Source organism: Oncorhynchus mykiss, chromosome 24, assembly GCF_057628025.1.
Source record: "Oncorhynchus mykiss isolate SJ-2025 chromosome 24, ASM5762802v1, whole genome shotgun sequence".
Lineage (NCBI taxonomy): Eukaryota > Metazoa > Chordata > Actinopteri > Salmoniformes > Salmonidae > Oncorhynchus > Oncorhynchus mykiss.
Window position 1 is genome coordinate 18,247,402 of NC_143045.1, and position 117,929 is coordinate 18,365,330.

Sequence of the window (117,929 nt, forward strand, 5' to 3'; positions counted from 1 at the left end):
CCATCTGGTTTGCACTTAGTGGGACTATCATTTGTTTTTCAACAGGACAATGACCCAACACAGCTCCAGGCTGTGTAAGGGCTATTTGACCAAGAAGGAGAGTGATGGAGTGCTGCATCAGATGACCTGGCCTTCACAATCACCCGACCTCAACCAAATTGAGATGGTTTGGGATGAGTTGGACTGCAGAGTGAAGGAAAAGCAGCCAACAAGTGCTCAGCATATGTGGGAACTCCTTCAAGACTGTTGGAAAAGCATTCGAGGGGAAGCTGATTGAGAGAATGCCAAGAGTGTGCAAAGCTGTCATCAAGGCAAAAGGTGGCTACTTTGAAGAATCTAAAATAGAACATATACTTTGATTTGTAGAACACTTTTTTGGTTACTACATGATTCCATATGTGTTAGTTCATAGTTTTTATGTATTCATTATTATTCATTATTAAATACAGAGCGTAGGGGTTGGTAATGTTCTCTAGCTGCACCATGATTGGCTCAGTGTTCTGCCACTCATGGAGATACTACATCACTGCAAAATGTACAGGGAGAGCTAGAAAGTTCAAGCTCCTTTGGCGCTTCCGTAGATTTCAAGTGCCCATCCATAAAATGACGTCAAATCACATTATATCTACTGTAGCTTTGATTGGACTGATCATGTCAACATTAAACTTTCAAAATCTTAACCTGCAAGCTCGATAAGCAGTCATCATCATGAATTAAGTCAACAATCTACTGGTAAATCCTTTTCAATCCTTCTCATATGAAGATAAATTATAGATAAAACATATCTGTGCTCATCGGCCATAAACATTACACAACAAGTTGGAAGTTGCAAGCGTTACAAACTGCAAGCGTTACAAAGCAATCACTAGCCTGCTATTTGGTGGTGTAGGTGTGTGGTCCAAGTTTGGTTTTAAGGGTCTCTTTTCTAAGCTTAAAAGGATAAATATTCACATGCAACACCATGGGCCAGAAAAGGTTGAATACATTGGGCCATGCGGTCAATCCAGCATGACTTTTGCCGCGTTCAAAACAGGAAATTTGGAAACTGGGAAATCTCTGACTTCAGTGAGTTCAAGAAAACTGGGAACTATGAAAAAAACGAGCTCCGACTTTTGAATGGTCATCCAACTCGGAATTTCATGCCGGGAACTAGGGCCTCTTTCTAGAGCTCCGACCTGAAGATCACTGACGTCATGCTTCAACTTTGTTTTTCTTTTTCTTTCTGTACAGCACTTTGAGATATCAGCTGATGTACGAAGGGCTATATAAATACATTTGATTTGATTTCAGAGTTCCCAATTGTCTTTAAAACACCATGAATCCAGAGAATGACAGACTTTGATGACAAAATTTGCCCACAAGAACTGTTCAAGTGAGCACAGCACAACCAGGTGAGTCTAAAATTATATTGTATGCTGCTGCATAAATGATGTAATATCCCAGGGAGATATGTATACTGTAGCTAAGTAATGCTAAGTGTATGTTGTGTAGTAAGTTAGTAGCCCGTGTGCCTCACCCTAATAATTTGGTCCCTTTTCCCCCTCATAACTTAGCCTACTGTTCTGACTCAGTGGTGCACATGTAGCCTATAGCCTATTTTAAAGAAATGTCACCATTATGAATATTGTAAGAACTTTCATTGTCTGCTCATATGCCCCCTTACTTATCCTACGGTTCTGAATTGGTGTACAGTGAGAATACTGTAATAACGGCCCATGTTCTGAATTCTGTCGCTGTACATTTCAAAAGGGCTGAACAAATAGTTATATTGACTACGTCGTCTTAGCTCGCTCATTAATATCTTAATCAAAATGACGGATTTTTTTATCTTTATTTAACTAGGCAAGTCGGTTAAGAACAAATTCTTATTTTCAATGACGGCCTAGGAACAGTGGGTTAACTGCCTGTTCAGGGGCAGAACGACAGATTTGTACCTTGTCAGCTTGGGGGTTTGAACTTGCAACCTTCCAGTTACTAGTCCAATGCTCTAACCACTAGGCTACCCTGCCGCCCGCTCTTCAGTCAACAAGCTCAACTGCGGGGTGAGTCTTTAGCACTGTTTGTCTTCTTGAGAGAGCTAGTGGGATCATGCAGATTCAGGACCAATCTAAAACAAATTTGAACCTTACCAGTCCATTGAAAAATTGTGCTCCACTGAAAGAGAAATTGTTGTTAAAGACCGATGATCTGACACTGGAGAAATCAATTAAATGTATTTATAAAGCCTCTCTTTTACATCAGCCGATGTCACAAAGTGCTATGCAGAAACCCAGCCTAAAACCCCAAACAGCAAGCAATGGCGATGTAGAAGCACGGTGACTAGGAAAAACTCCCTAGAAGGCAGGAACCTAGGAAGAAACCTAGAGAGGAACCAGGCTCTGGGGGGTGGCCAGTCCTTTTCTGGCTGTGCCTGGTGACAATTACAACAGTACATGGCCAAGATGTTCAAATGTTCATAGATGACCAGCAGGGTCAAATAATAGTAGTCACAGTGGTTGTAGAGGGTGCAACAGGTCAGCACCTCAGGAGTAAATGTCAGTTGGCTTTTCATAGCCGATCATTCAGAGTTAGAGTCGGCAGGTGCGGTGAAGAGAGAGTCGAAAACAGCAGATCCGGGACAAGGTAGTACATCCGGTGAACAGGTCATGGTTCCATAGCCGCAGGAAGAACAGTTGAAAGTGGAGCAGCAAGGAGTCATCAGGCATGGTCCTAGGGCTCAGTTCGAGAGGTCGAGAGAGAGAGACACGAACCCGAGGGCGGTGCCAACAGACAGGAAGATCACGTCAGAGATTCAACCCACTCAAGTGACACACCCCTACTAGGGACGGCATTGAAGAGCACCAGTAAGCCAGCCCCCCTGGGAACCAGCCAGGCAGAGACAGCAAGGGTGGTTCGTTGCTCCAGTGCCTTTCCATTCACCTTCACACCCTTGAGCCAGACTACACTCAATCATAGGCCCTACTGAAGATATGAGTCTTCAATAAAGACTTAAAAGATCGAGACGGAGTCTGTGTCTCTGATGAAGATAGGCAGACCATTCCATAAAAATGGAGCTCTATAAGAAAAAGCCCTGCCTCCAGCTATTTGCTTAGAAATTCTAGGGACAATAAGGAGGCCTGCGTCTTGTGACCGTAGCGTATGTGTAGGTATGTACTGCAGGACCAAATCGGAAAGATACATGGGCTGGCTCCAATCTAATGCTTTTTAGGTTAGCAGTGAAACCTTGAAATCAGCCCTAGCCTTAACAGGAAGCCAGTTTAGAGGCTACTACTGGAGTAATATGATTAAATGTTTTGGTTCTAATCAAGATTCTAGCAGCTGTCTTTAGCACTAACTGAAGTTTATTTAGTGCTTTATCCGGGTAGCCAGAAAGTAGAGCATTGCAGTTGTCTAATCTAGAAGTAACAAAAGCATGGATACATTTTTCCAGCATAATTTTTGGACAGAAAGTTTCTGATTTTCACAATGTTAAGTAGATGGAAAGAAGCTGTCCATGAAACAGTCCTGATATGTTTGTCAAAAGAGAGATCATGGTCCAGAGTAAGGCTGAGGTCCTTTACAGTTTTTTTTGAGAAGACTGTACAACCATCAATATTAATTATCAGACCCAACAGAAGATCTCTTTGTTTCTTGGGACCTAGAACCAGCATCTCTGTTTTGTCCGAGTTAAAAATAAAAACATTTGCCACCTCCTTATGTCTGAAACACAGGCTTCCAGGGACGGCAAAAATTGGGGCTTCACCATGTTTCATAGAACTGTACAGCTGTGTATCGTCCGCATAGCAGTGAACGTTCACAATATGTTTCCGAATGACATCACCAAGAGGTAAAATATATAGTGAAAACAATAGAGGTCCTAAAACGGAACCTTGAGGAACACTGGAATTTACAGTTTATTTGTCAGAGGACAAACCATCCACAGAGACAAACTGAGATCTTGCCGACATATAAGATCTAAACCAGGCCAGAACTTGTCCGTGTAGACCAATTTGGGTTTCCAATCTCTCCAAAAGAATGTGGTGATCGATGGTATCAAAAACAGCACGAAGGTCTAGGAGCACGAGGACAGATGCAGAGCCTTGGTCTAAAATGTAATTTAACACCTTCACGAGTGCAGTCTCAGTGCTTTGATGGGGTCTAAAACCAGACTGAAGCGTTTCGCATACATTGTTAGTCTTCAGGTCTTACCTAGTGTGCACAGACAGATTAAACACTACGGGTTATGTATGCCCGCAGGCTTCTTGCCTAACCACTCCCAAGGTGTAAGGTGTGTTCCCCTTCCCCCCTGGGAACAAATGAAACACAGAATAATTTACCTATACTCTAAGTGTGAAATTTCAGTAACCACAAACACTAAATCCTATTGTCATACACATACCTCTGAAGGAGATGCTACAAAATAATATCAAAAAACGTTCACTGACCACCACAACCAACACAGGACATAAAAAGAAGCTCTCCTCTCTGACGAAGGAACACTGGCTTTTACCAAGCTGGAGAAGGAGTTGGTACTTGATGAAACAGCTGTATCCCCTGACGAGAGGGAGGGGTCAGAGCTCCAATCAGCAATGGGGCAGACCAAAAGCTGCTTTAGGAATCCAGGAAGCTATTTCCTGAAATAGACACACATACAAACCCACAACAACACAGAAACTTGGGAACGTAACACTATGTAACAGCTTTTTCTAAAATGTTTGAGAAGAATGGGAGATTTGAAATACTCTGAAAGTTTTTTAAATATTTTCTAGGTCAAGGTTTGGCTTTTTCAAGAGGCTTTATTACTGCCACTTTTTGTGAGTTTGGTACACATCTGGTGGATAGGGAGCCATTTATTATGTTCTACATAGGAGGGCCAAGCACAGGAAGCAACTCTTTCAGTAGTTTAGTTGGAGTAGGGTCCAGTATGCAGCTTCAAAGGTTTAGAGGCCATTACTATTTTCATCAATGTGTCAAGAGATATAGTATTACAAAACTTGAGTGTCTCCCTTGATCCTAGGTCCTGGCAGTGTTGTGCAGACTCAGGACAATTGAGCTTTAGAGAAATACGCAGATTTGAAGAGGAGTCTGTAATTTTCTTTCTAATGATCATGATCTTTTCTTCAAAGAAGTTCATGAATGTATCACTGCTGAAGTGAAAGCCATCCTCTCTTGGGGAATGCTGCTTTTTAATTAGCTTTGCGACAGTATCAAAAATTGATTTTAGAGTGTTATTATTCTCCTCAATTAAGTTGGAAAAATAGGATGATCAAGCAGCAGTGAGGGCTCTTCGATATTGCACGGTACTGTCTTTCCAAGCTGATCAGAAGACTTCCAGTTTGGTGCAGCGCCATTTCCGTTCAAATTTTCTGGAAGCTTGCTTCAGGGCTGGGGTATTTAATGTATATGTTACCCTTCCAATGAGCTTATCATATAAACTACAACGCGAAAAGTACGGTTTACTTCACTTTTAATCATGTCAGCACAGGTAACAGCCATTTACAGTCTTTCTTTAGTTTTTCATTCTTACTCTTCCTAATTCACTTAAACTATATTTCTTTATTTCCCATGGGCTTCACCAGAGTACCCCCTAGTGGCTGGAATACAACTTTATTAAACCCCTTACAACCCTCCCCTGCAAGAACTAAATGTTGTCCCAAACATTTCCCTGGCCTCAAAACAAACAGAATATGTAAGTACTGGTCATGAGAACAACGGAGAAAACTGGCCTAACAGCCATATACAGTGCCTTGCGAAAGTATTCGGCCCCCTTGAACTTTGCGACCTTTTGCCACATTTCAGGCTTCAAACATAAAGATATAAAACTGTATTTTTTTGTGAAGAATCAACAAGTGGGACACAATCATGAAGTGGAACGACATTTATTGGATATTTCAAACTTTTTTAACAAATCAAAAAATGAAAAATTGGGCGTGCAAAATTATTCAGCCCCTTTACTTTCAGTGCAGCAAACTCTCTCCAGAAGTTCAGTGAGGATCTCTGAATGATCCAATGTTGACCTAAATGACTAATGATGATAAATACAATCCACCTGTGTGTAATCAAGTCTCCGTATAAATGCACCTGCACTGTGATAGTCTCAGAGGTCCGTTAAAAGCGCAGAGAGCATCATGAAGAACAAGGAACACACCAGGCAGGTCCGAGATACTGTTGTGAAGAAGTCGGATTTGGATACAAAAAGATTTCACAAGCTTTAAACATCCCAAGGAGCACTGTGCAAGCGATAATATTGAAATGGAAGGAGTATCAGACCACTGCAAATCTACCAAGACCTGGCCGTCCCTCTAAACTTTCAGCTCATACAAGGAGAAGACTGATCAGAGATGCAGCCAAGAGGCCCATGATCACTCTGGATGAACTGCAGAGATCTACAGCTGAGGTGGGAGACTCTGTCCATAGGACAACAATCAGTCGTATATTGCACAAATCTGGCCTTTATGGAAGAGTGGCAAGAAGAAAGCCATTTTTTAAAGATATCCATAAAAAGTGTTGTTTAAAGTTTGCTACAAGCCACCTGGGAGACACACCAAACATGTGGAAGAAGGTGCTCTGGTCAGATGAAACCAAAATTGAACTTTTTGGCAACAATGCAAAACGTTATGTTTGGCGTAAAAGCAACACAGCTGAACACACCATCCCCACTGTCAAACATGGTGGTGGCAGCATCATGGTTTGGGCCTGCTTTTCTTCAGCAGGGACAGGGAAGATGGTTAAAATTGATGGGAAGATGGATGGAGCCAAATACAGGACCATTCTGGAAGAAAACCTGATGGAGTCTGCAAAAGACCTGAGACTGGGACGGAGATTTGTCTTCCAACAAGACAATGATCCAAAACATAAAGCAAAATCTACAATGGAATGGTTCAAAAATAAACATATCCAGGTGTTAGAATGGCCAAGTCAAAGTCCAGACCTGAATCCAATCGAGAATCTGTGGAAAGAACTGAAAACTGCTGTTCACAAATGCTCTCCATCCAACCTCACTGAGCTCGAGCTGTTTTGCAAGGAGGAATGGGAAAAAATTTCAGTCTCTCGATGTGCAAAACTGATAAGAGACATACCCCAAGCGACTTACAGCTGTAATCGTAGCAAACGGTGGCGCTACAAAGTATTAACTTAAGGGGGCTGAATAATTTTGCACGCCCAATTTTTCAGTTTTTGATTTGTTAAAAAAGTTTGAAATATCCAATAAATGTTGTTCCACTTCATGATTGTGTCCCACTTGTTGTTGATTCTTCACAAAAAAATACAGTTTTATATCTTTGTTTGAAGCCTGAAATGTGGCAAAAGGTCGCAAAGTTCAAGGGGGCCGAATACTTTCGCAAGGCACTGTAACTATCTAGACATGTCCCGGCTGCCTTTATGGGAAAGGACGCAACCCCCACTAAACATTATCACACTGTGATTAGTAAAGGTAAACAAGAAAATATATACACATCAGAACATCTCTAGTTGGTATCCTGATAAGAGCTTGGTAGCCCTAAAGTGTTATAGGTTAGAATGTCTCTGGGCCTCCTCTGCCGGGCTGAACGGTGGGGCAAGGTCATGGGTGACCCCAATGAATCAGTGTCCACTTCATCATGAGATGATTGAGTCTCTGAGGCCTCAGCTGTTTCCATATTTACCCCTGACTCAGTGCTCTCCCCATTTTGCTGCTTTTGCTGGGGTGGTTCCCTTCTCCACAGACCTCTACTGGGTGTTTCAACAGGTTCCTCAAATGGTATGGAATTACATGACATGAGCATATTGCGGTGCCGGCCCTGCCTGTACCCCTCTCGGGTTTGACCTCATAGACCGGGCTGTCATCACCTTTCCTGGTTACCACCACATGAATTTGGTCCTCCCAGTGTGATCTTAGCTTTCCCGGCCCCCCACGTTCTGACATGTTCCTCACCAGTGCACGATCCCCTGAGACCAGAACAGAACTCATTTTCTTCCGATCGTAGTAGTGTTAAGGGATTTTTTATCAATAATTACTAATTATGTATACCTTTCAATCAGGACTGACTAATCAGAATACTATTATGTTACTGTGTAGATGTATTAATTTTATTTTAATCCTAGTACTGAATATAATGTGTGTAATTATAATCATGAATTAGAACAATGACTGTCTGTTCCTTGGTAGAAACAAATGAACTTATCGTCAGACAGGCTAGAATGCTTATCTACACAGGAAGACCTTGGCTTGGTCATAAATTATCTAAATTGGTGAGAGACGATGTGGGAAGGCTTGAGAACTATACTGCCATTGTACCGGAGTGGAGGAGAGACGAGACAGTTCGAAAACTAATGACGTCATTTTCAATTTATAACCTGTGGTAAACTGTATCATGTTCAGTACTCTCGAGAATAAACGCTAGTGCTTGATTTTGAGACTGGTCTCCGCCCATTTTATGCAAATACGTTTCTTACAAATCCTTAGAAATGAGCTGAGTGTATTAATTTAATTGGATATTAAACATATAGGAATTTAATTCCTCTATCAAGTAGGCTTTTCCCTTTGCTGTTGATTTCTCCATGCTACTGGCGATGTCATAGGCTTCTGCCATCTGTTGCTGCCACTTCTTAGCATAATCCTGGTATGATGTCTCCTGTTCCTTTATCTGTAACCCAAAGACAAGGTCAACAGGTAGCAGTGGAGCCCTTCCAAATAGCAGGAAATATGGTGAGAACAGAGTAGCATCACTGGTGGTACAATTATATGCATGAATGACCTCGTTCAGATAATCACCCCAGTTGGCCTTTTTCTCTTCATCTAGTGTGCGCAACATTGACAACAGTGTACAGTTAAATCTCTCCACAGGATTCCCCTGTGGATGATGATGAGAGGTTCTGGAATTGGCTATTCCTGTACAGTTCTGCAAGGCTCTGAATAACTGATTTTCAAACTGTCTTCCCTGATCATGATGGATTTTTGACACAAAGCCAAACTTTGGGAAAAAATCATCGAAAAGCTTTTTTGCTGCAGTTTTTCCTGACTTATTTCTGGTGGGGTAGGCTTGTGCAAATTTGTAAAGTTATCTAAAATAACTCAAATGTAGCCCCCTCTGCTTTTCTCCAAATGCACATAGTCAATTGAAATCATCTGGAAAGGAGCTGTAGCTCGTACATGTTTCATTGAGGCCCTAGTTATTACACTGGGTTTATTTTGTCTGATACACTTACACACTTTGGTGATAAAGTGTTCAATGTCATGTTGCATGCGCAGCCAATAAAAGCGTTCTCGTGCTAAAAGTTCAACACTCTTTCTGTTCCTAGATGGGACATTTCAGTGTGTAAGTACTTGTAAATCAGTGTTCTATACTGACTTGGTACCACAACTTGTGTCCTTTTTGCTGTTTTCCTTTGTAATAATCTATCCGCTGAGACTGTTCCACTCTTGCAGTAACTGTTTGACTTTGTATGACTCTTGTTGACATTCTGTTGGTTTAGACTTAGTCCTTTGACTTTTCAGTTCCAAGATTCTCCATACAACGCATCCTTCAACTGAGCCTGCATCAGATCGTGTGGAGACAGTCGGTCTGTAACTGTTCCCCCCCACACCACGACAGCTCATCTTGCACTGATGGCCTTAGTGTGACCGTGGAGATGCACGTTACACAGTCATTCCGTTGTGTCTGAACATTATTGAGTGTTGCTTTTACCATTTCAAGTAAGTGTTTCTCTGTGCATTCTTCCATGTAATGTTCAGCATGCAATGGAGAGCGTGACAGAAAGTCTGCGTCAGTGTTTACCTTTCCAGGACGATACTTCAGTGGGAGACTGCCGCCCAGCAATGACCGGTGGCATTCAGTCTTGCTGTAGTTAGTACATATGTCAAGGGGTTATTGTCACTGTACACTGTCACAGAGGGAGCATAAAATAGGTCATCTCGGAACCGCTCAGTCACTGCCCTCCCAATCGCTCTTCGGAGGCATCAACATGCAAGATAAAAGGGTCCTTGAAATCTGGGTAAGCAAGCACAGGTGGATTAGTCAACACACTCACCAAGTGTTCTAATGCTCTCTGGACTCCTCTCCCACAAAGCCTTGATGGTATGCCTTTCCTTGATCTAAAACTGTAAACCATGAGTTTCCTCCCAAACAATCAAGTATTTCCTGTATACGGGGTATGGGATGCCTGTCCAGAACGGTCTTCTTGTTCAATCCCCTGTAATCAACACAAAGTCTTAAACTCCAATCCTTTTTCTGTACGCAGACCAAAGGTGATGCGTATGATGAAGTTGACTTCCTGATAAAGTTTTTGTTCAGGAGTCCCTGAAGGTGGCTTTTCACCTCAGAATAGAAGGGGCGTGGCACACCGTTGTATGTCTTTGCCACTGGTATGTTATCAGTCAATGTTATCTCCATTCTGAGATTTTCAATACACCCTATGTCCATGTCATCTTTGGCGAAAACAGCTGATTCCTCTTTGAGCATCCGTTTGACTAATTCTTGTTCTTGACTAATTCTTCTTGCCTTAAGTGCTGAACCTCTACAGGTTGGTCCCACCACTCTATTTGACGGTTGTCAGGGCCAGGCTCCGGTGGGGATCTGTCCTGAACCTGTGCTACAGTAACCTTTTCTGCACTGGGCACAGGAACCGGGTGACACACTACTACTCTCTGTAATGTCCCTATCACTGTTTGTCTTGGTAAGGTAATGTCATGTTTGGTAGTATTCACTACTGCAATGTCAACTTTTCGAGATGGCCGTTTTGATGTTTTCACGACCTGACTTTGTAGGTCCAGGCCCTAGATCACTCTCACTTCCGGTTCAAATAACACAATTTCATCATTGAAGGGAGCCCCTCTTGGGATACAGGGATGAATCCATTTCGTTTGTCCACCTGGAATGACAACGTTACGTCTGCCTGCTGTAAGCAAGCATTCCTCTGTGTACTCTGAGCGCTGTAGCAGATTGAGTAGAGTCTTTGTCTTTCCCTGTCCTAGCTTAAGTGCACTTCTAAGCATCTTTACTGTAAACATAATCTCTGAGGGCTCCTTGTTACTTTTTGTTTGAACTATTTCTTCAATTACATTAAACCCAATGATTGGTTTTTCCAGCACTTCATTTGTGACTAATATCGGAACCCTCAACTGTTTTCCCGCAATGACCTCAGCTTTGGAAGCAAGCAAACTAAAGCAAATGTCCATCCAACCCAGAAAGGGAATTTCAGTGCCATTGGCTGCCCTCAGATCCAGTTTCTCTGTATTGCCCATGATTTCTGCCAATAGTCTAATTTGTGTGCGTGGCATATTACGTTTTCGCCATTTCTCACTTATGATGGATACCTGAGCCCCTGTGTCCCATAGTGCTAAGGTCTTTACACCTTCCATAGAACACCACACCAATGCCCTGTGGTAGCTGGGGTAGTTGGCCCCCACATTCTCTGTGTCATGGGACAAGGGGAGTTGTGGTCAGTCTTGCGGGCAGTCTTACATGTAGATGGGTGCTGTTTCCAATTATCCTGTTGGCACACTTTGGATAAGCAGCTTTATGACATAATGAACACAACTTAAACTCTGAGATTCTCTCTACCTTTGCACTGCAGCCACTGCAACACTGGATGGAACTTGATGTATCGGAGGCCACTCCCCGTTCCATGGATGTGACCCCCCCAGTCTTTTCCCGATGGATGTGTGTTGCCCCTGATCCTACTGCCTTTGGTTTTCTGTTGGAGCGATTCCTAACTGACCTGTCACCCTGGCCCTGCACTGACTGTACTAATGAGGCAACCTGACAGGTCAGTTCTTTGATTGCTTCATTGCTCGCATCAATTTTACTCAGGAGAGGATTATACTTATTTTGTTTTCGGACTGTGGTCTGTGAGGGCTCTGCCTGTGCACATTCCTCTCCGTTATCCCCGTTATCGTCACTCTGTACTGCGTTCACTCTGTACTGCGTTCACCCGTGTGGGTGTGAACTTATGGGAAATCCATGTCTTTTGCATGCGTTTGCTTTCATTGCCCTGGGCAATTTGTATTTTCTCAAGCAACAGTTCATCACTGGTGTTAATATTCTGGAGATGCACTCTCATCTCTGCCCTGACATTATCATTTGTTAATCCTGTAATCGTGTTAATCCTGTACTCTTGACTAACTCTGTGCCATATTTCAGTCCTGATTGGGCACGAGCTGAGGCTGATAACACTTTCTGTCTCAGGTCAACGACTCGGACTAGGAAGTCCAAGGCAGACTCTCCCGGCTCTTGTGTTGCTTTAGTCAACTTGTGATACAGTTCAGTAGCATCCTTCTCTGCATAATGTGTCCTCAAGATTTGCCTTAGTGTGTAGAGTGTCATGTCTGTTTTTCCCTCCAGATAACTCCTCATCTTAAGCCCTGGGCTCACAGCTCTGATTACTGCTTCTACTGTATGATTTCTAATTCATGGTACCCTTTTCTCCGTCCATTTTCAGTCTGATGTTCTAGGCTGCCGAAGCTGAGCTTATCTTTTTTATTCTGATCTCCGATCTGTCCATTCATTTTAAAGTCTTTATAATTGGACATACTCACTCCATTCTCTCTCTGTGGCGGGTGCCCACTCTCCCAATGTCTCTCACTCGTTGTCCGTTCCAGGAATATGGGCCAGTGCTCACATGAAAATACATCTAATTTTTGTTACTCAAATTTGTTACCCTTCCAATGAGCTTATCATATAAACATACAACGCGAAAAGTACGGTTTACTTCACATTTAATCATGTCAGCACAGGTAACAGCTGTTTACAGTTTTTCTTTAGTTTGTCATTCTTACTCTTCCCAATTTGCTTAAACGATACCCCCTAGTGGCTGGAATACAACTGTATTAAGCCCCTTACACATACCAGGGAGCTAGTTTATTATGACAAATGTTTTTTGTTTTTAGGGGTGCGACTACATCTAGGGTATTACGCAAGGTTAAATTAAGTTCCTCAGTTAGGTGGTTAACCGATTGTTGTACTCTGACGTCTGTGGGTAGGCGGAGGGAGTCTGGAAGGGCATCTAGGAATCTTTGGGTTGTACAGCTTTTGATGATCCTTGGTTGGGGTCTGAGCAGATTTGTTGCGATTGCAAACGTAATAAAATGGTGGTGCAATAGTCCAGGATTATGAGGAAAAACATTAAGATCCACAATATTTATTCCATGGGAAAAAACTAGGTCCAGAGTGTGATTGTGGCAGTGAGTAGGTCCGGAGACATGTTGGACAAAACCCACTGAGTCGATGATGGCTCCTAAAGCCTTTTGGAGTGGGTCTGTGGACTTTTCCATGTGAATATTAAAGTCACCAAAAAGTTGAATATTATCTGCCATGACTACAAAATCTGTTAAGAATTCAGGGAACTCCGTGAGGAACGCTGTATACTGCCCATGAAGCCTGTAAACAGTAGCTATAAAAAGTGATTGAGTAGGCTGCATAGATTTCATGACTAGAAGCTCAAAAGAGACGAAAACACAGTAAAAAAAAAAATTAAATTGAAATTTGCTGTCGCAAATGTTAGCACACACCTCCGCCTTTGCAGGATGTGCGGTGGATATGGTCACTAGTGTAACCAGAATTGAACAAAGTAAATTCATCAGGATTAAGCCATGTTTCAGTCAGGCCAATCACATCAAGACTTTGATCAGTGATTAGTTCATTGACTATACTGCCTTGGAAGTGAGGGATCTAACATTAAGGTGCCCTATTTTGAGATGTGAGATACCACAATCTCTTTCAATAATGAAAGGAATGGAGGAGATCTTTATTCCAGTGAGATTGCTAAAGCGAACACCGCCATGTTTAGTTTTGCCCAACCTAGATCGAGGCACAGATACTGTCTCAATGGGGAAAGCTGAGCTGACTACACTGACTATGCTAGTGGCAGACTTCACTAAGCTGGCAGGCTGGCACTTACTATTGGAAAACAAATGGAAGTTTCTCTCGCTGACCTACATAAACTACAGAGTGTATCTCAGGGGGCGCGGCTTCACACACTGGCTGGGGCACCAGTGCAAAATGCGCAGGAAACCACTAGGGGGCGACATTGTTCTAATTGTGGCTCCAGCGGGCATGCTACTAGGGCATCTACATGTCCACCAAAGGGGCAATGCTACAAGAACTGCAACAAATACAATAATGTTGCCCGTTGTTGTCGTTCATTAGCAGCAGGACAGCGTCCAGCAGATGCAGGTCGAAGTTCACATTAACTCTGTACATGATGACTCAGTTGTGTTCAAGCAATGTGACTGCTACATTAAGGGTGTTAAAACCTCCCTGGTGATTGACACTGGAGCAAAAGTGCCACTTTTGAACAAAGCCACATATGACTCATTCTTCTTACATGTACCACTGCATAGACCAGCAGTATCCCTCAACATCTACAACCACGCGCCAATCTCAGTCATTAGGACTGTCTCACTGCTAGTCTGTTACAACAACAAAACTACAGGAGCCACCCAGTTCTACGTTGCTACAGATGGCGCTAACATCCTCAGACTGGACTTATTTCATGCCCGAGGGTTCAAGCTGTCAGATTCAACTGGTGCACATGTGCAGCACTTGCCTAGACCAGTGCCTATGGAGTACGCACAACTGTTTGAGGGGCTAGGTCACCTTAGAGGTTTTGTCCATGAGAGTTGAGATCTCACTGCATTCATAACAAACAGGGGGTTGTTCAGGTACAAATGCATGCCATTCGGACTCAGCTCCGCGCCCAGCTGTTTCCAGAAGATTATGACTCTTCTTCTGGCAGGCATACATGGAGTGTCAATCTATCTGGATGACATTGTGGTGCACGGTGCATCACAGACAGAGCACGATTCTTGCTTGCAGCAGGTGTTTCATCAGCTCTTCGAGAACGGGGCTAGACTCAACACAGAAAAGTGTGTGTTCAGGGTGTCAGACGTTGGGATTCTTGGATACAAGCTTTCCAGCCAGGGCATCACCCTCATCCTGTCCCAGTTGTATGCCATTCTCACCTTACCTGAGCCTCAGTCTGCAGCATAGCTGGAGTCATTCCTCAGCATGGCAATATACTACTTATAGTTTCTTCCAAACTACGCTTCGCATGGCACATGAGGGGCACCTGGGCATCGTTAAGGTGAAGCAACGGTGCAGGGACACGGTCTGGTGGCAAAATATTGAAAAAGACATTGAGTCCCTTGTGATGAGCTGCACAGCATGCCTGATGAGTGGGAAATCAGGCATACCCACTCCTGCACCCCTGACACCAATGGAATGGCCATGCCATTGTCCTCTACCACCTCACAGATGATCATCCAAACACTCAAACTATTCTGTCAGTGGGGGTTGCCCAGCACCATTATGACAGACAATGGCCCCCCGTTTGTCTCGAATGATCTATCTGTTTATCTTGAAAAGCAATTGATCAAGCACACCCGGACAGCTGTGTACCATCCTCAAGCAAATGCTTGAACAGGAACCTGAAGGAAGGAATACGGCCTCAGCCTACTTGGCTGAGGGATGACCTTTTGATGTGGCTCTGAGCCTTACCCTACTCCACATCAGGGTTACCAAACACTCCACAACTGCCTCCCTGATGATTGGCAGGGAACTGAAACTCCATTTGGACTGCCTCTGCCCAAAACAAAAGAACAAGCCTGCTGCAGCAAGGCAAGCCTATGTTGGAGCAGCACAGCAACATACTAAATAATGTTATGACACGTCTCACAGAGTGAAACAACAAAGCCTGAAGGCCCAGGACTGGGTGAGGATCAAAACTGACAACCGCCAGAACAAGCTCTCCAAATTTTGGTCCAAGCCTCTGAGATTGGAATGGTAGCTAGGGCCTGCAACATTTCAACTTCAGGGTGGATCTCCCAGTCCATGCAGCTGAAAAACATCCCCACAGCATGATGCTGCCACCACCATGCTTCCCCGTATGGATAGTACCAGGTTTTCCCTAGATGTGATGTTTGGAAATTCAGGCCAAAGAGTTTAATCTTGGTTTCAGCAGACCAGATCATCTTGTTTCTCATGGTCTGAGAGTCCTTTAAGTGCCTTTTGGCAAACTCCAATAGGGCTGTCATGTGCTTTTTACTGGGGAGTGGCTACTCAACAATAAAGGGGGCGGCAGGTAGCCTAGTGGCTAGAGCGTTGAACTAGTAACCGAGAGGTTGCAAGATCGAATCCACAAGGTGAAAATCTGTTGTTCTGCCCCTGAACAAGGCAGTTAACCCACTGTTCCTAGGCCGTCATTGAAAAGAAGAATTTGTTCTTAACTGACTCGCCTAGTTAAATAAAAATGTAAAATAAATAAAGAAAGGCCTGATTGGTGGAGTGCTGCAGAGATGTTTGTCCTTCTGGAAGGTTCTCCCATCTCCACAAAGGAACTCTTGGGTTCTTGTTCACCTAACGGGCCAAGGCCCTCCTCCCCCAATTGCTCAGTTTGGCAGCCAGCTCTAGGAAGAGTCTTGGTGTTTCTAAACTTCTTCCATTTAAGAATTATGGTGGTCAATGTGTTCTTGTGGACCTTCAATGCTGCAGAAATATTTTGGCACCCTTCCCCAGATCTGTGCCTAGACACAATCCTGTCTCTGAGATCTACGGACAATTCCTTCGACCTCATGGCTTGGTTTTTGCTCTAACATGCACTGTCAACTGTGGGACCTTATATAGACGTGTGTGCCTTTCCAAATCATGTCCAATCAATTTAATTTACCACAGGTAAACTCCAGTCAAGTTGTAGAAACATCTCAAGGATGATCAATGGAAACAGGATGCACCTCAGCTCAATTTTGAGTCTCATAGCAAAGGGTCTAAATATTTATGTAAATAAGGTATTTCTGGTTTGTTTTGTAATACATTTGCAGAACAGAAAAACCTGTTTTCGCTTTGTCATTCTGCAAAATTGTGAGTAGATTGATGATGGAAAAAAATAATTTAATCCATTCATCCAATAAGGCTGTAATGTAACAAAATGTGGAAAAAGTCAAGGGGTCTGAACATCTTCCGAATGCACTGTACATGTGTTTTTTTATCCAACTGGCCGCCTTTTTGTGTTCTTTTTGGATTACCTGCCTTTTAGGTGCCTAACTTCCACTGACCTTATCACAAAACATTGTCATATTATTAAAGAGTTGTTAAAAAGTTAATTACTTATGTTGTAAGAGTCTGTAAGAAATTAGTACAAAAATTGAGCATCTATATTCAAGAGTGCGCATCAACTTACGCGGTAGACTCCTTATCAGAACTTGTCTCGCTGATAAGTGGTTTGTCCAGTTCATTTGGGTTGTCCATTGAGGTCCAGTCCTTTGGGTGTGGTACACTGTTGTTAGGCTTGAGGTTAGATAAAGCAAAGGGGAGGGCCGTACTGAACGGGAGGAACGGGTCTGTCCTACTCCTCCCACTCACTCGCTCACTAGACAAGAGGAATGGCATTGTTGTTGTTCTAGAATATCTATGACGTCTATTTGTTTTCATGTTTTTCATGATTAAAATAAAAAAGCATTGGTCATTCATACAGAAGCATTTCATTTGTATATTATTTTGGGTGTGTAATGTACAGTGTCTATTTTGTACACACCAGCATTGTGTGCCAAATACAATTTAATCCTCAGGGACATTAAAGTTCATCCTATCCTTGAAATAGTTTAATATTGATACCTGTAAGGTTACTTGAATATCTTAATCTAATTATATCTTCATATGTAGTCTATTGGTGTGCCATCATCTTTCACTAATTCAGCTAAATAATGATAACTGAGATTTTAAAGTATGTAATAAGGTGTTACCTCACAAGTGATCAGTGACCAGACAAGAAATACATTTTCTCATTCACTCGTTTCTTGTCTAATCTTGATTCTAGAGAGATAGATTCATTGCAAAACCGTCAAGTTCATTAGCATATGATACTTTATGGTGTTCTATACTGTACCTTTCTATGTATGTGTTGCCATAGTTATTGTACTAAACCCTTACATTGCCCTAACCAACTCTGATATGACCAACTGACCCCCAGAACCATACATTTGCCCAATTCATGTGAGCCTATGTCTGCCAACGGCAGTGAATGGGGTTTGTCATTAGTCCCATAATTCAAACCCACAGTTAACAAATTAAGAATACATTTAAGAGTAATAGATGTGCTTAAATGAAAAAATATTTTTATTAGTAAAAAAATTATGAAATATTCAAACAAATGAACAATTTAGAAATTAAATGAAATCATACATGGCCATGAAGACTACAGTTGTAACTTGAAAGTAGGACAAAGGTAAAACATAGATTAACTGTAGATGTAAACTGAAGATTATACACGTTATCAGAAATTACAAAAAATTGCAAACTAAGTATGCTAAATCACACAATATTCAGTGATAAAACAAACTATCCATCAGTGAATAACACAAGAATAGTTCTCCAGAGGAAGCCTATATGCTGTCACGCATGATGTCAAGTTTAATTCCATAAGGAGTTGCCACTTTCAGCGAGGTCGAAGGAACCCAGAACCATCTGGTTTTAAGGAGATACGGACCACTTTTGGACGTGCGCCTCGCTGTTTACAGTCCCGGTGAAACATATAGCAAATGCCTATAGGTCAGTGGAAGCTGGTGAGGGGAGGACCAGTCATAATAATGGCTGGAACAGAGCAAATGGAATGGCATCAAACCACGTGTTTGATGTACTTTGCAAGAGGTTGCAAGATTGAATCCCCGAACTGACAAGGTACAAATCTGTCGTTCTGCCCCTGAACAAGGCAGTTAACCCACTGTTCCTAGGCCGTCATTGAAAATAAGAATTTGTTCTTTAACGGACTTGCCTAGTTAAATAAAGGTAAAATATTTTTTTATACTATTCCACTGATTCTGCTCCAGCCATTACAATGAGCCTGTCCTCCCCAATTAAGGTGCCACCAACCTCCTGTCTTTCCTCGAGATTAAGTTCTTGCCACAAAGTCAGACACCACATACCAATTTTGTTGATGTCAACTTTGTCAGAGATTCCATTATCTCTAGATAACGCTAGCTAATATCTGTCTAGTAGCTAGCTATGGCACGTGCTTGCTTGCTCTTTACATTTGTTTCAATCTGGAATATCAACAAGGCAACACTCCATCTTAACTCCTCCTCCACATTTACTGCACTCTTGGAAAAAAAAGGTGCTATCTAGAACCTAACAGGGTTCTTCGCCTGTCCCCATAGGATAACCCTTTGAAGAACCATTTTTTGTTCTACCTGGCACCCAAAAGGGTTCTGCCTGGAACCAAAAAGGCTTCTACCTGGACCCTAAAAGAGCATGGATTAGTTGAACAGTGAAGAAGAGAACCTCCGACAGTTTCTCTCTCTCTCCTCATGACCAGAATGTGTGGCATCCCGCTCAGGCATGTCTTTTACTTTGGCTTCTTTTGTTTTTGTATTTAACCATTATTTAACTAGGGAAGGCTAAGTGAGCTGCTGCCATGGTGTTAAACCTCAGGCGATGGGTCAGTGAGCTGCTGCCATGGTGTTAAACCTCAGGCGATGGGTCAGTGAGCTGCTGCCATGGTGTTAAACCTCAGGCGATGGGTCAGTGAGCTGCTGCCATGGTGTTAAACCTCAGGCGATGGGTCAGTGAGCTGCTGCCATGGTGATAAACCTCAGGCGATGGGTCAGTGAGCTGCTGCCATGGTGTTAAACCTCAGGCGATAGGTCAGTGAGCTGCTGCTCTTCTGGGGTTTGTTTTATATCCTCTGTAGTACTACTATGGTAAAATGGGAGAGTGAAAAAGAACATTACATTTAAAGTCTCTCTTAATCTCCATTAGCAGAAAAAAATATTTCCAAATGTCTTGTAACTCAGACTAATATTTATTGTAAATGCCGTACTTCTTCACATTTTCAAACTTCCAGTCCTTATAGAACTCCCTATTTTTCATCAGGTAAAGAAGAATCCAGTCACAGAACCAGGCCCCCTGCAACCAAATGAGATCCATTAACAAATATAATATAATCTTATATGATAAAATATACAGAATATACTACACTGCTCAAAAAAATAAAGGGAACACTTAATAACCTCTTGAAACTCTGGGGGCATTATTTCATTTTTGGATGAAAAACGTTCCCGTTTTAAACAAGATATTTTGTCACGAAAAGATGCTCGACTATGCATATAATTGACAGCTTTGGAAAGAAAACACTCTGACGTTTCCAAAACTGCAAAGATATTGTCTATGAGTGCCACAGAACTAATGCTACAGGCGAAACCAAGATGAAATTTCATACAGGAAGTGCGCCAGATTTTGAATGCGCTGTGTTCCAATGTCTCCTTATATGGCTGTGAATGCGCCAGTAATGAGCCTACACTTTCTGTCGTTTCCCCAAGGTGTCTGCAGCATTGTGACGTATTTGTAGGCATATCATTGGAAGATTGGCCATTAGAGACTACATTTACCAGGTGTCCGCTTGGTGTCCTCCGTCGAAATTATTGCGTAATCTCCAGCTGTGTGCATTTTTCCATTTGGTTCAGAGGAGAAACCAAACTGCCACGAGTGATTTATCATCGAATAGATATGTGAAAAACACCTTGAGGATTGATTCTAAACAACGTTTGCCATGTTTCTGTCGATATTATGGAGTTAATTTGGAAAAAAGTTCGGCATTGTAATGACTGAATTTTCGTTTTTTTTTCTTAGCCAAACGTGATGAACATTTGCTATCTAACTGAGAGTCTCCTCATTGAAAACATCCAAAGTTCTTCAAAGGTAAATGATTTTATTTGAATGGTTTTCTTGTTTTTGTGAACATGTTGCCTGCTGAATGCTAGGCTTAATGCTATGCTAGCTATCAATACTCTTACACAAATGCTTGTGTAGCTATGGTTGAAAAGCATATTTTGAAAATCTGAGATGACAGTGTTGTTAACAAAAGTCTAAGCTTGTGAGCCAAAATATTTATTTCATTTCATTTGCGATTTTCATGAATAGTTAACGTTGCGTTATGGTAATGAGCTTGAGGCTATAATTACGCTCCCGGATACGGGATTGCTCGTCGCAAGAGGACAATGTACACAATGTAACTCCAAGTCAATCACACTTCTGTGAAATCAAACTGTCCACTTAGGAAGCAACACTGATTGACAATAAATTTCACATGCTGTTGTGCAAATGGAATAGACAACAGGTGGAAATTATGGGCAATTAGCAAGACACCCCCAATAAAGGAGTGGTTCTGCAGGTGGTGACCACAGACCACTTCTCAGTTCCTATGCTTCCTGGCTGATGTTTTGGTCACTTTAGAATGCTGGCGGTGCTTTCACTCTAGTGGTAGCATGAAACGGAGTCTACAACCCACACAAGTGGCTCAGGTAGTGCAGCTCATCCAGGATGGCACATCAATGCGAGGTTTGCGGTGTCTGTCAGTGTAGTGTCCAGAGCATGGAGGCGCTACCAGGAGACAGGCCAGTACATCAGGAGACGTGGAGGAGGCCGTAGGAGGGCAACAACCCAGCAGCAGGACCGCTACCTCCGCCTTTGTGCAAGGAGGAGCAGGAGGAGCACTGCCAGAGCCCTGCAAAATGACCTCCAGCAGGCCACAAATGTGCATGTGTCTGCTCAAACGGTCAGAAACAGACTCCATGAGGGTGGTAGAGGGCCCGACGTCCACAGGTGGGGGTTGTGCTTACAGCCCAACACCGTGCAGGATGTTTGGCATTTGCCAGAGAACACCAAGATTGGCAAATTCGCCACTGGCGCCCTGTGCTCTTCACAGATGAAAGCAGGTTTACACTGAGCACGTGACAGACGTGACAGAGTCTGGAGACGCCGTGAAGAATGTTCTGCTGCCTGCAACATCCTCCAGCATGACCGGTTTGGCATTCAGACCAGTCATGGTGTGGGGTGGCATTTCTTTGGGGGGCCGCACAGCCCTCCATGTGCTCGCCAGAGGTAGCCTGACTGCCATTAGGTACCGAGATGAGATCCTCAGACCCCTTGTGAGACCATATGCTGGTGCAGTTGGCCCTGGGTTCCTCCTGGGTTCCTCCTAATGCAAGACAATGCTAGACCTCATGTGGCTGGAGTGTGTCAGCAGTTCCTGCAAGAGGAAGGAATTGATGCTATGGACTGGCCCGCCCCGCCCGTTCCCCAGACCTGAATCCAATTGAGCACATCTGGGACATCATGTCTCGCTCCATCCACCAACGCCACATTGCACCACAGACTGTCCAGGAGTTGGCGGATGCTTTAGTCCAGGTCTGGGAGGAGATCCCTCAGGAGACCATCCGCCACCTCATCAGGAGCATGCCCAGGGGTTGTAGGGAGGTCATAAAGGCACGTGGAGGCCACACACACTACTGAGCCTCATTTTTACTTGTTTTAAGGACATTACATCAAAGTTGGATCAGCCGGTAGTGTGGTTTTCCACTGTAATTTTGAGTGTGACTCCAAATCCAGATCTCCATGGGTTGATAAATTTCCATTGATAATTTTTGTGTGATTTTGTTGTCAGCACATTCAACTATGTAAAGAAAAAAATATTTAATAAGAATATTTCATTCATTCAGATCTAGGATGTGTTATTTTAGTGTTTTAGTGTTTTTGTGAGCAGTGTATATACCTGTATTGCAGAGGAGGCTGGTGGGAGGAGCTATAGGAAGATGGGCTCATTGTAATGAATGGAATAAATGAAACGGATACCACTCAATTTATTCCATTACAATGAGCCCGTCCTCCTATAGCTCCTCCCACCAGCCTCCTCGGTTGTACTGATACTCAAGTCCATAAGTATAGCCAATACAAATGTCATCTTTAAAAAATAATACTTACACCACCAATACAAGCTAGTCCTGAGCCTATATGGATAATGGTGGGTATGATACAGAACTTTCCAGCCTGTAGTAGAAAATAGAAGGAAGTAGAAAATAGAAGGAAGTAACAATAAGGGAATCAAAACATCAGGAAACAAAATAGATGCATTTATCCTAAAAAGCCATTAAATAATACATATTTCTCATACCTTCCCATGCACCATAATGTTGATGCGTATACCAAACACTTTGAAATGTGTTCGGTAGCTTTCTCCAGACCCAGTTTTAAAATAGCGAGCATGTCTGTTATGAGAGTACCAAAGATGTGGAAGATTAAAGTATGACTTCAAATTGAGTATTATGTGTCAACCTCGTGTGTGTGTTACCTGAAGTTGAATCCTGAGGACTCTCTGGATACATTAACATCAATGTGAGTAAAGTCGTACCGTGGCTGGCATTCTGAGGGATCTCTGTCAAGGTCGCACTCCCACCCAATCAGAATTCCAATTAAACCACCCTGGGGGGGGGGGGGGGGGGGGGGGAGAAAGAAAGAAAGAAAGAAAGAAAGAGATTGTCTTTCTTTACTTAAACAGTCTCATTTGATTTAAAACTCACCCCCCCCCCCCCATTAAAAATGTAAAAGCAATACATTTACCATACTCACCTTTCTATCTACCACATGAAACAAACCAACATCACCATACCCACTCCTACAACCGTATATCCAAAACATCTTTCCCAGCTATACAGACAGCCCCCCCAACACACCATATCTCCTCAAACATCTCTACACATTTGATCATTTTATAGAACCCAAACCCTAAGGCGCGCACAGACCATCCCATTTAACCATAGTAAAGAGTCTGTTATCCCCCCACTTTTGACCCTGTTCCTCCTTGTTAGCTAACTTTGTAGCTGAACAAACAGAAAATTCAAGAAAACACATTTGGCTTTCTCCTTATGGAGAAATACCCGAATACCTGTATCCCATTATAAACATCCCAACAGTAAGAACCACCCCAACCTCTCACACAGACATTCCAACAGAGACATTAAAGGCATTAACCTGGTGCACACAGAAAACACATGAATCACAGTTTCTTTCATTTTACAGAAAAGACACCCCTGCCCAACTCCCGGTTCAACCCGTGCCAACCAGCTGTTAGTGGCCAGGGCTCCATGTAGAACCCTCCACTGGAGGTCCCCTGACCTCTTTGGTACTGGGGGTTTGTAGAGCCCCCTCCACCTAAAACCCACCATACTCTCCGCCCCACATACCCCCTGCCACTGAATTGCCTTCACTCCTGTTAGGCTCCTAATGTTCCTAACCTTAACACAGAGGTTGTAGAGGGCTTTACCTCCCACATCCTCAATCTCCCCCAGGCTCAGAGTGTTAAAATCTAACAAGTCCTCCAGACCCCTTGCCAGTCTCCAGTCTCTGCCGTCACCTGCAGTGGCGGAAACATTGGTGGCCCCTCTCCCTTTGGCCGTTCAAACATCCCCCTTACAGGCTCAGGCAGTGCCTCCTGGACCTCCTCCAGGAATCTCTCTAGCAGCCTAAGAGACGTTATTCCTGTTTGTTGTACCAAGACTTCTGGGGTTTTCCACCCCTCCTCTCCCAGCAGTCTCAGGTCACCCAGCCTTTGTAAACCCACAGCCATCAGTTTCCTCTGCAGGGTGGCTGACTGAACTGATCTTAAAGGGATGGCTGGGTTGTGGAAGATAGGCTCCGCCCACACCCACAGCCCAGGCTCCACACCCCCTTCTCGTATGGGCCTTAGCAGCTGCCAGGCCCTCAGCATTGCAGAGTAAAAATCTGAGAGACCTGCTGTACTCAGCCTCTCCAGCTTCATGAGGAACAGCTGCTGGTCCAACCCTAATCCGCCAGCTCTCCTCAGCAGTGCGCATGCTGGCTCCCTCCAGCCAACATCAGCATGGTACAGCAGTCTCTGCACCACCTTTAGCCTGAAAGCAGCCATCCTGCTCTCCAGTTCCACCAGGCCCTGTCCTCCTTCGTGAATGGTCATGTACAACACTGCTGCCTTTAGCCAGTGATGGCCCGACCAGAAGAAGTACACCAGCTTGCGTTGCAGGTCTGCGAGCAGACCGGTGAGGGGATTGAGGACAGCTAGTTTATGCTACAGGGAAGATGCCACCAGGTTGTTAATTATCAGCACCCTCCCTCTGGCACTTGGGACAGGAGCCACCTCCACCTGGCCAGTCTTGACACCACTGCCTGTGACAGCCCCTCCCAGTTCTTCCTTACCCACTTCTCCGAGCCCAGGTACACCCCCAACACTTTAAGCCCTTCACAACCCCACTGCAAACCCCCTGGAAGTAGAGGAGGAGCCCTATCCCCCCTACTGAGCCCACCTCCCACCTTGACCATACATGACGCCCCAGCATACAACAGCTTCACACAGATCAAAAACCTTTCCCAAAACATCACATCAAACAGATACTCATGGTCCACTCTATCAAAAGCCTTCTCTTGATCTAAAGAGATCAGTACAAAATTCACATTAGAACCTCTCGACAAGTCCAACATGTCCCTAATTAAGAAAAAGTTGTCCGTGATTGAGTGTCCCGGTACACAATATGTTTGGTCCTTATGTACTATAGAGTCCAAATGGGACTTCAGTCTGGGGGCAAGTGGGGCAAGTTTGGCAAATCGACTTCATTCAACACATCACTATGCGTCTCCTGCAGAAACAACACCTGTACTCTTTTTTTGTTTTACATATTCACCCAACACACTCCTCTTTCCCGCATTTCTAGCACCATTTATATTGAGTGAGCCTACCCGAAGAGTCTCCATAAGAAGTGGGAGAAAAGCCAGCAGAGAAAGAGACCAATAGCAAAGCTCAGAAAGCCCCAGTGTCAGAAAGAAAATATGCATCTAAACAGTGTCGGAAGGTAAACCTTTACGCACTGTTGTGACCCACTTCCTCAACCTAAACCGTTTCCTGGGTGAGAGGACACCATGCCCCTCATTTTTCATAGCATGTTGTACTGATCTTACAAACTTTCTAGGATCAGAAAAAAAAAATTCCATGGTACCTTTGTCCACAGCCTTTTTCCGCTTGACACCCTCCTCCTCCCCCCTAATCTCTTACATTTCCCCACTATACTCTCCTCATCCACTAGAATAACCTGACTAGACCCAGCATCATCTACATCACCTTCCCTGGCATGACTAGGCCCAGAATCATCTACACCACCCTCCATAGCATAACTAGGCCCAGCCTCAGCTACCCCACCATCTGTAGCCTGACTAGACCCAGCCCCCGCTACACCACCATCCATAGCCTGACTGGACCCAGCCTCAGCTACCCCACCATCCATAGCCTGACTAGGCCCCGCCTCATCTTTTTTTATATTTTTATTTCAGCTTTATTTAACCAGGTAGACTAGTTGAGAACAAGTTCTCATTTACAACTGCGACCTGGCCAAGATAAAGCAAAGCAGTGTGAACAGACAGCAACCCTGAGTTACACATGGAGTAAACAATAAACAAGTCAATAACACAGTAGAAAAAAAGCCATTTTGTAGATGACATCACCGAAGTCAAGGATCGGTAGGATAGTCCGTTTTACTAGGGTAAGTTTGGCAGCGTGAGTGATGGAGGCTTTGTTGCAAAATAGAAAGCCGATTCTAGATTTGATTTTGGATTGGAGATGTTTGATATGAGTCTGGAAGGAGAGTTTACTGTCTAGCCAGACACCTAGGTACTTATAGATGTCCACATATTCTAGGTCGGAACCATCCAGGGCGGTGATGCTAGTCGGGCGTGCGGGTGCTGGCAGCGAACGGTTGAAAAGCATGCATTTGGTTTTACTAGCGTTTAAGAGCAGTTGGAGGCCACGGAAGGAGTGTTGTATGGCATTGAAGCTCGTTTGGAGGTTAGATAGCACAGTGTCCAAGGAAGGGCCAGAAGTATACAGAATGGTATCGTCTGCGTAGAGGTGGATCAGGGAATCGCCCGCAGCAAGAGCAACATCATTGATATATACAGAGAAAAGAGTCGGCCCGAGAATTGAACCCTGTGGCACCCCCATAGAGACTGCCAGAGGACCGGACAACATGACCTCCGATTTGACACACTGAACTCTGTCTGCAAAGTAGTTGGAGAACCAGGCAAGGCAGTCATTAGAAAAACCGAGGCTACTGAGTCTGCCGATAAGAATATGGTGATTGACAGTGTCGAAAGCCTTGGCCAGGTCGATGAAGACGGCTGCACAGTACTGTCTTTTATCGATGGCGGTTATGATATTGTTTAGTACCTTTAGCGTGGCTGAGGTGCACCCGTGACCGTCTCGGAAACCAGATTGCACAGCGGAACAGGTACGGTAGGATTCGAGATGGTCAGTGATCTGTTTGTTGACTTGGCTTTCGAAGACCTTAGATAGACCTATATCCATTCTGCCCTGCCTAACAGTTTGGGTCTAGATTGTCACCCCCTTTGAAGAGGGGAATGACCGCGGCAGCTTTCCAGTCCTTGGGGATCTCAGATGATATTAAAGAGAGGTTGAACAGGCTGGTAATAGGGGTTGTGACAATGGCGGCGGATAGTTTCAGAAATAGAGGGTCCAGATTTTCAAGCCCAGCTGATTTGTACGGGTCCAGGTTTTGCAGCTCTTTCAGAACATCTGCTATCTGGATTTGGGTAAAGGAGAAGCTGGGGAGGCTTGGGCGAGTAGCTGTGGGGGTGGGGGTGGAGCTGTTGGCCGAGGTTGGAGTAGCCAGGAGGAAGGCATGGCCAGCCGTTGAGAAATGCTTGAAGTTTTCGATTATCATGGATTTATCGGTGGTGACCGTGTTACCTAGCCTCAGTGCAGTGGGCAGCTGGGAGGAGGTGCCCCATAACTTTTTGGAGTTTGAGCTACAGGATGCAAATTTCTGCTTGAAAAAGCTGGCCTTTGCTTTCCTGACTGACTGCGTGTCCACCACAGTCCGCCACAGAATGTTTTTGTGCTGGTCGAGGGCAGTCAGATCTGGAGTGAACCAGGGGCTATATCTGTTCTTAGTTCTTAGTCGGTAGCAGGCGGCAACAGTGAGAGACTTATTTCTGGAGAGATTCATTTTTAAAATTAGAAGTTCGAACTGTTTGGGTATGGACCTGGAAAGTATGACATTACTTTGCATGCTATCTTGACAGAAAATGTTATAGTTGGTTATGGAAATCTCAGAATTTTTGGTGGCTTTCCTAAGCCAGGATTCAGACACAGCAAGGACATCAGGGTTGGCAGAGTGTGCTAAAGCAGTGAGTAAAACAAACTTAGGGAGGAGGCTTCTGATGTTGACATGCATGAAACCAAGGCTTTTCTGATCACAGAAGTCAACAAATGAGGGTGCCTGGGGACATGCAGGGCCTGGGTTTACCTCCACATCACCCGCGGAAGCGAGGAGTAGTAGAATGAGGGTGCGGCTAAAGGCTATCAAAACTGGTCGCCTAGAGCGTTGGGGACAAAGAATAAAAGGAGCAGATTTCTGGGCGTGGTAGAATGTATTCAGGGCATAATGCGCAGACAGGGGTATGGTGGGGTGCGGGTACAGCGGAGGTAAGCCCAGGCACTGGGTGATGATAAGAGAGGTTGTATCTCTGGACATGCTGGTTGTAATGGGTGAGGTCACTGCATCTGTGGGAGGTGGGAGAAAGGAGGTATCAGAGCTATGAAGAGTGGAAGTAGGGGGTCCATTGTAAACTAAAACAATGATAACTAACCTGAACAACAGTATACAAGGTATATTGACATTTGAGAGAGACATACAACGAGGCATAAAGTAATCACAGGTGTTGATTGGGAGAGCTAGCTAAAACAACAGGTGAGACAACAACAGCTAATCAGCTAACACAACAACAGCAGGTAAAATGGCGATGACTAGGAGAGGGTCGGAGAGGGTCGGATTAACTACACACAGAGCCTGAGTTCGCGGCTGGGTCCGACAAATAAAAAATAAATAAACAGAATGGAGTACCGTGATTAATGGACAGTCCAGTAGGCATCAGCTATGTAGCCAAGTGATCATAGTGTCCAGGGGGCAGCAGTAGATGGAACAGGGGAGCCCCACTACACTAGCGATACATCGTTTAAAGTTAGTAGCGTCTGCTCCAACGGAGGGCGGATGAAGGCACAGCAGATGGTGTATTCGTCGGCAGACCAGTCGTGGTGGTGCGGCGGGGCGCCGTGTCGACAGAGAATCCAAGCCAGATGGCGAAAGAGGTATTGTGGAATTTAGTTTGCTAGCCGGGAGATCTGCCTGGCTCACGGCTAACTGGTGCTAGCTTTGTGGCAGTGGCATTAGCCACTATACCCAATCGGTAGCAGCGGTGATCCGGTGCCAAGGTCCAGAGTTTACAGCAAGGATCCGGTCGAGTTTGTGGGGTTCGGGTGAACAGCTGAGTCGGCCGGGAGGTGGGCCTCGGGGAATAGCTTCGGTACTAGGTGCCACGGTGAGTGAAAGCTAGCTGTGAGCTAGCTAGCTGTGAGGATCAGAAGTAGTGGTCCAGGGATTACGGCAGGAATCCGGCGTTGTTGTAGAGAGACAGTCCGATATTGGTAGACAAGCGATATTGGTAGACAGGCGAGTATTATCCAGGCTAAAAACAGGGCTGGTATCTGTACAGAAGGTAAAAGCCGCTAACAATGACTAAATAGCTTGTAGCTAATTAGCTGGTTAGCTTCTGGAGATTCTTGAATGTGTTCTAAAATTGAAAATAATAGCGATTCCGTATCACAATGGGTGAGGCAGGTTACCGGAAGGTATAATCAAATAAAAAAAATCGAGAAGAGATTGAAAATAAATTGAAATTTATATTTAAAAAAAATATGAAAAAATACAAAAGTACACGAGAGGACAAAACAAACACGTCTTCACTGCTACGCCATCTTGGATTCTACACCACCATCTCTAGCCTGACTAGGCCCAGCCTCATCTACACCACCTTCCCTGGCATGACTAGGCCCAGCTTCTGCATCTCCTTACCCCCTGCACTTTGACCTCGATTTCCCCCACTGGCGCTTGTACCCTCACCTTGTCTACGGGCTTTATGTGGGCACGCAAAGCTCTTATACCCCAAATCCCCACACTCAAAAACACCATAGACAATATGTGCTGGCAAACCCTACATAGAGCCCCTCCCGTGCCTCACTTTAAAATGCACATTTAGTTGTTGCTCAGATTCCGCTAGCAATAAACCTACCAACCAAATTAGCCTTTTTCATGAACACAACCACAGCTTTGTTCATTCTAGGAGCAGAATGTATACATTCAGCTCCTACCTGTTCACCGACCGCGAGCAGAACCTCCTCCACCTTAACTCCATTCTCAGGAACACACCTGAATCCATGCCGTATCGACAGCGTCTCCTCTGCGCTAGGCTGGGAAGCCATCGCGCACACCACACCTTCCAAACCCCAGGAAAGTTACTCTGTCCTCTTCCACCCTAACTTTGAAAAAACTGTGGATACCGCTAAAACAAATATTGCATTAACCCTCCACCATAGAAAAAGAAAATTGAAAGAAAAGACCAAGAAAACAATCAAGAAAGTTAGTTAGGACAGAGCCCTCTACACCAAACATAAAATAAAAAAACTCCCAGCATGCACTGCGAGAGAGAGAGAGAGGAGTATTGATAGCAAAATGCTATATTATTTACATTATTTATGTATTATGTGGCTTACTCTTTGATGGTATGGTATCGTATAGAGTGTCCATTTAACTGCTTAATGTAATTGAAAACATCATCGTCAACATCATCATCAATAACAACAACAAATAAACTTTTAAATTGTGAAAACTGACCTTCAAAGCCATGTCCTGAAAGCTGTGTCCAGTTTGGTTAACAATGTCTCCCAGACGGAATATGGGGCAGTAGGGTTCAAGAGCCTCATCGTAGCGACATTTCTTCAGATGGAATTTATCAGCCGTGTCCTGAACGTTGGCCCTGATAATTGGGTGAAACATTTCAAAGTTTGTATTTATCAAAATGCAGACAGCAAACACTTTCTGAAATATGTAATATTAACAGATTAAAAGACTCCAGCACCAGTTTATACATTTAAAGACAACTCTGGCAGTTTGAAAACCATATGCCTGTCAACTTTTTAGGTGGTGTTAATATAGACAACTTACTTTGAGAAACTGAATTTGGGAAATCGGATGACATTTTTTATGTAGATGGTGAAGTTTTCAGCTTCTCTTAACATATTCGTGTGCTTATGTCTATCCCTGAAGGAATAAAAGGGAATGACGATTACTACTGTGGACACATGCTCATGCGTGTGTGTGCATGTATTTGCCTGTGTGTGTGTATGTGGTTGTGTGTGTTCATGCATGTTTGTTTATGAGTGTTTATGGCTATGAAAGTGAAAGTGTGTGAGTGCACTTACTGTGGTTGGCATCTTCTCTCAACGGGGCACCAGCTATATATCTCACATGTACCATTGGATTTCCCATTGTCTCTCAAGCAGCGGCCTGTCCTAACTCCTACAGAAAAGTATATTTCACAGTATGTTTGTGAGCAGACAATATATGTAATTTCTCATTTCAATTTGTTTGAATTCAATTTGAGTTTTCAAAGATTCCTACCATGGCCAGCTACCACCAACTCTCCCTCTGCACAGTCTTCATCTCCCTTACAGTGGCCATCTGGCACATTGGGGCTCTGTGGAACAATACCCCACAACTAGTATGGTTTAACAAATACAGACCAAATACGGACCAAATACAGAGTATATTGCCGTTTTAAAAGGGTGGTTAAAGGTGACAACATAAAGGAATGAAAGGGAATTTCCTTACCTCAGCACAGTGGCCCAACTTCTGGTTTGGTGTCTCTATAAAATTGGTAACAATGAAAAAAACTGCTTCCCCCTATAGGAAAAAATAAAGTGGTGTTAAACCAGCCTGATATCAACTGATAAGAGTAAGTGTGGCACGCATTTGCAGAAAGATCATGAGACGTGATACATTGCATTCAATCAGCTTTAATATTGCTGATAGATTGTCACTTCCATCAATGTAATTGTCTGCATCATTTCCAATCCCCCGTATTTTTTTGTAAATATATACAGTACCAGCCAAAAGTTTGGACACACCTGCTCATTCAAGTTTTTTGGGGGGGTTTGAGATGGTTTGGGATGAGTTGGACCGCAGAGTGAAGGAAAAGCAGCCAACAAGTGCTCAGCCAACAAGTGGGAACTCCTTCAAGACTGTTGGAAAAGCATTCCAGGTGAAGCTGGTTGAGCAAATGCCAAGACTGTGCAAAACTGTCATCAAGACAAAAGGTTTTGTAGAACCTCAGATATATTTTGATTTGTTTAACACTTTTTTGGTTACTACATGATTCCATATGTATTATTTCATAGTTTAAACATTGGATTAGCTAACACAACGTGCCATTGGAACACAGGAGTGATGGTTGCTGATAATGGGCCTCTGTACGCCTATGTAGATATCCCATCAAATATCTGCTGTTTCCAGCTACAATAGTAATTTACAACATTAACAATGTCTACACTGTATTTCTGATCAATTTGATGTTATTTTAATGAACAAAAAATGCACATTCATTTTCATTTTCAAAAAGGTAGTGTGTGTGTGCACATTATATATATATATATATATATATATATATATATATATATATATATATATATATATATATATATATATATATATATATATATATATATATATATATACACACACACAGTGGGGCAAAAAAGTATTTAGTCAGCCACCAATTGTGCAAGTTCTCCCACTTAAAAAGATGATAGAGGCCTGTAATTTTCATCATAGGTACACTTCAACTATGACAGACAAAATGAGAAGAAAAAATCCAGAAAATCACATTGTAGGATTTTTAATGGATTTATTTGCAAATTATGGTGGAAAATAAGTATTTGGTCAATAACAAAAGTTTATCTCAATACTTTGTTTTATACCATTTGTTGGAAATGACAGGGGTCAAACATTTTCTGTAAGTCTTCACAAGGTTTTCACACACTGTTGCTGGTATTTTGGCCCATTCCTCCATGCAGATCTCTTCTAGAGCAGTGATGTTTTGGGGCTGTTGCTGGGCAACACGGACTTTCAACTCCCTCCAAAGATTTTCTATGGGGTTGAGATCTGGAGACTGGCCAGGCCACTCCAGGACCTTGAAATGCTTCTTACGAAGCCACTCCTTCGTTGCCCGGGCGGTGTGTTTGGGATCAATGTCATGCTGAAAGACCCAGCAACGTTTCATATTCAATGCCCTTGCTGATGGAAGGAGGTTTTCACTCAAAATCTCACGATACATGGCCCCATTCATTCTTTCCTTTACACGGATCAGTTGTCCTGGTCCCTTTGCCGAAAAACAGCCCCAAAGCATGATGTTTCCACCCCCATGCTTCACAGTAGGTATGGTGTTCTTTGGATGCAACTCAGCATTCTTTGTCCTCCAAACACGACGAGTTGAGTTTTTACCAAAAAGTTATATTTTGGTTTCATCTGACCATATGACATTCTCCCAATCTTCTTCTGGATCATCCAAATGCTCTCTAGCAAACTTCAGACAGGCCTGGACATGTACTGGCTTAAGCAGGGGGACACGTCTGGCACTGCAGGATTTGAGTCCCTGGCGGCGTAGTGTGTTACTGATGGTAGGCTTTGTTACTTTGGTCCCAGCTTTCTGCAGGTCAATCACTAGGTCCCCCCGTGTGGTTCTGGGATTTTTGCTCATCGTTCTTGTGATCATTTTGACCCCACGGGGTGAGATCTTGCGTGGAGCCTCAGATCGAGGGAGATTATCAGTGGTCTTGTATGTATTCCATTTCCTAATAATTTCTCCCACAGTTGATTTCTTCAAACCAAGCTGCTTACCTACAGTGCCTTGCGAAAGTATTCGGCCCCCTTGAACTTTGCCACCTTTTGCCACATTTCAGGCTTCAAACATGAAGATATAAAACTGTATTTTTTTGTGAAGAATCAACAACAAGTGGGACACAATCATGAAGTGGAACGACATTTATTGGATATTTCAAACTTTTTTAACAAATCAAAAACTGAAAAATTGGGCGTGCAAAATTATTCAGCCCCTTTACTTTCAGTGCAGCAAACTCTCTCCAGAAGTTCAGTGAGGATCTCTGAATGATCCAATGTAGACCTAAATGACTAATGATGATAAATACAATCCACCTGTGTGTAATCAAGTCTCCGTATAAATGCACCTGCACTGTGATAGTCTCAGAGGTCCGTCAAAAGCGCAGAGAGCATCATGAAGAACAAGGAACACACCAGGCAGGTCCGAGATACTGTTGTGAAGAAGTTTAAAGCCGGATTTGGATACAAAAAGATTTCCCAAGCTTTAAACATCCCAAGGAGCACTGTGCAAGCGATAATATTGAAATGGAAGGAGTATCAGACAACTGCAAATCTACCAAGACCTGGCCGTCCCTCTAAACTTTCAGCTCATACAAGGAGAAGACTGATCAGAGATGCAGCCAACAGGCCCATGATTACTCTGGATGAACTGCAGAGATCTACAGCTGAGGTGGGAGACTCTGTCCAGAGGACAACAATCAGTCGTATATTGCACAAATCTGGCCTTTATGGAAGAGTGGCAAGAAGAAAGCCATTTCTTAAAGATATCCATAAAAAGTGTCATTTAAAGTTTGCCACAAGCCACCTGGGAGACACACCAAACATGTGGAAGAAGGTCCTCTGGTCAGATGAAACCAAAATGGAACTTTTTGGCAACAATGCAAAACGTTATGTTTGGCGTTAAAGCAACACAGCTGAACACACCATCCCCACTGTCAAACATGGTGGTGGCAGCATCATGGTTTGGGCCTGCTTTTCTTCAGCAGGGACAGGGAAGATGGTTAAAATTGATGGGAAGATGGATGGAGTCAAATACAGGACTATTCTGGAAGAAAACCTGATGGAGTCTGCAAAAGACCTGAGACTGGGACGGAGATTTGTCTTCCAACAAGACAATGATCCAAAACATAAAGCAAAATCTACGATGGAATGGTTCAAAAATAAACATATCCAGGTGTTAGAATGGCCAAGTCAAAGTCCAGACCTGAATCCAATCGAGAATCTGTGGAAAGAACTGAAAACTGCTGTTCACAAATGCTCTCCATCCAACCTCACTGAGCTCGAGCCGTTTTGCAAGGAGGAATGGGAAAAAATGTCAGTCTCTCGATGTGCAAAACTGATAGAGACATACCCCAAGCGACTTACAGCTGTAATCGCAGCAAAAGGTGGCGCTACAAAGTATTAACTTAAGGGGGCTGAATAATTTTGCATGCCCAATTTTTCAGTTTTTGATTTGTTAAAAAAGTTTGAAATATCCAATAAATGTCGTTCCACTTCATGATTGTGTCCCACTTGTTGTTGATTCTTCACAAAAAAATATAGTTTTATATCTTTATGTTTGAAGCCTGAAATGTGGCAAAAGGTCGCAAAGTTCAAGGGGGCCGAATACTTTCGCAAGGCACTGTACATACTATATACATTTACCTTGACCAATATATTTTTCAAAAGCATCCCAGACTGACGCTTATCAATAATACCATGTTAAACCAGTTAAACAGGACTGTCCTTTATCTCCTTCTTTTTCTACACAGTGGCTCCAGTTACACATTTTCTGGAAGCCTCATCACGATGGCTAAAAATCTGAAGCTTCATATCTTCATCAAGACGATCTAAATGCATATTCCCATGAAACTGACTGAGATGCTGCATGGACATTTCACTATGCATGACTGACAGTGAGAAATGTGAAGGGAGGGTTACCACAAAAAAATGTGTGTGTAAAGGCACAGAAACACATTCTACATATGTGAAACCATTTTTTTTCTCTGACAATGAAGCTTCTGGGGCGAGGGACGGGGACGCAACAGGACGTTACATTCAGAACCGCAGCCTCAGCCTTTATTATATTTAAGCAATAAGGCCAGAGGAGTTGTGGTATACGGCCAATATACCACGGCTAAGGGCTGTTCTTACGCGCAACGCAAAGAGGAATGCCTGGATACAGCCACTAGCTGTAGTATATTGGCCATATAACACAAACCACTGAGGTGCCTTATTGCTATTATATTGGCCATATACCAAACCCCCTCTGAGGTGCCTTATTGCAATCATACACTGGTTACCAATGTAAATAGAACAGTAAAAATGGTATACCCATGGTATACGTTCTGATACACCAATCAACATTCCGTTAAAAATTATATTTATTCTAGCAGTCAAGCACAGTGGATGAGATGGATCTTATTTCTAACATTAACATTAAATGTATTAAAGGGGATTGTGGTTAGTCTGACCTGGGGTGGAATGACATAGTCCACAGGTCCCCACACCATCCGTCCGAACTCTGATGTGTTGGTGACCGCCACTCCCTTCAGTTTGGTCATCACAGTACTCTGGATAGATTCCTCTTTGGTCTGGTAGGACTTCTTGCTCAGGAATACATACCTGTGTAGACCAGGAGGACAATATACTGTAGCTATCTCAATGGGGATAATCTGCTTAAAACTTGGAACAAGTGGAGGTTACTGTCTGATAGGGGTTTAAAATATTGGTTGGGAATATAGTTTTACATGTTAAGTTTCTGTGAACTACAAATATATGGACTAGATTGTATATTATTAATAACATTTCATATGCCTTTAGACTGTTATAAGGGCCTATATCTTGAAAATGTGGAAAGGTATTTATTGAGACCCTTACCCAACAAGGTATCCAATGATGGATAATTGTATAACTCTGTACAAACTGCCGACTCTCTTGCTTCCTACAATTATGAATTTTCCTGTCTTGTAGTCAAGATAGGAAAGCACATTCAAAAGAACTTTGCTTTTACAGCTATTGGAAGCCATCCCACGGTGATGATACTGTAAATCTGAAGACAACAGTCAGTTGGTTATACAGCCACTGCAACTGTTGAACCCACAGAAGCCATCACAGTCCAGTACTTGACCAGGGCAAATAAACTACTTTGGCAAACGTTCTGTTGATTTCAGCGTAATTTCAGTGTGCTAGTGTAACACTCATTATATTCTATATATACATTTAAACTCACATAAAAAATATGATTAAATGAGATCATAGTTTAGTTTCTTACCCTGGTCTACGAGATTATTGAAATCTGGAATCAAGTTCAAATCTTGTCTCTACCCATCAGCTTTTATACGAACAACAATGTAATGATGACATTGTTTCCCTAGGTCATATTTCAATTCAGCCAATGAGTTTCAAGGGGCATGGACTTTAAATCTTCTGAAGAGACAGTTTGTGCATATATTAACAACAAAAAGCATTCAGTTGACAACCAGTTGTCCAATAGGGGGAGGGATTAACAGCACACTGTAGAGCAGAGTGATTTACAAGAAATGTGTGGCAGGCTTAGAACAAATCACGTGATATAGATGTGCATCTGCAGGTCACAGGTGTAAGTTGATGCAAAATTTTCCCACATCCTATGATGTTCTGTACAAAACAACAGTACAAAATAGAATGTGAACGATTTCTGCTTTTGCATGAGACCCACGTTTTGAAAGGCAGGGATGCTTTTGTTACTGGTTTTACTGGCGATGACATGGAGGAGAAACATGAGTCAATAACAGATCAGTAGGCCTATGTGTGGGTTTCAATCCGAGGCGAAGATGTTAAAGCTGTCAACAGTTTGCAAAATGTAAAAAGTTTGAAGTATGTAACTTCACCACAAGGTCACAGGTCTAGGTTATTATTATTATTATGAAGAAAAGCCTTGCTCTATGTTCTCACTCATCAATCTCAAAATAAAAAAATAAACTTTAACAGCAGCTGAGACTTTATTTAACCTTTTTACAAAGCATGTTGAGATTTAGAACAGAAAAATCATGTTTTGCTTTCAAGATAATATTTTTCATTTAATCTTTGTATTTAGTTCTTTAGAGCAAACATTTTAAAACTAAAACGTTGAGGCAATTTACACCAAGGTAAATAATAAATGTACACAAGAAATATGAGTCATATTTTATAGTAAACCTTGCCGTATAGAATACTTTTTAAAAACACAGACATCACAGTGTAAGTCACTTATCTCCATATGTAGAAATATGCAATATGTAACAAAATACTTAACTAATTCAAAACAAAGTGGCTCATCAATCATGTGGCTCTGTCATATTTCAAAGTTCTCATAATACAAACATGAGTCAATTTTTAAAAAGTGTGCTATATTCTAATTGAGTAATATTTTGTATAAAACCGTACAATATAAAATATTTTAAAACAGTCATCACAGTAGGCTAAGTCAATTATCTGAATATGTATGAATGTACAATACTCAAAAAAATACAAAAACAATATTTTACAAAATACTCAAAACAAAGCGTCTCTTGGATCACATGGCTTTATCATATTTCAAAGTTCTCATTAAATCACTCAACAATGCAAATTTCTTATGGGCATTTTGGCTGCTAAGGCTAAAGTTCAGTGGAACACCATGCAGATCCAGCATGGATATTGTTTTATGGTAAAATCCCCCAAGTTACACAAGGCTCCAGCTTTCAAAAGGCTAATTTAGCATTCAGCACTAATCTTACCAGTGACAAAGCATCACTCAGCATCCATTGCTATATCCTTTTGATGGCGTCGTTTGAAAAAGCCACACTGCAAGTTCGAAAAGGAAAGATTAGAATAGTGACACCTTGATACTTTAACCGAAATAATGTACTGTGCACACATTGCAGTCAGACCTGGGTTCAAATTGAAATCTTTCAAGTAGTTTTAGTGTTTGATTTAGCCTGTCTTGAGTGCCAGATTGGCAGGGTTTGCACTTCTACGATTTCTCTATTAGTTCATGCAAGCTCAATCAAGCCCAGCTAAAATAGTTGAACATGTTTTCGATGTACAAAAACATCAAAAACACTCATTATTACCTTAACGAGTATGACAATGATTATCGCTAGAAATAGAAAGCCTCCAATGGAGCCTCCGATGATGACGGGCAATGATTTCTCCACTGCCAGTTTGATAATCATCACCTCCACCTAGGAAGCAGAACCACAAAGCAGAGCAGACAGAGCAAGATCGTTAAACTTATCCAATAATGTATGTTAATGAATAAATATCATTTTTCAACTATTGTATTCAATTATTTTAATCTGACATCTCTATTATTGAATGTTTAACCCACTGATTCCATCGATCTCAATTCCAGTGCTTCGAATCGGTCTTCATCAAATCCCAGAGTGGCTTTAGCTGTAATTTTCTCAGATGTACCCTGTAATGATTGATGATGGATGGTCACAACAAAGCATTTTGACCATAAAAATCGTAAAATGTGTAAGGATCTTCATCTCTATATTGCAGAGGAAGTCAATAAAGGTGCATCTACCAACCGAAAACTCTCTGATTGAAGCCTCAGCCTCAACCGTGATTTCCTGTACATCTGTCACTGAACACTGAATGAGATACTCCCCGAAGGCCTGGAGGAAGAACACATTTACTACTCAAAAGGCAACATGTTCTCATTATGTCAAAATAGTGACATTTAACCATTGTAGACATAAGTTACTTTGGCTAATATATTTCTTATTTGTCATTTTTTGGCTGACAAATTAAGGCAAATATGCTGCATAATATTTTGATTTCATGAATCATTTTATATTATAGGTGTAATGAGAAAGGATGGAACTCACATTTACTTCTGGATTTCCACATCTCTCCTGGAATCCAAACCAAATGATTATGTCAGGGACCGAATACTGGGTACCAAATATTAGAACGATAGAAATGTCTGGATGTTTTTAACATACCTTAGGTGTAATACTCTTGATTGTAATTTTGGTGTGACGTGCCTGTGCTGTTATTGTAATGTTAACGCGTATAGTTGCATTGTGTTTGTTCTCACCGTGAAGCTGGAAGGGAGAAAATATTTGAAGAAAGATGCAAACATACACATTATAGAACACATTATAGAATTTCCTGATAAAATGTGTGTGCTTGCTCGCTTGTCTTGAAGGATAATTTGATTGATAGAATAGGATAGCCTGAACATGTGAAAGTTGGTTTGGTGTCTCTAGCTTGAACAGTTCAACAGTTACTATTGTTGCTGGTGGGTTATTTTATGCTAATTTGATCTAATTTGAATTGTTATTATTTATAACGTTTTGAAAATTTTCGTTTTTTAATGTTTTTATTTGAAATGGTTAATAAGCAGTAGCATTTGAAGTGTCATTGTGTTCTTGTGGTTGACATCGAATTCATGATGGTTTATGCTAATTTATGCAAATGTTGTTATGGCACACAAAGTATAAATAGCATAAACAATTATGTTATAAGTTGGAACAGTCTGGACATTCTAAAGTTTGTTTGGTCTCGATAGCTTATAGGTGGTTTAAGCACTAGAGTGGGCGGAACAGTATTATGTACGTACAATTCTAGAGTGGTCTTGCTTTCAGCAAGCACATTAAAGACGCAAACATGCTTTTGTCATGCTTTTGTCACTTCTAGATTAGACTACTGCAATGCTCTACTCTCCGGCTACCCCGATAAAGCACTGAATAAACTTCAGTTAGTGCTAAACACGGCTGCTAGAATCTTGACTAGAACCAACATATGTGTACATATTACTCCAGTGCTAGCCTCTACACTGGCTTCCTGTTAAGGCTAGGGCTGATTTCAAGGTTTTACTGTAAACCTACAAAGCATTACATGTACTTGCTCCTACCTATGTTTCCGATTTGGTCCTGCCGTACATACCTACAGATACGCTACAGTCACAAGAAGTAGGCCTCCTTATTGTCCATAGAATTTCTAAGCAAACAGCTGGAGGCACGGCTTTCTCCTATAGAGCTCTATTTTTATGGAATGGTCTGCCAATCCATGTGAGAGACGCAAACTCAGTCTCAACCTTTAAGTCTTTACTGAAGACTCATCTCTTCAGTAGGTCCTATGATTGAGTATAGTCTGGCCCAGGGGTGCGAAGGTGAATGGCAAGGCACTGGGTGGACAAACCGCCCTTGCTGTCTCTGCCTGGCCGGCTCCCCTCTCTCCACTGGGATTCTCTGTCTCTAACTCTATTACGGGGGCTGAGTCACTGGCTCTCTAGTGCTCTTCTATGCCGTCCCTAGGAGGGGTTGAGAGTGGGTTGAGTCACTGACGTGATCTTCCTGTCCGGTTTTGCACCCCTCGAGCTCGTGCGGTGGAGGAGATCTTTGTGGGCTATATTCAGTAAGTTGGTGGTCTGTTGACTCTCTAGTGGTTTGGAGGCTGTGCTTTGGCAAAATGGGTGTGGTTATATCCTGCCTGGTTTCTCCCCTCCCCCATCTCAGCCTCCATTATCTATGCAGCGAAAGTCTATGTGCCAGGGGGCTAGGGTCCGTCTGTTATATCTGGTGTAATTCGCCGATGTCCTGTGTGAATTTAAGTCTGCGCCCTCTAATTCTTTCTCTCCCTCCCCTCCCAGAGGACCTGAGTCCTAGGACCATGTCTCAGGACTACCTGGCCTGATGACTCCTGGCTGTCCCCAGTGCACCTGGCCGTGCTGCTGCTCCAGTTTCAACTGTTCCGCCTGCGGCTATGGAACCCTGACCTGTTCACCGGACGTTTTTGCCTTGTCTCGGACTGACTGACTGACTCGACCTCTCTCTCGACCTCTCATTGCTCGGCTATGAAAAGTTAACTGACATTTACTTTTGAGGTGCTGACCTGTTGCACCCTCTGCAACCACTGTGATTATTATTTGGCCCTGCTGGTCATCTATGAACGTTTGAACATCTTGAAGAACAATCTAGCCTTAATGGCCATGTACTCTTATAATCTCCACCAGGTACAGCCAGAAAAGGACTGGCCACCCATCAGAGCCTTGTTCCTCTCTACATTCCTCCTAGGTTCCTGCCTTTCTAGGATGTTTTTCCTAGCCACTCTGCTTCTACATCTGCATTGCTTGCTGTTTGGGGTTTTGGGCTGGGATTCTATATAAGCACTTTGTGACATCGGCTGATGTAAAAAGGGCTTTGTAAATCAATTTAATTTGATTTGAACACATTATAGAAAGACGAAAACATTGCAAGCATACCTGAAACTTAAATGTCAGGTCTTTATTCTCAATGGCTTGGTCCGTGAGTTTTACAATGTTCGGTGTGGCCTCCCTGTAAACAACAAGGTAGCAGAAAAATCAAGATGAATTGAATGTAATTGAAATCCAGCATTCAACGGCATTAAGTAGGATTTAAAAATACGTTATTTGCCTTGAAATCATCGCTCTCTTGCTTCTTTCAGTCTTAACTCACCCAGTCAGTTGGACCTTTAAAGCGTTCTTTATTCCAAAGTGGTACGTCTTAAAATACAAAACCTGGGTGCCACCATTCTCACTAAAAACAATGATAGGAAGGACGAATATAGACAACTTCATTCAAATAAAATACTAAAATGCTACATTTTTACTCAACAAGAAGATCATTTAAGAAGTATCGGTATGGAAAGATTCAAACCATGTGAGGTTTGCTGTGATCTCAGCCTCTCGCATCTCTGATTTCTTGTTCACAAGCTGCCAGGAGATGGAGAAATGTACCTAGGGTATCAAAATAAAAAAGGAACAGGTTGACAGGTCAGAGAAAAAGGACATTTCGATTTTGATGGGAGACATTTAGCTTGAGCAATGCCACTAGGCTGTATTAGTGAAGTCATGGTGGGTATCGGTACCTGGGTATTTTTCTTGAAGACTGGATGTAAGAGATGACACTTCAAATAAGAAATATTCTCATTAACTTGGTTCTCACAAACAGACCCTTCCATTTTCTGTGAATGATTAACAGAACAATAGTCAGTCAGTTGCTGACTCCTTTGTCAGTCAATACAACAAAGCTGATCTAATATTTCCAACCTCAAATCTTGTTCTGAGGACTCAACAAATTGATTTCTGTTTCAGTGAGGAGAAATTACCATTGTGAACTTGTTAAAAAGGAGCATGTTGGGATATGCCAGGACAAGTGTTGTCATGTAGGCACTATCCCCAAAGTTGGTCAGATTGAAGTCAATCATCAAGTTCTGAGTCATTCCTATTATGACCATATCCTTGCTGTCACACAAATTACAGGATAAAAAGGACAATAAATCATCTGTTTGGGTAGAAAATCAATGACTTATTATTTCCACCTTGTTAAAGATGTTTGTAGACAGGAGAAGACACAATATCGAAAAATAATGGCATTGTGATTGAAAACGAATTTACCTCAGCCTTGAATCAGATAAGGATATGTTTCCCCTGCATTTGTCTTTCACCTCACACTCCTTCTCAAATTGAATCTGAAGATTTCAATTGACAGCACATACGATAGCATAATAATTATTATAATTAAAAATGACTCTTGAACAGTTTTTCACAACTTTGTTGAGTAGGCTACCAAATGCTCACCTTTTCTGTGAACTCTGTGGGAGTACAGAAATCCAGAATGCGGAGAGGTGGTTCAGTGGTATTCAACTTGAAGTTTAGCTTGATCTCTATCGGTGAGAAGCAGTCATAGCAACCCTGAAAGAGAGAAAAAACTACATGTGTCTATCCCTCTCTCTCGTGTGATTAAGTTTCATCAGTAAGTCTTACTGGAGACTGTTCATACTTTAAAATAGAGATTTAAAGATAATATTTGTAATGAATGTAGACGCCTCAGAAACCTACCGTAAAAAACAGTTTGATGGGGTTAAGGCAGTTTGTATCAGAAAGTATAGTGAAGATGCCTTCCCCATTTGCTTTGTCCTCAAAAGACAGGCGCTTTTTGTTTTGACCTGCATCCAGATCTATGTTGTAAGATATGGGAAGTTCTTCACCAGCTGAAAAACAAGCCATTCATGGAACAAAATAAGTGATTCAGTAGTTCCAAGAAAATACATCTCCATTTTCTAGTTTATATCAACTGAGACGATGGGTGATGAGAACTGTACTGTACATACGGCCAATATTTCCCCTTTGTGCTTGGAAGCAGATGGCCAGGGTGACCTGCTCCATCTTGGTTTTTGAGTTTGTCTGCGCGGATGTGGGGATGGTGTTAGGCTTCATGGTCAGCTTGGGTTTAAAGACGATGACAGGGATTGTTCTGGTAGAAATTCAGAGTTTTGAGATTATTCAGTAAATGAACAGCACATACACTCTTTAAACAAGCTGCTACCTAGAACCGCAAAGCGAACCCTTAGGGGTTCTAGGTAGCACCTTTTTTTTAAAGCGCATTCTACTAAATGAAACAGTATACACATCTGTGGTGGACATATACAGTACAGGGCTTCCTGGACAAATATTCCTGCTGTCTATACTCACTTCAGGACAGTGACAGTGCCTTGGCTCCCGACACTGATGTAAAGCTGTCTCCTCCCATCGGCACTTTTTTTGTCAGAGAATGCACTCACAGACTGGCCAAAGTGGCGGAGTTTCATCTCAAACTCTGCAGCTTTAATTCTCTAGAAGTAAGAACAAGAACAACACTATGTGTGATGTCATGTTTGGGTTCTGTATAAAGTCCTTTCACTGCAGGCATCAGGATCATAGCAAGAGGCTCTTTGTCAGCAAGCTAGACTTCTACTAAATCACCTGAGAGTGGTCCCTCTGAAGTCCTTCTTGGACTCCGTTATAGATATAGATGCTTCCAGAACAGCCACATGTCTCATCTTCCTCCAGAGGAGCTCCAACTGCCACGTCATTGTATCCGTTTCCGTCCAGGTCTCCAACAGAAGAGATGGCTGAACCGAATCTGGCATATATGTAGCTGTCCAGCCCATGCCACTCCCAGGGCTCCTTATCAAACTTACCCTGGGCCTGGGACACAACCCTCACAACCATCAGAAAAGTGTAGTTATGAGCACCGAAATAGAATTTTACAAGTGCATTTCTACTGACCTGGTTTAGCTTGAAGATGATCACTCTGCCCTCCTCTCCTCTCTGGTGGAAGTACGGTGCTCCTACCAGCAGGTAGTCTGTCTTAGTGTCCCCGTTAAAGTCCAGGGCACATAACACAGAGCCAAAGTAAGAGCCCACCTGTAGAGTGGAGATTTGGGTTATTATTTGTAACCTCCGCACGATGGCAGTAAGCATCAGGTTGTGTACTATTAACAGTGGAACCAAAGATGGATACAGTACCTGTCCAAGTTGATTTCTTAGATTTCTTGGATTTCACAATATATCTGTTATACACATATACCTACCTGGTCACCCAGTAGTATTTCCTGCAGTTTGTGTGAAGTTGCAATAAAGACAAAGACCCCACCAGTCAGGCTGTGACGAGGGGCCCCTGAGATGTACAGAGTCCCTGAGGGGCCCATGGCAGACACAACACTGTAACCTGGGACACACAGACAGAAGTTAACAGAATACATTCAAGAAGGACTGCCAACTTCTGAAGAAAGCTTGGAGTGAGATATGCTATGTGAATTTCATTGCCCCTTGGCACAACCCCAAGAAAGGGCACTGAGAGTCATCCCCCAGGAACATTGTACTGTTTTATAGCTAAGTTCCTGCAATTCTACGTATTTTGACAGGGGTTAGGCCTATGACTAGGGTGGATTTAAAAAAAATAAAAACCACAGGTCAGGTGTATTCAGGATGCTTTGAACATTAAATGAACACTCCAAATTCGACGACTTTGTTACTTTTAGATTTTTGGGGGATTACATTTAAAGCATGGTAATATTTTTTAGGAGGTTTGACACTTTATTCAGATGATAATGAAATGAGATTCTAGAAACAGTGGGAAGCTTGGAAGCAGGGACTGATCTCTGTTCTCAGGTGGAAAGTTGTATGTGACACGTGCTGGGGAGTGTTTTCCACTACACCAAGGCTCTGCACAGGAAATGTTCATATTAATGGTTGATGGCAGTGGGTAACCAAATTATATTTTTGTCATTTGGGTCAACTCTCACTTTAAAATAGGGCTAATTTCGCTAAATCACCCAACCTTCAAGGAAAATCTAATGAATATAAATGTTCAAGTGGTTTATGCCTACTAGTTGAAGATCCTTGCCATCATCTTTCTTTACATAGACAAAATATGGTGCTTTGAGAGTCCCCTCACCATTTCTACCTAGCATGTGCACAACACTAAAATGTCAAAAATTATATTTGATACCTGGAGCATTTAATATCCCATGCTAATTTTTATGACTATTCAAAACTGCCCATGAATGGCTGCAAAAATACAAGTAGGCATATCAGATTTCAAATATTTGATTACACTTTCAAAATTTGGAAGAAGTGGAATAATAAAATGAGTGTGGGGAATAACAGTTGTGTTCCTTCAAAATCTGTTTGTCAAAATGATTTTCAGAGTTACAAATCAGGTCACCCTACCAAACATACTGGGGACTAGTGAGGATTAAATCGACGTTAGTACATGATGTCAAAAGGCTGCATTCTGCAGTAGGGACAGGAGTAACATTGTTCATCAAACAGAGCTCCCATGCTGCTCTTTTTACTGTTTATAAACTCAGAGAAGAACCTTTTCTCTCCTGCTGTGGCAAGACAGGACAATGATAGAAGTTCCGCTCGTGATGTTAAATTGCAGGCCCAGATTCTCTGATTTCAAAACGATTTGGAGCACAGTTGAAAACATAACACGCTGACTATCTAATGGACTAATTGGAAAAATATATGCAGTAGTTTTCAATATTTGAGATATAAGAGGTGTGGTGTGAGAAGAGGGACACATTTGTGTGTGAACTTTGTGTTGGAAATGGCATGTCCCATAATCTGTCGTGGACAAATTAAACTTTGCGAGAATTTTACTTCTGGGTAACCGAGATTACATGTCCATAACTTACCTAAGTAGGAGAACCTTGGCTCTGAGGATGACCCATTTAAGAAGGTGACCTTATTCTCCTTGGGGTGTTTTAAGATCACTCCTCCACTCCAGTCATTGGCCCCCACTGCGCCGAACAGTAAGGACCCCTAGGAGGAGGAGGGAAAGGATGTTATAGCCAGAAGCCAATAAACAAATAGATAGAGATACTATTATGATCCTCAAACTGCATCTCATATATGGTCGGACTGCAGACTATTGGCCTTAAACCAACTAGAAAACCAGTGTGTAAAAAACAAAGTTGAAAACCAAACAACTTACATCTAGTGCAATGTGATTACTGAATCCAGCCTCGGCAAGTTGAAATTGAAAGCCATCCCCCTGCTTGATTCCTGGTTCATAAATCGGAGCAACACAAACATTTTGTTATAAAGTGAGTCAGAAATGCAAATTGCACCTTACAGCCTGTCAGTGTTAGACTACCCTAGACCCTTACATTAAATTGCACACATACAGTATATGACGATAATTGGACACAAATGTTAAGGTTACACTGATGATTACAGCCTTTTAGTGTTACCTTCGATTCCTTTGATGATACTGGTCTTTAGCTTGGAGAGGATGCCCTCCAAGGCTTTATAGTCACCAACCAAGAACAGGTTACTCTCACTGTTGCTAATAATCTTCAACTCGTCTATTTTGGTTTGATTACCAACCTGTGATTCATAAATGTACAGAGAAAATCTATGTCTTGACATACCAGAATTTGAGCTAACTTTTTCATTGAATCGATTAAACCTGTTACTTTAGTCAGGAAGATGAATTAAAAGATACACAAATGAGAAAACTCACCCCAATAGCAAATCTGGTGATATTTTTTGTTTCAAGCAATTTCTTTGCTTTTTCCAAATGTTTCTTATCCCAAAAGGATATTGCTCCATCTGACACCACTATCATGATTTTCTTGGAGTCCTCTTTGGACCCATTCTCAGGAACAAAAACATGTTCACTGAAAATACAAATTGAAACAAAGCTCAACAATGTAATGATATTTGCAATCTAAATCATATAAAATATGGGCCTATAGTATGGTACTTACATTGTATAGATAATAGTATGGTACTTACATTGTATAGATAATAGTATGGTACTTACATTGTATAGATAATAGTATGGTACTTACATTGTATAGATAATAGCTGAAGCAGTTATTGTGGCGTTTTCGATCTGTTCAATGTTTTTGACCGTTTCAATAGCTTTTGGCCCGTCTTTCTCATTCAATGACAGTTCAGTTCTGATTTTTGATCCATACTGAACAACAGCAAATTCGCACTAAAAAGAAAACACAATTTATTTTGTTATCACAATAAAGCATTATCATTCATTTTATTTAATGCCAATTCAAGAGAAAGCACAGTTTTATTGCCAAATCTTTTGTTGAAGTGTGCATTAATGTTGATCAATACTTACATTGAAACACTTCTCCCAAACATTTTTCATCACAGTTGTGATGAAATCTTTTGCCCTTTTAAAGTCTTCGCTTTCAATGCTACCAGATCCATCAAGTACAAATGCAATCTCAGTCCCAGGATCTAAAAACAAAACAGCGATATCGTACATGAACAAAAAAACAAACATGAACATCACTTCCATGTATTTGTAATAAATGTAGACCCACCATCCTTCTCATCATGCTCATCACTGTTGTTGTTGTTGTTGTTGTTGTTGTTGTTGTTGTTGTTGTTGTTATTGATGGAGATGTTTCTTTCCAGTTGATCTACAACTTAAATTCAGAAAATGTAGACATTCGTTACTAACTTTACACTCCATATATGGCTCGGATGTACAGTGTGTTTCCATAGTCTACATTTCCCTATGTTCATCTGAGATCTAACTTTTCAACAGCTGTGTCCATCGGTTCAGTATCATAGGAATGCCTACCTAGCGTGGCAGGATAATACAACTTATGCTTCAGAAGGCCAGACAGGAGTGTACAGTTTGCATTAAGATCCTCATTCGTGTTCTTCTTCTTCCTGACCTGTTGGCAGACCTGGTGAGAGGAGAGCAGAGCAAGTCATCAGGCCACATGGCATACTGTTGAGCAGGATAACTCTATGGCCCGATCAGTTTGATAGTGTACAAGATAACTTGCTTACTGACTTAAACCTCTTAATTCCTGGAGCAACATAGGGCCCAAGATAAAGACGATTTGAACTTTATTTAATTCGCTGGACAAACACCTTTCTTTGAAGATAAAAAATATGATGTCTGAAGTGGAACAGGAAACAAATGGGTGACTTTTTCTCAGTCTTGAGACATAACACTGTAATGTTCCAGGGCAGTGTATGGTATTTCCTACACCTTGTGCTCAAAAAGCGGATGTGGATGCCTGCTTGCATGCAAGTGTCTGTCTGAACGTGACCACAGTGACACTTAATGGTGATAACATGACTAATATCTGCAGCAGACACAGTCAGAGTACACTCTCAATAATCTTATCAACAGAGTTTGAGGAAGCATTTCTATGCTAAACTTACAGACAATTATGTATATGTATTGTTTTAGACCAGAGGTGTGGTCCTTCTCTGTGAGTCCATCTAGCAAAAACAATCTAACAGTAGCAGAAAATAATCAGTTACATCGGAAAAAGTGTTAACGGAAGAGTGGGACCCATTTTTCATGCTGAAAGGGAAGTCGTGTGAAAGGCAGACGTTACTAGCATCTGACGCCTACAGAGGAGGAAGCTGTGGCTTTGCTGAGAGACAATTGACTAGGCGACGATTCTGCTGCTACTCTTATGTGATTTACTGCTGTACAAGTACCCATGGCACACACCCTGACCTGCAGCCCCCCCCCCCCCCCCCCTAATACTTCACTCCTCACTCCCCTTCTCATTTACACACAGAAATGACAATCATGAGTGACTTATTGTGAATGGCAAATGAAATGACTCAATAAAAGGCAACACATCAGGTTAAATAGAGATAGAGATATTAAATAAATATCTCTATGAATGTAGAAAACTGTTGCAGAATAAATACCATGTGCCGCTCCTTCTCCCCAGTCAAACTGTTGGTCAATGCCACGATGGGTCGGAGTCCTTTACCTGCATTGTCTACAAATAAAGTTGTCTTGGATTCAGCATATGGTTAACAAAAAACAAGCCCTGAAATGTACTAGAATAACTGAACCTACTTCTGGAATGTGTATTAGCAGGAGTGGCATAGTTTACCTGAGATATTGAGTTCTGTGCATTTTTCCAGACCACAGCTGAATACTTTCTGGGGTCTAGAATTTGGTGATGTAACCAATACCCTGTTGAATTTCATAAGAGAACATGGATAAGGAGAACATAATCTAGATGTAATACAGTACTCTAGGTCTATATGACATGAACACAAATGAATTTGACATAACATATAACAGATGATGCCATAGTGACTTACCCAGCTTTAGACTGAACAGTAGTTTGCCCAAATAGTTTATCATCGTTCGGAAAATGCTTTACTGGTTTTGTGAAAATGTTGAAGCCTGCTACTGTGCATATCACTGTAAAACAAAGAGATGTCAGGTCTGAAGCGACAATACAGACCTTTTATTACTCGTTACATTAATCGAATGAATGAATGCCTAATGCTCAAAAACAGAATACATACCAGTTAGCAAAATGTGTCCTCGAATCATGTTTCTAGTGGAACATGTTAGGTCTGAGAAAAATAAACTGCTTAAACCAAATCAGTCTGATCGTAACTTGCTTATAACCTATCAAAAGTTTTTTTTATAACTTCTGATAAATGCTCTTCCGTACACTGCACATGAAAAAAGTTATTCTGGTGTGCTCAATGCTATGAGGTGATGACATCACAACCTCACTGTCAGACAGACAGACGGTGGGGGTTGTGGGGGGTGGTGGCTCTTGCCTTGTTTGTCATGTAATCCCTTGGGTTGTGTAAAAGTAGGGGATCAATATCATGCCAAATGTTTTGTGAACACACAGCATACATTTTGTGTTTGTGTATCATGATCTGTACAAATAAGTTCCAATCCACAAATGTATATCACCAATCCACAAATGTATATCACCGATCCACAAATGTATATCACCAATCCACAAATGAATATCACCAATCCACAAATGTATATCACCAATCCACAAATGTATATCACCAATCCACAAATGTATATCGCCAATCCACAAATGTAAATCCCTTTCCACATATGTAAATCCCTATCCACTAAACAAACACCTTTTGATTTGTATTTGTAAATCGATATATTGCATTAGAATGTTTTTAAAACTGCAGATATGCAGGTCATTTCCAAGGGCCTTAAGTAAAATGAGAGCCATAAAGATTTGTACCTAGGAGAGATATGGCAAACATGCAACTCCATATTTGGAAGCGCTTTGGTCACCTGACTTTTGGCAGGGAATTGACTACAAGAAAAAAACAAAAAGTTGTCACGCGTAGAAAGCAATTTGTAGTCAATTTGTAGTCGTAGTTGTAGAAAAAAGTTTGTATCTGTAGAAAGTGATTTTTATAAATCGCTGACAGCCTCTCATTCGGCCATGTTGATGCCTGCCTTTCAAGGTTGCAGCAATTATAGTATGTGTTTCACCTGTCCTTGTGCTTGTCTCCACCCCCCTCCAGGTGTCGCCCAGGTGTCGCCCATCTTCTCCACTTATTTCCTGTGTTTTCTGTCTGTCTGTGCCAGTTTGTCTTGTTTGCCAAGTCAACAAGTGTTTGTTTTTTCCTCAGTGGCTGTTCACACGATCACTTTGAGGATGGAGAGGAGGAGTGCGGGTCTTTTGCATACCCAGCCTCTCACACATGGTGGCGAACACACGTGACTCAAAGTTTCTGCCTTGGTCGCTGTGGATGGACTACGCAGCACCGAACCTGCAGAAAATCCCTACTGTCAGGGAGTCGACAATGGTCTCTGCCTCCTGGTCCCAGACTATTTGGTGAAATAGTCCATGGCCATGAGTACCCAGAGGTTTCCACTGTCTGTGGTGGGGAGTGGCCCAACTACATCCCCCTCTCACCGGGAACTGTTGGAGCTGGAGGGCCCTTTTTTGCTGTGCAGTTGTCACAGCTCCGTCACAGTCCTCCATGTGCTGCACCCAGTAAAAGCCCTGATGGAGGCGGCGGAGTGATTTTGTGACCCGCAAAGTGTCCAGTCCCCACCCCTGCCATGAGCACTCTGGAGAACAGCCTCCCGCAATGCTTTTTGGACCGCCACCTCTCCTCTCCCGTAGCTGTCTCCTTCCATGCCCGCTGTAGCACACCATCAGCCAGCCGCAGTCTCTCAAACTTTGACCACAACCCTTTGTCGCGAGTGAGAGCGCTGCCACCTCTTCCAATGGTGGCCTTGGCTGCGCCTCTATCCACTGTAGCACCGGCTGTAGGTCTGTGTTCTGTCCCTGCTGCTGCCCCCGTTCACCCACAGCGGCAGTCTGCAGCTCACAGCAGACAGGCCTGCTCGCCCGACACTGTGGCACAGACCCTCTCCACTGCACACGGCCCTCTCACAGTGGCGGCACCCGTCTGCAGTACAGGGCCGACTTGGAGTGGCGTGCCCCTGCCCTGTGCACCACTGTGAAGTCGTACCAAAAGGTGTTTGTTTGTGGATAGTGATTTACATTTGTGGATTACTACTTATTTGTACAGATCATGATACACAAATACAAAAGACATGCTGTGTGTTCACAAAACATTTGGTATGATATTGATCCTATATGAAAGTGTTTGACATGCAGCACATTACATACAATGTATCATTACAATACAAATACATTACATAATACATTTAGCGTGAAGTGGAAACAGTAGGTGTGTATTTTCACTTCTGTTTTTGCAGGGAGCATTTTAAACTTGAATTGATATGTTATGTTTCCTGTAACTCCTCTCTCTCCCTTGTCTCCAGCAGACCAGCAGAACTGAAAGTGGGTTTCAGCTGTATCCAGTCTGGACCACAGACAGTGACATTACTCTAACAAAGGTGACAAGAGTCCCTCTGTGTACCTCTACAAAGTTGCTTTCTGTCACCAGGGTATGAGAGCTACGAGAGCACATGTCTAACAACTTAGATTAAACAACAAACTAGATTGACAAACATTCCCCATTTTCTATTTAAATTGATGAAAGGTGTTGCATGAGATGTCTGATATCAGCTACTCAAACTGTGTTGGCAGATGTAGCATGGCTATGACGGTTTTATGATTTGCAAAGCATGAACCAGGTTGGAAAAGAAATTCAACATAGAAACGATTTCCTGGTTGTCTGCAGTGTCAGTCTTTGGTTTTAACCACAAAGTTATGTCACGTCAACAGATGATTTGTCTTTCCTTGTTAAAAAGGAAGCAAGTTGCTTGAGTAGTCATGGTGACTGTATTTTGTGACAACACACACAATAGTTACAAAAACTATAGTGACAAGACGAAGAGAGACTCTCAATTGGATTTGCTCGACTCATCGCGTCCTGTCCTCTGTCCTCTCCTTGCCTGTTTTTGAAAAAGGTCAAAGGTAATCGCGGAGTGAAATGTGAAAACAAATGCGCTTGTATGAAATGACTCTCCTCCACTCATGCGTCATCAAGCAAAGGACTTCTAGAGGGGTGGAATCCCCAAATAAATGTGTAAAGTGCAAAAACCAATTGAACTAGTTGTGTGTAAGACATGTTATAGATAAAAGGATTAGCGTATCGCTTTTAAATGTGAGCATGCTCTCCTTAGAGAAAACAGCATCTGATTCAAAGGGGGTGTGTATACACTCTTGAGTATTCTCTGCCAAAGTAGGTAATGAAGGAGGTGAGCAGACTCCTGTTTGCCTTCTAACGAATTGACACTCTCCTCGACCACTCGACCCCTTATCGGTTTCCAGTTCATGCAGGAGAGGAGGACGGAGGAATCGAGGAGAGGATGGACTTTTTCCAATTGAGATCCTCCAAAAGACCCAAGTAATAATAAATACATTTCTAATGATAACAAATATGGTTGATCTTAGTCAAATGTCTGCCTCTTTAATTTCGATGATCAGTCTTTACAATATTAATTTGTATGCATGTATTTTGTCTACTTTTCTCTAGTCAACATTGTGTAGCACACAGGGATTCATATTGAAGGTGTGTTCATTACAACCTCTACTTTCTTGTCAAAAGATATGTCAACATGAGGATTAGAATAAAACAATACTTTCAACTCAATGTTCATCTACAGTGCATGTGCTTGTCTCACTCTTGATTATCAACCCACCCCTGCTGCATCCATCCAACAGACAGAGGCCTTGTTACAGAGTGTGGTTTACCTTTGCATATCACTTGCAACTGAAGGCCCCCTTCAACAGGAAGCTACTGTGGTCTTCTGAGTAAGAAGACCACATCTGTGCTACTGCTCAGAACTTTGTTCCATTGGCTGCAGCTACAAATAGTATTTGGGTGAGTACAGTAAAATAAGCATTTATGAACCTAAATTAACTATATGTGTCATGCACTAAAATAACCTGGTTTATGTGCATGAATATGCTTCATAGTTGTTAATAATCACAGAAAAAGCTGTCTACATGAACATAATCTAAGTACTTGTGATTGTTATAACGTGAATAACATATAAAATAAATTAAGTACCAGTTTAAATGTAACACTATATTAAATGTTTTCAGATATGTATAAAATTAAATGGGAAGAATTGAAAGAGGCACAGCTGCTCAGACAGGAAGTGACCTAATCGATTCCCTCTGTGTCTGAACTTAGTTGCAGAGGTTTGCCATTTACCTTGCTCATATAGTAGCTACTGAATGTATGTGCCTGATACTTTCACTTACATTTCTGATACCACTCACCACCATATATTAAAATACAGAAAATGTTCTTGGTCAAAACTGATGGCTGTTTTTTCTGGATGGTATTATGTTATACCGCTGTTGCTTCAATGGGTAAGTGCTTAAGATAATGATAATATAGATATAGCATTTTATGTAGAGATATGAGAGAATAAATGCAGAATAGGAGAGTAGAAATTGAAGAGAAGCTTCCTGTCGTGAGTGTGTTGTGCATCAGGAAAATAATGGTGTAATTCTTTAAACCCTATATTTAGCTTACAATAGAAAAATGTATGTATGCTGCTGAGAATTGTATATCTTAACCATTACATTTCAATGTTTTTTATATGAGCCTGATAACCGTCCAAACCCAACACTCCTCCTTTAGGAAACAAACATTGCCATGCCTCCTGTAACACATCCACCCTCCAGGCTCCACTGGGCTCTGCGGTGCTCTTGTCATGCAGCTTTGGGTCTACCTCTCTGGGCATCAGCCCTGGCCATGGATGGGTGGTGTGGAACCAGATCTCTGGTTCTGGTGCCAGCCTGGTCAACATCACATCCTCTGGGAAGGTTGTTGCCTCCTTCGGTTGTCTGTATATCATATACAATACTAGCCTTCTTTTTTAGCTTTGAGACTTTAGCCTTTTAAAAGCATTTTTTACCTTATTTTTAATGTATAGCTTTGTAATTTCTGCATGTAATAAATTATTTGTTCTTCAAATAATATGTAAATAAAATACAAATGTATTATTATCAGGTGGACTTTCTGGACCCTAGGCAGGGCAGAGTGAAGGTTTTCCCCAATCAGGGAGGTGTGGGGAACTTCTCCATCAGCATTGATGCCCTTCAGGCCTCAGACCTGGGTTCCTACTGCTGTGAGCTACAGAGTAATGACCAGTGCCATCGAGTGGAAGTTGAGGAACTTGATCAAGGTAACACTGTGCTAGTATCTACAGTATCTCCAGTGGCTCAGTTGGTTGGAGAATGGTGCTTGTAACAATACCGGAGTTGTAGGTTTGATTTTTCTTGTGACCTCAACCAAATATTTGTATCAAAAGAAAGTCAGTTTATTGTTACATTAGAACAATAATCTCTTATACTGTTGTATCCGAAAATCTAGGACCCTTTCAAGTCACCTGTAATGAGTCAAAATAATTGGTGTAGGCTTCATACTGTGTATGCAAACTGCAGAGATGCACTCTGTATACACAGCATGTGGTCGGTTTTTCCTTACACAATCACTTTATGTAAGGGCCAACATATTTCTGGTCGGGTTAGACAAAGCAGCCCTCTTGCTTAATGTTTCTTGTAAGGTACATGTAAATAAAACCACCTCTTCCTCTCTTCAGACAGTAGAGATCCGCAAGTGTTGTTTTTCAGCGTTGGTGGTGTGGCCGTCCTCATAGTGCTCCTGAGTGGCTGTTTCTGCTGGGTGAAATGGACACGTGAGCACCTCCATGTTCCTCTTTCTGACTCCCTCAGTCTTACTTCAGTACTGGAATGATATTGATGAAGCAGCTAGCATGGTATACTGCACAGTATAGAGTACATTGACAGTTATTCAGGCTAATTTGAATCTTCCTATGAGCATTAAGCAGCATCCTTTCTTTCCGATGTAAATGTTATGATGCTGATTGGGCAACTTTGCAAGCTCCTTCCATGTGTCACATGAATTGACACTGGAGAGACAAAGCAGGTACGGGGAATCAAACATTTACTAAGGAACGGACATGGAAGGAGACAGGAACAGCGTCAGCACAAGGGTAACAAAGACAAAAACAATTAATGCATCAGAAGGGAACAGAGCAGGGGAACTGACAAATATAGGGGAGGTAATAAACAGGTGATGAGTGAGTCCAGGTGAATCCAATATCGCTGATGCGTGTGACGAGGGAAGGCAGGTGTGTGTAATTGATGATGGCAGGAGTGCGTGACGCAGGGCGGCCTGGCGCCATTGAGCGCCAGGGGGGAAGAGCGGGAGCAGACGTGACACCATGTCAGTTATGTAGCTACATATCCTACTAAAAAGATGTACATTGCACAGTTTAAACAGGCCTACATGCATGTCTTAATTCCACCCAATATGTGGAATTAAGCAGTGGAACATTTCAAAGTAGCCTAATATGTTTGTGAAATGTGATGTACTTTCAATAAAGACATAACGCCTGAAAACATGATAATCTTATAGCAGTGCCTTTTCTTGTTTTATTACCTCTATAGTATTTGAGCACCCTTTTCAAATCTGATTGAAACATGAAATTAATGTAGAATTCTGTATAATATGACAGGATCCAGTACACTTCCTGAGGACGTTGCGTGTAGTGACGATGTTGGGAGAGACGTGGCACAGAAGAGAGGTAAAAAACGTAAGCACACGTAGGCTACACACACACACACACACACACACACACACACACACACACACACACACACACACACACACACACACACACACAGTGTCTTTTAATGTCCATGTGGTTAAGTTTATGCCACATTACAACATCATTATATATTTACCAAAACAAGACCACAGTACAAAGTCATGGTGCATTTCCAGACTGATGCTCACATCTGTTTTTGTCTTAATTTAGGAGCCGGCAATGAGCGACCTATCTATGGTACATTTTATTATTTTAGATTTACCATTTTCATTGAATGGAATTTTAATGTTGTTTTCTTTTCTACATGGACCTAGTTTGAACTGTTCTCTTCCCTCCTTTCAACAGAAAACAATGAGCACGATCCAACCAGAATGCAGCATGAACCGACCAGAATTCAGCAAAATCCAACCAGAATTCAGCAGGATCCAACCACAATTCAGTATGATCCAACCGGAATTCTGCATGAACCACCAAGAAACCAGCACGAACCAGCTAGATACCAAAATAAACCAGTGAGAGATTTGAGTGAGAAAAGAAGAGGGTTTCATAGAGGTGAGCTATACTTTATGTAACATACAGTCAACATTCTATAATAATTTTGCCTTGTTCAATGATACCAATATTTTCATCCTGTTTGGTATTCATGTTGCATTCAGAAGTAACTGAACTTAATGGACTTTCCTTCCCCAGAACTCAAGAGCAGATTGCGCCAATCGAGTCTCGGACAGCATTACTATGGTAAAGTCAGAGCTTTTTAATGAGCAATTTACAGTATCAGCTTGCAGTGATCCTTTTATGAATTACATTGACTCATCGTGAACTCTGACAGCAAACCAAGCAGAGATCAATGAGCAAGCCAGAGCTCAGATCGACAGCCACCAAAGAGCAAACGAGGCAGAGACCAACCAGGAGGGAAGATTCCAAATGGACAACCGCCAAAGAGGTATCTTACACACTATGTTTTACAGTAATCTCTGATACAAATCAATATGCACTCTAGCATTTTGTTATCAATGCCTTGTCTCCTTCTCATTGCAGGAAGCTTTTGGAGAAAGAAACCCAAAGAGAGTAAGTTTTTTTTTTCTCCTCACAACATACTGTATAATCATTATAACTTATCTTACATTGAGACCACTCCCTCTCTCTTGCACTCTCTCCCAGAATGTGAATATAAAAACCCTATCTACAACAAGAGTACAGACCAAATCAACAAATGATGGGGATGATGAGGATACTGGGTCTCAACACCTTGGTCTCCTTTTTGTTTGGGTTGTATTTTTTAAATAAAGTATTGTCTTGAAAGTGAAACAAATATGAAATAAAGTGAAATCATTTTTGCTTCAATGGTTTGAGATTCTTTCATGCACCAATGAATCATCCAATGGGAATCAGAAAGGATCTAATCAAGGCCATTAACCCTAATGACCCTCAGCTGTGTAACCCCACCAGTGGATGGTCACCCAGGCCCAATGTCCACTGTTTGCTGACCATCAGAGATAATTTGTTATTCGCGGAGTGAGAGGGATATAATCCATACTTTCAACCGCACTTTAAATAGACATAAATGACACTGTGAGTGGTCATAATGGGTATATGTCTCTCTACATTCCTAAAGAGCAATTCACCCATTTTGCATTTAACATTTATGTCCAAGGTAAGTAACTTATGTATTCAACCCTGATCAATCAAATGGCAATATCATCGGTTATGTGTGTGTGGTTTTGGTTAATTGATAATGTCCTGGGTATTCTAATTCACACAGATGAAAATGGTGGACACTACAGGGCAATAGATATTGCTCTTCAGTGCCACTATCTCATGGGAGAGACAGACCGGTTCGTTGTCTTTTCTGTTCCCTATTATGGCTGTCTCTTTGTGGAAAGAGTGTATTCAGCAGCTTTATAGTGTGAGATTATATCAGTTATCAGCAGTCTGTAAACATTCCCTTCAGAGGAAATTAGCAAGGTTGACAATCCACATTGAGAAGTTCTCCTGGGCACTGCGACAAGGACAAGGTTTCTCATCACCATCTTCCAGAATGCCACTTTCTCCCCTCTGAACCTGGACACAGTCCAGATCCCCTCCAGCCACAGCCAGAACTGCAAGTCCAAAACCAGGGCTGACCACTTTGTTACCTTTCGCTTTCCATTCACCTACTGTGGCGCTCAATCACAGGTGTGTACCATATTGATGGTCTATTTCTCTATCAGATCTCCTTCCCTATCAGGTCAAATTGATTATTTTCCTTGGGCCTACTTTCAGATTGATAAAAAATAATCTAACGGCCTATTCCACATCAGCGTAGGCTGATAATATTTTTGGTATCTCAGATTGTTCTTGCAATTCTCACAGAAAGTTAATTGGTAGGAAAATGTTTGACATGCCTTTTTACATTTGTATCACACAAACAGTTTCTTAGAAAATCATGATGAAAGTGGCAACTTCAGGCCCTTTTTAGACCTTTACATGCCTCCTGTAAGACCCTATGATCTGTGAACCAACATTCTAGTGTCATCATACTCCTTATAGTGTACTCTCAAATGTAGAGTATGTCTAGAATCAATTTTTCACATTCATTTATTCAACATTTAAAATATGAATATCCTCTTACAGGTACTTCCACTCTCACCGATGGGAACCGCCAGTGACTGTGTGCTCTTACATGTTTACTACCAAAACCAACAACTACAAGCCATTTGCAATTGTTCACAGATGATCAATCCCTATTGACTTATTTTCCAATGGTAAACCACTGGGTTCAGGACTTGTTGTTTCCATTGTCAAGTGCCCCTACAGGGGTGACAGCCACAGGACTGCGTTTCTGCCAGTGGTCCGCAGTAAGGGAGTTAAGTATCCATCACATTACAATTGGTTTGTAGTCAGGCCATTCTCCTTTGTGAAATTCCATGAGTTTACAAAGTCTGAGTGCCTGTTAACTCATACAACTAAAATTGCATTGTGTGAAAATGATTAGATACTTTTCAGTAACTGGGTGGTATTCATCACCACTTTCTGGGCACAGAGGCTTGAATGCTCCTGTTTACAGTGAAAATAAGGAACTTATTGTAGACACTTATGTCAGCCAATTAATAACACTATCCCCCAGCTATACTTTCATTATGATACAGAAGTCTGCATAGGAACCGGCTGCTCAATGCCCTGTAACAGAATCATTTATCATAATAATCTTATCTCTACATTTACTGTAATAAAAGACTGACAAAATTGGCTCATTGTAGCAATCGAACCCTTGTGTGTTAATGCAATTGTACGTTTTGTCATGAATTATAGCATATTATTCCATTTAATAGTTGAAAATTGTGCATAAAGGCAATACTTCTGCAGGGACTTTTCAGACATGGGGAGCGGCTTACAGTAAACGTCAGGGTATTTGGCCAAGACAGGGACCAATGAAAACGTAGAATGCGTTGTATCCGGAAGTCGCTGTGTTTCATCGTTTGCCGACAGAAACGTGTGTAACTTGGAATCTTTACGACCTAAAAGTTAGAATATTGTGGAGGAGAGTCAGACCTACAACTCTATATAAGTAAGTAAGCAGTTATGTGTTTACTCTTTGTTAGTGTATACGTGTAATATAAGTTATTGGAACCAGCTATTGTCATCATTCTCTTTCGCATAGTTAAACAACAATAGAGTCCATCATGTCGAAAAGGACGGAGTGGGATACCAAGGGAGATTCAGACGAATCAAATAACCTGCTGATCTATCAACATAAGGCCAAACTTCAACAGGCTGTCAAAGACAATTCATTCTTGGTTGTCACTGGCGAGACTGGCAGTGGGAAAACGACTCAACGTCCCAATGGGACCTGTGTACAGAATTCAAAATTGACCCAAACCTCTATTCCCTTTATTATAGCATTTGTTTATGTGATGCCCTTATAGAGAGGTCTGAAAGGTTTAGATAGGTGTAAACTTGTATTAATTATGTAGGATTATGTAATAGCAAGATTGGCATCACCCAGCCTCGGAGAGTAGCAGCCATCACTGTTGCCCAGAGGGTATCACAGGAGATGCACTTTAGTTGGGGTAGAGAGGTTGGATATCAAGTGTGCTTCGATGACTGCACGACACAGGTGAAAGAGCTCCAAGACACCTGCCTACTGGATCAGTGTTTCCCAACGCTGGTCTTCGAGTCACCCAACAGTACACATTTTCATTGTAGTCCTGGACAAACACCTCATTCAACTTATTGAGGGCTTGATGATTATTTGACAAGTTGTATCAGGTGTGCCTGTCCAGGGATACAATAAAATGTTTTACTGTTAGGGGAACACTGTACTAGACTGCTCAAAGTGATACTTCACATAAATTATTGGATACGCTTATGTGTTAGGCATCTTGAAGGTGTTCTATAGGTCAACGTATTGTCGCTGAAATGTGAAGGGAATTAGAGTGTTGTGTATATCAGCAATTGTGTGTCTCTGAAAGGAGATGTGTGTGTTGTCAGGACACGCTGGTAAAGTACATGACAGACGGCTGTCTGCTGAGAGAGATCCTGGCAGACCTTGTTCTGTCTCAGTACAGTGTAGTCATTTTGGATGAAGCCCATGAGAGGAGCCTTAACAGGGTCAGTAATAGATGCAACTACTTCAAAACAGTAATCTGGTTATATCCCCAACTCCATCCCTCAGTTGTATAACCAAAGCAAGTGGTGGGGCTGCTGTTTTGCTGATAAACAAATCCCAGATTGTAAACGGTTGTGTAATATGTGTTTTACTTTAGGACATTTTACTGGGTCTGTTGAAGCCGACCCTCTCCAGTCCAGATAAGTCCTCTTAAGGGCTGCTCTGTCCCCCTGAAGGTGGTGGTAATGTCAGCCACCCTGGAGACAGACACGCTCTCTGTGTTCCTGGGAGGCTGTCCTGTCTTCACCATCCCTGGAAGAACCTTCCCTGTCACCCCCAAGTTTGGCTGATACACAGAGCTCTGTTTACGTTAAAGAGGTAGGGAGTGAGCTTGCTTTTAGTGACATAGGCCAACTGTTAGCATGATGTATGATAATGAATACATTCAGTGATTGTACCACCCCAGGATTTAGCTCATTTAAAATCAGCTAGTGATGCGCAGGTTGGCTCATAACCCACAGTACCGGTGGATATCCGCAGGGCGGATGGGTTTAGGTTCATGAAATATTGTGTGGCTGAAGGGCAGACGGGTTGAATAAAGAGAAACAATACCTTAAAAAATCCATGAATGTATAATTATTGTGCAATTTATATAGTCTAGATTTAGCCTAGTCTAGATTTAGATTTAGAAAAACCTAATCTGGTTTTATGCATATGTCTAAACGCTTAACTGTATGCACGCCAAATTGCCTACACAGCCAATCACCAAATAATGCTTTTGCGAACTGGCAGAAAAGGTTTGGACACACCTACTCGTTCAATAGTTTTTCTTTATTTTTACTATTTTCTACATTCATAGAATAATAGTGAAGACATCAAAACTATGAAATAACACATATGGAATCATGTAGTAACCAAAAAAACTGATAAACAAATCAAAGTATATTTTATATTTGAGATTCTTAGTAACCACCCTTTGCCTTGATGACAGCTTTGTACTCTTGGCATTCTCTCAACCAGCTTCATGAGGTGGTCACCTGGAATGCATTTTAATTAACAGGCCTGCCTTGTTAAAAGTTAATTTGTGGAATTTCTTTCCTTCTTAATGCATTTGAGCCAATCAGTTGTGTTGTGACAAGATAGGGTTGGTAAACAGAAGACAGCCCTATTTGGTAAAAGACCAAGCCCATATTATGGCAAGCTCAAATAAGAAAACAGAAACAACAGTCATCATTACTTTAAGACATGAAGTTCAGTCATTCCGAAAAATTATGAGAACTTTGAAAGTTTCTTCAAGTGCAGTCGCAAAGACCAGCAAGTGCTACGATGAAACTGGCTCTCATGAGGACCGCCACAGGAAAGGAAGACCCAGAGTTACCTCTGCTGCAGAGGATAAGCTCATCAGAGTTACCAGCCTAAGAAATCGGCAATTAACTGCACCTCAGATTACAACCCAAATAAATGCTTCATAGAGTTCAAGTAGCAGACACATCTCAAAATCAACTGTTCAGAGGAGACTGCATGAATCAGGCCTTTGCGTTTGAATTGCTGCAAAGAAACCACTACTAAAGGACACCAATAATAAGAAAAGACTTGCTTGGGACAAGAAACATGAGCAATGGACATTAGACCAGTGGAAATCTGTTCTTTGGTCTGATGAGTCCAAATTTGAGATTTTTGGTTCCAACCGTCGTGTCTTTGTCAGACGCCGAGTAGGTGAACGGATGATAACTGCATGTGTGGTTCTCGCCGTGAAGCATGGAGGAGGAGGTGTGATGGAGTGGGGGTACTTTGCTGGTGACACTATATGATTTATTTAGAATTCAAGGCACACTTAACCAGCATGGCTACCACAGAATTCTGCAGCGATACGCCATCCCATCTGGCTTGCGCTTAGTGGGACTATAATTTGTTTTTCAACAGGACAATGACCCAACACACCTCCAGGCTTTGTAAGGGCTATTTGGCTAAGAAGGAGAGTGATGGAGTGCTGCATCAGATGACCTGGCCTCCACAATCACCCGACCTCAACTCAATTAAGATGGTTTGGGATGAGTTGGACCGCAGAGTGAAGGAAAAGCAGCCAACATGTAAGGGCATGCTCCAGTTTCAACTGTTCTGCCTTATTATTATTCGACCATGCTGGTCATTTATGAACATTTGAACATCTTGGCCATGTTCTGTTATAATCTCCACCCGGCACAGCCAGAAGAGGACTGGCCACCCCACATAGCCTGGTTCCTCTCTAGGTTTCTTCCTAGGTTTTGGCCTTTCTTGGGAGTTTTTCCTAGCCACCGTGCTTCTACACCTGCATTGCTTGCTGTTTGGGGTTTTAGGCTGGGTTTCTGTACAGCACTTTGAGATATCAGCTGATGTACGAAGGGCTATATAAATAAATTTGATTTGATTTGATATGCTGGTGGCAGGGAAGTCAGGCAAAGGAGATCGAACTTGGTATAAAACGGAACAGTTTAATAAGTACTCAAAAACTCAAAAAACAAAATATACAAAATAATATAAGTGGGTACAAAACCCGTCGCACACCAGAACATATCTTGCACAAAGCTTACAAACAAACAATCACCGACAAGGACAATGAGGAGAAACAGAGGGTTAAATAAACAACATGTAATGAATGGGATTGGAACCAGGTGTGATACAAGACAAGACAAAACCAAAGGAAAATGAAAAGAGGATCAACGATGGCTAGAAGGTCTGCGACTTCGACCATCGAATGCCGCCCGAACAAGGAGAGGGACCAACTTCGGCGGACGTCGTGACAAAACAAGTGCTCAGCATATGCGGGAACTCCTTCAAGACTGTTGGAAAAGCATTCCAGGTGAAGCTGGTTGAGAGAATGTCAAGAGTGTACAAAGCTGTCATCAAGGCAAAGAGTTGCTACTTTGATGAATCTCATATGAAATATATTTAGATTTGTTTAACACATTTTTGGGTATTACATGATTCCATATATAGTTTTGATATCTTCAGTATTATTCTACAATGTAGAAAATAGTAAAAATAAAGAAAACCCCTTGAATGAGTAGGTGTGTCCAAACTTTTGATTGGTATGGTATATTGTCTCTACTGTATGTATGTGGAAAAAATATGGGGGAAACTTTGAGTATGAACAAACCTCTTGTCTGTGACAGGTTATCAAGGTGGAATTGGATGTGCACACAAGTGAGATGGCTGGAGATATCCTTGTGTTTCTAACAGGTAAACCTAATGATAATCTCCAGAATATTAATGTAATGATTACAGGTTCATATTTTTTTTTTGGTACAACTTTATAACAGGGCTGTCTGATATTGAGAAGGCCTGTGACATGTTGTATGCGAAGGCTTAATTCATAGACTACGTTACGATTTGCAGGACCGTAAAATGGAAGGGCTGCTGATCCTGCCCCTGTACAGATCTATGCTCACTGGTAAGATTTCCGGCACTGTCTGAGTACCCCTCACTGTGACATTCACATATAGAAAAACAGATGGAGTTCCCTTTTACACACAAGTGGACACAGTTCAGCATTTCATTTGCTTGCTAAATCAAAATAATAAAGTCATGACATGACTGCATAGAGCTGTTTTTATCCATCACAAAATGCAAGGCCTCAAATTTCATGACTGTAATTTGCTCACTGCAGGTATATTGCTGACAGTGAGTTAGTGAAGCAACTCAACCATAACTCAAGGGTTATGGACCTCCTCAAAGTGGTTCTGATTTCAAAGTAAGACCCGGAAGTCCCTGTTTGTTTGCTTCCTTTCGTTTTGTGCCTAATAAACAGAACTGTGATGTTGTAGGAGCGAGGACCTGCAGGCCGAGCAGGGAGAACCTCCGCCGGGACTTACTACAGTCAGAAGTTCTGGGACAGGTGCATGCAAGAGTACACCATTCCAGAGATCCAGAGGACCAGTCTCACTGCTGTTATCCTCACACTCAAGTGCCTGGAAGTTCATGATGTCATCAGGTAGGTACAATTCCACTTCCTCAAGTGCTCAGAGAAACCAGTGTCCGTTTTTCAAGACTGTGATAATACAATACAATCCAACAAGTCATTTGAGGCCATGTTTGCTTGGTCTGTCCCTCTTAAGGTTCTCTTACCTGGACCATCCAGAGGAGAGGTTCACCCTAGAAGCATTGAAATGGCTTTACCAATGTGACGCCATCGACAGGTGAGAGATATAGACATACTGTATATTCGTGTACATCTGTCATTGCTTATACAAATCTCCACCAGATACATCTACAACCACATAGGGATACAACTCTGCTGTTTTCACCATCAAGAACAGAGGGAACCTACTACATACAGTATTGGCAGTTCTTCATGACTATCACGACTCAATCTTTTTCTTAGCTCTTGTAAGCTCTTATCAATATCCCCCTCCCCTGTGTGGTGTCTGTAGGAGAGGTAAAGTGACCCAGCTGGGTGAGCTGATGGTAGAATTCCCCCTGCCCCCAGGGCTGACCCGGGCCCTGCTCCAGGCTGTCTCCCTAGGCTTTGAGGAACCTCCTGCTGCCTGTAGCCACCATGCTGTCTGTGGAGAACATTTTCATCAGACCAGGTGGACAATAACGGCATGAGGCCTCGGTTTAGCCAATGAAGATGTGGTTATGTCAGAAATACACATGTATACATCATGGCCTTTACTGTTTTATTCCATTGGATTTCAGTCAGACATAATCCCAAGTCATAGTTCTAATCTAAATGTTTAGCATTTCTCTCTCTGCAGGCCATCCAGAGAAGCAGAAGGAGGCAGATCAGAAGCACAGGCAGTTGGGAGTGCAGACGGGCAGCTGTAATGACTTCCATGTGGCTCAGTGTGTTTGAGAAGGACAAGGCCAGGTATACAAACATAACTCCTCTTGATGTATTTAATAAGCTACATTAAATTCACTGCATTCATATTCATGAGTCTCCATCTAACGTGAGCTTGTTTTGCTGCCTACTTCTTGTGATGCCCCGTCAGCGTGATGTAAAGACAACTATATACACCGGAGGGCGCTAAAGTCAGCCTTCAGCGAGGAGATCCAGCTCAGAGAGTTCCTCCTACGAATACAACAGGAGTTTGTTGTTTGTTTATTTACTTATCTTATTAGTTTTTGTGTAGCTAAAACTATGATGTGAAGCTCTGAGCATGTATGTACAGATTTATAACCAGGGTATGTCCGTTGTTTCCAGAAGAGAGATTTCTCTATGGAGAAGTTTGATGGTAATAAGAGTGAGCTGTTCAGCAGATGTCTATGCACTGGTTACTTCACCAGGGGCGCTCAGGTGATCTCTGGTGATCAAATCAAAATCTAATCAAATCAAATTTAATTTGTCACACATGGTTAGCAGATGTTAATGTGAGTGTAGAGAAATGCTTGTGCTTCTAGTTCCAACAATCCATTAATAACCAACGAGTAATCTAACCTAACAATTTCACAACAGCTACCTTATACACACAAGTGTAAAGGGATGAAAAATATGTACATAAAGATATATGAATAAGTGATGGTACAGAACGGCATAGGCAAGATGCAGTAGATGGTATCGAGTACAGTATATACATATGAGATGAGTAATGTAGGGTATGTAAACATTATATTAAGTGGCAGTTTGAGCATGAATTTACTGGTATAGAATGAATTGTATAACATTTGTTTCTGTAGCTGCTCCTTTATTATATACAGTAAAGGTCTCATAAAAACGTTGAATGGGGGGGGGCAAAGGTTTTTGAAATTGAAAACGTAATTGAGCATTCCTATTGGACAAGATAAGTTACTGTAGTGCCTTTTCTGATCAAGCCAGGCCCCAAGGTGATTTGTATGCTTTGTATGCTTGTTTTGTTCTTCTAATAGTCATTATGTGTGTTTGATTTATTCCAGAGGGGTCTGCTGAAGACGCATTCAAGAAACTGGAGAAACGGAATGATGAAAGCTCAGTGAACGATGCCCGTTCTCGCTACCTACAGAGAAAACAGGAGCGGCAACAAGGCAAAGCACACTCATCCTCAGGACACTTATCCTCAGGACACTTATCCTCAGGGGAAGAAGGACTCCGTTATTGGACTGACCAGGACAGAAGAATCTCCACTCAGGGGTTAAAAGTCTGACCGCCATAATAAACTGCACAGGCGATGTTCAAAACAATGCTTTACAACACAGGAGTCTGAGAGTTGAGGGTCAAACATTGTCCTTTGTAGCTCAGTTTGTAAAGCATGGCGCTTGTAATGCTAGGGTAATGGGTTCACTTCCTGGGACCACCCATGTGGAAAATGTATGTACACTTTGGATAAAAGTGTCTGCTAAATATTATATTTAAATATACATTAATAATGGACTAGGTGGAGATAATGAATCCTAGTCATATCAAATGTCTAGTACTGAAGATGTTTTATGCTATGTTATCTTTTAGTGGTATATTTATTTTTTAGTTTCATACAAATCAACGTTTTTGTCATGAGAGTACATTTTGCCAGTGGAGGTCCCCATTCTCTTCTGGTTCTGGGACAGTTACAGAATTACATACAGTTTGTCAATATGTCACCCAACAGTGTTGTCAAATCAGCACATTAGAAAACAGGAGAACAATCACAGGCACTTTATTTTGTACATCGCTGCCTTTTATAAAATAGAGGTTAATTTCGTAACTGCCATTGCTCCGTGATTTTTTAAAACGTATTTTTGTGTCCTCCATTGGTAGTCATACAAACCAAATAAGACTCATGTCCCATCATCCTTTGCGGAGAGACTTGCGTCATTCACATGCGCTTGTTTTGGTCCGTCAATGTGCGAATCAAACGTGGCTTAACAGAAATTGGCAATATCCACAGATAAACTTGTAATTCTTCACATTTGATCGATTAAATTAAGTCCGTTAACATATCGTGTTGATAAGTCATCTGACAGGTGAGTGAAGTTGTCGTCGTTGTATTGGAATGAATGTTGCTAGCAGTTTGGACGTATGGTTGCTAAATACCATGTCTGATATAACGCTAGTTTGTTCAATCTAGAAGCAGGTTAGCGTTGATTTCATATTTTCTGGAATCTACTGCCAGTACCGAAAAGCATCACACTAATCTAGCGACCATTTATTCTAATACACGTGCGTTCTTTTTTATCTGTTCACGTAATTAATTCCCGTTAGTTACAGCTCTGGTCAAGCATGTTCGCTGAGGAGGATGAGTGGAACGATGAACCAGAAGCCAAAGCTCTGACCAAGACGGTCATCAGCAGTTTCAAACTGTCTGACAGCACCAATATCACGGTGAGCAGCCATCTCAATTTTCTTTATAATTAAATGTACCTATGTAGCTAGCAAGCCAGGCACAACTCACGTTGCCAGTGACCACATATTCAAATAGAGGGTTGAATTTTGGTTTTCCTATGGTATTTAATTTGACACCTTCATTCTCCATTCCCGGACAGACAAAATGTGTTGGGAAGAAGAGTTTGTTACGGACCCTCCAAACACTAGGGTCCGTACCAAACTGGAGCAAGAGCAATGGTGCCCCTTGGGAAGCAGGCAGTGACAGCGAAACAGAGGCCATACTGACACCACACACCAAGAGGAAGAAGAAAAGAAGCAAAAGAGGACGCAAGAAAGTAGCTGTTTCAGGAGAAGAGACCGATAAGGACAGTGGAGATTTGTGTGCCGAGGAGACTGCAGTGCCTGTAGCTAAGAAGCCAATAAAAGCAAAGAAACCAATAAAAGCAGGTGAGTTTCACAAGCACTGGCAACTGGCAACTGTCAATTGATTGTCTTAAGTTGAAGAGGTTTGAGGTTTTCTTTATTTCCTAGGGTTCATAAAGGTAAAGAATAGAGAGTCCATTATGGGTGGTAGTAAACAAGGAAAAGCAGCAACAGATGCTGAGATTGAGAGATTAAACCGAAAGCAATGGAAAAACAAGACAAAGAAGAAATGTAAAAACAAATACAAAATAAAAAATGGAGAGAATACCACCCCCCCAAAAAACACAAAAGCAGAGACCACTGTGCAAAAGGATACAGAAGATGGACCAAAAACAGCTTCTGGTGTGAACAAGGAAACAGTGGTCGTCCAGACACACCGCCATACAAAGGGGAAAAAACAGCAGAAAGAGGGTGAGCGTAAAACACAGAAAGGGAAAAAGGTCCCAGTGGGAAAAGAGATGACTTTCAATGAGACTGCTTCCACTCCAGACACAGAAATAGTTCAAAACAATAAGAACTTGTCAGAGAAAAAGACAAAGGGGAGCATTCAAGAAAAAGCAGTTCCACTAGGTAAAGAGTTAATGACAGAAGAGGAGAAACCTCAGGAGCTGGTTAGGGAGGAGCAGCACGCGGAGCCGCCCGGCAGTAAGAGGAGGAAACGGGACGAGAGCAAAGGGCAAGACCGGCGGAGAGAAAAGCTCAGGAGAATGCTCCATGGCCAGAGCCCGGAAAATAAAGAGAAACCTGCTGAGCAGGAGGAGGAGACACGCACCACAGAGGAGGTGAAAGAGGCTTCTGCAGACCGCTCGACTGCTCTGAGGTCCCGCATGGAGCAGCGTTTGGAGTCAGCGCGGTTCCGCTATATTAACGAGGTCCTGTACACCACGTCTAGTGGGGAGGCAAAACGCATGTTCAGACAAGACCCCCAGGCTTTTAGCATCTACCACAGGGGCTTTACGGCACAGGTCCAGCGCTGGCCAGCTAATCCTGTCGACGCCATCATCTCCTACATACGCCGCACGTGAGTTGTGTTATGCTTCTATCTGACCCTAACATACTTGCATTGTTTGCAATAAGTCTGTTTGCATAGTTTTTGTATTTTTATTGTCTTGGTTCTGGGGTGGGGAATCCACATTGAAATAGCATGTGGCTTTCTTTAAGACCATTTGTGTTGATTTCAGGCCTGCCTCTCTGGTAGTGGCAGATTTTGGCTGTGGTGACTGCAAAATTGCTCTTAGCTTGAAGAACAAAGTGCACAGTTTTGACTTGGCACCTATCTGTGACCGTGTAACTGTCTGCGACATGGCCAATGTGAGTCCAACTTTACATTGATCCCGAATCTGTTTCATCCATGCCTGTTTACTATGCAGTCTGTTTTTCATGTAATAGTGATGTATGATTTCTATTGTTGTCCCACCTGTCTGCAGGTACCGCTCGAGGATGGTACTGTGGACATAGCTGTATTCTGTCTCTCTCTTATGGGGACAAACCTTGTGGATTTTCTAGTTGAGGCTAACCGTGTGCTGGCGATGGGGTAAGATATATTGTGCAGAAAAACAAAGCTACAGTATGTCAATATGCTGGAATAGAAGGTGTTCCCATTTATTTTCCATATTTATGTCATCATTTATTATTATTATTAAACAATTTGTCATTTTTTGCAGGGGTATCCTGAAAATTGCAGAGGTGGCAAGTAGATTTGAGAATGTGAGGAACTTCATGGGTGCTTTGTCCAGCCTGGGATTCAAGTTGGTCACAAAGGTAAGGCAGTAATCATAGTAAACTGGGATGGCCACGTTTTTGTCTTTAGCTTTAAAAAATGCATCTTTACAATACCCTACCCTATTAATTTTGCACCCTCCTTAGGACACAGAGAATAGCCACTTTTACTCCTTTGAGTTTGAAAAGATTGCAGAAGCTCCAGAGAGGGTAAAGAAGGCAGCAGGACTGGAGCTGAGGCCTTGTTTGTACAAGAAACGATGAGGGCAACAGTGATGAGAACATGGGAGAAACAGTTCCAAACATATGTTCCAAATGGCACTCTATTCCCTTTATACTGCACTACTTTTGAACAGGGCCCATGGGGCTCTGATCAAAGGTAGTGCACTATATAGGGAATAGGGTGACATTTGGGATACACCCACAGGAGAGAAGTCAAGCAGGAAGGGCAGTAACAGAAAATGTATCTTCTACTGGATGTAAATATGAAAATGACTTTCATAGATGAGCTGGTGTTTTTGACGCCCAAACAATGTATCAAGGATTGTTGATATTGTCAATAACCGTTTGTGGGCTTTCAAATGTCTGTTTCAAAGAGAAAACATGTTCAAAAGTAGTTGACAACATTGGTATATTTTTTGATTAAATCAAAAAATAATTGTATTGCATTAAGTCTTATCATGCACAATAATTTAAGATTTATAAAGCAAGAAGAAACATTCTTATAAGATGTATAGTTTAAAGTCTGTTGTAAAAATCTCTGTCTATAAGTGCTTCAACATAATCGCAGCATTGCATTCTGCAGTCTAGTTTCAAAGGGTACTCGCAAGCCTCACTCGTCTCAGTGTACATGCAGTCTAGTTTCAAAGGGTATTCGCAGGCCTCACTCGTCTCAGTGTACATGCAGTCTAGTTTCAAAGGGTACTCGCAAGCCTCACTCGTCTCAGTGTACATGCAGTCTAGTTTCAAAGGGTATTCGCAGGCCTCACTCGTCTCAGTGTACATGCAGTCTAGTTTCAAAGGGTATTCGCAGGCCTCACTCGTCTCAGTGTACATGCAGTCTAGTTTCAAAGGGTATTCGCAGGCCTCACTCGTCTCAGTGTACATGCAGTCTAGTTTCAAAGGGTATTCGCAGGCCTCACTCGTCTCAGTGTACATGCAGTCTAGTTTCAAAGGGTATTCGCAGGCCTCACTCGTCTCAGTGTACATGCAGTCTAGTTTCAAAGGGTATTCGCAGGCCTCACTCGTCTCAGTGTACATGCAGTCTAGTTTCAAAGGGTATTTGCAAGCCTCACTCGTCTCAGTGTACATGCAGTCTAGTTTCAAAGGGTATTCGCAGGCCTCACTCGTCTCAGTGTACATGGCACAGGATCTAGATTGGCCACTAGAGGAACACGGGTGATAATGTTATTCTCAGCCAGTTCCCAGTATCTACTATACCCATGCTCTCCATCCAGATGCAGAGGGGGGCTGTCTGGGGCTCGGACAGTGTCTGTGTTCGTCACCCGTGTTCTGACCCAGAGGAGGGGGAGCAGGCAGGGCTGGAGAGCGAGTGTGTCCTGCAGGGCTCCTAGCCGTGTATCCCACATTGCCCCTCTCAGTTCTGGAACACACCGCTCAGGGGAAGAGAGGCTGGGGATGTTTCAGCACCTAGTGAGACACGGTGAAACAGCAATTCAGAAATGGAATGTGATTTTTAGTAGGTCTAATAAGAACGAGTGGTACTGGTAGCTTTGGGAGGCAGTTTAGAGATGTTGCTGATGTCCCTCTGCTGGCATGGGCAGCCTCCCTGATTAACACACAGAAAGGCCCTGGCCTTGGAGAAGGCAGTAGGCATTGGTTGGACCACTGGTGGCCTCATCACATAGGTACGCCTTGAGCACCTCTGCTCTCTAGGCGGAACAGGCTTGAGACGGTCAGGAGAGAGGAGACTGCAGGCTTGCTGTTTCGCATGGGCTGGTTGAGCTTAGAGCGCAGGTAGGAAACCACATCAACCAGTCCGTCCCACTCTGCCCGGAGGAAGTAGCATAGGGGTCCCAGGGATGGAGCTCCTACACTCACAACCCTAATGTCATCCTTCTGTCCCAAGCTGTCCTTCAGGGCTAATAGTCTGTCCCGGGCCTGGGTGGGTCAGCTCGTTGGTGCTCCTGACCCTGCCAAAGGGCTACTTGGAGTCTTAAAGCAGGGTGTTCAAGGTTTGGCTGTGAACCCAGCTCTCCTGCCAAACCAGCACCAAGGGGTCGTTGGTGTTGGCCAAAGCCTGAACATGTTGCTCCAGACTTTGCAGCAGGCCTGATAAGTCTGCAGAGATGGCAAAAGACAGTCAAAGTAGTGTTCCCAATTTAATCAGAAGAACAGATTCCTATCACTGCTGAAGGCTGAACATGTAAGTAGGGTAATGTACTTCAAATTCATAGGATATGAGTTCTAATCTTTAATGTAGTACATACAAGTCAAAACTTTGGACACACCTACTCATTCAAGGGTTTTCTACATTGTAGAATAATAAAGATATCAAAACTATGAATGAAATAACACATATGGAATCGTGTAGTAACCAAAATAGTGTTAAAGTAGCCACCCTTTGTTAGCTAATGTTTTTAGCATCAAATCAACAGTAGGTGAACATATTAGTCCTTCCCATATCAGATTCAATAAGCATACTAGGTACCTTGTTGATCAACAGAGAGGCTATTAGAGTAGAGCAACCAGACAGACACCTTCCTGAAGAGCAGCAGCCTCCACTCTTGGATCTGGGCGGTGGAAACAGTCATCAGCTCCCACAGTCCTTTGCGAGCTTCCATCTTCTGCCTGGCTTCGGTTACAAAAGTCAAATCCAGAGGGTTTCCTACGGAGGGGACAAAGATAAGAGTGAGGAAGGAGCGATGTAAACACAGGGCAGGAACTCTCCCTCAGTCCCCCTCTCATCTCACCTCTGAGACTGTTACTGGTCCTGCTGAGCTCTGTCAGGCGAGCAGAGACCGCATATACCTGTCTGCACATGGTCTTGAGCTTGTTGCGCATCTGAGCAGCATTCTGAGTGGGGTCCAGATATGGTCCAGAGGTGGCTTTAGTCTCATCCAGGTCGTGCGCCAGGGAGGAGAAGGTGTTGTCCATGGTGTCAGCCATGAAGGAAAGATGATGGCACACTGTCTCTGCTCGCTGCTTTAGGAGAGGAACAAAAATGTCCCACAGGTCCAGAATCTAATAAATAATAACAAACTATCTGTAGGTAGCTCTTCTTCTGATGACTCAAAATAGGTACAAGGAAATTATTCAGACAAATGAAAAGCTATGTGTTTAACCTGTTCCTCCAATACCAGCTCATCTGGTGTCACCTGTCTGTAGTTGGTTCGAACGGTTTCCTGGAACGGTTTCACACACAGCCACACCTATCTTCTCCTGGATGTGGGAGCAGGTGACGATGAGCAGCTTTCTTGAGGTGGTGAGAGAGGGGGCACTGTGCGCACCCTGTCAGTCCAGAAGCGCACCTTCTGAATGTGCTCCTCGTAGTGTAAGGCAGGCATGCCCCCTATTGGTCTCCAGAGAGGCTGGATTCCATTGGCTGGTGAACAGATGGATGTCAAACAACCGGGAGTGTCCCTCACACAGCCGCTGGATCTCAAGCCCAGCCTCCTGTGGGTCAAGGGAGAATCCACAAACATTCCATGATTCAGAAACCAAACGTTTTGAAAGGATAGTTAGTGCATCGTTGTAGAGCTTTTCGTAGAAAATAGTTAAAAGATAAAGTGTGAATGATCTGTGTGATCCTGGCATGCTCTCTCTGGACCTCCTTAACTCCAGCGTTGAGGCTGAGCTGCCATTCCAACTGTTTCATGGACAGTGGGTAGTACTGCCCTCTCAGCCTTTGTCCTGAATCATCAGAGGGGTCCGCTTGGGCAGCACCAGCCTGGAAGCTGATAGAGCACATTGATGCTCCCACTTGGAGAAGCTGCTGACACCAGTCGACTCACTGTCCTTCTCCCAAAAAGCTGAGAACCATGCACATACAAACACAGGCGATAAGCGTAAGACAATGTGTATCTCTGCCTGTTTTTCCCCCAGTGCTTTAACTCCTGTTTACCATATATTAGACACTTTTTCTTGGTAAACCATGTTATGGGATGAACAACATATTCTATCAAATTATGGACTGTGGTACAACTGGGAAGATAGCTAATCTCCTGTCCTGTCCAACATTACCTGTGATAACTCCACACTGCCCTTTCCCACCTGGACAAAATGAACACCTATGTGAGAATGCTATTCATTGACTACAGCTCAGCATTCAACAGCATAGTGCCCTCAAAGCTCTTCACTAAACTAAGGACCCTGGGACTAAACACCTCCCTCTGCAACTGGATCCTGGACTTCCTGGCGGGCCGCCCCCAGGTGATAAGGGTAGGTAACAACACATCCGCCACGATGATCCTCAACACGGGGGACCCTCAGGGGTGCGTGCTCAGTCCCCTCCTGTACTCCCTGTTCACTAATGACTGCACGGCCAGGCACGACTCCAACACCATTAAGTTTGCTGATGACACAACAGTGGTAGGCCTGATCACTGACAATGATCAGACAGCCTATAGGGATGAGGTTAGAGACCTGGCCGTGTGGTGCCAGGACAACAACCTCGCCCTCAATGTGAACAAGACAAAGGAGATGATTGTGGACTACGGGAAAAGGAGGACAGGGCACGCCCCCATTCTCATCGACGGGACTGTAGTGGAGGAGGTTGAGAGCTTCAAGTTCCTTAGTGTCCACATCAACAAACTATCATGGTCCAAACAGACCAAGACAGTCGTGAAGAGGGCACAACAAAGCCTATTCCCCCTCAGGATACTGAAACATTTTGACATGGGTCCTCAGATCCTAAAACAGTTTTACAGCTGCACTATCAAGAGCTGGTTGCATCACTGCCTGGTATGGCAACTGCTCGGCCTCCAACCGCAAGGCACTACAGAGGGTAGTGCGTACGGCCCAGTACATTACTGGGGCCAAGCTTCCTGCCATCCAGGACCTCTATACCAGGCGGTGTCAGAGGAAGGCCCTAAAAATTGTCAAAGACTCCAGCCACCCTAGTCATTGACAGTTATCTCTGCTACCGCACGGCAAGTCTAGGTCCAAAAGACTTCTTAACAGCTTCTACCTCCAAACCGTAAGACTCCTGAACAGCTAATCAAATGGCTGCCCAGACTATTTGCATTGCCCCCCACCCCCTATTTTATGCTGCTGCTACTCTCTGTTTATTATCTATGCATAGTCACTTTATATCTACCTACATGACTAACCGGTGCCCCTGCACATTGACTGTACCGGTACCACCTGTAAAAAGCCATGCTATTGTTTTTTTACTGCTGCTCTTTAATTATTTGTTACTTTTATTTTTTCTTAACACTTATTTATCTTAAAACTGCATTGTTGATTAAGGGCTTGTAAGTAAGCATTTCACTGTAAGGTCTAACCCTGTTGTATTCGGCGCATGTGACAAGTACAATTTTATTTGGCTATGGTGTTCACTACCTGAAAGGGCCATTATTCACAGCTTTCTTTGCAAAGATTTCTACCACCTCTGTGCCAGTCAGAGGCTCTCTGTGCTTGGCATCTTCTTTTACTTCTGTCTCTGTCTTGATCAGCTGTCTTTACCCGGGACATGTCTCCATAATCTGTAAAGCTGAATCAACAATGGACACCACAATACTAAATATTCTATCTGAATTTTTTGGAAAGACCAATTTGAACACGAGTGAAATGAAGCAGCAAACACACACGCTCACTGCTTAACCTACTTGTCCAGTGCAAATTCCTCAAATGACACTGGAGTAGCTTTCAAATCAAATCAAATTTCATTAGCTTTGACAGGGATATCAGTCCCCAGCACGGAAGCAATCAGATGATGTCCCTCCATCCACAATGACTCCCCCATTGCCACCTCAGGGCCCACCTCTGCCACTAGGCGAGGGAGATCCACCATGGACAGAGGAGTGGGAGCAGGGGAGAGGTTTCAAGTGCTGAGGGCTCAACCTGGCTGGGGCTTATACATGAAGGCTGGTGAGGAGGCATGGTGCTCCTGAGACTCCAGTGGTGGTAGTGAGAGTACAGAGGCCAAATTGGCTGCTGGGATGGGGTCCCTTTTCCTCCCTCTAGGGAACCATCCCTTGGCCTTGCTGTTCCTCATGCATGGTCCTGTGTTGACTATCTATTTTTGGTGCAGGCCTAATTGCAGGATGTTTTGTATCATTAGTTCTGCCACAAACGCCAAGCTTTAGCCACTATTTGCTGAGTTGATTTTCATATTCCTCTGTTGAGCCCATTTCTGAAAAGAAACGTAAATAGTTACATGGGAAGTTACGTCAATTTTTATGGCCCATGTTGTGGGATCTCTTATCTTCCATAAGGGGGCGCTAGGAGATGCTAAATAAGTAATTGGAGTGTGAAATATATTTTTAACTTTAATTTACATAATTTAACATGGACTAACCCTATACCAGGATTTAAAATGCATTATTCACAACCAGAGTAGTATAACATATAGTTGACTGCCCCAGCATTGGTAAACAAGACACTAATTTCTTACTATGATTGGTATGAAGAAACTTGCCACATCACACATTTGGATTAAACTCATCACAGCAAGCTGCAGTCTGTATTGAAATTATGCAAATCCTGATCCAACCTGATTTACTTTATTCTCTCAGGTGAGAATACATGTTACTGCTCTTCTGCAAGTGATGACGTGAGCTCTATTAGGAGTGTCTTATTTCCCAGACACCCTCAGGGTTAGTGCAAAGAACTTAAACTGAGTGAGTGAGTGAGTGAGTCTGGACATGTTTAACTATACTTGAGGGGACCAGAAATCCCCACAACAATATTAAACAAACATAAATTTGACCAACTGGGGACATTTTGTTAGTCCCCACAAGGTCAAATGCTATTTCTAGGGGTTTTAGGGTTTAGGAGCTAGGCTTAGGTTTAGGTTTTGGGGTTAAGGTTAGGGAAAATAGGATTCTGAATGGGACTGAATTGTGTTGCCCCCCCCCCCCCCCCCCCCCCGCGCGCGCCAATTAATTTAGTCTTAAACCTGTCAAACAAGGCAGTTTTAACAACAAGATACACATTTACAGTAACTTTAATGATAATGCTCTGGATTTTACAACATTAGATAACCAAAATGAACAACCTTTCAAAGTTTAATACTTGTGGGGACCAGAAATCCAAAACAGTAAAACAAACAGTTGCTACGCTCAACATCATTTCTAGCAGTTTTACAATACATTTCTTTACAACATATTACGATTATTGAAAACACCAAAGCATGACATACATAATAATACTCTAATAAACAAAACAAAAAAATCATGAAAAATTCACAAAATAATGCATTTTAATATCCTGGCATGAATCACGTAAGAGTGATGCACAGAATACTCTAGCTGGGTCACCAGACCCATCTGAATGTTCTCTGACATATAGTACAAGCCTGTGGTTGCCTACAGTCAAAAGCTTGCTAATGAAAAATAAAAAATGTCTGTGTAATGTATCTGTATCTACAGTTGAAGTCAGAAGTTTACATACACTTAGGTTGTAGTCATTAAATCTAGTTTTTCAACCACTCCACAAATACCTTGTTAACAAACTATAGTTTTGGCAAGTAGGTTAGGACTTCTACTTTGTGCATGACACATCATTTTTCCAACAATTGTTTACAGACAGATTATTTAACTTATAATTCACTGTATCACAATTCCAGTGGATCAGAAGTTTACATACACTAAGTTGACTGTGCCTTTAAACAGCTTGGAAAATTCCAGAAAATTATGTCATGGCTTTAGAAGCTTCTGATAGGCTAATTGACATAATTTTAATCAATTGGAGGTGTAATTGTGGATGTATTTCAAGGTCTACCTTCAAACTCAGTGCCTCTTTGCTTGACATCATGGGAAAATCAAAAGAAATCAGCCAAGACCACAGAAATAAAATTGTAGACCTCCACAAGTCTGGTTCATCATTGGGAGCAATTTCCAAACGCCTGAAGGTACTATGTTCATCTGTACAAACAATAGTACATAAGTATAACACCATGGGACGACGCAGCCATCATACCGCTCAGGAAGGAGACGCGTTCTGTCTCCTAGAGATGAATGTACTTTAGTGCGAAAGGTGCAAATCAATCTAAGAACAACAGCAAAGGACCTTGTGAAGATGCTGGATGAAACGGGTACAAAAGTATCTATATCCATAGTAAAAGGAGTCCTATATCAACATAACCTGAAAGGCCGCTCAGCAAGGAAGAAGGCACCACTCCAAAACTGCCATAAAAAAGCGTGAGGAAGGATAATTACGTGGATATATTGAAGCAACATCTCAAGACATCAGTCAGGTAGCTAAAAGCTTGGTCGCAAATGGGTCTTCCAAGTGGACAATAACCCCAAGCATACTTCCAAAGTTATGTCAAAATGACTTAATGACAACAAAGTCAAGGTATTGGAGTGGCCATCACAAAGCCCTGACCTCAATCCTATAGAAAATGTGTGGGCAGAACTGAAAAAGCATGTGCGATCAAGGAGGCCTACAAACCTGACTCAGTTACACCAGCTCTGTCAGGAGGAATGGGCCAAAATTCACCCAACGTATTGTGCTTGTGGAAGGCTACCTGAAACATTTGACCCAAGTTAAACAATTTAAAGGCAATGCTACCAAATAATATTGAGTGTATGTAAACTTCTGACCCACTGGGAATTCTCTCTACTATTATTCTGACATTTCACATTCTTAAAATAAAGTGGTGATCATAACTGACCTAAGACAGGGCATTTGTACTAGGATTAAATGTCAGGAATTGTGAAAAACTGAGTTTAAATGTATTTGGATAAGGTGTATGTACACGTCCGACTTCAACTGTATGTGATGTTGTAATGTTTTTGCATTTAGGGACCACAATGGAAATAAGTCTCTGACTTTTCCGATATCCTTGTCAAGTTTTTTAAAATGCATTTACTGAGTATGTTTTTTTTAAACCTACCAAACTAAATCAACCAGACTCAAATGACACCCTATTTCCTATACAGTGCACAAGTAGTGCTCTATATGGTGGCAGTAGGGGGTGCACCCTGTTATTTACACAGTGGATCTGGCATCAATGACAATAGAGTAGCTGAGCAGCTGGTTGTACTCCTGGCCTCCTCCTCCTGGTACTGTCACTGCTGCCTTCCCCTTCCTCAACTCTGGAGAGCACAGGTCCTGGGTCAGAGAGGTCAGGGGCGCCAGCGACTCGCGCTTCTTACAGGAGTTCAGAGAAGATAGGAGACAAGGGGACAAAGCACATCAAATGTTGAATAAAGACCTATGGATAGAAGCTATAGGAATAGATTAATGAAGGCAAGACGGCCATTCTCATGAATTCAAAGCGTGCATAATGTTTTTTTGAGAACTCATCAGTTAGAGAAAAGATCTAAGAATGACTGACCTTAGATCCTGGGCGGTCTCCTCCATTTATTTTGCTGCAAAAAACAATTAAAACAATTCATTGTCATTTGAGTTACAGTGACAGACAGCATTTCAAATATTGTCTAATTCTTCTGTTGTTTTTATACAGTTGGTTATCATCCTCACTCACTAATAAAGTTGCATGGCCAAATATACCTGCATGGCCAAACTGCACCCCTTGGAGGAGCTGTTGTATGAGTGAAAAGACTTCCACTGAGCCACTGAGTGTGTGCATGCATTATGCTATGTGAATATATAAGTAGAATGATGGTGACCCCAGACATCATCATTGATCTCTCTGATGTCAGAAGCAGTAACTCTCCTCATCTCTCATGATCCCCATGACACCAACCAGGCCAATGAAGACCTGCTCTTTTCAAAAAGTACTGCTAGTGCTGGTGACCTGTGGGTGATGCAAATCTCGGAATAGCTATTCCCCTGGGGCGTCATATTTTCTCTTGTGTATGCTGTCCGACTGACTGACCTTTCCAAATTAGCCTGACGGATCTTCCCACAGGAACCAGTGATAATGGGACAGTGATGCTCATCGCACCAATGGCACCTTGACCGAATGTACTGACCAAAGACACAATGAATAAGCCTGAAGTGCAGTCAGTGTGTCTGTCTATACTGTCTATATATTTACCATCCCTTCTCACATGAGTCATGACAAAGAGGAAGTTAGTCTACGTCCCAATTGGCACCCTATTCCCTACACAGTGCACTACTTTTGACCAGAGCCCTGTGGGAGAGTTTTCATGGACCATTAGTGGATTTGTGGATCAGATGCTTTTAAAGACATTTAGGATCTCAAAGTGTATCCAAACATTGTGGTAGTGAGACACCTGTCTTATTATCTGATCAGATCCAATGACAGCAACAAGAGGCGACTGCTTTATGCATTTCTCTCATTCCAAGCATTGCAACTGGGATTGAATTACAATATGAATTCTTCAGCTGTGAAGTTTTTGAATAGCTTACCTTACTTCCAGAGTAGTAACTCAGAATACAGGCTCTATAGTTGCCCTATGATAACATTAGATGGAAAATAAATCTGTCTTTACCACAGAAACAGAGAGAATCAAACTGTGTGAGCTGAGCTGTGGTGGCTGACGTACCTGTCTGCTCCAGCCACAGAGCATCCTGTTTTTTGAATAGCTCTGTGCTACTTTTGTCATGCCTAGCTGTAGTAACCATCAGACGCACAGACCTGGTTTCCTGTTTGTCACCTGCCAACCTGCTGGTCGACTCACCAGAAAACACACAAAGTGACAATGAGGAGGATCGAGATGGCCGCAGCCGAGGAGAAGCAGACGATGAAGACCATCACTGCACAAACACACAGGAGAAAGACATCAGGTAACACAAAATGGAAGTAAATGGAATGGAACACCTGTTGTAAATGGAAGTTAATGCCAATTTTATGTAATAATATGTCAATCATTTTGGGATGTTCACCAGAAACCATTGACATATCTTACATTTTGTTGTATCACTGATGCAAGATAAGGTGAGTGTACACTCACTGAGCTGTTTATCTTCACTGGTGACCTCCACTTGAATGAGGACTGAGGCCTTATGGTGGTAGAAAGAGGCGTGGCAGGTGTAGAGGCCCGCATCCTGCTCCGTGACCTTTGACTGGAACAACAGAGCTCCGCCATCCATCTGGACCAATGAGCCATCATTTCTTCAACACGCAGCAGGACACAGAAGGTCATTACATAGTACACACGCTTCTTTGAACTGTTTATCAGCTAAGTGGCAAAGAAGACAGTCATGAAGAGAGAATAAGATAAGCAAGTGAGGGGGGAAACTGCTATCGCAACACTTTTTGATACCTTCCAAAATATGTGGAAAACAGACAAAAAAAGTAATACAAAACCACTTCTATAGTTGACATTGAGTGGCATAAATCTAACGAGACGTTGTATTTTGTATATCTACTTAGGTGTATAAATAAGTGACTGTATCATCCACCTTAGCAGATACGAACGCAGCTTTACACAGAATAGCTTGACAGAATAACTCCTAACACAAGTTATGAGCCTGTGTATGGGAGGACAGGAGAGTGTCAGGTTTATGAGTCACTCATTGTCCCTGATATTAGTACCACCGACCGCATGGCCTGCCAGTCAGGACAACCTTCTCCAGGCCCCACAGCACAGAAGTCCTGATAGTATCTTAATAAGGCATAGTGGCAGCTTTACGACACTGCACTTATTTGATTGTCTAGTTAAAAGCTCTCATAAAACAATACATATGAGAACTTCCATCTTGACGAAAAACAATGATTGTACAAATTACCGGCCCTGTGTAGTGGTAATATTACCCTACTCTGTCTTCCATCCTACTGTAGTGCTCTCACTCAGCCTCCACAGGACAGAAGCTGAAGGAAAGGAATACTGTAGTAAAAGAGAGTCTAGCAAAGAGTATTACCTGTGACAGGTGAGGTTGTAAGTTGGTACACTGCCATAGACTTTGAGCAGGATCCTCTGGTTTTGGAAATTCTCCTTTAGAGACATTCGATGTATAACGGACTCGTCTCCATAAGGTTTGTACAGGGGAGTGGTTTGGTTCAGTAGTCTGACAGATGATATGTCTAGGAAGGGGAAGGGGAAGTGGTCAACAGGGGGCAAAACACAAACCACTCCCTAAATACATACAATCGATAGACAGGCAGTTGTATTTCACTGTTGACTGGGATGTCGAAGCATGGCATGCCTGGCAGGTACTGTATGTCTATGAATGTCACGACAGAAGTGTCAGTACACTCTTAGAAAAGAAGGTGCTATCTAAAACCTAAGAGGGTTCTTCGACTGCCCCTATAGGAGAACCATTTGAAGAACCCTTATTGGTTCCAGGTAAAACCCTTTTGGTTCCAGGTAAAAACCCCTTTTGGGTTCCATGAACAAACCTTTCTACAGAGAAACCAAAGAGAGTTCTACCTGGAACCAAAAAGGCTTCTCCTATTGGGACAGCTGAAGAACCGTTCAGGAAGCCTTTTTCTAACAGTGTACAGAATGTATGTGTTGTATAACACGTATTTTGTGGTGTTGGGGGCTTTATATAAAAAAAGGGAATCATTTCTGTTTGCATTTATTCTCTATTACACTTACAGTATCTGGGGACATGGACTGTCCTCCTCTCCTTAAGTCCATGGTGATTTTGAAAGAGGCAAGTCAGGTCTTGTCCCTCATGGAGGGCCAGTGGGAACTCATAGGTGAGGTTGGTTAGCACTCTCACACCTTCATACCCAGAGCGGAAGGAGATGTGGCCTGTGGTGTTGTCAGGTAGAACCCAGGAGAGGTGTGCTCTGATCCCGTCCCCTCTGTACTCACACACAGCCAACCACAGAGATCTGCTCTGCCTCGCAACAAAAACACGCATCACAGGGGACTCTGAGGGAAGGGAGGGAGGGAGTGACATTGTGTGGTGGTTGGATACAATGGATGCGTCCATAAATGACACCCTATTCCCTTTATAGTGCATTACTTTTGACCAGGGCCCATAGGGGAAATAGCGTGTTATTGGGGATGCACATAATGTATTGTGGAGAAACATGGATACTACAAGTCATAAAGTAATTTACCCAATCCACGCAGCAGTATCCCTCTTCTCTCTGGCCTTTCAAGACCCAGCTGATCCACCACACAGGTGACATTCTGACCAGAGAACATGGAAGTGGGGAGCCTCAACACACTACAGACCGTCACAGAGCCATTGGCATGGTGCTCAGGCTGCCCCTGATCCTGCAAGCGAAACATATGTTAGAGTGTGCAAATTATATCCAAATGATTGCTGTTTTTTTCTTCATTTTTGCTGTATTTATTTTTGATTCCAATCACCCTTTAATTTGTTCTTTCCCTTTACCTGCTCCTGCCCCTCTTTAAGCTGACTGGTACTATTGTCACTGTCCCTGTCTCCAAGACTCCAGGAGATAGTGGCAGCAGGTCCAACACTGTCCACAGTGCACTGCACCAGTGTGTATGCTACATCTTCCTCCCACTCAGAGCTGGACTGGATGGTGATGTTAGGAGGAGCTGCATGTAGATGGAACAGAGATATAGGATACATGTTCTCAATGTAAATAAAATAACAGAGATATAGGATACATGTTCTCAATGTAAATAAAATAACAGAGATATAGGATACATGTTCTCAATGTAAATAAAATAACAGAGATATAGGATACATGTTCTCAATGTAAATAAAATAACAGAGATATAGGATACATGTTCTCAATGTAAAAAATGTATTTTAACACTAGAGCTTTAATTGATGGTGTTCGATGATTTGTTGAACATACCACACACGGGGAGTGTTATCTGTCTTCTCTCTGGCAACACAAACACAGAATGATCTATCACACACTCCATATTGAGCTCCTGGGCTGAGCAGGCAGGCAGGACTAACACACTGCTGACAGAGTGGGTTCCATTATGGGATGTGAGACTGGACCAGGAGGGCCCAGACACACCCTCAGGTAGAACCCAGGACACATTGGCAATGGGGACAGAGTCTGCAGCCAGGCACTCAATGAACCTGTTACCCAGTCTGTCCTGGACATCAATCCTTATGCTGGGAGGAACAGTCACTAGCACACAGAGGATAGAAGGCAATAAACATGCTAATCGCTGAACTTTACAGTGTGCAGGAAAATAAACATTCTGATTTATACTAACAATATTTCTTACATTTAAAAAATACAATTTATGATAGACGTCACTTGTATTAACATAATGCTGTCTCGCTACAAATTACAGACTGCCAGATATGGCATTGTGAAATGATGAAGATGATATGTTGGCTGCATCCCAAATTATATGATATGTAGTCTACATCCCAAACATTTTACCAGGGCCCATTGTCACTATAGTGCACTATATCAGGAATAGGGTACTATTTGGGACACAACCTATGTTATGTAGACAAGACTCTGCTCGTACCAGACTGCTTTACTTGTGGGTTAACGGTAATGTCCAGCAGTACAGATGCCCTGTGGCTGTAGTAGGAGGCCTCACACTCATACAGCCCTGCATGGTAGAGCTCCACAGGACCCTGCAGGGTTAGAACACTGCCAATCACCTCCACACCTTCAGGGAGAGACTGCTCTTCTCTAGGAGACAACACAAGACCAGACACTGTTACAGTTAGACACTCAATTCAAAGGGCTTTATTGGCATGGGAAACATATGTATACAATGCCAAAGCAAGTGAAATAGATAGTAAACAAAAGTGAAATATACAATAACAAATTAACAGTAAATGTTACACTCACAAAAGGGAAAATAAATACACATAAATATAGGTTGTATTTACAATGGTGTTTGTCCTGCACTGGTTGCACTTTTCAGATCACAATATTGCTGCTGTAATGGCACACTGTGGTATTTCACACAATAGATTTGGAAGTTTATCAAAATTGGATTTGTTTTCTAATTCTTTCTGGGTCTGAGAGAAATATGTGTCTCTAATATGGTCATACATTTGGCAGTAGGTTAGGAACTGCAGCTCAGTTTCCACCTCATTTTGTGGGCAGTGTGCACAGTTTGCACTCTCCAGAGGCAGGTAGCGTTGGGCCAGTACCCGAAAGGTTGCTGGATCGAATCCTTAAGCTGCCAAGGTAATAAAAAAAAATGTAACCCACTAAGCCGTTATTGTAAATAAGAATTTGTTATTAACTGACTTGCCTAGTTAAATTAAAAAAGAGCAGCACCTCTAAGAGCTTTTGTTCTCGCATAGTTAGATCCAGGGATAATGTCACCAACTTGGTGATTGCTATTCAAAGTTGATAAAAAATGGTCTGGTGCAGCAGATATCTTCTCACGCCACAGACGCTGTGAGATGCTGTGAGACATATACTATTGTTGCTATACTGCGACATGTTATGTTCTGTTCAGACAGGATGGTGCGTTACCGCTACCAACAGCACAGGTGGTGAAATTACATTTAGAATTATAAGATCGGTACTAGCTAGTGTGTACTAGCTAGCTAGCTAGTGTGTACTAGAGCACACATGTACTATCTAGCTAGATAGTATTGTACTAGCTGGCTAGTGTGTGCCAGCTAACTAGTGTGTGCTAGCTAGCGACACAAGCAACAGTGGTTAATTAACATAATGCCCAGACGGATTGGAGCTAGTGCGCCGACTGGTATGTTCGTAGCACATTACCAACAAATGTCTAAATTACAGGTTGCACGTGCGCATAAAATGCAAAAATACCATATGAGACGCATGTGCTTTGAGGTTTGTCGCCCATTCGGTGTCAGCACGCAAAATCTGCAGCTGGATGCTTCTAAAACAAATCTGCAGGATGTGTGTCTAGTGCCTGTCTATTGCCTGTGGTTTTCAACCAAACCTATCACCACAGCTGCCTAACACGATATGTATATGATGTTAACACCTGTGTTAATGATGCAAATAATAGTATAGCAACAATAGCAGAAATTCATGAAATTGCTATAAGGCAAAATGGGACAGCAAACTTTGTTTTTTGTAACTGTTCGCTGATTGATAAGATTATCACAACATGTTAATGTTGTCCTTTATCTGAGATGAACTGAAGTTCACAATCAAGAGAAATCAACAGACATCTTGTCTGTATTATGATAGTAATACAGGTATCCTTACTTGGTGCATACGATACTGTAACGTGGTACATCCCCAACGACCTTTAGCCCGATGGTGGTTTTGCTCTGTCCTTCCTCCAGAACCACTGACTCTACAGCCTGGCTCTTGTTGCTGCGGTCTGTCAACCCTGGGTTCAGCAGCCGAACAGCAGACAGATCTACACAATAGGAAGTGAAAACAGAATATCCAACACAGAGTCTTTTATTAAGTAGAGTAAATGAAAAGCAGTCTCCTAAGACCATACTTTTGGCTCCAAATCCTCAGTTATGACTCGTGATCAGTACTCACAGAATGCCGGCAAAGTGGTGGTCCGTAGCTCTCTGTGTGGGAACTTGGGGTGGTCAAACAGACAGGTGATGTTTTCCCCTTCATGAAGCTCAGCTGGGAAGCGGTATGACCTGACCAATGTGTCTGCTGCATCCATGACAACCTCCTTCTGTAGCATGGAACTGGCCTCCCGATTGAGCAGGACCAGGGTGATGTCAGCTCGGGGTCGCCCTCCAGCTGCACCACAGGTGACCACCCAGAACTCCTCCCCGTCCTCTAGAACCAGGTATGTCTCAATGGTCACATTGGGAGCCACTGCAGGCAGAGAGAAATAATAATTGTACATGAGCAGGTGGGAATGGTCCATCAGTATAACAACAGTGAGTCCTAAATCTAATGTCTGGGCCCTGGGGCTGTGGTTTAGATTTTTGAGAAGGCTGAAGTGAAAGGATAGACGTATGAAAGATAAACACAGGACATAACAGGGCTGCCGGTTGGGTTTAGGAGGAGAGTGCTGACACTTCTCACCTGTTCCATCTGTTCAGCAGGCTACAGCTGAGAGCAGATCTGCTGGCGGGGCTGGAACTACAGGACTATGCCTACATCCCAAATGGCACCATATTTCCAATATGACTCTGGTTAAAAATAGTGCACTATATAGGGTGCCATTTGGGAAGCACACTATTTCACACATCTCAATACAGACTGACTGCTGATATAGAAAGGCATCACTCTATCACTCTAAGACTTTGATACTACCATCATGACGTTGGCCTCTTTGGGTATAGCAAGCCCCATCCCCCTCTCCCTGCCTCCCCCTTTCCTCCTTCAACTAGGTTGCTGTGGTCAGAGAGACGTCGTAAATTCCTGAGGATCTCCTCATGGACACACAGTATAGAGAGAGTCAATTTTCATAGAGGACAAAGGAAATCCTTCCACCTCACAGAACTTGAGGTACGAACAGATTTCATGTTCCGGAGAAAGTATAAAAGATCGGTGAAGAATCCAGCTATGAACTGGTCCGTTTGTTACAACTTGGAGATGCTCATGGGAGACGGTGTGACCACATTACCATAACGCTGTTTATATATACAGTGCCTTGCGAAAGTATTCAGCCCCCTTGAACTTTGCGACCTTTTGCCACATTTCAGGCTTCAAACATAAAGATATAAAACTGTATTTTTTTGTGAAGAATCAACAACAAGTGGGACACAATCATGAAGTGGAACGACATTTATTGGATATTTCAAACTTTTTTAACAAATCAAAAACTGAAAAATTGGGCGTGCAAAATTATTCAGCCCCCTTAAGTTAATACTTTGTAGCGCCACCTTTTGCTGCGATTACAGCTGTAAGTCGCTTGGGGTATGTCTCTATCAGTTTTGCACATCGAGAGACTGACATTTTTTCCCATTCCTCCTTGCAAAACAGCTCGAGCTCAGTGAGGTTGGATGGAGAGCATTTGTGAACAGCAGTTTTCAGTTCTTTCCACAGATTCTCGATTGGATTCAGGTCTGGACTTTGACTTGGCCATTCTAACACCTGGATATGTTTATTTTTGAACCATTCCATTGTAGATTTTGCTTTATGTTTTGGATCATTGTCTTGTTGGAAGACAAATCTCCGTCCCAGTCTCAGGTCTTTTGCAGACTCCATCAGGTTTTCTTCCAGAATGGTCATGTATTTGGCTCTATCCATCTTCCCATCAATTTTAACCATCTTCCCTGTCCCTGATAAAGAAAAGCAGGCCCAAACCATGATGCTGCCACCACCATGTTTGACAGTGGGGATGGTGTGTTCAGCTGTGTTGCTTTTACGCCAAACATAACGTTTTGCATTGTTGCCAAAAAGTTCAATTTTGGTTTCATCTGACCAGAGCACCTTCTTCCACATTTTTGGTGTGTCTCCCAGGTGGCTTGTGGCAAACTTTAAACGACACTTTTTATGGATATCTTTAAGAAATGGCTTTCTTCTTGCCACTCTTCCATAAAGGCCAGATTTGTGCAATATACGACTGATTGTTGTCCTATGGACAGAGTCTCCCACCTCAGCTGTAGATCTCTGCAGTTCATCCAGAGTGATCATGGGCCTCTTGGCTGCATCTCTGATCAGTCTTCTCCTTGTATGAGCTGAAAGTTTAGAGGGATGGCCAGGTCTTGGTAGATTTGCAGTGGTCTGATACTCCTTCCATTTCAATATTATCACTTGCACAGTGCTCCTTGGGATGTTTAAAGCTTGGGAAATCTTTTTGTATCCAAATCCGGCTTTAAACTTCTTCACAGCAGTATCTCGGACCTGCCTGGTGTGTTCCTTGTTCTTCATGATGATCTCTGCGCTTTTAACGGACCTCTGAGTCTATCACAGTGCAGGTGCATTTATACGGAGACTTGATTACACACAGGTGGATTGTATTTATCATCATTAGTCATTTAGGTCAACATTGGATCATTCAGAGATCCTCACTGAACTTCTGGAGAGAGTTTGCTGCACTGAAAGTAAAGGGGCTGAATAATTTTGCACGCCCAATTTTTCAGTTTTTGATTTGTTAAAAAAGTTTGAAATATCCAATAAATGTCGTTCCACTTCATGATTGTGTCCCACTTGTTGTTGATTCTTCACAAAAAATACAGTTTTATATCTTTATGTTTGAAGCCTGAAATGTGGCAAAAGGTCGCAAAGTTCAAGGGGGCCGAATACTTTCGCAAGGCACTGTATATATATATATTTATCATATATGAGGTTTACATCTAATTGTTGTATAAGATGAATGAGTGAGTATGATACTGTTTGTAAAAGTGTGTAATATGATTTTGGACTGTTTAATGAAGGAAAACTCAAAAAGGGGATTGGAGTTAACTAAATCAGAGGACCGCCCCTGAGCCCAGTTAGGGTCAGGCGTCCTGGGACAGCCCTTTTCTGCCTTCCGAATAAAACCCCCACTCGGGTTTTCGATCAGCAGACCGAGCTTACCTCAATTGCGAGATGGCTAAAGGTTGCAGACCATGTTTTTCTCCATTAGGAGGACACAGGTTGTAGACCATTGCTGAATCTTTTAACCATACCACGTGGTTAAACTCTTAGACTATCGATACCGACAGAATAAGAACAAGTCTTTGATATTAATTACTAGTCTGCAGCTAGGAATTCGGTTTCATTGAACGCGAAGAACGACAACCGCTGACACATCTATAACGAAACGAATGAATGTCACTCTGAACTATCCACTATAACCACGACAGAGAGAGAGAGGGAGAGAGACGGACAATTCTACAAAATAAACTTTTCACCAGCGATCAAGATGACACACTGAGCGTAAACATATATATTGATTGCAATTGTTCCTGAATGAGTGAGCGTTCATGTGCAAAGGATTAGCATTTCAATTGTTATAATTATCACTCTGTAGTGACTTCTTAGTCGACCCCCACTTCCCCTTTTGTCTAACAAGCCGCCATGCCGGTTTAGCCCACTAGGGCACATTCTCCTATCATTTCTTGTAACCACATTTACCTTGTTTGTTTGTTTGTTTATGCATTTCTGTGAATTACTTAGTAATAAATAAATGATTTAAGACAATTGATGTATGGATGACTCATAGTGAAGACTGGGTTCGTGCAGATAACCAACAATTTACGACGTTTGGAATGAGACTAACGTGAGGTAAAGTAAATAATTCATTAATTTGAAGACTAATTGATCAGATAAAATATCTGAAAAGTTATTTTAGGAAATTATAACTTTGTAATCTGAATATTATTCCTTGGTGCCCCGACTTCCTAGTAATTACGGTTACATGATTAATCAGTCTAATCGCGTAATAACTAATTACAGAGAATCTTTGATAAAAACTATCAGTCTTCAGTTAATGATAGTAAAGACACGACAGAGAATATTTCTGTCATATGATACTCTTTGACAGGCTGTATATCAAAACGTGTCTAATGTGGTAGGGAGGGATATCGACATATGATGAGAATATGATGATGGTGTATGTTCTGTCTCTGTCGTGCCACAGCTGATTGCGAGCACTGTACAGGAAACACACAATACCTGGTACATGGCGGGAGTAGGGGTTGGGGAGTGGGGAGGTGACCACGTGGAACAAAGGAAAGTAAACATCTGTGCCAGTGAGCTCGGGGTGGTGCCAGCCCCAGCATAATCCAATATCTACAGATCATTCTCAGACATTGATTCTTAGCACCACAGGTCATGTCAGAGTTAACCTCTTCCCAAACTAAATCCTTGCCCACGAAAGTAAGAAATGCCAAGTACTGTACACACAAACATACACATCAAGGATGCGTCTCAAATCTTGGCAGTCTTCCTGGTCAAAAGCAGTGCACTATAAAGGGAATAGGGTGCCATTTAGGATGCAGTCCTTGTGTACATGAGCTGGCAGGCTTACTGAAGGTCTCCACCCCCACTGTGACATGTGTGGTGGGGTCAGGCAGGGTTGGGTGCTGGACCACACAGGTCACCCTGTCCTGGTCCTGTAGGTGGGTGGGGAAGCGGAGAATGCTGGTCACAGTGGCAGTGCCATTGGTATAACTGGTGTTGCTCATCTCCACAGAGGAGTTGTCAGTAGGAGGACTGCCGTTGATCTCCCAGCGAATCAGAGCCACAGGTTTACCATTGGTAGCTGAGCATGTGACTGACTGGTAGTGGGTAGCGTTGTCTGTGTCCTCTGTCACCTCTGTGTGGATATCAGGTCGAGCTTCAAAACAAAAACATTCAAACACATGACGGGGATGATGCTGGTACAAGAAACAGTTATGTAATGGATGTTTGTATGATTCTGTCTTTGCTATGACCTTGAAGGTACAGTAAGGTACAACAGGCAATGATAATGTCACATATTCTATCCACCCCCCCCAACCCAATTTCACCATGAGGCCATGTTTTCTTCTGTTGTTTTTCTCTACCATCTAGGTGTTAAGTACTTTTGCATCACCCATTAGAGGCTCTTAAAATGCATCCTTCCTTACTCACTTTCTTGAAGTAATCAATTATCTGATCTGACATAACCTAACTGGTCAAAGCAATGCAGTGTAAAGTTTGGTTACACCAATCTTGTCATCTCAGATTAGTGATTACTTATAGGAGGGGGAAAAGGAAGGATGCAGTATTCTAAATGGGCCATATTCATCAATCAAGCTTACCCAGGACAGTGAGAAACATGCTGTTAGTGATCTCCTCTTCATCAGTGGCAAACACGCATGTGTACTCCCCCTGAGCCTCCAGAGTAGACACCCTCATCTTCACAGTCAGATTGGTGAGAGAGGCTGGGGTGGAGAAGTCTGGGTCTTTGCTGAAAGCCTTGTTGTTCTTGTAGCCTGTTAATTTCTTCATCGATCGCTTAATTCTAGAGTCTGGGCGTTTCCATGAGGCGTCTGTGATGTCATTCTGTCCCAGGTACTGACAGCGGAGGAAGATGTCCTCTCCAAGGATCCCAGTGACGTTACGATCAATCTCCATGTCCTCCTCCATATCTGTGAGAGAGAAAAACATTGTGATATGCATAAATGATTAGTAATTCTGTCATGATGTGTCCCAAAGGGGCACCATATTCCCTAGTACACTACTTTTGACCATAGCTCTATGGGCCCTGTTCAAAAGTAGTGCGCCATTTGGGACGCAAACTCAGTCACTCACAATCACACATATCTCAGTGGGATGCACTTTGATTAATTGATGAGATATTCCGTATACGTTGCTAAAAACAACCAACAGCAAATGTGATTTCTGTTGAGAAGGAGGGGCAGTGAGATGGTGGATGTCTGTTGGTGTGATTTCTATAAAAAGGGTTCCCTGTCTGTGTGTGTCCATCCCATTGTCTCTTGGTGAGACTGGATGAAGCAGCTGCTTGTGTCCCAAATGGCACACTATTCCCTATGGGCCCTGGTCAAAAGTACTGCACTATAGTGAATAGGGTGCCATTTGTATATGGGGCAGAGAACATAATGACTGTCAATGGAAACAATCACTTTGTGGAATGCAGAAGATAGAGATGCTGCAGTGCTAAAAGGTAATATGTACTAAGTGATGAGACTTATCTCTCTAGACTAACATGGGCTATGTGTTGATCCAAGGCTAAAGACGAGGACTGAACTGTGTACATTGATTGTGACACTTAAATGCTGCCGGGACTGATCCCACCCGTGGAGGTTTAATGGAAGACTCCATTTTGTTAAAGAACGGAGCTACAGTCTGTCTCTAAGACATTGGCCATGATTAGGGGATGTTTCAGTGAAGGGGACATAAAACAAAGCAGCCTGACAGTTTTGAGTATTGGGAGGATGATAGTACGCATATTCCAATGCATACCAACTCACTCTCCTCTCTCTCGTCTCTCTATTATGGAACACTTAAGGACACAGTTGATCTATTAGCCAGTGAAAATGGGAGTCAAATTGAACCTTAAAGTGCCGAATGATGACAGCTGAGTACATTGTGTCATGGGGAACACTCAATCGATACCCAGTCTAACACTTCACATCACCTATCCTATAAAATACTGCTGTTGGGACACTTTGATGAGGACCACACGTATGTCTCCAACTAGAAATACTCTGACCAAATCAATTCAGAGAACAGCAAGAAGTGGTGGGTTGTATATCACAACATATGGAAACAATCAGAACGTTGAGTATATCCCCAAATGCTCACTTATTCATTGGTCACACAAATATATCTTGTCTTGTGGGTTTATGGTTCATAAAAATGGAAAAGGTATTCAAACATGTACATAACTGAGGCACGCTAAAAGGATACACTACAAATAAACACATAGTAACAGCCTGAAATACATAATAATGTCCACTAGCACTTTTTCTGTGGCCCCAAGACACTGACAACTATCTCTGTTTAAGGTTAGGGTGCTTTATGTATAATGAACAAAAATATAAACACAATATGCAACAATTTCAAAGATTTGACTGAGTTACAGTTCATATAAGGGAATCAGTCAATTGAGATACATGAAATAGACCCTAATCTATGGATTTCACATGACTGGGCAGGGGCGCAGCCATGGTTGGGCCTGGGAGGGCATAGGCCCATCCACTGTGGGCCAATCAGAATGAGTTTTTCCCCACATAAGGGCTTTATTACAGACAGAAATACTCCTCAGCACCAACCCACCACAGACAATCCCTTGTGGCTTATGGTAGAGAAATTAACATTAAATTATCTGGCAACAGTTATGGTGGACATTTCTACAGTCAGCATGCCAATTGCATTCTCCCTCAAAAACATGAGACATCTGTGGCATTGTGTTGTGTGGCAAAATGGCACATTTTAGAGTGGCCTTTTATTGTGCCCAGCAAAAGGTGCACCTGTGTAATGACCATGCTGTTTAATCAGCTTCTTGATATGCCACACCTGTCAGATGGATGGATTATCTTGGCAAAGGAGAAATGCTCACAAACAGGGATGTAAACAAATGTAGGCTACCCAAGTACCATATAAGGCCAGTATATCATAGTATAGTCACATGACGCTGCTGTGGTTTCATCTTGGCTTCTACCCAACAGCAGGCATTCACATACATGGATGCTTGCAGATGATTCCATTTTCAGAGGGTAGCAAGACAACTCAAAATGTAAACTTATATTGACAAAGAACTGTTTTTGATCAAACAAATAGATCAGTGCAGTGATGTAACTAATGAATTGTATGATGATGTGTTAGTGGAGAGATCCGGGGAGGAAAAGTCATACTGTCAGTGGTTCTAACCTACAGACCTATTTATTCCTCAGAGGCACTCATTCATCTGCCGATTGAAAATACACTCTGAAGAGGTTCCTCAGTTAAGTTCAAACACATCAAACTGTGAGGTTTTTCTGACTAACAAAAAATAGAGTTGACTAATAACACAGGGATTTCCCCTAAACTCAGTGGTACACTTAGGAGAGCCATTGCAATACTATTAATGGTATCACTGAAGGTCATGAATGGAATTGAAAAGGTCATAAAGCAACCAAAATGGTTTTAATAGCTGACACCATTGGACAATAATTGCAGACTAACAGCCAATATTGTAATATAAACATATGTCACCGTTGTTTAAAATAAAATGAATCGACTCCATCCTTTTAGTGTGTTGATAATGCTACAGTTAAAATGCATTCAGAATATTTCAAATGGATTCTGCTCTTGGGTTTATTGCTTGTAAGCCTTTATATTTAGACTAATCAAGCAGGAAAACTATTGCACCTCTGTTCGGTGTAAAATACCACAGGTTAAACAAGTCTTTAAGGTCTAGTAAACTCAACCCATAAACAGAACTGTACACTCACAGAAGGATTATAACTCCTCAGACTTACCCAGCATGTCCAAGCAGTGAGACACATTTAGGACAAAGCCCAAAATCAACAGCCCTGAGCATCCCATGGTGGTATCACTGAGAGTGATGATTCAATTTGACTACAGCAAGTCTTCCTATGAGGGTATTCAAATATGTGTGTGTGTGTGTGTGTGTGTGTGTGTGTGTGTGTGTGTGTGTGTGTGTGTGTGTGTGTGTGTGTGTGTGTGTGTGTGTGTGTGTGTGTGTGTGTGTGTGTGTGTGTGTGTGTGTGTGTGTGTGTGTGTGTGTGTGTTCAAGAGAAGCTGTCAGAGTCAGCTGTAGAGGGTGTGTGCTCCAGACTTCTGAGCAGGGCTGTTTTTACAAACACACACAGTGTAGGGCTATGTTGTTTAGAACCACTTTACCCTAAATGTTACTATGTGCACAGATCTGTTTGAACAGAATTGCTTCTTCTATGGATTAGTTGTTATTTCACATCTCACTTAGTAGAAAACCAGCGTTTTCACTTCCTAGTGGTAGCAGCTGAATGTCATACTGTTCAGCTCCTCAGTCACCTCATACTGTATAACAAAGTGTCCCTGTTGCCCGCGATGATGCCTGCATCCTCCAGCCCAGCTCATCCCTTCAGGAGTCCTAAGAGACAGAGAGAGACACAGCCTGTCTAAATTGAAGTCAACTCACTGTTTCTCGCCTGCTGCTCTGGAAATCCCTCACAAAGGCATTGTTTTACAAGACAATATTTCCCTCTAATTCACTTCATGGCTGTGTTTTCCTTTTAGTCAGACTTGGCAATTTACTAAATATAATTTGTCATTAGAAATGCCCTGCCGGGAAAATCCCAATGGGAAACAAATGTGTAGGAATACTATGCACATAAAAAATACTCTTCAGTTCTCCAGCTGGCTAAAGGTATGTATTACAAATCTGTGCTGCTGTACCTCCAGAACAACTGTCTTCCAGAGTATGTGAATCATGTTGCAGAATGTGCATGAAGTAAGACCCTCTTTATTTATTGAACCTTTATTTATCTAGGCAAGTCAGTTAAGAACAAATTCTTATTTACAATGACGACCTACCCTGGCCAACCCCGGACAACACTGGGCCATTGTGCGCCACCTTATGGGACTACCAATCATGGCTGGATTTGATTCATCCTGGATTCAAACCAGGGACTGTAGTGATGCCTCTTGCACTGAGATGCAGTGCCTTAGACCGCTGCACCACTCGGGAGCCCCTTTACACAATAGGCCAACTGGGAATCCTCCTCAAATTCAACAGCCTTTTTCCTCAGTGTCTCCTTTAGCTAACTTTAATGTTACACCAGTTTTCCAGGATCATTCTGAGCTCTGATGAGCCCAGCAAAGCAAAATATACAAAGGCTTGACTCCCCTGAATTTGTAAACATGTGGTAATCTGTCGGCCACTATGTAATGTAAGCTAGTACAGTATCTTAGAGGCTGCTACAGATGGATGAGTATTGCAGGGTTTGTTTATTTCACTAACATTCCATCAAATCTTTAGTAGTATGGTTCTTTTTTTGCATTGTGGACTACACGATCACCCTCTTAGTAAATGTGTTTCCTGTCAAAGCTGATAACCTTGTACTCACCTTTGGTACTAGTGTTACAGTACATCATAGTGATCTATTGGCAATGACACTAAGTGAAATGACTTGACTAAAAAAGCTGTTGAGTCATCAGAAAGTTTGTGGTTTGTTTGTAACAACATTTTGACTCATTCAGAGAGATAGAAAACCGTTTCACCACACACAGCTGGTACTGACAGTGAGGTTGTAGCTGAAGCATCCTGTGTCAATGGACTACAACTGAATCTGGAAGCCATTAGAAAATACATTTTACTTTTCATTATGTCAGATAAGTATTCTCTCTCTCTACTGTCACTCTCTCTACTCTCTCTCTCTCTACTCTCACTCTCTCTACTCTGACTGTCTCGCTCTCTTTCTCTCTCTCGCTCTCTCACACACACACACACACACACACACACACACACACACACACACACACACACACACAAACACACATATACACACACATACCCACACACACACCACAGACTGGCAGTTTCTGCAGTAAACAGGAAGACCTGAAGTCAAGTAATAACCTCCCTCTGTTTCCTGTTGTGTCTTCATTAAGGTCTATTCATCAGGCTGAAAGTGACTAGGAACAGCAGCAGGACATTTTTAAAATATACTATAATCCATATTCTGATATGTTTCTACACTACAGTAAATCAGTTTAATCAATACTATGAGTTGTATACAATCACTCTATATCTGATGATTCTGTCATTTACTGTCATTGCTGCAGGCATGATTTACAGGCATAAAACACTGATGATTTTATCAACTAATAGTAAATCATATTTGACATCATGTGATACTGATTTCAAAAATATAATTGAATTACATGGGCCATTAGCTATTAATAAGAAATACTTAACATGGCGTTAGCTTGTCTCTCTCATCCCTGACATAATGTGAATAATCACATGAGCATAAAGCCTTCCAACTGTTTTTCCACCCAATGAAATTACCTTCAATGGTTTTCCTGAAATCTGGAGAGAGGGGGAGTTTAGCAGTGGGAATAGTCAGGAATTTTAACTTCTTCTCATTGCCATTTACAACCGACTGTCTGCGGACTGTCTGAAACCTTCTGTAATTCGCTAGGGATAAAACATGTATTATTTGTGGTATTTATGAACTTCACAGATGTACTGTTGGCATCCATCTATCTCATAAGTGTAGTTACACCCTTCTCTCTCTGACACACGCAAGTGCGCACACACACACACACACACACACACACACACACACACACATTGTGTCTTTGGAAAAGAGAGTGGAAAAGGTGGCAGATGATCAGGCCCGTAATGATGTTCATGGGACAGATCATTGAGATGGGTCTCTTAAGGGCTGTGACGAGCCACTTAACCCGATGGAAAGGAGAATATCATCATTCTTTCCAGAAGTTGAAAAAAATCGTAGAAAATGTCTCTCCATTCTTCTGCACTCCCCTGTTCCCCATATGAACCCTACCTCCCAACCCCCATTCCCTTCATAGGCATGGCACTGTTATAGATTCCACATTGACTCCAGACTTGATTTATATACTATTACTCGGGAAGCAATCTGAGGTATGTGGAAGAATGAAGACATATGAGATTTCTGTGCTGCAGGCCAAACTGAGAGGGGAAAGACGTCTGCGTCCCAAATGCCACATTATTCCCTTTATAGTGCACTACTTTTGACCTGGGCACATAGGGCAGGTTCTGAGATGTCGTTCTCCACAGCATGGACAGCTCACAAAATGACCACACTAAGACAATTAAGACTAAAGACCAACTTTCTTTTGAAGAATGTGTACCTGGCAAAATGCATTGGTTAGTTGTCAGGGCTTCTCTTCTCCTCAGGCTCAGGTAAAGTGTCTTGGTTTTCAGGCCACCTGTTCAGAACCCATGCCTACGAAACAAAAGATGGGAGAGGGAAGTGATTGTTGTGTTATAAATTATTTTCTGGTATTATTTCCTTTCTGTTTTATGCAAGAGAGGTACAGCAACATTTCACTCTTTACTCAGCAAGGCATGGCCCATTCATGCATTGTACTGAACTCTCCTCCCCTGAACATTACGTTTTACTCATGCTTAGAGCATGCTGAAAGGCTGAGTGCTTGATGGCTGTTGAGTGGAGGGAAATTACTCTGTCGGTCTCCTAGACTAGAGTGCACAGCAGCAGATTGTGTTGACTCATCTATCATTAGAGTAGTGGTATAGCTTACAGTGATGGCTGTCTATGGTAAATGGCCACCTGCATACTGTATGTGAGCTACTCCTGCAGTATCAAGTAATTTAATACAGTTTGTGGTAGCTAGGCTGCTTTGCACTGGGGGCACTGTACCCAGGTGTCCTTTTGAAATACAACGAGGTGCAGTCTGTATTTAAAAAATAACTCACAATTGCCATGTGTAGCTCAGTTGGTAGAGCATGGCACTTGCAATGCCAAGGTTGTGGGTTAGATTCTCACAGGGACCAGTATGAAAACAATGTATGCACTCACTCTGGATAAGAGCATCTGCTAAAATCTAAATGTATCACATGACTCAATCTGACATAAAAACTTACCAGCCCCTGTCCATAAAAGCAGAGATCTTGCCATAGGGAATGGGCTGTGCTGTGTTAATGGAATAGGGACTGGACACTCAGAGTAGGCTTGTGTGTGTGTGTGTGTGTGTGTGTGTGTGTGTGTGTGTGTGTGTGTGTGTGTGTGTGTGTGTGTGTGTGTGTGTGTGTGTGTGTGTGTGTGTGTGTGTGTGTGTGTGTGTGTGTGTGTGTGTGTGTGTGTGTGTGTGTGTGTGTGTGTGTGTGATGAGGGATCACTCCTGGGGTGAAGTGCTGTTGGCAGGGAGAGTATCAAAAGAGCATGGCAGTGAAAATGGACAGCAGATGGGGTTCTGGTTTGGTTACTGTATGTGCCTGGCTTGTCCTGGCTAGGCCAGTGAGATCCAAGGTGGAGTCCACCATGCCTGGCACCACTCCTGGTATCCCCTGCTGCAGGGATCTTTCCAGAGTATAGGCAGAGAGCTTCTTCCAGTGCCAACTAAACCTACAGGTCCCAAGCATGGGGGAGGTGACTCATAATATCAGCCCATCATCCAAGAGCTGGTCAATAGCAGTGCCCAAATATGGGAGGTATGCATGTTCTTTGTTCACAACCAAGACCCTAGGCATGGACTAAGAATGCCTTTGACTGTTGTTGTTTTTGTTGGTGCACTAGCTAGAATGCTCACAGTACCTCAGGAAATGCCTTTTTGAACCACAACGCTTCAAGGAGCAAAGCAGAGGAGCCACAAATGAAAAGGTCATTTATGTTGACAGTCAACAAAGCATCATGAACAAACCATTGAATATCACAAGAAATCTGCATGCTGTACATCGTCTGGCCCCCATTCTCCTACTGTACCCTCCACCACAAAACCTCTACTCCCTGCTTCAGGGAATTATCTTAAGAGTGTTATCGTGAAAAGCTGAGGGGCACGCATACTTCTATGCTGATCTTGATAGATGTGTCCATCGCAGTTTGGAGATGTCCGGTTGCTAGAAGCAATAAACGAGTTAAAGATGTTGCTTTCCTTGGCAACGAGGTCTTAATTAAAAGCAGTGTAATTTGAGTTCCACCTCTGAAGCGGACAAGCAGCGCTACTGCATGTGCTGCTGGCTACACCCAGCTCAGCTGACACAACAGAAAATTCACACGCAACCTTAGACCTGGGGGGAAAATTACCCCGACACTGGCCAGGATGGGGGCTGTGGAGTGGAGTGAGGGAAGCAGCAAATCAATATGGTTTTATTGGCCTGAATCATACATAAACGTTCCCTCTTAGCAGGCCTATTTTCAGTCATGTTTGATCTAGTCTCTCCAGGGGAGGACTGAGAGGCATGGGGAGGGTCCCACATGCAGGCTGCCTGGTGGGGTAATGGAGAACATTCGGGCTGTGTCCCCAATGGCACTAAAGTCCCTTTATAGTGCACTACTTTTGACCAGGGCCCTATGGCCCAATAAGACTCAACCTAGGACTGTTAGTTTTCCTTCACGTCAGCCATCCTCAACACTGTTTCAAAAGCTGCCATGCACCAACACACTCAATATTCACCTTTAAAGGGACATAAAATAAAACATACTGTAGCACTCAAACTCAACTCATGGCTGCCATCTATAGGCTTGCAGTTACTAATGGACATTTCTGACATGAGGAAAGAGAAAATAATGTAAAAGCCAGGAAAAGCTACAGTACACTCACAAGCTCATAGTCTAAATGCTATGCTTGCAAATGTGACAAAAAAACATTTCCATGACATCATAGCTCTGTAAAATAAAAGAAGACATTTGCTCTTTCCTAGACAAAATCTCTCTCTTTTATATGAGACTGCATCCATCCACTAGGCCAGGGAAGTGGCCGTGGGTCTAAGTGCTGTGTCATCCTTACTTCTGCCTCCTCCTCGCTCTAGTTCCCTCAGATCATAATTAAACTAAAATTAGCCTTAAAGTGGCAAGTAGCAGTAGAAACAATAATAAAAGTTCCCCTCCCCTGTTTCTGTAAAAAGCTGAGGGTAGCTTAGCGGTTAAGAGCGTTAGACCAGGAACTGGAAGGTTGCTGGTTTGAATCCCCAAAGCTGACTAGGTTGAAAATCTCTCGATGTGCCCTTGAGCAAAGTTATTAACCCAAGTTGCTTAGGATAAGAGTGTCTGCTAAATGACCAAGAATGAATGGAGTTGGAGAAATGTAACCACTTTGTCAGCATCATGTTGTGGGGGTGCTTTGCTGCAGGAGGGACTGGTGCACTTCACAAAATAGATGGCAGCAGGAAAATTATGTGGATATATTGAAGCAACATCTCAAGACATCAGTCAAGAAGTTAAAGCTTGGTCGCAAATGGGTCTTCCAAATGGACAATGACCCCAAGCATACTTCCAGAGTTGTGGAAAAACGGCTCAAGGACAACAAAGTCAAGGTATTGGATTGGCCATCACAAAGCCCTGACCTCAATCCTATAGAACATTTATTGGAAAAACTGAAAAAGCGTGTGCGAACAAGGAGGCCTACAAACCTGACTCAATTACACCAGCTGTCAGGAGGACTGGGCAAAAATTCACCCAACTTATTGTGGGAAGCTTGTGGAAGGCAACACGAAACATGTGACCCAAGTTAAACATTTTAAAGGCAATGCTACCAAATTATAATTGAGTGTATGTAAACTTCTGACCCAGTGGGAATGTGATGAAAGCAATAAAAGCTGAAATAAGTAATTCTCTCTACTATTATTCTGACATTTCATATTCTTAAAATAAAGTGGTGATCCTAACTGACCTAAGACAGGGAATTCTTACTAGGATTAAATGTCAGGAATTGTGAAAAACAGAGTTTAAATGTATTTGGCTATGTACACTTCCGACTTCAACTGTATATGTGCCCTTTGGTTTCCATTGGGGGGTCGACTATTGTTACTATGTCCGTTGATCGTGTGAGTACCTGTGCTGTGTGTTTTGGCTTTCATGCCATTGTGGATTGCGCAGATGGTTACGGTCTCGTCCCGTTTGATAATCATTATGCACGTGTGTTATCTATTCGAGGTACTCCTCGCTCTTTCGTTTGGTTTCAACCCTGTGTGTTGCATACCTGTTTGTTTGGTCCCTGTGCCTTTACATGGCATGCTGTAATTTGGGTGCAATAAAAAACCCTATTACGCATTCCTGTGCTTGTCTCCTGATCCTTCATACCAATGTGACAGTTCCATTTGTAGCTCTGTTGGTAGAGCATGTTGCTTCTAACACCAGGGTAGTGGGTTTGATTCGTGGGACCATCAACACGTAAAATGTATACACGGATGACTATAAGTCACTTTGGATAAAAGCGTCTGCTAAATGGCATATATTATTTGGAATAGGGTGTCATTTAGCACTCAAAGGCTGACTCCAGGGCTGGAAGTGCAGAGTGTTGGCCCGACAGGGTGACCAGGGATGATCCAAAGGTCTGGGCCAAGAATACACATGCATGGATGATGAGAGCAGAGCTCCCTGAAATCCTTCATGGTGCCTCTATATGTATTCACTGACCGTCGGACCAAAGCATTCCTGTTACTCACTTTACTATAGGTTGGAGGACTAGCTGTGTTGATATAGGAATCACCATAATCACAACTGGATCTGTGGAGCCAGACTCGCTCTGTCCAATTAACTTTTAACCTCACAGCAGCAATAGACCTGATCACAATAGACCTGATCACGACCTGGCCTGATCAATACATAACCATTCACCCAATGCTTTTCACATAAGCATCCAAACAGAGAGATATTTCTCTCTGAATTACCTTTATCCCTATTCTCTTCGCCTTATGGATCTTGACCTGTGTTGAACCTGTGCTGAGTTAGCGTTCACACCAATGTTCACACAGTCCTGGTGTCTATCTACGAGTGTGATCTATGGTGCTGATTGCTGATGACAGCCCAGTATAGGTTTAGGTCTGATGACAGCTCCCCATCCTCCTCTCTCCAGGCTCTCCAAGCCTCATCCACCCTGGATCATTGTTGATGGAGCCATTGATCCCCTTAATGGGCCAAGGTTAATTAAAAGCAATTAGTCATGTCCTGCACCTATATTGTGGGGAGTAACCTATAGTCAACTCTTATCTATGCCTGAGGCTCTGATCCTGTTGAAATCTATTCTGCTACTTCATATAATATGTGCACACACATATTACCATCAAATCTAACATAATAAATACTAACTAAGGTATGTCAAATATGAAAGATGTCACCAGACAGTGATATGATAATACTGTATGTTTTGTTTATATAGTAGATGTTATACAGTACCAGTGTGTGATATCATTTGTAATATTCAGCGTGAGACAGGACAACAAGGGAAATCCTTTTATATCCATGTAATGAAAAGAGCAGCAGTCAGTCCTTCCACGGACCCTATGGATGGTCTCTCACCTGAATGTCAGGCTAAATGTCACTGACTGTGAGCTTTGGTGCCATATCAGAGGCAGGCCTGCGATCCATAAATAAACTCCATTATTCCCCAGGCCCACCACACCATCAAAGATAAGTACAAACAACACCTTCAAAACAGCCTTAACAGCCCTGGAAAGGTCACAACAGTTTCTTCTTACATTAATTAGATTTAGTTTCCTGCATGAGAGGGAAAAGATTGGGGTTCATGTTGTCCATGAGACACGCTAAGTCAGTGTAGGAAATGAGGTTAATGATTGAGATTCATGTTTCAGTGACTCAGTGCCTGGCAGTAGAAATGGAAGATGTTTAAACTGAAATAATAACCTTCAGTGCATTTTACGGTTTGTGTTTCTTTAGCATACAGTAGATTGGATAGTAAAATGCCTGCCGCCGTTTTCAAACCTGAGAGATGATCTTTATGATACAGTTTATGAGATTTATTCCAGTGGCATTGGATTGCATCTAAATTCTCTAAAACAACTTGAAAACCACTTAAATGGGAAACAGGAAATTGCACTTTATCAAAGAATCGGATGCGACTTCCTAATACAAAACAATGAAATGTAAAACGAAAATGAAACAAAAATGTATTTTCCACTTAGCAACTATTTCAAAAAGTGCCAACCAATAAAAAATGGCTTTGTTTTATTGTACTTGAGAAAAACTCACAAAAGGAAACATCAACAGAAGACGTTGTTGTTCTAGTGCTGACTATTAACTAAAGGCTTTGAATTATACCCATAACAATTTAGAACCACTAATTACTGTAAAAGACTGGTCTAAATGGATAATTCACTGGAAACAAAAAACAGCTAGTGGGGAGAACAAGAATTTGAAACACTGCTGATATTGCAGGTTTTCCTACATACAAAGCATGTAGAGGTCTGTAATTTTATCATAGGTACACTTAAACTGTGAGAGACGGAATCTAAAACAAAAATCCAGAAAATCACATTGAATGATTTTTAAGTAATAATTAGCATTTTATTGCATGACATAAGTATTTGATACATCAGAAAAGCAGAACTTAATATTTGGTACAGAAACCTTTGTTTGCAATTACAGAGATCATACGATTCCTGTAGTTCTTGACCTGGTTTGCACACACTGCAGCAGGGATTTTGGCCCACTCCTCCATACAGACCTTCTCCAGATCCTTCAGGTTTCGGGGCTGTCGCTGGGCAATACGGACTTTCAGCTTCCTCCAAAGATTTTCTATTGGGTTCAGGTCTGGAGACTGGCTAGACCACTCCAGGACCTTGAGAAGCTTCTTACGGAGCCACTCCTTAGTTGCCCTGGCTGTGTGTTTCGGGTCGGTGTCATTCTGGAAGACCCAGCCATGACCCATCTTCAATGCTCTTACTGAGGGAAGGAGGTTGTTGGCCAAGATCTCGCGATACATGGCCCCATCCATCCTCCCCTCAATACGGTGCAATCGTCCTGTCCCCTTTGCATAAAAGCATCCCCAAAGAATGTTGTTTCCACCTCCATGATTCACAGTTGGGATGGTGTTCTTGGGGTTGTACTCATCCTTCTTCTTCCTCCAAACACAGCGAGTGGAGTTTAGACCAAAAAGCTATATTTTTGTCTCATCAGACCACATGACCTTCTCCCATTCCTCCTCTGGATCATCCAGATGGTCATTGGCAAACTTCAGACGGGCCTGGACATGCGCTGGCTTGAGCAGGGGGACCTTGCGTGCGCTGCAGGATTTTAATCCATGACGGCGTAGTGTGTTACTAATGGTTTTCTTTGAGACTGTGGTCCCAGCTCTCTTCAGGTCATTGACCAGGTCCTGCCGTGTAGTTCTGGGCTGATCCCTCACCTTCCTCATGATCATTGATGCCCCACGAGGCCCCAGACCGAGGGTGATTGACCTTCATCTTGAACTTCTTCCATTTTCTAATAATTGCGCCAACAGTTGTTGCCTTCTCACCAAGCTGCTTGCCTATTGTCCTGTAGCCCATCCCAGCCTTGTGCAGGTCTACAATTTTATCCCTGATGTCCTTACACAGCTCTCTAGTCTTGGCCATTGTGGAGAGGTTGGAGTCTGTTTGATTGAGTGTGTGGACAGGTGTCTTTTATACAGGTAATAAGTGCAAACAGGTGCAGTTAATACAGGTAATGAGTGGAGAACAGGAGGGCTTCTTAAAGAAAAACTAACCGGTCTGTGAGAGACGGAATACTTACTGGTTGGTAGGTGATCAAATACTTATGTCATGCAGTAAAATGCAAATTAATTACTTAAAAATCATACAATGTGATTTTCTGGATTTTTGTTTTTGATTCCGTCTCTCACAGTTGAAGTGTACCTATGATAAAAATGACAGACCTTTTCATGCTTTGTAAGTAGGAAAACCTGCAAAATCGTCAGTGTATCAAATACTTGTTCTCCCCAATGTACGTTCATAGCTATAAAATGGAGGCAAAAAGTGCTGCAGAGTTTTAAAGCTAGAATCCTTAGTTGCTACATCCATTTTTGAACTTATAAATTAATATATATCCATCTTGAAGAATATCACTAATAAATGCCTCATGAGCTTAGTTCAACTGTTGTACCCCATCAGAAACCAAAACATAAGCTTGTTTGTAAACAAAGTACATGTACACAAACACTTTATGGCCTCAAATCATGGTTAAAACTCACATTTCTGTATCTTGGATGGTTACAGTAGTCCTTGCGTCCATATCTCTGTCTATGAATTTGAGAAAGGTTACATTTACCCAGGCACGTCTTCAGATTTTTACCAAAACAGAGGCGTTATTGCTTTGTTATTGTTTAATTTAAGGATTCTAACATTAATTAGGTTATAACTAAAGACTAAAGTAGTTGTCCTATCAAATCTTTGTTCATATGGATGTGAAATGACTAGTCACCCAGGAGAATCATGTTGAGGAAGAATCAACACCCATCCCCCAGCTCTGAAAAAACAGCAGACCTTGTCACAGTTGGGTGGCCCTGCCTGGCCTGGCGCCCCAACTTCCTCTGGCTATTCTGGCTTTACTTGTTCGCTGTGTCCACACTTCCACGGCTCTCTCTCTCCCTCTCACAATATATCAATAATGACTCCACATTCAGACTCAGAGACACACATCTGCACAAAGCCTGTTCTCTATTGCAAAGCCTATTCTCTATTTCCCAAACTCGGTCCTGGGTCCCCCTTAGGTGCACGTTGTTTTTGTCCTAGCACTACACAGCTGATTAAAATCATCAAAGCTTGATGATGAGTTGGTTATTTGTATCAGCTGTGTAGTGCCAAGTTTGGGAAACCCTGCTCTATTGGCACACAAAAATATTGAGTCTGACTGGGATGACCTGTGTCCCTAGCAACAGAGTTACCGGAGTCATGGTTTGGTACAGTAGACATGCAGAACCTCATTAAAACACATGGGCTGCATCTGAAATGCCTCCCTATTCCTCTATGCAGTGCACTTCTGACCAGAGCCCATAGGTATCTGTTCAAAAGTAGTGCACTATGTTAGGAATAGGGTGCCTTTTGGGACACAGACATAGGACTTTCTCTCCTCTATAATTAGTGACTCACTCCGGTCCAGTGTCTGCTTAATGACGTCCAACATCAAGTAAAAAGAGAAAAAAATAGTCACCAAAAAGTCACATTTTTGCCACATATTCCACCTAATAATTTTAGGGGCTCAACATTTTCAGTCAATAAAAAAGGTCTGGAGCCAGACATGGTGGCCAGACGGTTTTATTGCCTTCTGGAATTATACAAGCCAGGCTGAAAAATGAAAGTGCATAGTCACGGTTACCAGCTAGCTACCAGTCCTCTGATCCTCATTGCTAGAGTGACACACTTTCATGACCCCTCCTCTCCAGGTAGCACAGCCAGGGGTGAATTGAAAAGCCATGGGTCCAAACGGCAGCGTGGCCAAAAGAGAGCTGCCACATAGCATTTGTTCTGCTGTCACCACGGGAGCCGCTTGGAGATTTAGCTAATTGAAAGAGCTCAATAACTTAGTCACCCTTGAGGGCATATAAAGCCGTCTTTGTCTGAAAACCATTTTTAGTTGAGGCATAATCTACAAGGATTTGTTATTTTACTCTGTGCACAGTAACAGTCACCTAAGTCATCTCTCACTAGGCATTATTACACCATACAAATCTGTCTCGTTTCATCTTCTTGGATCATGTGAATATACTCCACAACTTCCTTTTGAAGTTGTGTGATAAAAACAAGCACTAACTGGTCTAAAAGAGGGTTCCAACCCTGACAGCACAGCGAGGGAGGAGACAAGGGCCAAGGTTAACAATGTCCAATCTGATTCACATGGTAAACATCTAACCCTCATGATGCCCTCTATAAGGTACTGTATTATGTAGCGCAAATGGCTCCCTATTTCCTATGTAGTGCACTATGGGCTCTTGTCAAAAGTAGTGCACTACATAGGAAATAGGGTGCCTGCCATTTGGGACACGGCCACAGTAAGTCTTGACCAGCTCCTCTCTCTCTCAATGTCTGGTCCTTTTCCAAGGTAATTTTCTTCTCTCGGTGTGAACAGCAGGCAGTGCCATGTGATTGATCAGCGGGGAGTAAATTGGGATCATTATTGCAGGTAAACTCAGTGAGCATGAAGGTTCAACCTGACAGGAGTAATGTTGTGAAAGTAGCTGATTTGATGATGGAATATTCCTCTCCAGTCCTCCCCTCCTCTCTCCCTCAGACTGGACCAGTCAAGGTCAGAATGTTGCCTAACCTGATTATACCTAACGTTCCAGACAATGGATTATATCTGCCTCTATAACGTCCCGTTATGCCCCAAGTCTCAGACCTGAGAGGAACCCTATTTCCTTTGTAGTGCACTACTTTTGACCTGGTCTCATAGGGCTCTAGTCAAATGTAGTACACTACATAGGGAGTAGGGTTCCATTAGGGACAAATCCACTGCCTGCAGAAGAAGGGTCAGTCAGTCTCCTCTCCTTCCTCCTAGCAGCGGGAGCAGCAGGTCTAAACTCCAGACCAGCGCAGCGTGAGTGCAGCACAGGCCAGTGTTAAGTCCCTGTAATTAGGACTTCACGCTGCTCACCTTTAAAGGCCTCTAGATGGGGCCTCTCACATCCCCTCCCTTTATATGTCATGTCATTTATTAGTTTGACATCAGTTGTGTTTTCACCTCATCTTCCCCTCCGCTGTCACACATGTCTGGGTTTTCTTGTGGAACAATGGTATTACTTTGCTCCCTTTGTTTGATTTTCGTATTTTATCATCTACCATGCTGAGGGCTCAATACTGTACTGATTGTGTTTAATTAAGTCAAAAGTGCCTCTGTCTTACAATGGACAAACCTTAAAACTAGTACGTATCTTTAAGGCCAAACATTCCTAAAATACAAGGCCAACAAAAGTAGTTCAAGAGAGCAAGTTCCAAGCAGTCATTGAGTAGTGAAAGCAGGCATATAGCACTGTCAGTGCATTAGGGGTTTGAACTTATATCTGAGACAACAATCTCAAGTGGTGCTCAAACAAAACCGACAACTCTCTTGGCTGTGAGCCTCTTCATCAAAGCAGGAGTCATATTATGTGTGGTGTCAAGTGTACAAGACACTATAACAAGTGTTCTATATGGAGACAATACTGTCAGTCCGTCAAGCAAACAGACAGCAGAGCACTATGTTTGAGAGGAGGGATGAGACATGGAGTGTGTGGTGTGGTGTCTACTCCTGCTACTCCTCAGCTGTCTGTCAGGAGGAGTGCCTGTATGTTTTGAGTGACAGACAGTCAGAGGACAGGTGGAATAAACACAGCTTTAATGCTAAGGATAACAGCAGCTGATCTCTGAAGAACAACAACATGGCCGACAGACAACCTCTCAGGCAGCCAGGGGAAATCACTAGACAGATGGTGCTCTCTGGCACCCTATTACAGTGTAGTGCACTACTTTTGAACAGAGATCAGTCCTGGTCAAAAGTAGGGTGTCATTTGGGATGCACATTAATTCTGACTATCTTCGCTAGTTTGTTGCGTCAGTCAGGACAATTATGTCTTAGGATATCCGAATGTATTATGTCCTTTTGGTCAAATACATTACCCAGTTATGTACTGTATGGACAGTATATTTGACACCAGAACAATCCTACTACTATAGTAGTATCTGAGCCTCCACCTCCACCTGCTCTCCCTTGTTCTGTTGTTTTTTTGTAGGCTATTTCCCAGGGACCATTGCAGTGTTTGGGCCTGAATGATTTAAATGCATTGAGGAGTATATGTGCTCCAGCACTGAGAACAAGGTCGGGATGTGGGGGTCTTGTAACATCCCAGTGCGATGACTGCCCACCCATTCTAATACCAGCCCCTTGCATACCATGAGGGCAATTAGAGGTTGATCCATAAGGGGCTTAATCCGACCTATGTGAAAGCATGTAGCTCTCTGCCCCTGCCTGCCTTCATTGCAGCATGTCAATGTTTTTGTGTTGAAGTAGCTTAGCCTGGTCCCAGATTTTGTTGTGCTCTTTCCAAGTGACAAGGATTTAGCATGATAGCACAAACAGACTGGCACTCAGGCTAAAAACTGCAGGCCTGGGATGTAGATATGCATAATGGTGGATTTTATTAAAGGGGCATTTGGCCCATGGCTGTCATAAAACCCTGATAGACAGACCTTTGGTATCCAAAGACAGTACCGACCATACTGCACATCTGGACTCTGAGAATAGACACAATATGCCTGAAGTAGATTATGGTAGTACTGTCCACCAAGGGATACTGTACAGTCATGGCCAAAAGTTGAGAATGACACAAATATTAATTTTCACAAAGTCTGCTGCCGCAGTTTGTATGATGGCAATTTGCATATACTCCAGAATGTTATGAATAGTGATCAGATGAATTACAATTAATTTCAAAGTCCCTATTTGCCATGAAAATGAACAGAATCCCCAAAAAACATTTCCACTACATTTCAGCCCTGCCACAAAAGGACCAGCTGACATCATGTCAGTGATTCTCTCGTTAACACAGGTGTGAGTGTTGACGAGGACAAGGCTGGAGATTACTCTGTCATGCTGATTGAGTTAGAATAACAGACTGGAAGCTTCAAAGGGAGGGTGGAGCTTGGAATCATTGTTCTTCCTCTGTCAACCATGGTTACCTGCAAGGAAACATGTGCCGTCATCATTGCTTTGCACAAAAAGGGCTTCACAGGCAAGGACATTGCTGCCTGTAAGATTGCACCTAAATCAACCATTTATCGGATCATCAAGAACTTCAAGGAGAGCGGTTCAATTGTTGTGAAGAAGGCTTCAGGGCGCCCAAGAAAGTCCAGCAAGTGCCAGAACTGTCTCCTAAAGTTGATTCAGCTGTGGGATCGGGGCACCACCCCGACTGATATTCTGCAAAAGGTACAGGGATTGGACTGCTGAGGACTGGGGTAAAGTCATTTTCTCTGATGAATCCCCTTTCCGATTGTGTGGGGCATCTGGAAAAAGCTTGTCCGGAGAAGACAAGGTGAGCGCTACCATCAGTCCTGTGTCTTGCCAACAGTAAAGCATCATGAGACCCTTCATGTGTGTGGTTGCTTCTCAGCCAAGGGAGTGGGCTCACTCACAATTTTGCCTAAGAACACAGCCATGGATAAAGAATGGTACCAACACATTCTCTGAGAGCAACTTCTCCCAATCATCCAGGAACTGTTTGGTGACTAACAATGCCTTTTCCAGCATGATGGAGCACCTTGCCATAAGGCAAAAGTGATAACTAAGTGGCACGGGGAACAAAACATCGATATTTTGGGTCCATGGCCAAGAAACTCCCCAGACCTTAATCCCATTGAGAACTTATGGTCAATCCTCAAGAGAAGGATGGACAAACAAAAACCCACAAATTCTGACAAACTCCAAGCACTGATTATGCAAGAATGGGCTGCCATCAGTCAGGATGTGGCCCAGAAGTTAATTGACAGCATGCCAGGGCGGATTGCAGAGGTCTTGAAAAACACTGCAAATATTAACTCTTTGCATCAACTTCATATAATTGTCAATAAAAGCCTTTGACACTTAGGAAATGCTTGTAATTATACTTCCGTATTACATAGTAAGATCTGACAAAAATATCTAGACACTGAAGCAGCAAACTTTGTGGAAATTAATATTTGTGTCATTCTCAAAAATTTTGGCCACAACTGTATGCTCCCATCACTCTCCACCCTCTCTTTAAAACTTTGTGACAAACACAGCTATCTTCTCATCCAGCAGAGAGAGAGAGAGAGAGAGAGAGAGAGAGAGAGAGAGAGAGAGAGAGAGAGAGAGAGAGAGAGAGAGAGAGAGAGAGAGAGAGAGAGAGAGAGAGAGAGAGAGAGAGAGAGAGAGAGAGAGAGAGAGAGAGAGAGAGCAGGCTGGGAACAGCACAGCTACGGTAGAGTATAATCTGTGAAAGGCCCTCAGTCTGAAAACCTTCATTGTCTTTGCTCCCAGTCTCAGAGGAGGTGCTCAGTACAAAAGGGCTTTTGTTGTGCTGTCCTTGCCTAGTCTTTTACCGAACACAACCCTTTAGCCGAAAACAATGAATATCCACTGATTCATTCAAACAAAAATGGCTGCTTCTTTCTTTCTTAAATTGCCCTGTTCATTTCACAGGTATTTGTCAAAGAAGTTTCACGCATGCAAATTACTTAAAGTACTCCACATTCAGCCACATGTATGATTTGAAAAGGTCAAGTGACTAGGGGAGTATAGAAACACATTTTTTTAGTAGATACTGCATGTTTCCAGGCTTACATGATGTCTGCCAAACATGTAAAGAAAGAGAAATGTCAGTTTTATAGAGAGAGGAGGAAAATGGTGAAAAACAAAGGCTTCAGAAGTAAACCCTTAACCCTCACCATGACCTGGCCTGCTTTATGAAGTGCACTGAACCAAGTCGCCGTGGAGACAGCACTCCACTGCTGATGTATGGAGAACCTTTTCGCCCCGCTCTCCCCCTCGTCTGGCGCCCCGTCTCTCTCTCACGGTCAGAGGTGCAGCACTGACCCATGTGTTCATCTGGGACTGAGGGGTTCCTGTTTCCAAACTGGGCAGTATGACCAGATCACGACACCTATCTGACAGACAGCAGAGAGTTGCTTCTCACTCTGCCATGACATCTCTGCTGTAGATGTTCTGCAGTCCGCAGTCCTCGTTACATCACATCAAGGAGAGCTGGCCTGGCCGGGGGTGGACCTTGACAACATTTTTGTTGTAACTGTGCTGCACTCTCCCACCCTCTGCAGCATTTAGTTATTTCCGAGCCCATGAGCCCAAACAATTTCTCTGTTCAGCTATGTCAGCTGTGACCTTTGATGTTCCCTGGTGCACTGCTTGTGTTAATTAGCTAATAATTGTTGGGTTGTTTATGGAAAGACTCAAACATTGGGTGGTGTCTACCAAGAATGTTGAAAGTTTTGGCTGCTGTATAACAAGTTAACAAAAGCAAAACACATTCGCTGACAGATTCATTAAGCGTGAAAAAAACACAAACCAAGAAAAAAAACCTCTAGCAGACAGCTGCAAGAGAGAGAGACAGAGCGAGAGACAGAGAGAGAACAACTGAAGCCCACCAACAGAGCTATTTACTCCTGCAGCCTGTACACACATGCAGATAGTAACAATGATGAATTAGGCCAGGGTTATCCCGGTCAGGTAACGTGGCAGTAATACAGCGGGTGTGTTTGGAACGGCCGGGGACACTGTGGCCAGTCAAGTGATGAACGCAGAGTTAGGCTGTATCGCAAATGGCTCCTTATTCCGTATGTAGTGGACCCTGGTCAAAAATAGTGTACTATATAGGGAATAGGGTGCAATTTGGGATAGACTCCAAGACTGAAAGAGGGGAGATTTCTGTCTGACATACTAGATCTGGTTTCTCTCTTTATCTGGGCTGGAGGGGAGTGAGTGTCACTCTGGCTTAGTTGAATAACAGACAATGATACTCTTCATGCCACCTCCAGAAGCAGGTTAACACAGAGGATTAGATACTAACACTTAAAGGAAGAAGATGCCAAATTGAAGATCTGAGCTGGCATACGACAGAACGATTATGTAACAAAGGGGCCCTTTTGAGAACATCATGCAGTTTGATACAATATTTTTTTTTTGCATTTAACATGGTAAATAAAAGTGGGATATGAACACATTACACCATATTCTATTGAATTCAATCCAAAGTGCAGAGGAAACACCCGCTCTGAAACTTCATGGAATAAGGCTTTATTTTTTCACCAAATCAAGGTCAATAAAAGAGTGGGACTCATCTCGCAGCAATCACTCAAGACCCCATTGGTGACTAATGGGCTTGGGGACAGGTTCAAATCAATAAACAAGGAGTAAAACCTGCTTGGATTGTGGGTGGCCAGAAACCAAACCCAACCACCTATCCCAGTACAGGTGTGATCCATTTGTCCATCAGAGAGTGGGTCTATTCTGTAGGCCAGTGATAGAGAGGGTGCTGAATGAGACAGGAAAGGGGTGATGGGTCAGCAACTGATCAACAAAGGTGTGGGCAGTGGAGGCTGCTGAGGGTGACAGAGATAGATGGGTTAGGGTCTGAGAGAGGGGAACACCTTTGTCCCTTCAAAGTGGATGCAAATGGAACCTTATTCCCTATATAGTGCACTACTTTTGATCCGGGCCCCTCGGGCACTCCACTCTTTGCTTCTGTCCAATAGGGCAATGGTTAAAAGTTTCAATGTTTCAATAACATGGTTCCTCATTTTGTTTACCTGTCGGCCCCAGCCCCGAACTCAGGTCCCGTATGTACCTAACTAACCCGCTCTGCCCATTCATCGCCATTTACCCGTTGTCTTAGCTCTCCTGAACAACACCTGTGTTTGCTTTAAGCCTCTCTCTAATGTCAATATGCCTTGTCTACTGCTGTCTTGGCTGGTTCTAATTATTTTATTTCACTGTAGAGCCCTCAGTCCCACTCAAAATGCCTTAGATAGCTATTTTGTCCCACCACACACACATGAGGAGACCTCACCTGGCTTAATAACTGGTGCCTCCAGAGACAAAACCTTTCTCATTGTCACTCAACGCCTAGGTTTACCTCCACTGTACTCACATCCTACCATACCATTGTCTGTACATTATGCCCTGAATCTATTCTACCACGCCCAGAAATCTGCTCATTTTATTCTTTCCCCAACGCACAAGACGACCAGTTCTTATAGCCTTTAGCCGTACCCTTATCCTATTCATTCTCTGTTCCTCTGGTGATGTAGAGGTTAACCCAGGCCCTGTAGCCCCCAGTTCCACTCCTATTCCCCAGGCACTATCTTTTGTTGACTTCTGTAACCGTAAATGCCTTGGATTCATGCATGTTTGTCACGACTCCTACAGGAACAGGAAGGTGGCTCCCCTTCCTGTTCGGGTGGCGGTCGGTGGTCGTAGTCACCGGCCTACTAGCTACCACTGATCCTTTTTCCCCCCCTTGTCTGTTATTCGTTACACCTGTGTTTAGTTAGGTTAATTGGTTGGGCTTTATTTTCCAGCCGGCCCGCCTGCTGGGTGTGCGGGATTGTTTTCTGTGTACACCTGTAAGTCATGGTTTTGCGTGTACGTGTCACACAAATTATCAAGGAACCTACCAGGAACAACCCTAAATCCGTAAACACGGGTACCCTCATAGATACAATCCTGACCAACCTCTAAATACACCTCTGCTGTCTTCAACCAGGATCTCAGCAATCACTGCCTGCATCCGTAAAACGACCACCCCTCATCACTGTCAAACGCTCCCTAAAACACTTCAGCGAGCAGGCCTTTCTAACACCTGACCCAGGTATTTTTACCTTTATTTAACTAGTCAGTTAAGAACAAATTCTTATTTTCAATGATGGCCTAGGAACGGTGGGTTAACTGCCTATTCATGGGCAGAACGACAGATTTGTACCTTGTCAGCACTGGGTTTGAACTTGCAACCCTCCAGTTACTAGTCCAACACTCTAACCACTAGGCTACCTGGAAGGATATTGACCCCATTCCGTCAGTAGAGGATGCCTGGTTATTCTTTAAAAGTGCTTTCCTCACTATCTTAAATAAGCATGTCCCATTCAATTTAAAAAAAACTAAGAACAGATATAGCCCTTGGGTCTCTTCAGACTTGACTGCCCTTGACCAGCACAAAAACATCCTGTGGCATACTGCATTAGCATCGAATAGCCCCTGCGATATGCAACTTTTGAGCTAAGTTAGGAACCAATACACAGGCAGTTAGGAAAGCAAAGGCTAGCTTTTGCAAACAGAAATTTGCATTCTGTACCACAAACTCAAAAAGGTTCTGGGACACTGTAAAGTCCATGGAGAATAAGAGCACCTCCTCCCAGCTGCCCACCGCACTCAGGCGAAGAAACACTGTCACCACCGATAAATCTACGATAATCGAGAACTTCAATAAGCATTTTTCTACGGCTGGCCATGCTTTCCACCTGGTTACCCCTACCCCGGTCAACAGCCCTTCACCCCCCACAGAAACTTGCCCAAGACTCCCCATTTCTCCTTAACCCAAATCCAGATAGCTGATGTTCTGAAAGAGCTGTCAAATCTGGACCCCTACAAATAAGCTGGGCTAGACAATCTGGACCCTCTTTCTAAAATTATCCGCCGCAATTGTTGCAACCCCTATTACTGGCCTGTTCAACCTCTCTTTCGAATAGTCTGAGATCCCTAAAGATTGGAAAGCTGCCGAAGTCATCCCCCTCTTCAAAGGGCGAAACACTCTAGACCCAAACTGTTACAGACCTATATCTATCCTACCCTGCCTTTCTAAAGTCTTCGAAAGCCAAGTTAACAAACAGATCACCGACCCTTTCGAATCCCACCGTACCTTCTCTACTATGCAATCTGGTTTCCGAGCGGGTCATGGGTGCACCTCAGCCACGGTCAAAGTCCTCAACGATATCATAACTGCCATCGATAGAAGACAATACTGTGCAGCCATCTTCATTGACCTGGCCAAGGCATTCGACTCTGTCAATCACCACATTCTTATCGGCAGACTCAACAGCCTTGGTTTCTCAAATGACTGCCTCGCCTGGTTCACCAACTACTTCTCAGATAGAGTTCAGTGTGTTAAATTGGAGGGCCTGCTGTCCGGACATCTGGAAGTCTCTATGGGGGTGCCACAGGGTTCAATTCTTAGGCCGACCCAATTCTCTTTATACATCAATGATGTCACTCTTGCTGCTGGCGATTCTCTGATCCACCTCTACGCAGACGACACCATTCCGTATACTTCTGGCCCTTCTTTGGACACTGTGTTAACAAACCTCCAGACAAGCTTCAATGCCATACAACACTCCTTCCGTGGCCTCCAACTGCTCTTAAATGAAAGTAAAACTAAACCGCCCGCCCGTCTAGCATCACTACTCTGGACGGTTCTGACTTAGAATATGTGGACAACTACAAATACCTAGGTGTCTAGTTAGACTGTAAACTCTCCTTCCAGACTCACATTAAGCATCTCCAATCCAAAATGAAATGAACAACAAAGCATCCTTCACTCATGCTGCCAAACACAACCTCGTAAAACTGACTATCCTACCGATCCTTGATTTCGGCAATGTCATTTACAAAATAGCCTCCAACACTCTACTCAGCAAATTGGATGTAGTCTATCACAGTGCCATCCGTTTTGTCACCAAAGCCCCATATACTACTCACCACTGCGACCTGTATGCTTTCGTTGGCTGGCCCTCACTTCATATTCGTCGCCAAACCCACCGGCTCCAGGTCATCTATAAGTTTTTGCTAAGTAAAGCCCCGCCTTATCTCAGCTCACTGGTCACCATAGCAGCACCCACCCATAGCACGAGCTCCAGCAGGTATATTTCACTGGTCATCCCCAAAGCCAACTCCTCCTTTGGCCGCCTTTCCTTTCAGTTCTCTGCTGCCAATGACTGGAACGAATTGCAAAAATCACTGAAGCTCGAGTCTTATATTTCCCTCACTAACTTTAAGCATCAGCTATCAGAGCAGCTGACCGATCTTTGCACCTGTACACACATCTGCAAATTGCCCACCCAACTACCTCATCCCTATATTGTCATTTCTTTTTTCTCTCCTTTACACCCCAGTATCGCTACT

The 117,929-nt window shown here is 42.7% G+C and overlaps 5 protein-coding genes, 1 long non-coding RNA gene and 2 pseudogenes across 21 annotated transcripts; 5 read left to right on the plus strand and 3 right to left on the minus strand.

Annotated features, from left to right (window-relative positions):
- Window positions 1–18,047: 18,047 nt before the first annotated feature.
- Window positions 18,048–36,925, minus strand: LOC110503896 (P2X purinoceptor 5). 5 transcript variants are annotated; one of them, XM_021582520.3, is made up of 13 exons: window positions 36,804–36,925; window positions 36,410–36,581; window positions 36,004–36,154; window positions 31,487–31,558; window positions 31,277–31,352; window positions 31,078–31,174; window positions 30,821–30,916; window positions 30,491–30,632; window positions 23,071–23,201; window positions 22,894–22,987; window positions 22,704–22,769; window positions 19,765–19,850; window positions 18,048–19,640 (listed from the first exon to the last, which is right to left on the minus strand). In XM_021582520.3, the coding sequence occupies exons 2-13, from the start codon at window positions 36,556–36,558 to the stop codon at window positions 19,571–19,573; spliced, it is 1,230 nt and encodes a 409-aa protein (XP_021438195.1). In that variant the 5' UTR covers window positions 36,559–36,581; window positions 36,804–36,925; the 3' UTR covers window positions 18,048–19,570. The 5 variants fall into 5 exon arrangements, with proteins under 5 accessions (XP_021438195.1, XP_090074654.1, XP_021438197.1 ...); XM_090218528.1 differs by having other exon boundaries at window positions 23,131–23,201; window positions 36,804–36,921; XM_021582522.3 differs by having other exon boundaries at window positions 23,131–23,201; window positions 31,277–31,373; window positions 36,804–36,903.
- A 568-nt stretch (window positions 36,926–37,493) lies between these two features.
- itgae.2 (integrin subunit alpha E, tandem duplicate 2) lies at window positions 37,494–50,338 on the minus strand. Of its 2 annotated transcripts, XM_021582517.3 has the most exons (31): window positions 50,106–50,338; window positions 49,896–49,998; window positions 49,682–49,764; window positions 49,491–49,564; window positions 48,391–48,499; window positions 48,128–48,232; window positions 47,920–48,041; window positions 47,633–47,781; window positions 47,302–47,458; window positions 47,030–47,165; window positions 46,771–46,841; window positions 46,472–46,598; window positions 44,861–44,997; window positions 44,556–44,693; window positions 44,250–44,474; window positions 43,980–44,119; window positions 43,619–43,761; window positions 43,347–43,498; window positions 43,086–43,199; window positions 42,903–42,976; window positions 42,614–42,749; window positions 42,374–42,469; window positions 42,163–42,242; window positions 41,962–42,042; window positions 41,748–41,820; window positions 39,484–39,585; window positions 39,367–39,393; window positions 39,067–39,153; window positions 38,862–38,948; window positions 38,605–38,715; window positions 37,494–38,335 (listed from the first exon to the last, which is right to left on the minus strand). In XM_021582517.3, the coding sequence occupies exons 1-31, from the start codon at window positions 50,131–50,133 to the stop codon at window positions 38,282–38,284; spliced, it is 3,321 nt and encodes a 1,106-aa protein (XP_021438192.2). In that variant the 5' UTR covers window positions 50,134–50,338; the 3' UTR covers window positions 37,494–38,281. The 2 variants fall into 2 exon arrangements, 1 of the variants encoding a protein (XP_021438192.2); XR_016491345.1 differs by lacking the exon at window positions 42,614–42,749.
- A 2,482-nt stretch (window positions 50,339–52,820) lies between these two features.
- Window positions 52,821–53,882, plus strand: LOC149972383 (uncharacterized). Its single transcript, XR_016491474.1, has 3 exons — window positions 52,821–53,405; window positions 53,535–53,570; window positions 53,723–53,882. It is a non-coding gene; the product is annotated as an uncharacterized LOC149972383 (long non-coding RNA).
- A 224-nt stretch (window positions 53,883–54,106) lies between these two features.
- On the plus strand, window positions 54,107–57,993 carry LOC110503898 (uncharacterized). 3 transcript variants are annotated; one of them, XM_021582524.3, is made up of 11 exons: window positions 54,107–54,379; window positions 54,654–54,838; window positions 55,026–55,200; window positions 55,618–55,713; window positions 56,557–56,625; window positions 56,860–56,886; window positions 56,995–57,201; window positions 57,340–57,387; window positions 57,479–57,592; window positions 57,688–57,717; window positions 57,811–57,993. In XM_021582524.3, the coding sequence occupies exons 1-11, from the start codon at window positions 54,310–54,312 to the stop codon at window positions 57,864–57,866; spliced, it is 1,077 nt and encodes a 358-aa protein (XP_021438199.2). In that variant the 5' UTR covers window positions 54,107–54,309; the 3' UTR covers window positions 57,867–57,993. The 3 variants fall into 3 exon arrangements, with proteins under 3 accessions (XP_021438199.2, XP_021438198.2, XP_090075253.1); XM_021582523.3 differs by having other exon boundaries at window positions 54,165–54,379; window positions 56,557–56,634; XM_090219127.1 differs by having other exon boundaries at window positions 54,165–54,379; window positions 56,557–56,634; window positions 57,688–57,993.
- A 25-nt stretch (window positions 57,994–58,018) lies between these two features.
- Window positions 58,019–61,587, plus strand: LOC149972384 (uncharacterized; annotated as a pseudogene).
- A 3,034-nt stretch (window positions 61,588–64,621) lies between these two features.
- LOC149972385 (putative ATP-dependent RNA helicase DHX40) lies at window positions 64,622–67,875 on the plus strand (annotated as a pseudogene). Its single transcript, XR_016491251.1, has 7 exons — window positions 64,622–64,667; window positions 64,884–64,897; window positions 65,041–65,207; window positions 65,332–65,412; window positions 65,647–65,805; window positions 65,974–66,086; window positions 66,211–67,875. The product of XR_016491251.1 is annotated as a putative ATP-dependent RNA helicase DHX40 (transcript).
- Window positions 67,876–67,960: 85 nt separating this feature from the next.
- Window positions 67,961–83,205, plus strand: LOC110503900 (uncharacterized). 6 transcript variants are annotated; one of them, XM_090218531.1, is made up of 8 exons: window positions 67,961–68,134; window positions 68,379–68,492; window positions 68,654–68,942; window positions 69,027–69,939; window positions 70,100–70,229; window positions 70,346–70,452; window positions 70,583–70,679; window positions 80,233–83,205. In XM_090218531.1, exons 2-8 carry the CDS (start codon window positions 68,391–68,393, stop codon window positions 80,254–80,256), a joined length of 1,662 nt encoding a protein of 553 aa, XP_090074657.1. In that variant the 5' UTR covers window positions 67,961–68,134; window positions 68,379–68,390; the 3' UTR covers window positions 80,257–83,205. The 6 variants fall into 6 exon arrangements, with proteins under 6 accessions (XP_090074657.1, XP_090074658.1, XP_021438204.2 ...); XM_090218532.1 differs by having other exon boundaries at window positions 81,308–83,205; XM_021582529.3 differs by lacking the exon at window positions 80,233–83,205 and adding an exon at window positions 70,785–71,305.
- Window positions 77,751–95,668, minus strand: LOC110503899 (uncharacterized). 3 transcript variants are annotated; one of them, XM_021582526.3, is made up of 15 exons: window positions 95,346–95,668; window positions 92,181–92,510; window positions 91,427–91,735; window positions 87,043–87,336; window positions 86,755–86,911; window positions 85,070–85,239; window positions 84,430–84,717; window positions 83,994–84,163; window positions 83,713–83,872; window positions 83,240–83,521; window positions 82,560–82,722; window positions 81,650–81,810; window positions 81,377–81,452; window positions 80,104–80,137; window positions 77,751–79,913 (listed from the first exon to the last, which is right to left on the minus strand). In XM_021582526.3, the coding sequence occupies exons 1-15, from the start codon at window positions 95,410–95,412 to the stop codon at window positions 79,755–79,757; spliced, it is 2,820 nt and encodes a 939-aa protein (XP_021438201.2). In that variant the 5' UTR covers window positions 95,413–95,668; the 3' UTR covers window positions 77,751–79,754. The 3 variants fall into 3 exon arrangements, with proteins under 3 accessions (XP_021438201.2, XP_021438200.2, XP_090074656.1); XM_021582525.3 differs by having other exon boundaries at window positions 77,751–79,916; XM_090218530.1 differs by having other exon boundaries at window positions 77,751–79,916; window positions 91,311–91,735; window positions 95,346–95,430.
- Between the last annotated feature and the right edge of the window lie 22,261 nt (window positions 95,669–117,929).

What these genes read in the sequence shown, in the direction of transcription:
- LOC110503896 (XM_021582518.3), bottom strand. Translation starts at nt 36,558, where the DNA reads ATGGCTTCCAATAGCTGTAAAAGCAAAGTTCTTTTGAATGTGCTTTCC. An exon ending in ACTATGTCATTCCACCCCAG is followed by an intron (nt 31,559 to 36,003) that starts GTCAGACTAACC and finishes TTTTTCCTATAG; the next exon opens with GGGGAAGCAGTTTTTTTCAT. An exon ending in ACATTATGGTGCATGGGAAG is followed by an intron (nt 22,770 to 22,893) that starts GTATGAGAAATA and finishes TTTCTACTACAG; the next exon opens with GCTGGAAAGTTCTGTATCAT.
- itgae.2 (XM_021582517.3), bottom strand. Translation starts at nt 50,133, where the DNA reads ATGATTCGAGGACACATTTTGCTAACTG. An exon ending in AGGACACATTTTGCTAACTG is followed by an intron (nt 49,999 to 50,105) that starts GTATGTATTCTG and finishes TTTGTTTTACAG; the next exon opens with TGATATGCACAGTAGCAGGC. An exon ending in CTTCAATCAGAGAGTTTTCG is followed by an intron (nt 38,949 to 39,066) that starts GTTGGTAGATGC and finishes CAATCATTACAG; the next exon opens with GGTACATCTGAGAAAATTAC.
- LOC110503898 (XM_090219127.1), top strand. Translation starts at nt 54,310, where the DNA reads ATGTTCTTGGTCAAAACTGATGGCTGTTTTTTCTGGATGGTATTATGT. An exon ending in CAATGAGCGACCTATCTATG is followed by an intron (nt 56,887 to 56,994) that starts GTACATTTTATT and finishes TCCTTTCAACAG; the next exon opens with AAAACAATGAGCACGATCCA. An exon ending in TCTCGGACAGCATTACTATG is followed by an intron (nt 57,388 to 57,478) that starts GTAAAGTCAGAG and finishes GAACTCTGACAG; the next exon opens with CAAACCAAGCAGAGATCAAT.
- LOC110503900 (XM_021582529.3), top strand. Translation starts at nt 68,391, where the DNA reads ATGTTCGCTGAGGAGGATGAGTGGAACGATGAACCAGAAGCCAAAGCT. An exon ending in AAAGAAACCAATAAAAGCAG is followed by an intron (nt 68,943 to 69,026) that starts GTGAGTTTCACA and finishes TTTATTTCCTAG; the next exon opens with GGTTCATAAAGGTAAAGAAT. An exon ending in CTGTCTGCGACATGGCCAAT is followed by an intron (nt 70,230 to 70,345) that starts GTGAGTCCAACT and finishes ACCTGTCTGCAG; the next exon opens with GTACCGCTCGAGGATGGTAC.
- LOC110503899 (XM_021582525.3), bottom strand. Translation starts at nt 95,412, where the DNA reads ATGGGATGCTCAGGGCTGTTGATTTTGGGCTTTGTCCTAAATGTGTCT. An exon ending in CCCACAAGTAAAGCAGTCTG is followed by an intron (nt 84,718 to 85,069) that starts GTACGAGCAGAG and finishes TCTGTGTGCTAG; the next exon opens with TGACTGTTCCTCCCAGCATA. An exon ending in GAGACCGCCCAGGATCTAAG is followed by an intron (nt 79,917 to 80,103) that starts GTCAGTCATTCT and finishes AACTCCTGTAAG; the next exon opens with AAGCGCGAGTCGCTGGCGCC.